This window comes from Chanos chanos, chromosome 16 (genome assembly GCF_902362185.1).
Source record: "Chanos chanos chromosome 16, fChaCha1.1, whole genome shotgun sequence".
In the NCBI taxonomy this organism is placed as follows: domain Eukaryota; kingdom Metazoa; phylum Chordata; class Actinopteri; order Gonorynchiformes; family Chanidae; genus Chanos; species Chanos chanos.
The window spans coordinates 9909830-10024404 of NC_044510.1; the positions used below are offsets into that span (position 1 = coordinate 9909830).

The 114575-nt window shown below is 42.8% G+C and overlaps 2 protein-coding genes across 5 annotated transcripts; both read left to right on the top strand.

The window, feature by feature from the left end:
* Nucleotides 1-51489: 51489 nt before the first annotated feature.
* On the top strand, nucleotides 51490-63639 carry cdc27 (cell division cycle 27). 3 transcript variants are annotated; one of them, XM_030793529.1, is made up of 20 exons: nucleotides 51490-51589; nucleotides 52941-53016; nucleotides 53907-54054; nucleotides 54496-54621; nucleotides 55294-55391; nucleotides 55690-55862; nucleotides 56380-56594; nucleotides 57645-57756; nucleotides 57796-57813; nucleotides 57969-58084; nucleotides 58323-58422; nucleotides 58707-58911; nucleotides 59419-59591; nucleotides 59966-60118; nucleotides 60514-60722; nucleotides 60951-61068; nucleotides 61685-61813; nucleotides 62066-62140; nucleotides 63071-63216; nucleotides 63429-63639. In XM_030793529.1, the coding sequence occupies exons 1-20, from the start codon at nucleotides 51563-51565 to the stop codon at nucleotides 63523-63525; spliced, it is 2514 nt and encodes an 837-aa protein (XP_030649389.1). In that variant the 5' UTR covers nucleotides 51490-51562; the 3' UTR covers nucleotides 63526-63639. The 3 variants fall into 3 exon arrangements, with proteins under 3 accessions (XP_030649389.1, XP_030649387.1, XP_030649388.1); XM_030793527.1 differs by lacking the exon at nucleotides 57796-57813 and having other exon boundaries at nucleotides 63071-63236; nucleotides 63440-63639; XM_030793528.1 differs by lacking the exon at nucleotides 57796-57813.
* Nucleotides 63640-68215: 4576 nt separating this feature from the next.
* Nucleotides 68216-112225, top strand: kansl1b (KAT8 regulatory NSL complex subunit 1b). Of its 2 annotated transcripts, none has more exons than XM_030793716.1 (15): nucleotides 68216-68581; nucleotides 78402-79707; nucleotides 101655-101796; nucleotides 102953-103048; nucleotides 103973-104085; nucleotides 104703-104886; nucleotides 106268-106451; nucleotides 107564-107764; nucleotides 109130-109330; nucleotides 109904-110043; nucleotides 110149-110270; nucleotides 110407-110464; nucleotides 110612-110724; nucleotides 111165-111420; nucleotides 111732-112225. In XM_030793716.1, exons 2-15 carry the CDS (start codon nucleotides 78491-78493, stop codon nucleotides 111969-111971), a joined length of 3267 nt encoding a protein of 1088 aa, XP_030649576.1. In that variant the 5' UTR covers nucleotides 68216-68581; nucleotides 78402-78490; the 3' UTR covers nucleotides 111972-112225. The 2 variants fall into 2 exon arrangements, with proteins under 2 accessions (XP_030649576.1, XP_030649577.1); XM_030793717.1 differs by having other exon boundaries at nucleotides 110152-110270.
* Nucleotides 112226-114575: the final 2350 nt, after the last annotated feature.

Genomic DNA, 114575 nt, shown 5'->3' on the forward strand with positions numbered 1-114575 from the left:
TAAGGAAATTCTCCTTCTTTCTTTCTTTCTTTCTTTCTTTCTTTGCTTTCCGATGGAGTTACTGCTTATATGAGAAGTCAATATCTAATTCCACTGAGTTTCCTGCATTATCACGATTTCATTCTTTCCAGCAAACTGATGTTCAAAGCTGGTGTTGCATCTCTTCCTTGTAGTTCATGTATCTCTTTATTTATTTATGTGTGTATGTTTGTTTGTATTCATATCCATTAGAAATAATGCTGCTTTCATCTTTCTCTTATAAATTTGTCTATTTTTCTCTTCTTCTAAAGAGAAATGCTAATCTGTACAAAGAGCCCTAAAGAATTGTTGTTTTCTTTTTTTATACATTGTAGCTATAGGTACAAAAAAGAATTATGATATAGTGTTATTCTCTGGTGTTACTGTTGTGTTTGTCTCAGTCGTGAAGGTGTAAAAAGAGAAAAGAACATTTTTAAAAAAAAAAAAAATTATTTATATGTCTGGCACAGAAATTTCTATTTATCACATTATTTAAAGAGTACAAGATTTCTTTGGTCTATACAGATTCACACATGTGGAGATTTAGGAAGCGTTGATGATTCATAACAACAAAGGCCTGGGTATTATAGGTCACGTTCAGACGGAAAGTCGTGTTGTTGTTGTTGTTTTTTTTTTCTTGTCGTTTGTTTATCTGTTGTAGTTCTGTGGGACTATCTTGCGCTTTTTTTTGGTCACTCTTTTAGAGTGCTTTGTGAATGATCTATTTATGACTTTTTTTTTGTCGTTGTTGTCTTGCTTTTGGGTTTCTTTTGCTTTTGTTTTTGTTTGTTTGTTTGTTTGTTTATTTGTTTTGTTTCTGAGTGTGTTAAATGCTGGACAGAGCTGAGGAGTTGTACATAATTTGTATAAAATGAGATACATAAAAGTCTACAGAGTAAAACTATATGATGAAGGCCTCAGTATATATTGAATAGTGCTTATTAAGTTGTGCATTAAAATGTTTCTTTTATAATTCTTCTCAACTCTTGTGTTGACTTTACACTGACACTCAAAGTTTAAAAATTTATATATATATATTTTTTGAGGGTTTGTGAGGTTTACGATTTTTGTTTATGCAGTTGTACATTTATTTAGAACACACTGAAACAGAAGAGCCATGCTAAAGCTGTGTCAATAAAGGACAGTTGCTCTTAGATAATGTAGAATCTGCAGTGTGTGTGTGTGTGTGTGTGTGTGTGTGTGTGTGTGTGTGTGTGTGTGTGTGTGTGTGTGTGTGTGCGAGAGAGAGAGATAGAGATAGAAAGGGTGTGTGTGTGTGTGTGTGTGTGTGTGTGTGTGTGTGTGCGAGAGAGAGAGATAGAGATAGAAAGGGTGTGTGTGTGTGTGTGTGTCAGCAACCATTTGGTCCTGCCAAGAATTCCTCCTGCTTCATGGAAGGCTTACTTTAATATCTCTGTTTGTCTGCTTTCCAGCCCTCCCTCGCTGTATGTCCAGTTCTTACATGTGTGAGTTCTACTCAGGATCTCCCCATACTGAGGAATCTTACAGAAAACCAAATCTATGACTGACATAGATTGTACACTGTATCAATATTGATACAGTCTACAACATTCAGAATTAAACCTTTGCATTTAACAGTGTGTTGTGAATGCTGAAATCTTGTTGCCGACGTTGATGAGTTTTAGCTGTGTTTACAGTTCAGGAAGAAACCCGGGAATGAATTATTTAGAAACTATTTTGCAAAATTCAGCTAGGAAAGCATCGACATTATAACAAGGTCATAGCGTCTTTGAGCCTTCAGCAGTTTAAATTGCTGACTTGACATTTTATTCATAACAGGGGTTTCACATGAAGATATTATTCATGTTAAGCTGAGGTTCCGTAACAGCCCGCCTGAGCAGGCCAATTATCGGGCCTGGTTATCAGGTCATTATTCCAACTGGTGTTAAGAATCCACACTCATACTGAGAGAAAGACAGGAATCGTCAGTGAAAGGGTAAGAATGGAAAGCACAGAGGTGGATCAGGAGGCAGACGGGACGGAGAAACAGGCCGCGCAAATAGCACTGCATGGGGATGTGAACTTCCAAAGGAACTTAAGAATCATGTTAACATAAAAAGCATGTGTGTTCGTTTCCTGTTCCATATATTTATGGGTTTTTTTTTTAACTTTCACTTTTGACACTTGACTGCAGTAATGTTTAGTCTAGAAAGTTCCCACAGAGTTATAGAGTTCCGAGCCAAAGGTGGGCGGGGGGCGGGGGAGGGGGGGGTTTATAACGAGACACGGGCAGGTTCATTTGGCTTTTGACCTTTTGTGCATGTTTGCAAAAAAAGAAAAAAAAAACGTTCATCCCTTTTTTCGGAGACCGCCCCCCCCCCCCCCTTTTTTTTTCAAAGCGCTCGTCTCACGGCTCGACGGTGCGTCTCCTGCCTCCCCGCCACACTTCCAAAGTAAAGAAGAAAACCACACCACATAACCGGTGTCAAAATATGCTGGGCTTTTTTTTTTTTTTTTCCCTTTTTCCAGTGGTACATTTCAAGTAAATCACACTCAATAAATCTTCACGTGAACCCACAAAGAAAAAAAAAGAGTAGAACACAGGTGTCGAGGGGGAATAATAATTAATAAACCAGATAAAAGGAAACAACCATATAACATTTTAGAGTTTTTAAGTGTTACTTTTGGCGTTTGACTACAGCTGTGCTCGAAGTTATTTGTTGTTTTCCATCTCTTTTTATTTTATTTTTTTTTCTCCTCCAGATTTTTGGTGGACTTGTTTTGACGATTCCAACAGTCTGGAGACCATCATAAAATCATAAAATAATTCCAAAAAGAGAAACCGTTGGCTGTTTTGGACATGGAGATCCACACACACACACACACACACACACACGCATTTTACATTGAAGAGTAATATTGTTCTTACCACTCATGAACTGGCTCACTCCTGTTCCCTGAACCACTCATTTAACTGTGTGCTTGTTCAGTTTATCAGCTATAGTTGGTGGGTCAGCTGTGCTTAAAAAAAAAAAAATCCCCTATTTAAAAGAAAAAAAAAAACTATCTGCAAACTACTTTTATTGAGCAAATATAGTTTCTTGTGTTATACTTTTATCTTATCACATATGACAAAGTCATATTTAAATGAATCAGTACTCATTTGCATCAATGAGCAGGCTATGGCACCTACACACGACTAAACCATAAAACTGAAACTATATTTCATGGAGACCCAGTTGAACAAATGACACTGTGTAAGTGAAATCAACACATTACACTGCAGTATAAATGCATTATTGGTCTCTAAATGGGCTCTTTACAAGGTTATTCTATCATTCGAAAGGGACATGAGATGTTTCATCGTTATGAATGCATTAGCATAATAGCATAGACAGTGGAAGGAAGTTGCACATAAATTAGAAACACAAATATGGTTATGTGCATACCATAGGTAATGTCATGGTTTCAATATGCTTTTCATAAATAAAAATCGTTTCCCTGAGAATGTGAGGAAAAGTCTTGTTTTTGTTAGAAATAAATAGAACCCCCCCCCCCCCCAAAAAAATAGCCCTTCTGGAAAGAATCACGGAAACCTTCTTGTCGAGATGCACTCAGTCCCGATTGCAATTTACCCGTAACAGCATGGTAACAGTAAATTAACTGTCCATTTATGGTCAATAAAGTACGGGTTATTTATACCGTATGTACCGACATAGTTGGCCTACAGCAACTACTGAGACCTGCAAGTCGACGGGCAGCGAAAAAAGGAAAGATCCGCAGGAGTCTTTTTAATAAGTGTAACATGAATAAAAAAAAAACAAAAACAAAACAGTCCACATGTTTATCTTCCACATCAAGGCTTCTCCTCCATGCCAAATACCCCACCCCCACCCCCCACCCCCACCCCCCATCCCCCCAGCAGAGTAATCTTGCATAAACCAGATTCATTTGGGACATAGAATCGCAGTGCCAGATGTAAAGTTACAGTGATCGTCCATCTGAACCACAGACAGCTCCATATGCAGCCCTTTATATAAGCTGCCACTTGAAATAAGTCTTTGGAATTTGACTAAGTGATTTGACAGGTGTGGGTCTGACCATCATTTCGCTTCTGAAATGCAGCTCTCATTCCTTTCGTACGGAACGTTTCACGGGGCTGTCAAATCAGTCATGTCTCTGGCTCCTTCTCAAAGCAGGCAGCTAGGTGACTGATAGAATATTCTTTTAAGAGACCGGAACGTTCTTTCCCTCTCTGCAATGCGTGCTTACATGGTAAAGCACATGGAGACCTTCAACTTGATGTTAATTGGTTGAACCCAACCAATTAATCTTTTTAGCGACAGTGAAGGTTTATCAGTTTAGTTATCTCTGCAGTCAAAATTGACTTTGTTGTTTGACAATGAGTTCAGTTCTCCTCAAGTGAGCATTTCAAAATGTGCTTGGCTCATTAGTCAAATCTATTATAGATGCTTTATCTTGTTATACACCTCAATGCACACATGGGGATGTTAGTGTGGAAGCTACGTTTGAACTCTTAATTGAAGTCCATGATGGAGGTGAAAATCTGACAGAGTTCTACTCCATCTCTGTGAGCAAAGTGCTCGGTGTTGGTTCTAGATTAGGCGATTAACTGGCACTTATGAATCGTTTTACTTTTTTTCTTGCCTTTAAACGGGAACTAGAGTGTTCTGAATTATGTGACGCGTCTTGCGTAAATTGACTTAATAGAGCAGGAAGATGAAGGCTTTGAGAGGTCACCGTGTGTGTGTGTGTGTGTGTGTGTGACATATTTACATGCTTTTACATGACAGCCAGGCGTTTACTAGCCCTGACAGACAGTGTCTCAAAGCAAGAATAGTAACATGACTTTGCTCAAGGCTGTATATACGTCTTAGATGACCAGAGATGAAACAATTTGGTCGGACACCCAGGAGATCAGATCCACTGAATCAAGTGGCAGACCTCTGCAAGTAACTAGAATTTGTGTTTACTGTTACTGAACTGGATTGCTACCAATTAATGAACTATTTTAAGCAAAGGCAAGTCAAACATCCCTTTCTCATGGCTCCTTGAAGATGGTGGATGTCACTGAATATAGCACCACTTAAGTATTAATAAACCATTAATCGTATCGCTATTACACCATTTAATATATCATTCGAGTCTTACTAATCTTGCTTATGACTCAAGGGTGTATTTTTTTTTTCTTCAATTTATTTTAGGTCTTGCCCAGGAGCCATTAAACCAATAATTAGTCAATCAGTCATACTGTAATATTTTGTGTAGTAGTGTTATGTTCTTACTGCTTTTACAGAATTCATTGATCCATGTATTTATCACATCATTGAACATTTCAGTACAGTTTCTTCAGCTGATATTAATTCATTTCTAATAAATCGATGAAAAATACGTCTACTTATGTCTGCATTTCATACAGAAGTCTTAGCAAGATTTGGTGCATCCGTTAAACCCCTTCATAAATTAAACCTAAAAGCTTTTTTGCTTTTGACAGCATTGTGTCATTTGAGGTGAACAATAGGACAACTATTCTAAGCTCGAGTCGATCAGCCAAAACCAGTTCATCGTATATGTAAGGTCACCTTTCAGTCCACCCAGGCTGGGCTTCCTCCCATCCAGAACAGAACTATTATTATCCTCTTCCTCGACAGCATATATATTTACACCTTCTTTGACAAGTACAGTTAAACAAATGGGCAAGGACAGTAGAGAGGACAAAAAAAGAAAGACTGACCTGTAATTCATAATGGTTCTCCATGCTTAGGGGAATGAACTGAAATTAGTGGTAACGTGACTCCAACTTCCAAACCCAACAACATTAACAGTCGGTGGAACAGTCCCTCTGAGACAACAAGCCAGTTTGAAATTCCTCCCCCTTGACCTGAATAGATACCCTTCGGAAACCCCGAAGAGTAGGCCACGGGGAATTCTGGGATATGACCAAGCTCTGATTTCACGCCAGTGGAACTCAACTCCCCCCCCCCCCCCACCCCCACCCAAGCCCTTGAATAAGAGTTATAATTTAAGGCACTGAGATCTGGCATGGTGCGCTACAAATAGAAGGTAACACTTGTGCTAAGTCTGTCTTCGTAATGAATTTGCGATCAACCTGATCTCATTAAGATGCATTAAGGTTCATTAGTGAAATAGTAATGTGTGGTCAAAGGTCGATAATCGACATGGTAGTAACCGTGTAGCGTAATTTCAGAATAATTTGAAATGCAACACTGATGGTCTTAAGATGGAAATGGACAAAGTGTCTCGTCCTGAGCCCAAAAAATTTTTCACACGGTCTTGTTTATGGCGATTTCAAAAGGGAATAACATTATGCAGTTAGATTATGCAGGAGATCTGAGTGAGAGCTGAGAGATGAAGAAAGTAACAGGAGCCTAACTGGCAGAAGGTTCCATTATAAAGAGTCTCTCTATCTCTCTCTCTCTCTCTCTCTCTCTCTCTCTGTATCTGTCTACCCATCTATGTCTCTATCTGTGGCTGCTGGTATGCCTATGTCTGACAAACACATACATGGGTGTGGGACCGATACAGATCAACCTATGTTAGATAAGAGCATCTGAGGAAGCTCCTTTTCTCTTGACCTATCAAAATGCTCCAGCACAGACTTGATTGAGTGTCCTTTGTGGCCAAAAGGAACTATCGTGCTGTCACCTAAGCTCTTAAAACTCGACAGAATCGGTTCAATCTCTCGCTGTTGAGATTGGCCTGCCAATAACATTAATGGTTTGATGCTGAAGCCTCAGAACATGACTTATCAGCCCCTGTGTCCTAGCACTCAAATTATGGTGGGACTACCAAGTGATGAAAAAATTCTGCTTCATAGACTTACTTGCATCCTGCAAGAGTCCACAGGTACTGAAGGATTGAGAAATGCCCCAAGATATTTTTTGGACTTTATGGATGGAGTCTTATCTATTACCTACCTTGAGGTAAAATGATAAATGTTGGCCCTGTAGCGCATGTGATAAGGTGGTTGTGTGTGGGAGTGAAAAATGGATGAGTTCTGGTCTCATCCATTCTCATGAGTCTTTGCTATGCATTTCACTTTAGTTGTGAAGCTTAATGTGAATTCCAATTGACTCTGAACTGGTTTAAAAATATATAGACATTGACCATGAACGCACGAATTTCAGTTGGAATTTTAAGTAGCATTTCAGGAGACAAATGTGTACCTACCCATATCCTTGATAGTATATAAGCTGGGCTTTCTTCATTCTTCATGTCAATCATTTTCAGAGACCCTCCCCCTACCCATCCCTGAGAGGAGAGAGGTCAAAGTGAGGGAGTTGTAAGGTTTCTATGTTTGTAAGCTTGCTAAACAGCTGAAACTTAGACTTGGCTAACTAAAAGCAGTGTTGGTCTGGCAAGACAAAATGGAGGGGGGTGACCCATTCTGTGAGACAGGGGTTTGAATCTTGCCACTGTCAATATCTGTTGCAAATCATTACAACTCCTGTTTAGTATACTCTTAAGGTCTGCTCCTCCAGTGCAAACATGTGTTATTTCCATTGAAGAAGCTATACCAATTATTATCAGCTCTCATTATAAAAATGCATAAATGAAAGGAACCGAAACATAAATGAGTTGAGAACAAAATACCTTTGTTTTTAAAAGCGGCTTTGGTAGGTTGAAGGTGATAAGATTTAAAAAGAAAAAAAAATGAATAAAACAGCATTTTAGCCATTTCCTGAAACTGAGGTTGTTCCTATTGGATATTTGAGCGTCTCCAGTACAAGGTTTAAATCTGGAAGCCAGACATACTTGTATTATGTTGTCGTCTGTTCAAATGATGACTCACGGTCACTATTTCCATCTTTGGCAAGGCAACGTCAGGATTAATTACAACATCTGAAGCCTAAGGCAATGCAGGGCACACAAGAGAGAAACTATAAATATTTCTAGAACTCATTAAAACACAATGAGCAGTGATAAGAGAATATCAGTGCAATGAAAATGCATTGTTGAGATCAAATTAGACACTAGGTTTTAGCTCTCAAAGGAATGTACAGGGGATGTAATAAGTTACAGGTTACGTTTTCTTTGTCAGACATATTCCCTTAAGAAATAATAATAAATCATCATAATCTTCACTGTATAGCTTTAAGTCACCATGTATAAGTCACCATATTCCACCATGATGTCACACAGAACAAAAGAACACACCAGAACAAAAGCAAAAGAATCTACATATTATTCAGCTCTGACACCTGGGTAGTCAGTTGGTACAATACGGAAGTTCTAAGGTGAGTTTCTGTGAATATTTTTTTGAAAAGCACTCAAAAAAAAAAAAAAAACCTGTCATCATTCATTTGAAAAATCCACATCATTCATTAACGCCAACACAAGATCTGTGTGCTGTCACATATGGTCAGCCATTTGTGACCTCAACTACAATGGTAATAGGATTCCCGCTGCCTGAAAGCTTTTTAAGTGCCTGATCAAAAAACCCAGAGAGGTTATCATTTAGCATCAAATGCAAATGCAGGAGAAGTTTGAGCTTTGACTTATAGCTCTCGTTTGAGCATACAGTTAGAATGCAAAGTGATTGCACTTAAAAAAAATTCCTACACCAAATAAACGTCTTGTATAACAGTTACAAAATACTCCAGCTTATTTAATGATTTGTCTTAGTGTCTCTTTTCAGTTGCTAAGCCAGTGAAGGCCTTGTGTAGGTAGGATCCAAAGACTTCATTACACAAGAAGGAGTTATGGCTATCAATCTTACAATAACGCTTAAGGATGAACACTAATTATCCCTGTGAATTGGTACATTTAGTTTTCTGTAGACCAATGTAATTTCTTAAATGACAAACATTCTTTCATCCTACCAGCTGAGTTTCTAACGCGGTTCAGAATTAAAGAGGCTTAACAAAGGGAATTTCTCAGAGAGAACGCTGAGGTGACTTATACTCTGTTTGCGACAAGAAATTTCTTCTAAAAAAAAAAAAACGGAAGCAAAGCAAAATCAAAATCAAACCTTTTATTCTGATTGTTCTTTCACTGAAAACGTTGTAAAGAATCAGCACGTACCTGTTTCGATTACAATACTGCAACAGACTAGTTCAAATAAAAAAAAAAAAAAAAAACTGCCTACGTGTCATTAACTTCATCTTTGACATGTAGAAATAAGCACATCAGATGAAGAATTACTCAATTTGAGTCAAGCATTTGGCAGCTGTACAGAAGAATTTTAAACACCTCAACACATAAAACCAGTAATTGCATTTCATTATTTAACACTTGCCATCGTTAAAAGCACCGACCTTTTTTTTTTTTTTTTTACTGACATTAGAAGAACAATGCGAAAGTTCTGTCAGTTAATTTGAAGAGAATTGGGAGGTTATCATGCTGAGGCATCTGTTTTTTGTTTATAGGACGTTGTGAAACGGTTTGTGTCCAGAACTTGGCTTTGATGCTCCAAACCACTAAGGAAAAGTGGAACGGCAGGGAGAAACAGGGATTTCATGGCGAGTTAAAACAATGGTCATAGCTTAATATGAAACATGACCAAAATGTTCTGCCACTATTCGCATAGGACAAGCCTTGCTTGATTTCATTACCGAGAAAAAAAAAACGGTTGCATTATCAGTCTCATGCATGCCAAGTTAGATTGACAACATTGCCTTGTGAAATAAACAAGCTAATGATTTGCTGGTATGAAAGTAAGCCAAGGGGATGAGGATGTATTTATCTTTAGTGTTGCAATAACTCTTGGTTCCTCTTTCACCATTAACATCAAGCAGGTTGCCCAAATGTTTCCCCAAATGTGACTCTTTAGAGCCAGATCAGTTTCGTGGAAAATCCGGCAAATAATTTCTGGTAAAAAATGACAGCAAGTAGCCAACTGAGGGTCTAAATCATTGAGAGACAAAATAATATGCTTCAAACAGGATGTGCAAAAATATCTGGTATGTGCAGAAGTACAAAAAAAAGGAACCAAGCAACATTTTCAGTGAGCTTGAATATGTGGAGCTAAAATTCTTGAGAAAAGATGTTTGAATGATTTCATTAGGTCGTGTGTTCCTCACAAAAGGCTGTTTAGACTTCATTAGCTCCTTATCTCTTTCAGAAATATTTGAAATGTCAAAAAGAAAAAAAAAAAACAGCACACTTTGGTGGTTATCATGCACTGTAAGTAGAGCTCACAGCAGTTTTAAGAACAACATCTTCCAAATACATGAAAGGTCATATTCAGGTCCCATGGAGAATGCAGTTGAAGAATAAAGAAAGTTTTTGTAGACTCATGAGGACTGACCTCTGGTCTTATTCAATGTAGGCTTGCGGAAATGTGGTGGACGTGTAAGAGACATCTTGTACCCCCATGGTAAAACCTCTCCAATAGGGCCAAACCAATGTGATCAGAGCTTCCCTGAGCCATCAGGCTATTTGACCTTAATCTAGCTGGACATTTCAGACCGTTTGCCCTTAGGAAGGGGTCCACGCTCAGACACTTACATCTCAACGCACCTCCCTTGGCCAGTAAGGTCTCCTCTGCCTGATCTAGACCTCTCCCTGACCTCCTCAGCATCAAACAAGATATGTTTAGATGCTGTCAGAACATTGTGGAACTTAAAGTCTGTAACAGTAGACAGCAAGAAAGGCACTGGCCTGTGAGAGATCAGGTAGTGTGTGTGTGTGTGTGTGTGTGTGTGTGTGTGTGTGTGTGTGTGCGGGGGGTAAGGATCTTGGTTCACGTGGAGTAGGTTAAATGGAGAAGCATTTTTTGGTAGGAGAGGTGATAAAAGTTCAGAAGCTGTGAGTTCCCATTATGTTCATTAACGTTACTCAAACATGCATCAACAATTAAACTGCCAACACATGTCCAGTGCAATTACAACTATAAAAAAAAAAACACTATAAAAAGAAACTCTTTCAGTGTGAATGAAATGTAGTATCTCCAAACAAAATCTCATCTGCTTTAAACAAAGATGATGTTCTTTTGGAAGCCTGCTTGATTTTTTTTTTTTGTTTGTTTAAAGAAAAACAGATTTAAAAAAAAAAAGAGGTTTGATAATAAATGTAAGACAGAAAGAATTCAAGATTTCAGCTCAGCAACTGAATTTACCAGCACTAATGTTTGTTGCATTTATCTTCAAATGTTAAGTGGGAACTTGGGAACGAGCATTCCATGGAAGGACGGAAAACGAATTACCTACCACCCCCTGGGTCACCCATCTTATGAGCCACGCTCGCCTTCCTGAGGGGCAGAAATACATAATTAGCTCTCTGAAGCTGTCTCACTGAGTCATTAGGAGCTAAATGAAAAATTGGTGGGCAGAGGAACAATTTGTCACGATTCTGGTTTATAGTTCCTTTTAAGATAAAAAAAAAACCCCCATATCTTAAAGGTTAAAATTCCTCTGTAAATTCATTTGTGATAAATATCCTAAAGTACAGGAAAACATCCAAGAGATGATGTGATACTACAACTAAAAACGTCTTCATTTATCTAAAATTATCTTTCTCAAAGATCATTCATGGAGAGTGAATCAATGGGCTGAGGACAGTGAGGGAACTAAAAAAGCTATTCTAAATAGGATCAAGTTCTTTTTTGGGAAACTAATTAATCAACAAAACTGTCACAAAGCCAGTGGCCCAAAGCCACACAGGTTTTTTTTTTTTTTTTTTTTTTTTGCAATACCTTCAAGTGTTTTTGGGGCACTAAACACAGAGAGCATTTTTATATGTTATGTAACTGCCAGGCGGAGATCTTAAAAGCGTGGAGGAAAGCTTGTGGTTGATTATTCTAAATGTGCCCCCCATCAACTCTTAATCTTATTAACCCCCCAGTTAGCTCTTTCCATCATAAAATCCAAGAGTTAAATGGGTTGTAAAAGCTAGTCAGTTTGGCTTCAAGAGGTGGGAAGCTTTCAGGCCATTTTGATGAGGCAAGCCACTTTGTGCTAACAAAAAAAAAAAAAAGAAAAAAAAAAAAAAAGGAAAAAGAAAAAGGAGATTTGAAGATTGGAGAATTGGAAGCTCCACTATCACCTCTGGTGAACCCACTTATAGTAATGGCTTACATTTGATCAGGTGCAGTCTCTGAGACCGGGAAGAAGTCCAGGTACTGTGGGAGGAGATCCAGCGGTCTCAATGACAAACACAAGGCCATCTGTTTAGCCACAGCACTCAAAAGAAATTTCACTACCAGGCAACATCGCTTAGGAGAGTCGTGCCATACTTATGCCAATGTCCGTCAATAAAGAAAGATCCCTCAAAGGAGCAGAACACAGGCCCAGCCTGTGATCCTTCTATCTGGCTCAAGCATGTTTTGTGTGGGGAACTGACTTCCGACTGAGGCCCAGTAATGCGTTTCTGATTCCGTTTGTTCTGATGCCTGATCCCTGAGTGGCTGAAGAGAAGGTCAACTTTCAGAGCTGAGCAGGGGTGCAGTGGTTAAAAAAAAAGAGGTACGTAAACGCTATTTCAGAAATGTAGGAGGTGCGTAAAAACACTGTTTACGTGCATTTAGCCTCCACTACGGTCTTGCTTTCTATGCAAAACAAAGTTTAAAGGTCGTAGTAGGGTGTAGTATTAGAGAGGGTCATCAGCTGAGCTATTAGATGAGAGCAGGGTCGGTCGGGGACAGTTTTGTTTTGACCCAGCGTTGATTTACTCCCAATCCACATGGAACCGATCCCGCTCTCCCCCCTACCAGCTGTGTAAAAGTAGTATTTTAAAGTTTCTAACAAATCTGAGTGCCTCTAACTTTACCTGCTATGATTTTTTTTTTTTTGTGCTCACTTTGCGATCGAGTTCTTTTGATGGCATCGGCAGGAGGGGGCTTGCTTTTTTTTTTTTTTTTTTTAAAGTACTACGGCTTGTGCTGGTAAAACAATAGGAAACCCTAACTCTAGCAAATTTTAAAGTTGCGTAAACTCTATTTAGAGGTGCATAAACGCTAGTTAGAGGTGCGTGAAGGCTATTTCAGATATGTAGGAAGTGCGTAAACACCGTTTACATGCATGTAGCCTCCACTACGGCCCTGGAGCTGACCAAATAGATATTTTTGAATGTAGAGTTTTGAATGTGTGGGCCAGTATCATTTTTAGGCATTTCAGCAGCATTACCTCAGTCCTTACAACATACTTATCTTGAAGATGACGATACCAGAAAAGATAGATATATAGCAGCACTGAAAGAAGGCAGGATCTTGATACAGATCAAGCACGACTACATTTAATCACAAACTAAAACTGCTTTTTAAAGGTTTTAACAAGATAAACCTGTTTTTGGTAAATACACACTGTAGAAGACAACAATATAATACAGAAAGGTGCATCACAAATCACAGCTAACATCCCCAAACCTTGTTGATTAAAGTGTGCTTCACTTGGCTAGCAGTGATCAGAAAATGAGTGGTGGGTTTGACAAGTTTAAGCAAACGTTAACAGAAAGCTAATACTAACTAACGTTAACAATGGCCGTACACCATGTAATCTTGAGGTTTCAAAACAAGACGGTTTACATGTTACTCTTAACTGAATGTCTACTGAATGGCAATACAAAACCAACCCTCGAATAGCATTACATATAAACAGAGTATATACGTCTTCCTACATCTTGCAGCAAATATGTGACTATATTGTTTAAACTCCCTAAACGTTACGCTGAAACACTGTGTAATGTCAATGTAAAAAGCTAAATCAGAACTAAAATCCTCCCAAAGATAATCCTGAAAATAACATTACACATTAGTTACCATTTTATTCTTACATGCTTTACTGTGGGGGAAAAAAACGAAACAAAACAAGAAAAACCTTTCACAAACAAGACGTATAGGTGTGCTTATTGGTGGTGAAGGATGTTCCATGGGCCGAAGGCTCAGTTCTTGGAAATGCGGAGGGTATCGTACCTTCTTTGTCACCTCTGTAAAAAAAAAAAAAACTAAACGAGGCACTCTACAGCACTTGCAACGACTTTCATGGGCCTTACTTGAAAGGAGATACAAGCATATGGTGTGTGACTAAAGTTATTTAATAAGAGCCCTTTGTTCACTTTGCCTTGAGTGTTCACTCTTTCCAGTGAAAGCTTGCACACAACACTTGAAAACTGAAAGGAATGTGAATCCTTCCGAATAAAAAAAAAAGAGACAAAAATACAGTTACGTACAGCAGGTTAATAACATTCATCCCGCATTTGCATTTGCGCACAGGAGCTGTTGCAAACATCAAGTGTTACTCTATCCACGAATGCTTGACTCTGATGTGTTTTCTATGAATATGATTAAGTTCTGTTTTTCCACAAACTCATCACTACTTTTATAACTATTTTGTAATGTTGGTGTTATAATGTGGGAAATCATGACATCAATATGATAGGAACTGACAAGAGGGCACGACTAAGGACATGGAGGACAGAGGACATGACTGTACTCTAAACCTTAAGGCGAGACCACAGGAAATGCAGTGAGATACAAAGATAATGCCAGTTAGATACAAAGCTGGTATTCATTATCTGCAGACAGAGGTTTGATCCATGCAAAGGTTAAAGTCTTCATTATAATCTAATGACTCACTTTTACTGACTCGGAAACGCTTATTACACGTCTGCTTAGTGACGACCCCAGCTTTAGTTGCGCTTTTACATCGTTTTTAAAAAGGAAACTTTCATAAGAGCGTATCGATAATGAATATTTAGAATAGTAACATCTCAGAATTTATATAAATGTCATCCGGAAAAATACCATAGTGAATGTAAAATGTGAACCAGATGGTGAGTTTTATTTACTCAGAGATGAAAAACAAACTTGTGTGGGCAAGAACAGATTAGAGATATGATTCGTTTTGGACTTGGGCAAGATGAAGGCTGTTGGAAAGGAGGATGCCAGGATTTTGGGGATCACAGAGATAAACTTGTGAGGCCCTGTCACCGCCCTCTTGACTTTGAAGACTTGCCTTGGATAAGTCCCTCCTGTCATGATTTACATCCGACCATAGCGGGAGCCCACCAACAAACTATTAGTTACTGGGTTTCACTGAAGTTTTGGCTGACCTCTCTGATTGGTTGTTTTTATCTTTATCCTGATAAATCAACTTCCTATTAAGGCAGAGAAGACCTAGAATAACCTCCCCATCCACAAGGACCAACACAAACCTTCATTTCATGAATGTAATGTTATGGCATCCACATATAGAATTTAATGGAATAATCCATTCACCCATGGCACGTGATATATCTTCAGTTTTCTTTTTGTTCAATGCAAACTATCGGAAGATTAAACATTCTGTAACCTCTATGATTTAATGTAGATGGACCTTTATGAGAATCAAGCTGAACATGTGCTGGAGTTTATTGTGGAGTTATAGCTGTTTTGTTGATAGCACTGCTTCATCCGCCATATTAGTTGATAGCTATCTCTCTCTTATGTCTGTAGCCCTGTCCATGGCACTGTTTCTACATTGATCTGTCCACAGTTCACAGTTTTACTTCTTTCAGTTTTTCTATATCCGGCCTATCACTGAACTTAGTTGTATCCAGTCTGTTACTGAACTTAGTTGTATCCAGCCTATTACTGAACTTAGTTGTATCTGGTCTATTACTGAACTTAGTTGTATCTGGTCTATTACTGAACTTAGTTGTATCTGGTCTATTACTGAACTTAGTTGTATCTGGTCTATTACTGAACTTAGTTGTATCTGGTCTATTACTGAACTTAGTTGTATCCAGTCTGTTACTGAACTTAGTTGTATCTGGTCTATTACTGAACTTAGTTGTATCTGGTCTATTACTGAACTTAGTTGTATCTGGTCTATTACTGAACTTAGTTGTATCTGGTCTATTACTGAACTTAGTTGTATCTGGTCTATTACTGAACTTAGTTGTATCTGGTCTATTACTGAACTTAGTTGTATCCGGTCTATTACTGAACTTAGTTGTATCTGGTCTATTACTGAACTTAGTTGCGACACTTATCCCTCAACTAGCTCCTTAATGATTATGTGCTTGGACTGTATTTTGCATTGGGAGTCACTTTGGATTAACGAGTCTGCTAAATGAATAAATGTAAATATAAATGAGTTTATTGGAAATCACGAACACGCATGTGGTTTTGGTTTTTAGCGCAACGTTTTAAGCAACCAGAAGTTTGTATTCATTTCTTTGTTGACAGCATTGTTTGAACATTAAGATTTCTTTGCGGCTGCTTGAAAAAACCCCCCCTTTTGGTTCATCCAGGAGCTTCAATCAATTAAGTCTTATTAAATAGCTTTGAGGAGAAGAGCTGGGGGGAAAATGCGCTTTTTAATGGGACGAATGAACCAATCAAGAAGTGCCCCTGGAATGACTTCACTCTCTACTGTCAATAATTTCATTAAGTATTTAGTAGAACCAGTAGATTATTTCAGAGAACTGCACTCACAAGGCATACTTTCCATGCAGTTCAAATCATGAATCGCATAGATGTGAAATACAGTGTTCCTGTAACAACACATTCATGATGACAGTTTTATGAACGTAATCAAATTGACAAGACTAATACTATTAGGTAATCCCCAGATAGATATAAAGGCCCGATAATTCCACATCGCCGGCAGCTTTTAGCTTATTGATAAATTTGAAGAATTTCCAACAACTACTGTGTGAGAATGAGGGGGTCTTATGAAAATGGAAAATGAGCCACTGCAGCTTTTTCCATGGCTGCATGTTGTAATCACACATGAGGGAGTAAAATGACTCAAACCTTCGATAGCCTGCTAAACGACAACTCAAGAGCTAAGCTGATTAGACCACCAACAATTTCCTGCAGATATAAGTATGCAGAATAATACCGTGAGTTCATGTAAGAGCCAAGACCTGCTTCATACAAAAAGTTAATAAGAAGAACATGAATACATACAGTGCAGAACTGGTGACAATATAAATTGTTCCTCTGTTATGTTAATGAATCTTTGAAAAATGTATGCTGAAAGACACAAGAGCAATACGCCAATGTACAATAAATGCCGACGCTTGTGCTTTGAAAATTGTTATCTATGAGATGTATTTTGCATCATTTTTTTCTCCGATATCAGAGCACTATCCAGAAACAAACAGAGCACACAGAAAAGAACGAAAGATGACAATGAAGGTAGTTAAGAGCTGGCACAAGTAAGAATTGTTCAATACTACAGTTTGCTTGTTTACCTGTGCTTTCAAACAGGTATACCATTTTGTCGCAGCAAACTCAAAATGATGCTGGAGTTTATCACATTGACTCAGCTGCATTGTCAGGGGTTGGTCTGCAGTAACTGTTTGACTGAGCCCTTAAGAACTGAGCTTAAGAACTAGATGGTTTACAGTGCTTTGTAAAGCACCAACGATAACCATAAAACTTTTGTGTCTTCATAATAAATGTGATAATTTGTATATTTTCCCCCTGTGAGGTTAGGACATTAGAAGGCGCATATTTAGCAAACAACTCAATTTCACTTGATGTTCTATGGATATGCTTTGTAAACGCCATTGGACGTGTAAGCCTGTGAAGCAAGCATTGTTTAATTAGAGTTAGATCTTACTCTGGTCTAGTACCATCAAGGTGCATTTGAATTTGTTTCCACTGTTTTCAGTTAAATTAACCAACATGTTCCATTGCACCCCAGCATACGTGCATCAGACAGCTCAGTAAAACAAGGTTCCTGCAATTTTGAATTTGATTTGTCTGTCAATAGAGAATGACTGAACAGGCCTGACTTTATTCTGAGAAAACGTGCAGGACTGCAAACATCTTGCAACTCCTCAACAACCTTTTTACACCTATTTGCCCTGTACAGGGAACTTTGATCCAGCAAACTTCAGAGTCTGTCAACGAAATGTTCATCGCCTTAGATATATTTCAAAACAGCTCACAGGACAGAGAAGAAAGCTGTGGGGGCCTTGTAACAGAATCTGAAAGTGTAACCTCACAGCTGTGAGAAAAGTCTTATGTCCTTCCAAGCTTTGCCATATTGTATATCAAAGAAAGCAAGCACACAGCAAAGTTACGCACATCTTACGGCTAATGCCTCCACTTGAAACCACTGTGCATAAATATTTTACAATGCTGAAAAAAAAGGTAGGGCCATTGTTTCTTAGTTATACCTGCTCATGTATTCTCTGGTTTCCACACTTTCCACCGGGGAGGCATGAAATGCAAAGGAGAAAAAAAAGGTCAAGGGTTTTTTTTTTTCTATGGAGCAGAAATTTAGCCGTTTTTGGCGATACAGCTTTTTCTCTATTACCAAACTCATCACAAACAAAGAATGACCACTGGTCGCTGCTGGAGGTACATCTGTGTAAATGTATATTCATGAGACTGAAATAAATCCTAATTCATTCCAAGTTGCCTGAGCTTTTGTTTGCATCAACTTTCCAAAAAGACGATCTGTACTTCAGGTAGATACGCTGGGAAAATAATACAAAGATACACAATGATGAAAATCGTTACCTCAGTGAACTTATTACAAAAGAGGAGATGTTTCTCAAAACTAGCTTGTGGTGTACCGGCCAAATGAAGCAAAAGAGATGGGGTTTTTTTTTTGTCTGTCTATGCCAAATTCTGGATATGAGAACCAGGTGCCTGGGTACGGAATTAATCACAGCCGTGTATTCGGACTTAAATCCTGTCAGACAAATCTTTGGCAAAAAACAAGATCTCACTGAAAGACAGTAATTTATTTCCTGTATGAGAGAGAGAGATCATTACTGGCTCTGCCACCTACCACTATTGGTCTATAACAATGTCCATTCACAGCATCTTCCAAAGACTGCAAGGTTCATGTATGTATATATATATATATATGAAGAGGCATATTAGCATTGTCAGTCACAAGGAACCTTTGGGAGACTCACAGCTGAGTTTAAATTTGAAAACAAAGACAGAGTTTTATTCATGAAGTCAGACATAGCCAGTGAATCTAAAGGTATGTGTCTGCTTCCATAACACACTACCATTCATTACGTCTGCTCCTGGTGTCTCTTTTTCTATTATTATTACTGGAATCGTCAGATACTGCCACTAATGGATGGCCTCTGTCTCAGGCGTTCTGTTGAAACAGCTCTCTGGCAGACTTTTAATACTCTTACATGGACAAAAAAATCAATGCATAAACCAGTCAGAGATTCATCTCCCTTCAACCGCCCGCGTTACTGTAGGTGGTGGGCCCAATGTCATCTGGTATTAAAAAGACTGTGTATTAAGCTCTGTGTCTTTGTGGGTTTTTGTTTTTGTTTTTTTGTTTTTTTGGTGCTAAATTCGCATCAGCGTGAAAATCGAACATTAAATCGGACAAAAGCATCAAGTATCACTTTAGTTGGAGGGAATTCATGTTTATTCATTCATTTATTTGTCAGAACGGGAAGACGGATCACCTCTGAGATCAAAGGGTTCTTAAGCCAGGGAAACAAATATGAATCAGTGAAAACATCCTCTCAACTCTCAAACAGTTATGATAAATTATTTACGCGCACAACATCAGAACATTATCAGACACCGTCACAACTTTCAATTTTACTTCCTTAGCTTTTAGAATACATTCATTCATTTAAACTGCCATTTGACAACTCCAGTATAACGCACTGCAGTAACAAAATATCAGTTTATTCTTCAGCATAGAAACAAAATTCGATAGGTGAGCCAAGAATACTTACAGCTTTGACCACTCAACGTGACTAGCTCTCCATCTTGTGATTTCTGAGCTCAGTTCAATGATGCAACTCAGTGAGTTTTTTCAAAAAACGAATTTATAGTTTACCACCAAAGGGGGAAACTACTCTGAGGGGTGGTTGTGGTTTCTGATAAGTCATTTCCACTCAAAGCAACACTTGGCAAGTAAGTATCGGTGTCTCATGCTAAATCAAACATTTCCGACTTGGATTGATTTTTTTTTTTTCATTTTAGTTTCATTTGTGTGTGTGTGCGTGTGTGTGTGGGTGTGTATGTGTGTGTTAATCAGTCTCTGAAATGAATCCAAGCAGACAAGGTTTGACATTCAGCCGTAAGGCATTGTTTGTATGAAAATAAAAACTAATTCGCAATGTTACACCTTAAAAATGTTTATGGTCAGTTCATATATTCATATTGGTATAAACTGTGTTCAGTTTCATATAATTAAACATTTGATGTTCATGTTCATTTCTGCATATCTGATGACTAGTGAGAAGATCTGGAGCCATTTTAATGTGCTACATACAACCACATACAAATCCCATTTAGAGAACCAGCAAAGGAGGGGGGGGACAGTTTTGATTGATGGTTACTGTTACCAGAGTATTCAGCACTTTGACTTTGGTGAAATTAGTTTTTCCAAAATCTTGAAAGTAATGAAATGTCAGCGTTAAGCAATTATAATGGTAGATGCTCCTTGTGCAATGTTAACCTAATGAAATGTCATTTTGTGGCATTTAAATTTTTGAACCTACTGTAATAAATGCTAAAGTTCTTGTCTGTCTTCAAATCCTTTTATGTCACATTACCCAAAGGATCTTTAACCGGCGTGTGATATTTCACTTGTTCAAATTTGCCTGCTTGGGATCTTCAGTGATTCTCTGAATTACTCTCAGCTTGTGAAAGGGTATGATTCGTGAGTCGTATATACTCGCGCTGAGTCCGGCGACGCGCTGTGATACACAGCATTAGGAATCGCCTTTCACCTAAATGGTATGAGACATAACTGTGTGGATTTTCAGTGTTTCTATAAAAAAAGTTATCTAAATGAGAAGCATACATCTTACAGGAAAGTGGTTTCTGATAGCAGGCCCCTCATGCATCCAGGACAACTAAGGAAGAAAACTCCTCTTGAGACATTAGCATGGCAAATGTTTTTTTTGTAAAATCTACATTTTGAGTACAGAGTCTTAATTTTCATTAATGTTGTATTTTTTTCCCGTGTTATATAAAAGCAACACTCACTGGATATGCTGGACAGACAGATGTTTTATATTTATAAATACAACGAACCATCACAGTTCATCTTTGTAATACTGCCTTCTCTGAGTTTGCTGCCTTTTTTTTTTCGTACATAGTAGACATAACATTCCCTCAAAGCGCTGTCATGTTCTCCGACGCCTTAAGACTTTCAACGCAATGACTTGTCAAAACACTTGCGATACTTTCTCAGAACGGTAACCGTTCTTACCCCGCACGGCTGACGCCGCTATTAAGTTTTCAAAACACCTTTATTTTAACCAGCTCCCTTTAGGAAAGAACCACACAACATTAATTTAAACACCATGTGGCTAGTTTGACGGGGCACTGTATTTGGGAGAAATTCAAGCTGTCACCTCCAAAAATACAACAAGCTGAGGCAGGGACGAAAGCTTTTCAGAATGACCTCAAACTACATATGACTGAAAAAAATGCGAATATTGTTGTTGTTGTTGTTTTTCTAGAGGAAAGGCCATTCTCTTCATCTAGGTTTCTTTGACAGAAGCTGCAGTGAAGAAAAGAGAAAGGACATGTCTTCAAAGGATGAAACATAGGATTAAAGCTGCAATATATTTGCATATGAAAGCCGTGAGGCAGGAAAAGAGGGATTTCTTTTTTGGGGGGGGAATGAATGGGCCAAAGGGGGATAAAACTGACTGGGGGGTTACGATGTGGCCCTCCAGTCTAAATTGATATATCTCGGCGTGATTGACAGGCACAGCTGTAAGCAGTGCCAAACGTGCACAGGGAGTTGTTCCAGAAAGCGGGTTTAGTGAAAACTCTGATAAAGTGAACTCAGAACAAGTAGTAAACCTCTTAATAGAAGAGCCCTACGGCTTTGTTTTGCTAGGGGGAACGAAGCCATAGGGCTCTTCTATTAGGAGGTTTACTGCTTGTTCTAAGTTAACTAACTCTAAGTTTTCACTAAACCTGCTTTCTGGAATACCCCTCCAGAGGAATGACGTGTCTGGCTTTAATCTGGTGCATCTTTGCGTGTTTTTTTGTTGTTGTTTGTTTGTTCCATACATCTGACATGATTTTAAGTGACATCTTTTTGATCATATTTACCCCAAATCTGTAGCTAAATGTTTCACAAATCATTTTAACAATTAAAAATAACCACAAAACATCAGTACACTGGAAGTGAACACATATATATTTACAGGCAGCAGAGATGTAATCCGCCACCTATTTTAGCGCATACTAATTAACCAGTTACTTTGAACACGGCACTGTTTTCATCTTATTAACCAGAATAACCCTGAATCAACTTATTAATCAGAAAAACCCTGAACACTCAATGATTTCATCACCTATCCAGGCTCTTCAAAGACTAAACATAAATTGTACTACCATACTGGTATCAACAAACTTATTTCATCTTCACATATTAGGGAAATAGCAAGAATAAAACATTCCAACTGGATTCCATTAATCCAATTTCTATAACAAGATTACACAATTTATATACCAGAGTCAATGCAAAAAATGTCGTAGTAGTTGTGGTAGGAGCACTACTGCTACTACTACTGCTACTACTACTGCCACTACCACAACCACTACAACTACTACTACTACTACTGCCACTACCACAACCACTACTACTACTGCTACTACTACTGCCACTACCACAACCACTACTACAACTGCTACTACTACTACTACTACTACTACTACAACTACAACTACCACTACCACTACTACTACTACTACTACCACTGCTACTACTACCACTACTACTACTACAACTACCACTACCACTACTACTACAACTACCACTACCACTGCTACTACATTTATTATGTCATATATTAATTGAATGCACCTGACCTTCTTCTGCTGCTCTGTTTGTCTGTGACTCTGGCGTGTAAGGAAAAGAGGGACTGTGAGGCCTGGGAGAGGGAGAAACTGTCGCGTCAGACAGGCAACAGCAAAGTGAGATCAGACAGTATCAATTTCCTATGCAATGGAGAGCATTCCTTTGTGGTCAGTAGTCAAGGCACAGATATTGCTGTGAGGAATGTGCTTTTCCATCCTTTTTGGGGGACAAGACAGAAAGAGGATTCGCTGATTACATAGGCTTCTTGCATAATGAGTTGAATGAATTCACATTTGGGAGTCAGGTCGCGTGCTGAGTTTCTTTTCAACGGCACGCCGAGGGTGCAGAATAAATTCTCTGCAGAGTCACAGTTGGGCTGGCTTATTATTTGGTTGGAAGATAATTCTTTTTTTTTTTTTTAGGAAAAAAAGGTTAAATTTAGAAAATTTCCCTCTTCTGTTATGCAAGCACGGAACATTCCTTTTTAGAATTCATGAGTCTCTGGAACAAGGTAACGTGAAGATCACCGGAGAAAGTACAAGCTGTTATCATGTCTCTGCTTTTGTTAGCACCAAGGAGTGGGTTTTGACTTCATTTGAGAAATAGTCTGATTGTAATTTACGATTGCAAAAGCAGTAGAAATTGAGAGAGAAAACATGAAGAATAAATTACAGGAAAAATAATGCATAATTCAGTTTAAAAAAAAAAAATGTTTGCCGAATACAGTTGTTATGTGAAAGGACGGAACACAATGAAGCCAAATCAACTTTTCATTCAGATGAATAATTTCATTTGAATGTATGATTTTTCACTCAGATTGGGTTTTCTCTGCACTATAATGATATTTACGGGGTGTGGAGAGGTTGATAACAGTCGCCCACACATGGTTTCAGTAAACCCCTGGGCCTCTGACAGCTTGGCAAATCTGTTCTCTTGTAGAACTGCACTACATTACAGGACATTTAAACTTCGGGGGGCCACACTTAATCGGCACTTAACGTTCCTCTGACGAAAACAGATAGTGTCACACAAGTAAAAACAGTCAAAAATATTTCTCCAGTGAAGTGAAGTGTGTTACCCCTACCTGAGTCCAGGGGATCCGCTCAAACACTATGTTTCATTCAGAAACACACCTGCACGACATTTAGTCATTCAGTAAATGTTCTTTTGCAGGATGACTTGAAATAGAAAAAAAAGTACACTTGAGTCAAAAAGAAGGAAAAGTGATTACATATGTCAATAATTTGGTGACTGATGGACAAGAACAGTCAGGTGTGGCGTGTGGCAATGCTAATACAAAAAAGTTCTGTAAAATAGGTCCTCCAGATTGGATTTAGAGAACAACTTATTAGCTCGTACTCTTTTGACTTTTCTTCTACTTATCATATCTCTCTTGACTTGATCGTTTTTAATAACTTAACGACTGGGAGGTAAATTCATTCTCTATAATTTCACTTCTTGGTAACCACTTTGAACAAGCTCATATAGTCATCATTGACTCACAAGAGATTAGCTTTGTCACAATGTTAATTGTGTTTTTCTTTCATGTATTCAATTGGATAACAAAATAAAAATAAAAAATGACACACGTCTCTTCGCCGTCTAAAAACAACTCAGAACCAGCGGCCTGAGCAGTAATTTGGTCTTGCCTTAGCCTCATACTTAAATATACATAAATCCAAACAAGACGTGACATGGTTGAAACAAATATCTTGGGGGGGGAATATATGTTTAAAAATGGACCTGAAAACATCCATCACATGTCATGTATTTGTTCACCTAAGCTATGTATTTTCATTTATGACAATTTTCTAGTAATTAACTCAAGAAAGTGAATAATCCAATATGCTGCGTGTGATGGATGTCTCCGCGAGTCCTTGGCTGACGTTTGGTAACCGCTTTTACAGATGCTTACTCAGCGTCGGGCAGCCGTCGTAATGTGAATGCACGATGTGATCTGTATGTAATCTGAATGTACGGAGAGGCAATAAGAGACATAAAATACTTACTCATTGCTTATCTATCTGAGTCAGAAACTCTTAAGTTAACGTGCTAAGCCTCAGCAATTTCCCGTCATACGGTTGGAATCGCCCATGGGGCGAATTAGGAGACTACGAGTTAGCACGCCATGTTGGCTCAGTCGAGATGGTGGACTCATTTGCTCTGGATACAGTAGGGCTGTATATAAGTCAACGTATATCTGAATATAGGATTCAATAACATCAATACGTAGATAATATCATACTTAAAATGAGTTTGAACGACAGGATATGTCAACACGGGTAGTGAATTCTACGTGAAGACGTTTTGTAAATGCTAATCTATTTCTGATTTGACGTGATTTATGGATCAGTTTGATTTAAAAGTGGTTTGCACAGAATAATGAGAGAATTTTATTGCATAGCATAAAAAAGACCTGTTAATGAAAGACCGTTGACCTCAGAGTATCAGTATGCTAAGTCAAACCCACATTACACAGGATGCACGGTAAATAGCCATTTTTTCCATTATTTCAATTTCCTTACAAACTTATGATCCTTTTTAACACGATCCTGTGATGATGTTGTCTTAAGAGTAAGAATGTCCCATACATGTTAAAGTCCATTAGATAATATTTTGTTTTGTCAGCATAGGTCACAGAATGACTATATAAATATCGATCCATTCTTAATATCATATATGACTTATTTTGATGCGGATGAGGGTGTTCATATTCTTAAAGATTTGAGGCAAAGGTTTTTTGCAAGAGTGATTCCAAATTCTAATATATATTGTAAAGTTTGAAGCTGTAGTTATCTGATTTAGATTTATTTTGATTTGGGATTGCTTACATTTATTTTAACGTTTACAGAGGAAATCTAGACCTTGTTGTAATGCATCATTAAGGTGTGTTTTCAAAATGAGAGGATTTCAGTTAAAAACTATTTGTCTATCTGAGTACAGTTTGTGTTATAATTCAATACGGTTCCAGATCCACTGTTCTGGACAACAAACCTGTCCACAGTTATAGGTCAACAGTGGGTAAACAAAAAGAGTGAGAAGTTGTGATCAATATCCACTTGCAGGCTCCAAAGTCATAATGGAAATTCACTGAAACTTTGGGGGCGAGCTCAGAGCAGGTTCTTAGAGAGTTTAGAGACAGACCAAAGGCATAACTTGTATGTGTTTGTCTGTGTGTGTGTTTGTGTGTTTGTCTGTGTTTGTCTGTGTGTGTGTGTGTGTGTGTGTGTGAGTCCATGTTGTTTTTACCTTTTTCAGAAGAGAGAGGATGATGGAGAGAGAGAAAGAGAGAGAGAGAGGGAGACTGAGAGAGGGAGAAAGAGTGAGAGTAAGAGAGAGAGAGAGAGAGAAAGAGGGGAGATTTCACTTAGCTCACTCCCCCAGAAGACTCTGAAAGGCTGTTTGGAAAATCAATGCCGCACTCCGTCTTTGCCCTATCTCTTCTCCCCTCACGTCTCTCGATTAAGGAATCGGTTCTCTTTGGGGTTTTTTGATGATAGGAAAAACACCTCAGATAAGGGACAGAGTTCGATTTTACTCTGAGCTCCACATCAGCTCCCCCCGATAACAATTAGCAGTGTGCAGGGCGGAACAGGGGTGGAGTCATTAAGCTCAACCAGATTAGCAATTCGGCTTTATTACGTGACTTGGCGGTTCCTCGCTTCGGTGCTATTGCCAGAACGGGAAGACGAAACAACAACCACCTCATTGTTGTGTGAATCTCTTATGGTGGTGAGGTGGGTCGTTAGAAATGTCATGGAGCCAGGTTGTTGTGATCAAGTATTTTTGGCATAGGAATGTGTTTCAGCCAGAGAAAAAAGGCAATAATTTACCAGCGAGAACATTGCCTTAATAATGCTGTTTATAGTTTTTGTTTTGTTTTGTTTTGTTTTTTTTGTTTTGTTTTGTTTTCTCTGAGTCATGCAAGTGTTTGTGTATATGGCTTTTTTGGAGGGGGGGGGGGGCTCTGTTGTTTTTGGGGAGGGGGGGGGGGGTTTATGTCTCTCTGATGGTCCTTTGCTGCCTAGACCATAGTACCAAATATCTTGTTTATTACCATACGCAAGTGATTCATTTCCCTCTTGAATGAAAACCTTCTACGTTGCACGACTTGCACTTAAACTATGCCGTCCCCCGCGGTCATTTTCACTAAGCGTTATTCCTCACCAAAATAAGAGGAATGTTGTTACTCACATTCAGTTTACTGTCATGTTCCTAGAATCGAAGCACAGGCATGACTGGTTGTTCTGGGATGTTCAGCCAGGGGTTATTTTTAACTCTCTGCCTCAGCTAATATATGGTTACGCTCCCACCACACAGTCCCAGGGTGAGCATTTAGTGGGTCCTGATGAGTTATTACTTCTATCATAAGAGAGGTGGGAAGAAGCGGGGGAACATTCGCCGATAACGAGACGTTTCGGAGGGGCGACCTTTAAGACGCGTAGCGCGGGAATTTGATTGTCGCGTCATAACGGAAGAGGGGGGCCGCGCGCGGAAACCCGTGAGGCTTGATTGCAGATGAACAGATCTAACTCGCGCTTGGCGTGAGACCAGACACAACGGTTTCATCCTCGAGAGCTCGGGGGAAAGGTCTGGGATGTAACTGGTGTTGGATGAAATGCATATAACATAACTTAAGTGAAAGAAATATCAAAATGTATGACTTTAGATTCTGTAAACATGAATACACATTGCAGCATCTAATAATTATTGCCACTTCTGCTAAAGAAATTAAACCAGTGTAACTGAAGCCTCAGATGTAACACCCAGTATTCATCTGTAAATGTGAATATACTGAGACACTTAGAGAGACAAAAAGAGAGAAAAAGAGAGAGAGAGAGGGACAGAGAGAGAGAGAGAGACAGAGCTGGCTGATACTCAAAGCTCCACAGCAAGCACAGACAACACACACACACACGCGCACGTTTACGCACACACAGACACACTCACACACACACACACAAACACACATTCAAGTACATGTGTACAAATATTTCATCTTATCAGACGTACGCACACCAATCCAGCTTGTTTGTTATCTCTAGGGAGAGTGAGCAGGTCATTTCTGCGAGCATTCACAGCTCTGACCCAGCGTGTGCTGTCGCTTTCATCTCCATTGTGTACAAATGGGACTGTGCTAATGGCTACATTTTCGGGCTTTGACCCACGCGCTTAGGCAAATCACTGCCAGAGGAGTTTGACATTGCACACTGTTTTGTAATCGAAAGTCTGGTGTCTTTCTGTGTGTGTGTGTGGGGGGTGGGGGGGGGGGTGGTGGGGGGTGGTAATTGTTGTGGTAAGCTGACAAACTAACACGTTCAGATCGGTTGAGGAGAACCATACATGGATCCTGTGAGCGGAACAACACGCCAGAATTGCGGAGAACAATCATAATAGGTCGCTTTCAAATGTTCTTTTTTGTGTGTGTGAGAGAGAGAATACGCGAATACCCTTTCGCAGTAGTCTTTTCTTTTTTCTTTTTTTTTTTTGTTCATTTCATAGAAATATGTGCTTCGAAAGGGAAAAAGAAAACAGTTCTTTGTGACTGTATCATCATGCTGCTTCCAGCTGAGACACAGAAGAAGGGGTCAGTCTTTCCACTCCATTTGCAAATGGTTTGCTAATTAACTATGAAATTGGTGGCAACTGAAATCTCCGTGGAGAGTTTCAAGTTGTAACGAGAACATATCTCTCCTGAAAACGAACAAAGGGAACACCAAAAAAAAGAAAAAAAAAGAAAAAAATGAAACAGGGAAAGAAAAATTAAGCTTAGAATATCACAGTTGAGGGCTTAAATGTGTTGTAGCACATTTAAGCTCTTTCTGGGCCCAGCCAAAAAACTTTCCACTGTTCAGTCCCATAAATACAGTGAACCAGGAGCGATGACATCTCAAACTACTACCGCGTGTTAATCCCGAAGTTTGAGAGTCCGTATGCTTGTTCAAATGCACACGCACATGTGCGTGCATGCGCGCGCGCACACACACACACACACACACACACACACACACACACACACTTCTACAAAACAGAAAAAAAACAGCTGAGTTAGTAAAACCGGTCCGGTTGACCTACAGGGAATGCAATTGGCTGTGTTGGATTTGGCCTTTGAACTCTTTGTAGAGATGAAAATTGGTGTTCTTGACAGGTGTGAAACCACACATGGGTACTGGCATTGCCCTGCTGCGTACTCAGAGCGAAGGGTGCACCTGTGTCCCGTCTCTGCTCAGCTAGTGCAAATGTTCTGCTTTTGGATTAAACAACCCTAGAGAGGCCAGTCAAGTGAGAGGCGTCTCTGGGCAAAACGAGCCCGACGCCCTCTTCTGTTGGTATGTCTTTCTGTTTGTCTGTTTGTTTGTTTGTTTGTTTGTTTGTTCGTTTGTTTTTGGTGCATATTCAAATGTGATCCGGGCTAATATAGGTTAAATTGACTTGAAATCCACTTTTCGGTTTAAGCAAACTACCAGATGTGTGATAATAAAATGAGAAATGATTCGTTTCCTCTGGATTTCAAACGTCTGCGCGGAGGACCGCACTGTGAGACAGGACCGCTCGGGATGCGTGATGGGAGAATGCTTTCACGTAAAAGCTTTTTATCTATTTATTTATTTGTTTGTGAAACCAACAAACTTATTGCAGCTTGTTGTGGATAACCCCAAACTTGCACAGGGAATTATGTTTCAAAGGCTGTAGTTACGACTACGGCCGGCGAGAGACGAGATTTTAAAATATAGATATTGCTCGGTAAGAAGAAGCACACGGACACAGGTGTTAGGCTCAGGCTAAAATGAATGCTGTTTTTTTCACTTGCGTCACGTCCTGTCTCACAGGTCCTGGCTCCTCTAAGAAAAAAAAAACAAAAAATTCACCAGCTAATCATATTAACTATCCAGGGATTTAAGACTGCGTTAAAAGCATGTTTATTTCATTTTTCTTTCCTTTTTTTTTCTTGTTGTTTTTTAACATTGTTTTTATTATTCTTTTTTTTTTTTTTAGTAATGCATTAAGTAGTCTTCCTATCTGGAACTGAAAAATCTTAAGGGCAGCAGAGGAAAAGCTTTGCTGATGAAAAGAGCTGTTATTTTCCATTTCTCAAAACACCAATAAATTAAGGATAAGAATGTTGAGCTACTTTATTATGGGATCTACCAGTTGTCAGAAAAGAAAAAAAAATAGGCTGCTCTAATGAATAACCACCAAAAAAATCCAGCTGTGCTTTAAATTAATTTTGTTTCTTTTTTTCTTTTTTCCCTACATGCTGTCATTTTAATCCGTCCTCACGGTGTTGCACTCGTGACCCGGGCGCACAGCTGGGATTTTGGAATAAGTTTTCACCGCAGTAATATATATTATGATCAACTAATTGGCCCAACTTGGTCTCTGACATTGGCATATGCTAAAAAAGTGCGGATTGGACACCGGTTATGTTGGTGGTAACCGAAAAGGGGAGGGGGTGGGGGGGTATCACACATGGATGCTGAAGGAGGTCCGTCTGCGAGCAGTTCAGAGTCAGAGATCCAGGGGAAAGGATTGGTGGAGTTTTGCGACGTTGTCCGTACAACATCACTGACAGCAGTTTGTTACTCCGGTTGTTTGTGTTTACTTAGTCCTCGAGTCTTTTCTACGTAATCCGTATAATCACTCGCCTTTCCCAGGGGAAAAAAAAAAAAAAAACTTTCGGTCTCTGAACAGCCCGTCGGTGCAGTGAGTCATCGATGATCAGCAGATCTCGTGAATTTGTACCGCTCCGAGGCAGCGTCTCATACGCGACGGAAAACCGGAGAGGGAAGGGTGGAAGGGTTTTTTCTTTTCTTTTTTTCTTTTTTTTTTTTTTTAAAGAGAGACAAGAGTGACTGATGAGGTCAAAGGGCAGAGGGACATGCCTGGGAAAAGAGGGACCAATTTTTTTTAAACAACCGCCTGCAAGATGCAAAAAAAAAAAAAACAACTTTGTGTTTGCATAAGGCTCTTTTTGATTTCAGTAAGTAGCAGCTGCAGGGCTGAGCCGCAGTTGCGTGCCGAGAATCGGAATAGCTTCCAACGAAATTTCATAATCTCATCTCTCAAATCCCAAATCCCTGTCATCGCGTTATCTGCAGACACAATTTCTGTTGAGGACAGAAAACTTTTTTTTTCTGTTTTGGTTTATCTCTTTCTGCTGATATCTGTCTCCACATTCTTTATGTAGAGGGATGCCTCGGCACATTATAAACCTAAATTTGCTCTCGCCCATAGAACAAATATTGCTGTATTATGAATTTTTTCTATATTGACGACGATGACAACGGACTTAATACATTATGACTCGCGTTTACAGGAAACAGCAGATAGTCTGGTCCAAGATTTTAGCGCAATCTCACTTTCTTAATCTTTTTTTTTCCTCATTTGTTTTTCGTTCTCTCTCTCTCTCTCTCTCTCTCTCTCTCTCTCTCTCTCTCTCTCTCTCGCTCTCTCTCCCTCTCTCTCTCTCTCTCTCTCTTTCTCTCTGTCTCCCTTGTACCATATAAAGCCTTTTGGCTTTCGCTTTTTTCTTTTTCCCTTGATTTTCTCCCTCTTCTTCTTCTTCTTCTTCTTCTTCTTCCTCTTCCTCTTCTCTTTCAGCTGCGTGATCTTGAACACTTTAGTAGATTGTTCATTGATTTGCACAACAACAAGAACATAGCACAGCTATGGCTTACACACAAATTTCAACTCTATCCAACTCCTTTCTAACCCCTGCTAAAACTAGCTTGTCAGCTTCAGTTAGATCACTTCTGAGGAAGGTGCCCTATTTGTGTCATTCTCTACAGGAGATGGTCTCCTTAGTTCATTTTCATGCAGGTCTCGAGAGAGCGATTCAGACACAAACTGTCTACTCAGTCAGAGTAATGTTAAATTGGTTAACTTTTTTTTTTTCTTTTTGGCCAAAACTCAACTCAAACTTACAGTGAAGGGAATTTGAAGGGCACAGTGTTTTTGTCGTTGTTGTCGTTGTTGTTGTTTTTTCTAATCAATGAATGTTTACTAAGGTCTATATTCCCAGCATGTTCTGTGAGCTTGGTCAGTTTTGTTGTTTACATACCAGCAAATCGTTAAATCTGTTTGTAATCTTCTGATTTGAGTAGTTCAGTTAAAACATGCCCTGAAACATGATTTGTGTTTATGATTTATGTCAATATGTTGGAATATTGAAATGAAGTAGGAAAAACCATGCCAATGGAAAATCTTCTCATACAGGTATTTGGCTTTACTGTTAAGATGGTCTTATCCCATTTTCACTTTCAAGCCAAGATTCTAGATTCCATGTCTTCATTACACGCTAATAAAGTCACACTTAATTAGCCCGAGTTCCGTGTCCTCAGACGCCTACGCGGAACACCTGGAGAACCGTCACTGGCTTCCTGCCCCAAAATCTGGAGCAGGAAACTAGAACGATGTTTCGTTTTACTCATCAGCTCTTTTGCTTGTTTTTTTTTTCTGCAAAAAAGGGATGCAATATTCATAGATGAGCATCATTTTCACACACACACACACACACACACACACATACACAAGCATACACATTCATGGCCTCATACATTTTTGCACCTCCTACCCACTAAAAAAAAAAAAAAAAAAAAAGGACTTGAAAAGTGAGCCTTGAACACCTTTTCTATAATTACAGCTGACATATGCCGAGTGTGACTGCCGCTGAGTCCGGGGAAGCAACATGGCAGGCGCTCGTACGCGTCAAGGGCGATTATTAAAAGCTGAAGGGACCCCTGTCCCTCCCAATTAGCGACAACCTCAGAAGACAGAAACGAAGAGGCACCAGAGAAAAAGAGAAAGCAAAAAAAAAAAGAGACGCGAGACGCGCAGATGGAGGCAAGGCCAGGAGGGAGGAGATGAAAAGACAGCGCAAAATTTCGGAACGGGTCGCACGGCAAAGGAAGGAAAGGGAGTCGGCGGGGAGGGGGGGGAGGCCGTCGTCGAGCGAATACCTGAAAAAGTCTCCCGGTCCAAATTAGCAGCCGTTACGATGACAGAAAGTCGGCACGACAATCCAGAGCTCCAAAACCGGAGACAGAGGTCAAAGTGCCAGGACCGTAAACACGCCCGAGTCTCTAATTTAGACGTTCCACGGGGGCCTGGTTAACGCCCGCTTCCTTTCAACAGATTTACACGTCGAACATGTCTCGCACACGCTGGCGCGTCCGCGATGTTTAACGACACAATTTCGAGGACGAGAGATTTACACGCTTTGGTTACAAGCGTATACCTATTTTCACATAACACTAGTCACTTGACTTCAGGAAGAAGATGTATTTTACATACTGAAGCTTCATGCCTGGATTTTTAATCAATCTGCATCGTGTACTAAAGTCTGATCGTTATTTACATCATCTTTGGTATCTTGAAACCAAAAACACACACAAAAAAAAGACAGAGAACACATAAAGTAGATTCACAAACCTTCCCTCAAGCAAATTATTCACGTAATAGTAGACCCCACAGTTCCATCCAATGTCCTTTTACATCATTTCATATTAACACAGTAATGGGAAATAACATTGTCAAGCCATCCGCAAAAGATCTTGTTTCCACTAAAAAGGCGGTTTCCATGAGGCCTTGAAGGTTTGTTCAACACAGCTGACAAGTTGAATTTGGTATAAATTTCATAGCTACAGATTCTTTTAACAGCACAAGAAGCGAAAAAAAGTTCTTTCAGCCGAGAGTGAATATGTGACGGTAACACAGCATCTATGGGGAGACCATGAAAGCCAGAATTACCATACAGCTTTTGGAACTGCGTTGGGATTGGTTTTTTTCACTTAATTGGACTTCATCATTCAGCACTGAGAACAACAAAGAATGCTTAAATAAGTGGTGCTGTTATGGAATAAGGGTTTTATTTTACCCCCCCCCCCGCCCCCCCCCAAAAAAAAAAAGAAAGAAAAAAAGCAGCATGTCCCTTTGGGGGCATGTAATAGGGACATGTATATGTATATAAATAAATTGTATATGTAGCTCCTATCAAAATTTATGAACTGTCAGCTATCCATATGTGCCATCGTAATCAATTTAACATTTGAAAGACACAGTTAGAAAATATATGATGTCATTCCTTTCAAGGTAAGTGAGAAAAAGGTCCATTACGCTCATAAAACGAAAAGACATCTTTCATTCGTAAGCTGTAAAAGACAGGACGCTGAAAGCAGGCACGATTAACGCTCAGATTGCTATCTAGTAAGTGCAAGGCACGATTTAAGACAGGGGGAACACATACAGCATCTCGATAAGAAACCATCATCTGACCCAGTTTAGAATTCCAGAATGTTCCACCTAATTCCAGAATCATAATTCACATTACAGCTGATGCTGTTTTTTTTTTTCCCATGCTCCTCTTCTTCTTTTTCTCGTCTTTAGTTTCCCTGTTGTTCTACTTTAGCCAACACCATTATATGGGCGGGAGACTCTGTGAAGTAATAGAATTCCTTAGGGAAAACTTAAGAGGTCAGATATCTCAGAAATGAAACAGAACAGACTACTTTTACCTCCCTAGTCAAAAAAAAAACTTTGGAAACTAACAACAAACAACAAGTAAATCAGAGAGAAGTCAGTGATAGAGCGTTCAGATAAACATTTAGATGATCTTGGAGGGCTTAATATGATAACAGTAGTAATATTTTCTGACTTGCAGAGGTAAAAATGTGAGTAAGGGGGGGGGGGGGGGTATAGTTGTCAAAAACCCTTCCATGTTTCATTTAAAAGCATAACATAAAAAAGAAAAAAATCGCTGTTGTGAGGACTGACGGGTAATGCAGCCGTCATTTCAGTCACGTGGTTTAAAAAGGATGTATAAAGTACACGTTCACATTTCTATTGCCTCGTTCTATGCCATCTGAAACGGAAACCCATCATCCTTTCTTCTTTACAAGAATCTGCTCAGCGAAAGACAAAGAGAGATGGCATGTTTATCCTTCATATCGCGTTTCTTTACCTCGTCTCTTGGCGGCGATGCCCGTATGGCATTGAGCACTAATCTGTTTAAAGGGGGTACAAACACTTTGTTTTAAACAGAGGAACAGTGAGAGTTTTTGGCCGTTGATGATTTGGTGCAGTTCCATTGTTGGGTAACAATCAATGAGACAATGGGATGAGTCATGAATTCAGGTTTACCAGCTCGGTGTACAATCTCTTTTTCTCTCTCTGTCTCTGTCTCTGTCTCTGTCTCTCTCTCTCTCTCTCTCTCTCTCTCTCCCTCTCCCTCTCTCTCCCGCTCTCATTGTCTCTATCTCTCCCTTGTACCATATGAAGCCTTTTGGTTTTTCCTTTTATGGCTGTTTCTGTTGTTGTTGTTGTTTTCTGGTTTATATCATGCCCCTTCAATGTTTCTTTTGCAATCCAAAGCTCATTATATATCCATATGTTGCGTCTTTGTTTTTCTTTTTTTCTTTACAGTAGCTAGTCAAAAGAGTCCGGGAGACGATAGAGGTGGCAACTGAGCCAGTGTACTGTGACCCAGATACTGTAACATAGTAAATGCAAACCATATCTACATAGAATGGATGTGTATATGTTTGTGTGTGTGGGGGGGGGGGGGGGGGGTGCATTGACATGATCATTTTACAATTTATACCTGACCTTCAATTATTTGACCATGCATTTGCTGATAGCTCATGAAGGAAATGGACGCTAAGTCAGAGAGCCTCCGTTGCTTGTGTCCTGAGGTAAACCACAACCCCCCCCCCAAAAAAAGAAAAAGTCAACCTCCAAGATAATTGTGATGTTGCTAAACAACAACAGTTAGACCACATAAATAAAGCCAACAAAGCCCTCATTGTGATATCTTGGTGAGAGAGCTTATTTTCGCCGCCCGTGTCCTGAGGTAAGTCAGCAGGCAGGGGACTTGAGAAAATGTCAGTGGTTCGCCTTTGATTCTGTACGGTATAAATATTACTGTATCATTTCATTTACCTCACAGTTTGATTACCGACGTCTAACAATTGATTAACGGTGTTTATGATACCTGGTTTGCCTGCGTATTCGTCATGGTGTCAAAAAATCACAATGCATAAATGTTTTGGCCTTCTAAAAAAAATACAATGAAAATGTCATTATTTTCAGAGAATGTGCTGCGTGATAAATGAGATGTTCCGTTTACGCTGACATCAAATTTCAACTTGGTTCTCTCACCTGATATTCCAGCCCGGTGAAAAGTAGCGGAAAGTTTACTCTTTACGTAAGAAGAAACCACACGTTCTTAGCATGGCGTAGAACTTTTGTGGACCTGAGAGAGATGGCCCTGTGTTTCCCATTGTCTAAAAATAACCACTAAATGGGTCTGGTTTCCTATAGTGCCGTTTTACGGACACTTTATGCTAAACAGGAAGCTCTTTTTTTTTTTTTTATCAAGATGAGGTTTCTGTGCCATAGTAACCTTCAGCGTGACCTCTATTTTCTCAGAGAGAGGACATAAGGAGAGCAAAGCAGAGAAACACCGGCCCCCAGTAATGAATGGGGTCATTTGTGTCCTCGGCTAAACATTTGCTTCAGAAATTCCAAAGATAATCACTCATAAGTTTTTTTCACAGTCCTCTTTCGTACGGGAAGTGGTGACAGACTGGTAAGATCATATTTTCGACGTAATCTTTTTTTTTCTGCCTGTCTCAAAGTTACTTTGGTCTGCACATCTCTTCAGCGGGAAGTGGGTATCCAGGCGTGACATATTGCGAGTTTTGGCGAGAGGGTTACGCTGCAGTAACCCTAAGGGTTTTCAGGTCTACCTTCCAGGGACACAGCAGGCTACATATGAGACCACTAAACCTGATCACAGTGATCCGACTATTCTAAATTCAGCATGCGGTTTTTGGTACTCTTCACTGCTTGAGATGGTGTGTGTGTGTGTGTGTGTGTGCGTGTGTTTGTGTCTTGTAAGCAATTACTTTGAGTACTTACATTATGTATTCCAAACAGCATTCCACTCCAGGAACACTTTGTCTGTTTGTGGCACATCTCTCGACAGAACCATCACATTTTATTTGAATTACTAAATGCCATGGCTTGGAGCAGTGCACTGGGAGTCCACATAAACATTTTCAGACCAATTCACGTTCCCCCAGTCCTTTACACAACAAGAGTCCCAGAACTGTGTTACAACGGAGAGGTAGCAAATGTTTCCATCGTACGAGATTCAACGGCTTTTAACTTGACACTGTACACTGTCGCAACCGTGGTCTTTATTTATTTATTGCTTTATTTTATTGTGGTAATGCATTTTCATGTGATTTTGATTTTGACTGAAAGCTGTTTGTGTTTGCTTTTTGACTCTAGGCCCCACTGTGCTTTCATTAAGTAATCATGTGAAACTTCACTTCATAACGTTATGGAGGTTTTTTTTTTGTTTGTTTGTTTGTTTGTTTGTTTGGTCGGTTGGTTGTTGTTGTTGTTGTTTTTTCAAGAAAGCTCAAAAGAATTCCTGTGGATGTCAGTACATAAACTGATGTGAATGTGAGTAGCTTAATCTTGAAACCTCCCAAGTGAGTCACTAAAGAACTTAAGAGCTGACAGACTCCACTTTGATTTTTTTTTTTTTTTTTTTCCCTCGAGCTTCAAGAAGTGAGCAGGCGACGACTGTTTTAAGATTTTTACCCTCATCTGTTCACGTAAAATGACTATTAAAGATTTGCCCCCTTTTATGACCTATTATGATACATGCATATGCATTCGAGCATCTGTGCCTTGGTAGACCTGACCACTTTCTGGTGGTTTTAACAGAATTAATGAGGGTTATTTTGGGTCAAATTCTCCTCTCTCTAGGATGAAACAGGTTAAACACAGAGAGAAGAGACTGCCGCACTGTCCATTTGTGTGAGGCTAAATGCTAAGAGGGTGAGGATTTAATGAAGCCCCAAATGCACCGTAATTTTTGGCAATATTCTCTGTGTTCTCATTGGTAGTGAGCTTTTTTTCTACCCGCAAATTTCCCCTCTGTCCCCAGCTTCTCTCGTTCTTTGGAATAATGAAAACTGATCTCATTAAACTAGCTCGCTCGCCCTGTGGTATGGAGCTCTGTGGTTCCTCAACATCAAAATGAAATTTTTTCTTGTGTTGTTTTGTTGGAAAAAAAAAAAACAAAAAAGAGGCATCGTCCGACACGATGTCAAGCTGCCATTAGAACTTATTTTTTTTTTTTTTGCCAACATGAAACTGCACTCAGAGGTCACTGTCGGTGGCTTCCTCTTCGGTCTGGACCTGGCTGTCAAGTACCATAACAGAGGTTCTCATAACAATTCAGTAGAAACAACCGCAAAAGAGGGTGGACGAGAGTCAGACACTCAAGGAAAAACAAAAATTAAAAAAAACAAAAGCAAAAACAATTGCATTTTGTTGTGTTTGGTTGGCACAAAAAAAAAAAAGAAAAAATAGAACACCAGAAAGCTTTCTAAAAGATTTAACTGTCTTATTTAGTTTTCCATCATCAATATTGGCACACAACAAAGGTGTTGAAATGTTTAAAAAAGGATTTCAGTTTACAGCCCATTGTCAGGCTTATTTTTGATATTTTCTTTATTCTTAATGCTAAATACATTTAGGGGTGGGGGGAAGGAAACAGACATAACATCTTGTCTTTGAATGCATCATTGACACAGCAGTTTGCTGGTCACAATAGCAGATTGTATTCATCACAAGACATTTCATCTGAGACTGTTTTCTTTTTTTTTTTTTTTAACAAGTTTAGAAAAGCGATGAGAGAATAACTTACTGAAGGAAGCTGCGGAAAGACAGAAGCTCAAAGAATATGTACGTTTGAATAGTTAAATGGAAACGCAGAGCTCTGTTTGAGCCGCCCTCGGAAAAAAAAAAAAAAAAAAACGCTTCCCGTTGACTATCCACTGACTGCGTTTCTGAACTAACAAGTGAGAGAGAATTGTCTGAACCCTTGGGGTAATTGTGTGTGCCAACCAAGCAGGCTCAAGCTATTCCCAGTACATTTCTCCATTAGCTCTTGGTCAGAGTCCCAGATTTAACAAAGATGCGTCGGCGAGATGAAGAGCTGAGGGAGAAGAGCCATGAGGCAGGGCTTCAGAGGGTCCGTGGGGGGTGGGGGGTGGGGGGTGGGGGTTGGGGTTGGGGTATTTTTCGGGTTTTCGGTTTCGCGGATAAGGAAGAGAGAAACCACAGGGGGGAGAGAAATGAAAAATGAAAAGAGAGGTAGCTTAGCCACCCCTAGTCTTCACCACCCCCCTTCTCTGCCGCACCCCCCCCCCCCCTACACACACACACACACCCCCCTGCATCGAATCGGTACGCGATGCCATGCCCTCCTTGAGTTCGGCAAAAGCATACGAATGAGTCCCATCACCAGATGGCTCTGATCTGCTCCCGTGGCTCGCCCATGTGGGCAGACTGTTTCGGCAGCAAGAATCCGCGGAAGGCGCTTCGGCCGTACCACGAGAACTACCTCTAACACTCATCATGTAAATAAACGCGTTTTAGGTTACTTGCAGATTTTTAAAGAAACTGTTTCCAAATTCCGATTTGTAAAACTGCCCAACACTTACAGTGGATAACGGATGGGCGGGTGAAATGCATGTCAAACAGAGGACGGCTATGGTCCAGTATGCAGCCTCATTGTATTAAATAAATATTAGTGTCTTATGATGAGTATCTCATACATTTTTTTTTTTGTTTTTTGGTTTTTTTTGCAAATTTCAGTCAGAAGCTGGTCAACCAGGTTCAGAATATTACAGCTCAATTGGATTTCTCCCCCTGTAGAGAAGTCCCTTTATTATCAGAGATATTATAATCAATAGTAATGGTAACAGAATAGGTTCTTAGGTCGTGGATGCTTATTGTTTTATTTCATCATTCAATTTGTTGTGCAGATAACTTTTTTTCCAAGCGGCTGTAAGAGGACAGGCATTTGTGGTCAAGTACAAAGCACAGAAAGTTCTGGTAAACACTCAAAATTCCATCTGAAAACTAACTGTCATTAACATATCCACGTGTTGAACAAGATCTCAGTCAAGGCAGACAAACATGCTCAGTCTTTTTTACATGTTCCTAGATGGTACCGAACAATACATTAGCAGCAAGAATGTAAAGGTAACATGACAGAAGAAAACCGAAGAGAAAAAAAAAAAAAAAAAACACGGCAAGTTTGAAGGTGTAAAAGTAAATTTTCTGGGTTTTTGCATCACACTGACCTTTCACCTCTGATCAAAATGTAGGAATCACATCCAATATGACAACATCACATTTAAAGATGTCAAAATGTATACCGTGTTTGTTTGTTTGTTTGTTTTTCTCGTGATAATATCATTACACATTTCTAAGGTGGTACTTCCTGCCTCTCTCCAGACTCTAAAGTGTTTATATTTGATCCAAACAGTGAATGACCACTAATAAGCGGAATCATAGAAGCATCACGCCGATGGTTCATTGAAACCACGTTAAGAGAAATTCATGTGCTTCAACCACTGTTTTGTGTGTGTGTGTGTGTGTGTGTGTGTGTGTGTGAGGTGTCTTTAAAATCCATTGTTGCCATGTTTCACATCACAATCGATAGATGAAACTGTCTGACCAGACTTATCTTCCGTCGTTTCCCGTAACGATATGAACTCTCCTAGCAGGAAGTTGCTGTTGGAACTGAGTTTCATTCATTAAAATATTTCGCCCCTCGTCTTCCTCGGCTGTGCATTTCTCTTTAATTATGAATGCATTGTCCACGGGTAATTTAAGTTCATTCATTTGCAAATCAACCCCTCTGCTTCCAGACTCATTTACCCTCAAGCACTTGTTTATTAAAATCTCCTTGATGTGCTTCATATCGTAATCTGAATGTCATACCCTGTTTAAGAGAAGCAAAGCAGATTCACGGATGCAATGTTCGCACATTTCGCTCTCTCTTTTCTCTCGGTTTAAACTGTATTTCAGCCCTGTTTTTAACAGTTCAGTTGGACGCTATTGGTTTGCCAACTGTAGGAGAGATGACAGAGGGACACAATTGGCTATGTTTCTCCACTCTGGTAACTGAAAGACACCTAAATATGTTGTGTGGAGTCAAGAGAATAACAGTACTATGTTGTGTGACAATATCTGGCATTAAAAATCGCGGTGATTACGGGTAGAATGGAACTGTAACTGACGATGAGTAACGAGAATGTCGTGCATGGTGGAAATCTATGAGGTCCCAGGTTATAAGACACGCCAATTTGGGAAGAAAAAATTTAAGATGAAAATGAACCCAAAAAAAAAAAAAAGGTACTTTCATTTAAAATCAGGAACTCAACAAGAGGCAAAAAGCAAAATCTCAAGTATCTTTGCATTCATTCTTGATGTCGAGAAATAAATGCAAAAAATGTAAAATGTCATGAGTTATTAAAATGCAGCGTGGAAACGTTTCTGTGGGGGAGTAGTCATTTTGGAGACCGGTTCAGCTGTGAGAAAAATGACACCCTAAAGAGCTCGAATTATGTGCCGGAAAATTTTTTTCAAACGGAGAGAGGAAAAATGCACGCTTATCGTAGATGTGACTGAACATAGAAATGTTTTTTGGGTTTTTTTTTTTACACCCCCCCCCACCCCCCACCCCCCGATGGAGCACCTAGACTCATGAACTTAGGTTTGCACATGTAACCTTGCTCCTGTCCTCTCCACCATCTTTCCCATCAACAGCAAATCCATCTTTGCAATGGTTTCAGCCCGGGTCAATAATGCTATGTTATCTCGGAAGTCACCCGAGCACACTGGCACTCACAAATAAATGTAGTCCAGCTTTCCAAGTGTCCCTAAGGGACTGAGCTAATTGCTTCCCTTTTATCAAGCACAGCGTCCCAAAAGCTTACACAGATCTGGGCTTTTCAGGGTCGAATCCTCTGTAAATAGGACAACTTCACATAGAAAGCAAGTTTGGTTGGAGGATGGGTTGAGGAAACAACAGATTGGTTTGCCCAAGAGAATAGTGAGTGAAAAGAGGGAGAGGGACAGAGAGAGAGAGAGAGAGAGAGAGAGAGGGAGAGAGAAAGAGAGAGAGAGAGAGAGAGAGAGAGAGAAAGAGAGAGAGACAGAGAGAGAGAGAGAGAGAGAGAGAGAGAGAGAGAGAGAGAGAGAGAGAGAGGGCAGTCAAAGTGTCAAAGTCTTATCTAAATAGAACATGATTTCATGGAAAAATAAGTCACATACTGACATTTGAAATAATGTCAGTATTCAGTGTTGAGACCCTGAGGTGATTTTGTTTGATTGTAGTAATACGAAGCGTTCTTTGGTCACATAACAAGTTCTAAATCTGCAATCTCTAAACTAAATCCAAACCCAAACCTTCGCCACGATTTTTTTTTTCCCCACTCATCCTTGTTTGCGACATTATTGAACAAAAACAAAAAATGTCTGCGTTTTAGCCTGAACTGAAAATAAGAACTTAGCACAGAGAAAGAGCAACCTCCAATGGAACGAGCGAAGTATTGCAGACGCGTCAAAATGCGACGTTTTCCCACGAACGTAACGCACCTTACGTTTGCCCCGCGTATCGACGTTCAACGTCTCTTTCACGAGACCATGTAGGGTTATTCAAAACGCAAGTTTCAGGGGCTAAAATTAGACTCAGCCTGTCATTCCCTCTCAGGCAACGCCGATTCGTTTGCCTGCGCTTTATTGGGTTTTTGGGGGGAAACCTTCTGGGGAACCAGATGAATTATTTGTGTCGAGGGCTGGATAAAGGGGCTTTTCATTAAGGGTGTTTAGTTACATAGCAACAAACCCTAACCAACTGAGGCGAATGGAAAGAAAGAGAGTCACCTGATGCGGATAAATTAATATCACCAAACAAGAGATGAGATTCACGGTTCCCTTGACAACTTTTCAAAAAGATCCTCCGAAGGAGTTTTTACAGTCACACAGGTCTCATAACCAGTAATGACGTTATTGAGTCCAAGATAACAAAAAAAAACAAGCAAACAACAACAACAGCAATAATAATAATAATAATAATAATAATAATAATAATAATAATAAACCAATGTAGTGGAAAAATTCAAGGATGCCCACATTGGATCTTCATACTATACAGTGGGCCAGTCAAATGTCATTTTTAATATCACCAACAATAAACCTTGCGTGCTGTTGCTATTAGTCTCATTGTTGAATAACCCCCAATTCTGGCTTACATTCTATTAAGACTTGTAAGATTTTATCTTCTCAAACATGTAGTTAATCTTTGTTTTTCTATCCTCTGATGGTGTCTAGTACAGTTCTGAATAGGTGGCATTTTCAAGTATTATGATTCAATCTCAAGGTGTGCTGCTTTATCTTGACTTTTATATAGATAAAACACCATCTGCTAGCAGACAGAGTCAAGCATGAATGGAAAGGCATGCGTGCATGACTCACACTGAGGTCGTGCATTTGGATCAGAGGTAGATCTCTGTGCACAGATAGAGAGAAGGGTAAGAGAGAGAGAGAGAGAGAGAGAGAGAGAGAAGGAGGAGTGTGTGTCTGTGTCTGTGTATGTGTGTGTGTGTGTGGAGGGGGTGCTAAATTTCTTCTAATTTACGTCACGTTTGCAATCAAAGGACGCTAATATCAGAGTTGCTTGATTGCGTTCCTTTATTATGTCCATCTCTTTGACAAAAAGACAATTTTTGTACTGCATATTTTAGCTGTGCTGTTCTGTCTAGCATCTTACAGTATCTTATTTTGAGCGTATGCAACATCAGAATAATGAGCATTGACTTGAAAATCTGACACGTTCAGGAACCAGTAATCAGTTGCTATGGTGATTTTATATAATATTCATCTCCAAATGATGAAACACTACCCCACGCTATTTCTTGGAAAAAAAAAGTGCTGATTTCGTTCACTGATTTTTAAGTTCAAGAGACATTCTTCACAGCATTCATTTGGTTTGAATGCATTTAGAGTCATAAGTGCGAAAGAAGCTGTGCTAAGTGTACTGTGTTCCAAATAAGTCATTCGGTGCTCTAAGTAAGTCATGTGGTGTAACATATGGAGGAAATATGAAAAAGTGGAGGTGGGTAAGACATTCTAAATGTCATTTGACGTTGTCACTGGAGAACTGGAAGACAAGGAGATGATACGACTTCTTGGGGTCAACGGGGCAAAGATAAATAGACAATAGCTCTCACAGTGGATGCAATCTCTCTGCTTTTGACCCCAGAAATTGAAAGTATCCAGCCTGCCCAAACAGACCAGAATAGTCTTTAGCTCTTTCCTGACCGGACTCGTCTCTGGAGGTCTGGGTCTCGACCCCAATCACGTTTTGGTCAAACACAGACGGAGTGTGACCTTTAAATGCATGTGTCAAATGTCACAACTGCCCCTCCACCCCACCCCACCCCACCCCACCCCTTCCTCTCCCCAACTCACACCAGGATACGCACTTATCATAAGGGACCGAAAGTTTTTCATCCAACAGATGTGCTTAGCGATCAAGTTTCAAGTAATTGTCACCAAACTTTACTAAACCGAATTCCTCTCACGGTGATTTGACATCGATCGCTGGACATGAAAAAGACTCCATGTGTTCCGTTTTTTGGATGTGATGACAACATGTCAACCAGGGACATATCTTCTGTGTCTTAAAGGATTCTCTGGTCTGTGTTCCATTTAAATTCTGTTCCGCAACACATGCTCGATTCGTTTAACTCCGGGCTGGAAGTTGTTAGCTGAGCAAACAAAAAGAGGAAAGAGTAATGTCAACTCCCCACGGTCACTCCCCCGTCATAGACAATTGTCACTGACAGAGACCAGTTCAAACTGTGTAAAATTGTCTTTTATGAAAACATGGCATGCTGTTTGATAGCTGGAATTTCTTTTTTCTTCCTCTTCTCTCTCTCTCTCTCTCTCTCTCTCTCTCTCTGTCTCTCTCTCCAGTCGTCTCCCTCAGATAAATTTTACTTTGCTTACAATGATATGTATCATGTTCACTTTAAATATATGGATTCTCATGGTCTGTTTTACAGTCGGAATGACAGAATGTGATATATAAAACGCAATATTTCATTCTTCTTTCCATTCGACCCCAAATAACCGGTTGTGCCGACACAGAGAAGCGAGATTTTTATGGCTGAAACTTCCTCAGTCGCTAATAGCAAGATAGCTCAAACACAAGCAGGCACAGAATAAAGACAAATGTGAGAGACAGTAGAGAGAAATATGGGAAAGGCAAAACAATGAGAGAAAAACAAACCGGCTTCTGAAAGATTAGGAAGAGGGAGAGAGAGAACAAGAAAGGGAGAAAATTAGATGACAGAGAGCGAGACTTAAATGAGAGAGCGGTTAAAAGACAAACTATTTATAGAGGTGTCTCTTTCCACCACTGTGTTGTTTTACTAAACAGTGAGTCATCAAAACAAAAGACTTAGAACATTGTTTTCTGAGCACGAACTCTCTGCTACAGACAACTTCAATCCCTGATACAAAATACCAGTCTCTCCTCAACTGCGGAGATATTTGAATACAGATAGTTAAGAATCATCAGCTGAAGTCCTGCTCTAAACAAGCAACTGCAGTGGTCTTTTGTTCAATCACATGCTGGAGCTAAAATCAGAACTACCTCTTGAAATGTGAATATTTGGAAGTTGTCTCTGATAAGTACATGGTAGAAGACCAAACGTCAAACTGCGAAAAGCAAAGAGATTAACGCACTGTGACTACATGTTATGACTCAGTATCAACATAACAGTTTGAAGCTGAACATGTTATGTTCAGCTTCATAACATTTTCCTGAAGAAAAGCTTAGCATGAATATTTCATCTTTTCATCACAGTGGTCTTACCTGAAAATAACTCGAACTCCCCAGAAATTGATGGAGAGTTTATACATTCGGGTGGGATTTAAAAAAAAATTGTTTTCTGAAGCTTTTTGTGTTTTGTTTGTTTTGCAGCTGCTGGTATGAAAGAAAGGGGAAAAACAGAACTTGGGAGGCTGCTCAGAGTAGGCTTTAAGTAAATGTTGATTTATTTTACTTTTATCAAATAAAGTATTACATAATATTCGCACATGTTCAAACTGATTCCAATTCTATTACACAAAAATAGAACAATAGACTTTACTGTCCAACATTCTTGGTCTGATCATTTGATTGGACAAAGGATGTTAGACTGAAATGGAGTTTTGCAAAGGAAAAAAAAAAAGAAAAAGAAAAAGACCCTATTGTTTTCATTTCTTTCCTTTTCTTTTTGAAAATGAATAAAAGACCTTTGGCAGGATGAAGCAGCGTGTTCTGTGTTCAGCTGCACCAAGCACACTGTGAGCAGCCCTAAACTCAACTTGTGTTTTCTTCCAGTTGCAAATTGCACCTCTCTGGTGTTGTACAATGATGTCATACAAATACTTGTAATATTTTAACACATCATAATAATACCATAAAAATGACTCCTTTGTTTGCTTTGTGTGTTTGTGTGTGTGTGTGTGTGTGTGTGTGCGCGCGTGAGCGTGTGTGTGTGCGTGTGTGTGTGTGTTCAGTGTCAATTAATGTTTTACAGACAAAAGGGAGTATTCCTCCTTTCTGACTCTTATATAACTTTATTGCCTTATTGTACATCTTTTCCATAGCATGTGAATCGTATGTGAAATGTGTTGAGACATACGATAGGATATAACTGTGTATTAACGTATGTAAGGAATGCCTATCACAAAACAGTCTGGAAAAAAAAAAATGGGCAATGTCTAACTGGACAAAATGGTGCTTAGCAACAGCAACTTTCGGAAGAGAAAACCGAAGCACTCCACAATACAAGACGATTAGAACCCGTCCAGTTTATTCTCAAGAAGTTCTTCGAACCCGTAAAAGATGTTAACAAGCACATTTACCAGGTCGATATTTCCGTCCTATACGACTGCATCACCTGTGGCTCGCCCAAAAACACCTCAACAGGTTGCATTAGCTGCGGAATGCAATCCTGTAGTGGTACGCGGTAGGAGTAATTCATATGTACATGGGCGGACATGTGAAGATCCAGAGGGACGTTAATGAGATTTGAGTCAGGTCCTCAACTTTAATTGTTTTGCTAAGACTTCACTGTGCCATCTGAGTTGAGGATTTGTCAGAAGGCACGGCCAGGATATGAATGCTGTCACATATTTCTGCAGGGACGGATGGGTGCTGTCAAAAAAAGTATCGTAGCTCCAGATCACTTCCAAAATGAGCCCTGGATGAACCAGCGAGCTGTTACGGATGTGTTTTTTTTTTTGTTTGTTTGTTTTTTTTTTTCTTTTAAAAAGATTCATCGTTTTGAATTTGAAAACAACAAATGAAGAGAAAGATGCTATATCAGTAGCAATAGCGATGTTTCATCCTCAGGGGAGAAAAAAATGGTTTTTTTTCCCTCTAAGGATCTGTTTTAAAAAAAAAACAAAAAACATATTTGTCGATAAAGATGGAAAACCAGTGGTCTGCTGATTGAATCAGGAAGAGTTTGCAAAGAATTCCCCCACAGTTTCTGACACAATTGGGAACAGGTCACTGGGGGATGGCTGACTGGCTGATTTGATTGTTTCAATGAGGAGAATAATAAAAACACATAAAAAGATTTAAAAAAAAAAAAACACTGGAAAAAAAAGTTTGTTTTGTTTTGTTTTGTTTTGTTTTGTTTTGTTTTGTTTTTGTTTTTGTTTTGTAGTGGCCATTTCAAATGTGTTTCAGTTACATGTTCTTGTTGTTGCTCACGTCATAAAAACAACCAGAACCTTCAAGATGACACTCAGGGGCACAGAGGGGTTTTGCTCCTTTTGCATGACGAATGGAAACACAACTCATATCTCACTGCAGTTTTTGTCTGTGACCAAAATGGAAAATTTCTCAAAGCCTAATTTGATTCCATAAAGTGGAAATTTGAAATGTTATGTGAAGGTATGCAACCAGCTGAGTGGCTACTGACAGACAGAAAGAAGTATGGATGATGGAAAAAAAAAAAAAGTAATAATATCTTCTCGACAGTATGGTCACTGGCACTGCAACTCCTCTGAATCACCAAAGCCAGGAAACTTCCATCAACACAAATTGGTTAATCTGAAGTAGGCACTGGTCTTCAGAACTGTCTTTCAGGGATGTGCTTTACGTTTGGAAAAATAGGCATTCAGACTTTTGGCCGTTAAGAGACATCTTTCCACTGTGAACCTGGACAGTTTTGCGATTCCTTTTACGAAGATATTTTCGTCCTTGTCATAAATTGTTCAGACCACAACGCTTGCTCTGACACGCCACTTAGCGCCGACACTCCAAAACGGGACGAGAGGACAATGACAAAATCCCTACAGTAATTAAAATCAGCATTAACCGGTAATTAGCTGTGGCTAGCATGTAAAGGTCAAATATGGCATCGCTAATTCTTTCTGTACTGCATAGCACATCATACCCCGTGATCTTTATCAGTCGCTAGAAACGGCTAACGTGAACCAAGGACCGTGGAAAAGCATTACTGCCAGTAGTTTAGTAGTGCTGCTCTGTAGAATCCATATTGACTGGTCAGTCGGGTCATTTGGCTAATGGGCTATGCTAAACTGCTGGCTTATTAGAGGTCTGCAATCAGTAACGGTACTAAAAGGGACAATGGTATGGTAACCCTGGTTTGACTTCTTAGCTTACATCGATAAGCCTGCTTTGTAGCTTTAGTGTATATGTCGTGTATTTAAACAACACACAGTGCTTGTCTGAAATCAGTACGGATCCAACAGGGTCTGTAAGTTAATGTGGCATGCTATTGCATGTCTGGAGATCCTAGATCAGTTGAAAGTGTGACTAATCAGCTTTGGACCATGGCAACACTGGGGCAGCGATGCAGGGGCCTGTCCGTGGGAAGAAACGCAAAACAAGTTTTATTATGTTCTCAAATAGCCTTCAAACCAATGGCATATGGATTTAAGATTATAATAACCAAAGCCTACTTTTTTTTCCCCATGTATGGATGTCATCTTTCTGTAATCTGATAAAAATAAAGCAAACTATGAGTCTGTTATTTTGTTTACGGCATCTATTAACTATTCTCATGGGTCAGGGTCATAAAAGTTTGTTGTGACTCAATCTGATGTGATTGAATTGAAAATTTATGAGTTTCGGGGGGGGGGGGGGGGGGGGGCTGTTTGTTTGTTTTTTATTCTAAAGGGTTGTATCTCCGATGTGGACCAGTCACCGTGATTAACTTCTGACTCAAAAATCAAATTGTTTTTGGTTCATTGTAGCTCAAATCAATAATGAAAGGCCCTTGTGATTTAAACTGAAACATAGTAGCGTAATTTTTCACTGTGTTTTAACTTCAGAGCAGAAGTCAGTGCAGAGGGGACATGTGGGACAAAGATAAACAGCTCCCCTGGTAGCTAAAGCTCTACTATATTCAGTACTGACTGGTAGTGCAATACTAAATAAGTACAGAGAATACAATTATTCCACATTACAGAGTAGCCCAGAGAAATCTTATCTATATTTTGCTCACATGAAAGCAGTTTTGCTAAACACTTGTAATGTAACCTGATGCTGAGATTGTATATAATCAGTTCTGACTAAATCCAAACTTTCAGAAATTTCAGTATTGTTAAATTTGGTTTGACTAAGGACATATTATCTGCATTTTGGGGGGGGAAAATCTTGTTTTCTGCCCTAGATCCAGGCAGAAGTTTACACTTGTCTTGTTCTTTGACAGTTTGTGTTAAAAAAAAGGCTCAGAACTTAACTGATAAAATCTCAGTAAATTCTCTGACCGTGTAAACAAGCATGTGAAGAGCGACATAGTGCTTGGAAACAGCTCTTACTCGAAATTCCAATGACCAGAGTTTAAAAAGAACGAATAACGGAGATATAGTGCCATCTAGTGGGATTAATTAGAAAGGCAACGACATGGTGCTGGCTCCCAGACAACTGGCTGCAAAATTGCTTATTGACTCGCACAGCCATGTCATTACCGTGAAACAGCTCCCGTTAGCTTAGGTCCACCCTTTGGTAGACGTGCCTGATATATCTCCCAGTTTCTTCCTTTTGTACTGCTGTTGTGTCTAAAGTCTCAATCCATCATATGTGTGACATAACCCCACAGGGACATTTAAAATCTATAGGAACAAGCTTAGTTGTATTATAGCAGATGTGGTTTGGAATCACAAATGAATTTCGATGTATCTTTTTGGAAGGCAGCCCACGGCATTTAGAGAAGCAGGGGTACACTGCAGGAAAGACACTGAGGTAAGTGTATGGTAATCAGTATTCAATGCAAAGAGAACAGTTCACATTGTGTCCTTCCAAAAAACATTAAATGAAAGTTAAGATGTGTGTAAAGCTCTCTAGGAACACGCTGCTGTTTTATCACTGTTACAAAATAGCTAATACTTTTTATAGTCCCAGTGTGCTGCTGATACAGTATAAGACATGGTATGAAACCTTTCCCCCTGTCAAAATGTGGATTTTCTTTTTTTGTTAGATATTTCACATATTTGAGCTTCACCTAATTGTCTGACCCTCTAGGAACAGTAGACGATTTCTAAGGGGATGAGGGGAGATGCCATCCCCCTTGTTAGTAGAATGACCAATATGCATCCCCCTTGTTAACATGCCATCCCCCTATATACTCTATACAGTGGTGACCAGTGGTAACCCCCCGTTAAAAAACAACAAATCATCTACTCTCTAGGACAGTGATATGAAATTCCATTCACCCACAAACACACAAACCCACATATATACATACGCAGAGAAGGTCAGTCTCAACAGCAGTGTGGAATGACTCATCACATTAATAAATGATAACGGCATTTAAAAATTGTATGTTTATGTTGTTTGCATGACCAAGCAGGGAAGGATTAAGTGACCTCTGCAAAAGGGCACGGTTGGCTTCTCAATTATTGAAAGCTGCTCTGCCATGGAAACCGACGTATAACTGGAAACACCGCCATCTAGTGGTTTCACTGCACTTTGCATTGTTTAGGAGGCTGAGAACATAACTCTATGGAGCCGCTCTTCACGGAAGGATTTTTTTGTCGTTAGGGGTCCGCATAAACGGAGAGAATTTATGATTAAAAGTCCAATACAGTCCATTGATCCTTTTCCGTGTTTATTACGCTTATTCATTATATTGAACTCTTTTTTTTTTCTTTCTGACAGATCTAGCAACTTCATCCAACATGCACTTGTTACATGCTGTGGAAGCAGATGTTGTAACATACCGATACCTCCGTGTAACTGTTAAAGATAAACATGTCAGAGGCGTTGCTATCAATGGGCCTGTTAAACTCAGCTAATCTCTTGGTTGACAAATTGGGAGGTCGGCTCACCGCGCAAATTTTCTCGAAGCTCTCGGCTTCTTTTAACAGCAAGTTTCTTGCCAAACATGGCTATAAACAAAATACCATGCTTTCAGTTTCACATAACCCGAAAGCTGGAACTATTTAGCCACACTTAGCCGGCTTCATTAAATCCAGTGATTTTTAAAATTATTTGATAAGTGAAATATTTCAATTCACTGAACGCCCGAACTGCTAACTTAGAATCGTGCAAATTTTTAGCTAATTTTACTAAAATAAAACATAAATGGTATTTATTGAAATGAGAATTACAATGTGATGTAGGCCATAATTATGTGGAAAATAGATAGATAGATAGATAGATAGATAGATAGATAGATAGATAGATAGATAGATTGATAGATAGATAGATTGATTGATTTAAAGTTCTTTTGCTTGCTCGATCATTTCCGCCAACTATCGGCTTACTTCGTAAGGAATTTATTTGAATCGGGCACCTCCGGAAGTTTTCGGCGTTACCCGATAACGGTTGGTATGTTCAAATCTTCGAAGCTAGCTACTTCTGGCCTGGATACTGAACTAAGAAAAGAATAGAAGAAAGAGGGAAACCAAAAGGGGAAGAGAAGGAGCTTGGTTACGGGATGACGGTGTTGCAGGAACCTGTTCAGGTAATGAAATCAAATTCTAAATTATTGCTTCACTGTCACACGTGAAAGTGGCGACTTTTATCCCTGGCTGAACTCATACTTCGCTCTGGGTGAGATCCAATACTCCAACAACGGGGCCCTAGCTTACATTTTCCGGCCTAACCTGCTACCGCATTAAAACCAAATGCTAAATTCCCGGTAAACGTATCCGCTTTTTAGCAGTTTGGTATGCCGCCTTGACGTGGAATCATGCCGTCAAAAGAGCTTTTAAGATAAACCAATGTCTTATTAGTTGGAAATGTACCAACACTGTGTAGCTAATGCTAACTGTCTAGTTTGGCTAATGGCAGTTAACCTGAACTAGCTAGCTTGGTGGATTGCTAGTTAGCTACACGGCCAGGTAATCAGTGTTGACGTTTGTTTGCAAATACTGATACATCAATAAGCCCCAACACTTTGGCTTTTCACCCTCATCAAACCACGCTCTTGTGGCAATCATTTGCCCCGAAATCCATGCAACCACCCTCCGTTTACCTCACTAACTATGTAGTAAGTCGTTTGTTTATACTTGACCGTTACCTTACTCTGAAGTAACCTCTGAATTATTGCAATGAAGATAAAGATAAATTGGTAATTGTCTGTCTGCCAGCTTTATTTGTACAGTTGTCTATCCAGTGTGTTTGATGTATTGTTAGTCGGCAAGCAAAAAAACAGATGACGATTGATGTGCACATCTAATGCAGCTGTTCAAATAAGGTTGTATATATAGATTACTGTCTCGCAGCAATTGGGGCAGCCTACATGTAGACAACTGCCTTGTCATCATCAGAATATCTGTTAATGTGAGTTCATGACATTGCCTTTCTTAGTGCTCCAGAAATCCTAGGTTACAGGGCAGATACTGACAGAATCAATCAAAGCAGCCTCTGAATTCCCTGACCCTCTGATTAGCTACTGTCAGCTCAAAGCGAGACCATCTTTCGAGTTTACGTTTGCCATAAAAGGTTGTGTTTTTTTGTTACATAAACTTCAATTGTTAACCACCTATTTTCAGTTTTGGGGGCTCTGTGGCTAGGATGGCATTTGTTCTTATTGCATTTGCTTCATCTGCTCGCTAATTACCGACATCACAGATCTCAAAAATGTCGCGCTAACAACATCTCAGTCGGCGATGCCGTTCATATCCCGTCTTATGAAAGATGTAATCAAGACCGTGCTTTATTTGATTGCCCCGCCAGCTAATGGAAGTGAGATTTATTTCCCATCTTGTCGCAGCCGTTATAACAGACTTTTTTTTTCCATCTCTCAATAGTAAGGCTTGAGAAAACCTTGCACGAAGAGGACATTGATTCTGTTCTGTGTTTGTCTATAGGCGGCTGTCTGGCATGCTTTAAACCACTATGCCTACCGTGATGCTGTCTTCCTGGCAGAGAGACTCTATGCTGAAGGTAATCATGCAATTCTTAATAGTGTCGTGATTGTTTTAGTGCTGTAAGACCTACAAGAGCCATTTTACCCTTGTGCTCCATAACATTCAACATTAGCGTCAAAAAGCTGAATGATTGAATGATATCAGTGTGCATAGCTATGACTAATGAATTTACGAGATTGGTATCTTTACATGCCAGTACCATGCCAACCTAAGGCAAGTGATGCCTCCCAGTTATCAATATTGCCATCGACCATTTAAAGTCAAAATTTCACCGCATTATTGGAGGCTGGGTCAAGGTACAGTTTGTTCCCTGTCTTTGCGTCACAGAGCGCTGGCATCCTTTTAAACACCATCTGTAATATGTTCTGTCAAACCTCACCTGAAATGTGTTGATGTCAGTGCTAAAGAAAAACAGGCTGGCTCCCACCTCAGAGAAAATGAGATGTTGATAAATGCGTGATTGTCTCAGGCCACCCTTGATTGGAGCACCTGATTAAAGCATCAGATTAAAGTACGGGAACCCAGTTTGCTACATTCTCTTGTGTGGTCAGGGTCTCACTCTCCTCCCTCATCGACCTTAGCGGTTGAAGTCAGTCAGGCATCAGCGTAATTACCGCCATCATCACACACACATAGCAATGATAGTCCTCTATGCCTGTGCCTGTCCTCCGAGCGCGTTTCATAAGTTGGCTGTGATCGCTGTGTGAAAAGATGCTGCCATAATGTGTTTCAGAGGAAGCATGTGTTAGCATTGCCCACCTCAGCTGAAATGGCAGCCATGCAAGGCAGAGACCTGAAACACGTCTCGGTGAATCGGACATTCCACACTGGAGAGGAAATGGTTGGGGGGTTGGGTATCTCACTCATCATTAATCTAACGTTCTCACCTTTCTCCCCTCTCGTCAGTGCACTCGGAAGAGGCGCTCTTCTTGCTGGCCACGTGCTACTACCGCTCGGGGAAGGCGTATAAGGCTTACCATCTCCTCAAAGGCCACAGCTGCACAACACCACAGTGCAAATACCTGCTCGCCAAGTGCTGCGTGGAGCTTAGCAAGTACGGACACTGACCACCTTACTTTCATTTTTTCTTACAGCAGCAAACCAAACAAGCCACAGATACAGGGAGGTGCTGTTTGCAAGAAAGCTTATTAAAGCAGGGCTAGCATGCAGAGTAAGGAGTCCTTTGATACATTAGGGGAAACAAAACTGTTGCTGATAATAGTTATAATCAATTAATCATGTTTTTCTGTTAAAAAGAGACAAGATAGGCACAGAATGCGCTCCTCAGACACATTTGTATCCCCGATAGGCAGTTAGTAGGATATTTTTGTGCATTTATATATATATACACACACACACACACAAGTATGTATGTGTGTATACACACACACACACACACGCATATTTAAAATGCTGAAGGGTTTAGAACACCTGCTTGGTTTTGCTCTACATGTGTGAGTGTTGAATGGGCTGATTTTTTTTTTTCCCCCTTCAGGCTGGCAGAAGGAGAGCAGATCCTGACGGGTGGAGTTCTGAACAAACAGAAGAGCCAGGACGACATTGTGACCGAATTTGGCGACTCTGCCTGCTTCACACTGGCACTGTTAGGGCAAATCTACTGGTAGGACGACAGTCTGGCGCTCTCACTCAGTTACTGCTAAAATAGCTTCACTCCGCGGCGCTGCCGCATTCAGGTTTTATGGAATAAAGGCTGTTTGCTAAGGGTTTATGGACCAAAACCCGATTGTTCAAACTCTATCACTCATAATATCCCTACCTATTCCCTTCCCCATTCCCTTAAATAAAATCACATAAAATCTGCTCTCAGAATCCCTATGCCTTTTCACATCAGTGTGTAGTATTGGGCAAAAGGGTAGCTGACGTACCTCTCCCATACAGTTAAATACCTACAGTTAAATCCCATACATTTACTCTAACATTTATGTCATGTGTGCAAATAGGAGGATCCTCTGAGCACATCACACCTGAAAAGAGACTATTCTGGTCTTGGTGGACTGAATAGCACAGTTTTAAAAGAAATGCTTAAAAGGAATAGCAGATAGTATTATAGTATTGGAGATGCAGAACCGATTGTAGCGAGCAGTTTTAATTCGCATTTCACGCAATGATTCAGATTTGACACGGCCCCGGGGTACAGTTTTCAGATGTGTGTGCTCAGTTTATCCTTATTTTCTGAGTGAAAGTCATGCGGAGTTTTTTGTTTTGTTTTGTTTTTTTTGATACCGGTCCCAGCCTGTGCCACAAAGCTAACCCTACTCTCTCTGTCATGCAGCAAAACAGATCGCTTGGCAAAAGGCTCAGAATGTTATCAGAAGAGCTTGAGTTTGTATCCTTTCCTCTGGTCTCCTTTCGAGTCGCTCTGTCAGATTGGTGAGTTTATTGTCCACTTCGTTTTTTTTGTTGGGGGGGGGGGGGGGGGGGGGGGGAGTGGTTAAATAGATCATCATTTGATTAGTTTGTCCTGCCCTGTGTTATGTTAATCTTTCCTGTGCCATTTTTTAATCTGCGCTATATAAATGAAGTCAGAACTCGCAAGACTCTATTGTTTTTCGCAATTTCATGCTATACCAGAAAAATGAATGAATATTATCCTCATTGTGTATTTAATAAGGTGTCTAATCTAAGGTTTTAACTCAGTCGTGGTTTTTTTTCTTTGCGTTACGAAAAGGCGAGCGGCCAGACCCCGAACAGATCTTCAAACTGACTTCCCCGCAGAGTTTAACCGGAGGGAACAGCGTAGGCGTCCCCCCACCTCCTGTCAGCCCCGCCCACACCCCCAGCCACAACATGCCCCACCGACAGGTCGACACTGTCCTCATGGAGACACCGCAAGACACTCTGGTACATCTCTAGCCCGCTCTGACTGACTGACTCTCTCTCGTCATAACGGCTCTTTTGGAACGTGTTGAGCAAAACGAGTTGAATTAGAGTTCATTAGAATACACCATTAACTTCGCTTTTCAAATGCATACGTGAGTGGACAGCAAGAATGCATACTAGCATTTGTGAAGCGGAGGCTTTCCGCAGCGAGTCAACTGAGTGTAGGTAAAGCTAAATGACAGGCGTTGTTAGTCTTGTGCCTGTGTCGTTATAAGCAGTTGAAGTCAGAGAGGGTGCTGCTCTTCTTTTTGACACCTGATAACATTACCCAGTTCATAGTGCCAGAAGGCGCAGTGACTGGCCACACATAAATCATTGGTTACGTGGTGTATAAGAGGAAGACTTAACAGGAAAGATGAGTGCTCCTATCATATTGGTTGAATGTACTGGCATAGTCACGCTTGTTGTAATGTTAATGGAGCATATATTTAACATGTCACGCTCACCGTTTGATCATGCTCATCCTTTTTGTTTAAAGGAACTAAACAGGCTAAATCTAGAGTCTTCAAACTCCAAATACTTCAACATGAGCACGGACTCCTCCATGTCGTACATCGACTCCTCGGTAATCTCGCCCGACGTGGCGCCACTGGGCACGGGCGGTTCGCTCCTGTCCAAACAGGTCCAAAACAAACCCAAGAGCGGACGCAGTCTACTGGGTGGGCCGGCAACCCTCAGCCCCATCACGCCGAGGTACGGGCCGCTGCCCGCTGTTCCAGAACTTTCTAATAAGTTTGTAATGTGCTCTTTGTGAATCTGCACGTCGTCTGTGGTTATCTGAGAGGGGCGGGGACAGCTGCTGACATGCCGTAGTCTGTAGGACTCTGAGTGGCGTATTTGGAGGGATAAAAATATGTTTTTTTTTTCCAGTTACCAGTTTCTAGTCTCACTTCATTGAAATCCGAGGTCTCGAGGTAAATGTACAATTTCACGCAAACGTTGTTTCTGAACTAGGCCCATCGTTGCGGCAACTAAGAGCTAAACGTGTTTTTTTTACTGTCCTTTGCCTACAGAGCATAGATTGTTCCTTAACATTGCTAATTCCCAACACATCAAGGCAAAAAGAATAAAGAGGGGAAAAAAGTCTGTCTAAGGTGCTAAGAGCCAAATTGTCAAACAGGGCAAACATAAGAGCACAGTCACTGGAATCTTAATTCTGCGTGTTTTAATGTGTACAGAGTGAAAGCCAACATCTCTCACAAATATATATGTGTATATATATATATATATATATATATATAGTTAGTTATATTGTTTTCCATGTACGTGTTTACCATTTGATCATATTCTTTTTTTTCTTGGTCCTTGCAGATCTTTTATCACATCATTTAAGAGCTAGGAGAGCAAAATTTTTTCATGTTTATACAAAAAGAAAAGAAAAGAAAGAAAGCACACAGCTTTGTGTTCTTATGCTATTGTTGTGTTCTTTGTTGTTTTTTGTTTGTCTCAAGGCTGTTGTATGTTGTTTATGGTGAAATGTGGTTATTTGACATCTTCAGCCAGCTCTATATTTGTTGGGCTCCCTGGACATGATGGGGATTACTAGAATCAACGACCTTGTCTATGAACCTCTTCTGCTAATGGTGTTTTTTTTCACTGGAGAAGCCTGACAGTTCGCTAAAGAAGGACTCAACCGAGTTTCAGTCAATTAATGTGTGTGTCGTTTTGACCCTTTCTTTTTTCTTCTTCCTCTTCTTATTCCTCTTCCTCTTCTTCTTCTTGTTCTTCTTCCGAAATTTGTAGCTTTGGAGTCTTGCCTTTGGAGCCCAGTCCAGGAGACCCCTCATACTTGCAGAACTACAGTCACAGCGGCTCAGGGATGGAACCACCCCCTCCAGCAGGCCCACCAAAGAAGGTCAGCTTGCTTGTGTTTCATAGACCACTGAGTTCTTAGTCTTCAGAGGTACTCCAGGTCTCAGATATGTAGACCGCTGGAGACATGCGTGTTATAAATGTTTACCGAACATTCATACTGAGCGTCTGCCCAGGCTCCACACGACTGATTAAAGACACAATAGACTTACTTGACTGTTTAAAAATGAGTGGTTTTTTTTTTGTGTGTGTTAGACTGTCTCCAGAATCAGCCAAGTGGGGACAAAGTCAGTGTTTGCACAGAGTGGGAACAGCAGAGAGGTCATTCCAATCCCCTTCAACCAGACACAGACCACTGCCCCACAGACCAGGTGTGTACTGCCTCAGTGAGCATGCCGTCTCAAAACAAACAGCTTTATATCTAATGGATCTTGTTTGGTCCTGAAAATACACTCATTATATCTGATGGATAATAAGTCACTATTCAGTATGCTGTATGTGGACAATGCTTAATGGTACTGTTATGTCCACAAATAAACTGTTTATATTTTAAAAATATGTCAAATAATAGCCGAACTGATGAAGTTTTTTTTTCTTTTTTCTGTCCAGTACCACACCGCAAGTGCTGAGCCCCACCATCGCTGCTCCACCCAACGTGCAGCCTCGACGGAGCTCCAGACTCTTCACCAGTGCCAGCTCCACTGCCAAGGTAGGACCACCTCACTTACAAGTTTGAATAAATCATCCCACTACAAACATTGAACTAGCACACACTCTGTCTCTGTCAAGTATGAGTAAACAGATTTACCGGGCGTTGTTGGTTTGCTTCTTTTTTTTTTGTTTGTTTGATTTTTTAACTCAAATGACAGAACTAGTCACTCTAGACACTACACTGTTTGCATTTTTTTTGTCTGGGAATATGCATTTGAGTTGAATTATGTTCAGAGGGCATACTCCTGAATTCATCCTTTTTCCATCTGTCCTGCTCAACAGGAGAATAGCAAGAAGCTGAAAATGAAGTTCCCCACCAAGATCCCCAACCGGAAAACCAAGCCAAAAACAGGGAAGGGAGGAATCACGCCCTCCAACCTGAACGAAAGCATCGAGATTCTCAAGCTGGACTCCTCAATGTCGGAAGGGAAAGGCAGCATCGGCTCTACCCAGTTTCAAGCCTTTACACTACAGAAGGCTGCCGCGGGTATGTAAGAAACCCAAGCAACAGTTAGCTGCAGTCTTACTCTAGCGTGGAGTCAGCAAGACAAACAAATGAAGAACGTTGAACAAATTGGCTGGCTAGCAAGCCATCAGTCAGAGCAGCACTTTTCTCCCGCTTTAAAAAAATGTATCCTTAGTATGCTAGCCTATGCTTCCCAAATTGGGAGTGATGATTTTGGTTGATCTGTTTATGAGCGTATGTGTCTGTGTTGTGATTGTAATATGAATACATATATAATAAAGGCAAGGGGCTATTGCTCAGTTGGCTATTCAATGGGCGATTGCAATGCTAGCTTTAGAGATAGCCCGCTTGCGAAGCCGTATGCCCCTTGCATTTCGCAGGTGTGAGGTCCGTGACCACACGCCACACTTGCGAGGTCCTCACGCCCCCCCAGTTTGAGAACCACCGTGTAGACGTATTTAAAGTATGCTCATTGGCATGTAATTTATCAACATTGAACTCAGACTGTAAACTCATTTTCTGTTTCAGACGGGCTAATGGCGTTGATGCGGGACATTGGGAAGGGCTACCTTGCTCTCTGCTCTTACAACTGCAAAGAGGCCATCAGCATCTTGAGTCAGCTCCCCTCTCACCACTACAACACAGGCTGGGTCCTGGGCCAGATCGGCAGGGCTCACTTTGAGCTGGCCGAATACATGCAGGTACCCGCTTCGGTGACCGTTAGCGTAGCTAACGCTGAAACGATCGAAAACCACGCAGCTAGGGTTCCTCTTGGTCCAGTCCGCCAGAGTGTCCCATTGTTTTATTTGCGGATTTTTAATCTCTTGAATGTTTTACTTTCATGACATTCCTGAATTGTACAGAATTGTGATATTGAGCTCTGATGGTAAAAGGAAGCCTGGTTAAATTGCATATCTAAATAAACCATTAGACATTAAGCCAGGGTTGATCCATGACCAACTTGGAGGGTCTCCCTGTGCTCACTCTTGATCTATGCATCATTAAGCTGTCTTCATTGGTCATTAATTATATGTAAATGTGTTCCATCCATTACCTCTGCATCACCCTCCATCAGGCCGAGAGAATCTTCTCTGAAGTGCGACGTATTGAGAGCTATCGGGTGGAGGGCATGGAGATCTACTCCACAACACTGTGGCATCTCCAGAAGGACGTGGCACTCTCGGCCCTGTCCAAAGATCTCACCGACATGGACAAGAATTCACCAGAGGTTAGCCTCTCAGTATGAGATGCATAAAACATAAAAAGGGCCTCTCTCTCTCTGCCATCTGTTTTTCATTTTCACATTCTGCATTGGTATGTAGTGTGTCTGAGCGTTTTTATGCAGCCAAGTAACATTTTGATGTTTAGAAAATACAGCATTTGAGATGCTGCTTAGAATGAGTGAGTTTATTGGTAAAAAGATGTCGGTGTAGTTAATTGTTGAGCCAGTTAACCTAGCAACCCTGTTTGCTTTACACCTCTTCTGGTACCAACCTTTTTGTCTTATTACACTGAACGTAATCTCTCTTTCTTTCTCTGTGTTTTCTTCTTCTTCTTCTTCTTCTTCTTCTTCTTCTTCTTCTTCTTTCCTCTGTCTGATTCTCTCCTCTTCTTCGTCCACAGCCCTGGTGTGTGGCTGGGAACTGTTTCAGCCTCCAGCGGGAACACGACATAGCCATTAAGTTTTTTACGCGGGCCATCCAAGTGGACCCTAGCTTTGCCTATGCCTACACACTGCTGGGCCACGAGCTGGTGCTCACCGAGGAGCTGGAGAAAGCCCTGGGCTGCTTCCGCAACGCCATTCGCCTCAACACACGCCACTACAACGCCTGGTAAGCCCGAAACGCGTTAGCCAGCTTCCGAACAGAACGGCGTAACCGGCTCGCTGAAGGAAAACGCCTTTGCCAGCGCTATTATCCTTGATGAGCAAAAATTAAACCGCTCTAATAATATAGGTTTACTCATTACAATCAAATCTAATTGCTGCAGTAAGATGACATGCTGTCGATAGCTTTGCAAGTGAAGCCGTGTAGTGATGAGTTAACCTGCCATTACTCCAGGTACGGTCTGGGAATGATTTACTACAAGCAAGAGAAGTTTAATTTGGCCGAAATCCACTTCAAGAAGGCCCTGAGCATCAACCCTCAAAGTTCCGTGCTGCTCTGTCACATAGGAGTGGTGAGTGTCCATTCGACCCTGTGGTGTAGATAACAGGCCCAGAACTTTGTTCACACAAATAACCGTGTTCACTGCGACAAAACAGAGTGGATAGTGCCAGATACATGTCTGGACTGTTAAGGATTTCAGTGTTTTGCCGTAATCGTCGTCACATGCCTCATCAAATAATGCTCTGCAAACCCACTTCCTCTCGTTTTCTCCAGACTCTATTCCGATAGCAGTAACTCAGTCGAAGCTTTGTGTTGGCAGACGAAAACAATGCAGTATATCGGTCTGTCCATAATGCCCGCATATTCATATGTTATGTATGTATGCTCTTCGTGCTTATAGTAGTAGTGGCTTTGGACCCGTGTGGTCACAGTGGTGTCATAGGTCAAGCTATAGGGCAAGAGTAATGCTGTGTTCTTATAGCACGGCCTCTGAATTTTTACCATGGTGGGTCCTTTAAAACCAGTTCACAGTTCTGAAAAGGAGCAAAAGAAAGTAGAAAGGAATGTTTTAAGCGAAGAAAAACTTAAAGGATGTCTTTTTTTTTTTTTTTTTTTTTTTTTAAACCATCCTGTTCTATCTGTGGTGATCTAACTCTTTTGTTGGGAAATGTTTTCTCTTTTTATAGGTACAGCACGCACTGAAGAAGTCTGAGCATGCATTAGAGACACTGACGAGAGCAATCAACATCGACCCCAAGAACCCGCTATGCAAATTCCACAGGGCCTCCATCCTCTTTGCCAATGAAAAGTATAAGGTGTGTATTGCTTTCAACTGGGAATTTAACGACATAGCACTATCTGATCCATCTAGCTATAGATAGATCTATCTATTTATTTATGTCTGCCTGTGAATCTATGTATCTATCTATATAACTTATATGGGTGGAGAAGACATAAGGTCTACATGTAAGCTGATATATCTTGGTTAAAGGTTTTTATAGCTTGTTTGTATTGTTTTCAGTAGTGTTTTATAGACAGACTTGTAAAATTTGAAAATCTTGTCGCAGGCTGCTCTGCAGGAACTTGAGGAGCTGAAACAAATAGTGCCCAAAGAGTCCCTTGTTTACTTTTTAATAGGAAAGGTAAGTGGATCTGTGGACTGTTTTGTTTGTTTTCTGTTGTCACTCATCTCTTGTGTGTCTTGCGTATAATCTTTATCAGGGTTCCTCAGAGCCAGCTGCACATCACTGAGCCACTGCTGCTTATTCTCCTCATAGTTATTGATAGAGGTGTTATTCATTTATTTATTTCACTTAGGATATAGGGGTGTGTGTGTGTGTGTGCTCTCCAGACAATTAAAAATCACACTGGTCGCCGGTGTGACCACCTTCAGAACTATATAAATATAAATAGAATATAAGACATAGAATATAAATTATTACTACGCTGTTTATTTAATAAATAAATATTTGATAACGTTAAGATGTGACATCATTTTTTTTTTCCATTTTACACACACACACACACACACACATACATATACACTCTGTATATATATATGTGTGTGTGTGTATATATATATATATATATATATATATATATATATATATATATATACTCACACACACCACATATAACATATATTGTTTCAGATGTTTAGCCTGTAATGGTATATATTACTCTTTATCCCTCATAATCTACCCTTTAAGAGTCTATTTGAAGAATAGACTGAATGAACTTCCCTCTGGTACATATCACACAACTATAACCACAGTTCTGGATTTTTATTTATTTATTTATTTTCATATAAATATGGTTGGAGCATGGTTTGAGTGAGCTAAGTATATTTGTTCTGATCAGTTAGAGTTTCCCCGTCTGTTCCTGGAGGCTTCAACATTTTTGTTTCGTTCAGCTCTAGCACACTCAAAGCTAAACAAGTCCTCGATGAGCTGAATCGGGGTTGTGTGTCAGCGCTGAGGAAATACTAAAAATGCTGAAGACATTAGAAATGAACTGAAGGGAAAACACTTATTAATAGTATATTCTGGTCGACCCACTCTGCTTTCCCTCAGGTATATAAGAAACTCGGCCAAACACATTTGGCCTTAATGAACTTCTCCTGGGCTATGGACCTGGACCCCAAAGGGGCAAACAATCAGATTAAAGAGGCCATAGACAAGCGATACCTCCCTGACGACGAGGAGCCCGTCACCCCCGACGACTACCCCTTCTTTTCAAGTAAGCATGTACCACTATTACTAGACCTCTCTACCTTCTGCTCAAGCTGAAGGCTGGCGTTCGTTTTGAGTAAATCCACATTAGTCTAAAAATCTTTTTATTTCCCGAACTAAAGCTGTTGCCTAAAAATGGAATTTTTTTTCCCAGTATGTTCTGTTAGAATTATGAGTAATGACTGAACCCTTCTTTGTGGTCCTCCATAGCGGAGGTGGAGGAATCACAGGAGAGCAGTATGACAGACGCAGACGACACACAGCTCCACACCACGGAGAGCGACGAGGTCCTGTAACAACAACAACAACAACAACACATACACACATCACACTTTTCCATCTCTGGACTTAACTTAGAAACCATGCCAACCATCCTGGACTCAGCCCTGAGGCTCCAGTTGTGAAAACAAACAAACAAAAATAAATAAATAAGTAAATAAAGAGGAAGACGGGAAGAAGAAGAATAAAAGGAAAAACAAACTGCTGCTAATACAGTACCTCCTCCTTTTTTTTTTTTCTTTTTTTTTTTTTTTTGTCATACCATTTATTTGTTTCATTCGTGTGTGCTTTTTTTTTTTTTTTTTAAGTTGTTTTCATCGTCTTCCTTACACTTTTTCTTCCTAGCCTTTCTCTGTCTCTCTCTCTCTCTCTCTCTCTCCATCTCTCCATCATGCCTTAGCTCTCATTGGTCTGATGAAGTGTCGTCCCTATCCCGCACCCTTCTCACTGGTTCATTTTGTTTGAAACCCTTCAACACCGCCAAACCTTACACGCGGTCAATCGAAGACCCTGTTCCACAGAACCATCTTTGACCCACAGTTCTCTGAACACCTCATGAAGTGGACGAAGCAGAGAGTGAACGGAAAATAATAATAGAGAAAAAAAAAAAAAAAAAAAAAGACAAAAATGAAAAGAAAGTCACAGACATTCATTAAATGTCCTGTCTTAATTCTTAGGCCTTTTATGTTCTTTTATCATAATTTACTATGAATAAAGACCTCTGTAAGAGCCTGGAGTCTTCTGATTCCTCTTCCTTGTTTCCAATCATTGTGCACTTTTTTTTTTTAATTTTTCGGGGGAGACCTACAAGCATACTTTTGAAACATCTTAAGAAAGAAGGCGTAACGGGGATATACAAGTAAGTAAAAAAGAATCGAGCTCACCAGGGGTTTGAGAGATGGAGAACCTTCCAAGAGAAAGCAGATAACGAGTATCTTCAGCTCAGAGGAAAAAATAATTTACTGTAAGCTTGTTTATGAGAACTGTTCATCTTAGATCCTGAGAAGATGTTTAGAAGAATGTATGGTAACAAAGCTCTGAAAGCACCATCACTTGGATGTTTTTGTGGTGTGTTGTCAAGCACCAGGAGGGTTTCTGATCTTGCTGTTCTATATTCCTTTGGTGTATCACTTAATTGTCTACAGATATTTTATACATTTTATGGACTGTACTGCTCTTTATTCAGAAGGGCTTCATTGAGAAGAAATGATGGTAATACCAAATATTTCCAAATGCTGCTATGTTCTTTTCCAGCTTCTAATTCATGGTTTCAAAATTTTACATCGCCTACAGTAATCTATTGTCATAATGACTACCTCCATGTACAGATTATCAGAATACAGTTCTGTGCCCTAAATTTCAAATTTCTGGAAGCCTGAATGGAGAACTGGGTTGAACCAGTTCAGCTGATCCAAGTGACACTTTAGTGTAACTGGTAGCCTCTTTTAACTACTACACAAGGCCTGTCCTCTATCATTACTGAAGCCAGGTCGAAATTGCGCACGATTAATGGTGCTCAATATGCATATTGTTACACAGGTGACAATAAACATGTATATAAAAGTAAGACCGTGAGTCATGAAAGTAAGTCGAATCGTGCTGAAAATGTTATTCAAACAAATGCATCTCAACTGATTATTTCTTAGACTGTGACCCAGACCAGATACGACTGCTCTTGTGAGATTTCTTTGTTTAGACTTTTGTTTACTCAGCGAGTAAATACAAAAGAGCCTTTTCACTGACGTTGAACGATAGAACACCTAAAAGTTCTCCCATCGACAAAGCAGCAATATCGACGTGAAGGTTCAAACAGAATGGACTCTAAAACAGAAGCACAGGGCAGTGGCCACGAAGAAGCGTAGCAACGTCCTCCTTCCCACCAGTAATTTAACCAGTATTCCTCAAAATATGAAAATGAGTTCTCTCGACTATAAAAACGATGGTTAGATACTGTCATTTCACTTAAAACTACAAAAGTGCACGGGGAAAGCTGTTTTTTAACCTTTAAATGAAAGGATCTTTGAGAAGGACAGGGTGATGCTATTTGTAAATAACGTGTAGCTTAGGTGGTTGATAAAGATAGGGGCAGAGAAGACACGTTATAATATCTAATTTGGAAAATGCACGGATAAAGCACTTCTCGGCGTTTAAAGATCATTTAATCTTTATTCTTGGAAATATAACAGTCTCTGAATGGAAATAACTATTTCAAAGTTAATTTCATACACTTTCAATTGAACGCCCATATGTGCAAAATAACATATAAATTAGCCAATCAGCCGCCTTCTTTTTCCGAACTGTCAAATCACAGCTCGAGACAACAGGGTAGTTCCGGTTCAAGTCTGGTTGATCTGTGCAGGTAAGTGAACATGAATTCTACACTCTATCCATGTAAAATACAGTTAATTTCGTTTAATTTTCTGGGAAAACATCGCTATTTACACAGACGAGTGGTAGATATACAGTCGAGGAAGTTTGTCGTTTGTTTTTCATAGTGATTTGAGAACCTTACGTATAATGACAAAGTAAATTTACTTTACTGTGGTTGCAGTCAACAGGCCAAAATTGTTTCGTTCGGTGTAACGTAAATCGTACAGTAAAACCTAGGGCACCCGAAGACTTGTGAATTGATAAAAACTACTTTTAAGGCTGTGTTTATGAAACAAATGTGAGGGTATGTTAATAGAAATGTAAACCTGTTAACTCGGGGTAGAGAACAAGTGTATGTCATTTATTTTACGCTTAAAATTATATATGTTATAATAAGCTACAAGAAAGCTAACAAGACAACTTGCTAGCACAGCTAGCCTATGTGATCAGGCCGTTAAAGTAGCTAGCTGTATGGCTAACGACGAAAGCCAATAAGTAGCATCATCGGTTTTGTCTAGTTTGGAGACGTTTTCAGTGTAATAAAAATTACAATAATTATGTATTCGTTAGGGTAAACTTTTGATAGTTATATCATAGAACAGGAATGTAAAGGACAAAGAAGGAGAAAATCATTTGAATTGTGGCCTCAGTATTAACCTAGTGACGATGTAAATATGATAGAAAGTAGACAGATAGTAAAAATGTGTTCCTTGTTCAGTTACAAAGGCACGAGCTAGTTACTTTTACCTTAATATTAGCTACTCTACTCGGTAAATGCCGCTTTACTCTAGACAGATCTGCCCAGCATTGACAACTAAAGGATGTATGAGATATCTTAAAGAAATTTACTTCTCACATCAAATCTGACAATAACGCTAAAAGCTGACTAGTAACGTGTTTAAACCTTTGTTTTTAAGCGTTACTATTTAGAATCCGCAGAAAGTGAACATTGCACGAGCATAGACGTTGTATATAATGTATTTGAATTTACCTGAAGAGTTTCTGTAGCATATGTAATGTAAATCACGTGCATTTTCAAACCTTAGACTTGATGTTCGGATGAAGTTTTAGTCTTATCTCTACAAATAACGCAATTGGAATACAGTGAAGATGAATTCTAGAGATCACAGGTTTTCGGAGAACAGTTAAGTGCGGTGAAGATGAAAAGATTAGATGGTATAGCTTGTAAAATACCTTATTGTACACAGGAACTCAATATCATGTATCTCCTTATCTGTGAGGTCTTGAATGTTCAATTTGATTGTGTTCTCTACCCGTAGGTTGGACATTTATCAAATGGATTGCATCTTTTTGAAGTTTCCTGTGCAGAAACATTTTGGAATAAGAATGCAATTTCAAGCCCTTCAACCAATCGACGTGGACAGTATGTTTCGAAGGTGAGAGAAGTTAATATTGGATGTGGTTAAAAATGGTTTGCTGTGTTTTGACAAATTTTCAATACGTGCGAACTGCCGATGACATATTTTGTCATATTTTGTAGCGTTACCGCCGCAAGTCAATCGGCAAAAATTTAATCCAAGAGTTTGTCTTTCACTGAACGCCAGATGGCGCGTCAGCTCAACGCATATCATCAGAATGATCGAGGGAACTTTTATGTGGAATACCCAGCTATGCACGAGTAGTGTAAAATGCTTATTAAGACACCAAATCATTTGGCTCCGTAACTGCGTTTCAGTTCACTGGGTGATACGTTTTCTTTGTCCGAGACTGACTGACGGTGGTTGATAAGCTTGCTGCTTTAAATGGCTTTATTACATGTTCGAATGTGAGTATTGCACCACGTTTGAAGACGTGTGTTCTCAGTTTTACGTTTGATGGTACAGAGAAATGCTTTTGTCTGTATCAGTCGAAGGAAACATATCTTTTCAATGAATCAAAGATGTGTCTGTAGAGACGTATATGAGTATACGTGAAGAGCTTCCGCACAACACCGCTCAACTAGGTCGAGTTCCCTCTAGTGGTAGACAGGCAGCCAGATCCCTCTATATGTGGTTGAACGTTACCATTAAATGGAGTGTTGAATTGGACGCCCTGTTGAAAAAAGTGAATCTCTTTTCCATAAACTGCTACCCGGTAGTTCGTGCCAGGCTCTGTGCACGAAGAAGAATTTGTATTTGCGGCCTTTTTGCTTTTTTTACGTTGGGGCCGAATCCCCCGCCCTCACGTAAACCATTCACTCTAGCGGTGAGTAGGAGGAATGTCTCCCGCCGATGCCCTGTTCTAGTGGTTCTCTGTTTGTCAGACTTGAAATCCGAGGGAGAGGAGGGAGCCGCCATTTTCCGAGTGTCGCTCCCCCTGAAACAACAACAATAAAAACGGACAAAACGGGATAAAATACAATTAGATCTATTCAAGAAACGTGTTTGGTGACAATACGGGGCACATCGCACCGGAAAGCGAATGGAATAAGAGGAGAAATGCTGAATTTTTTGTTGTGTTTGTGAGCAAAGCAAGCAAGCCGATTCGGTTCCTTAGCTAACTACCCGTTCTTTCGCCCATTTCGTGATTCCGAAAGCAGCACGGAGTTGCCGTAACCGGAAAGCACGAGAGACGGATTTTATCGAGTAGGGCAATTCTGTTATAGGAACAAGCAGTTTGTTATTAAGTGAATTTGTGAAATATTTCTTCAAACTGCTGGGATTTGATAGTGAAATTCCCCCGGATTCGGCTCCTCATCACGTGGTAGGTTCCTCCTTTTTCTTTGTTACTTTAAACTCAGCAGTACAAGGGAACTTCATAATTCAAAGCAATCAAAGAAACTATCCTTTCGTTGAAACAGGCTTTTCACCAATTTTCTGTTTAATAGTGCACACTTTTGTTATGTAACTTTAAGAGCAGAAGTCTGATTCCGGATAGTAAATCGTTCTGCATGTTATTTATTCCTTATCATTTGTTATAAACTGTGAAAGTAGGCGGCGTAGCTGGTCAGGCTATCAAGGTTGCAAAATCATCCGACCGTGTATCTGTGGCTTGTAGCGCCAACACAACCATTCGGTGATACCGTAAAGCAAGCGTTTTCGATGGCAAAGAGGTGACTTAAAAAAAAAAAATCAGCTAGTAAGTTACATAGGCTTAGTGTGTGGGGGTACTTGAACACATTTCGCTATGAATCCTTGTTCATCAAAATCACTGACCTTGCATGTTGAAATGTGTAGTCCGACACATTAATAGTAATGATAATGGAATTTAATATTTAAATTAAGTATTTATATTGTTGCATAGCCACCCTAAATGCTGTGTTTTGAAGTTAAACGAGATTTGCTTACACAGTGGCGTTCTTGTGGTCGTAAACATGGTTATAGCTTGGATCGTGTAATGTTTCCTGAACACGTAGATGTTCGCCAGATGGACAAATTTCTTCATTTTCTTAATTGAGCAATTTTCGGCGATGTCGACATTATGGCGCAGACACTTTCGGGCGCCACGTTTTCCCCGAATTGTTAGGGAGGGGGGGATAAATTGCACCTTATCAGCACCCTCTACCACCCAGCGCACTCGTATAATGTCCTCTGACGTTTTTTTTTTCTCTTGAAAGGAAATGTTCTGGTTAAACGGTAAACATTAAATGATTCCGCTTAGTCTCTCGAGGCTGCGCTGGCATAGCTCAGTGATGCAAAATGTTTAAATTAAGTCAGGTTTTATTATCTCCACTTCTGTTGTGTTTTTGTGACTATTTCAGATGCGAGACTGATATTACCTAGGTGGGAGTTTCAATTATCGAATTCGTAAAAGCTCGGTTTCTTATGTCGAAGTTTTCATATCGTGATTAGGCTACTTTAGGTTACTGTTGAATCACAGTTAGTAAGAATGACCCTGTTGCCCACTGTAATAAGCATACAACACAAGTCACTTGATTTTTCTTGACCTATGCATTTTTTAATGGTGTGTCGTTTGCTGTTGTTGGTGAACACAGATTACAGCAGTGATTGAACGTAACCTCGTTCATCAGTAGGTGCTGTGTGAATGTGTTCGTAGCACGGTAACCTGCTCAACCTGCGGTTAGTGTTACACATGCCGTACTTTTCCATTATATAACGTGTAACGTCGCCTATCCTTATAACAAAGTAAAGATTTCAGAAATGTCATGTTCATGTTTGCACAGTTAGGTGTAGATGTCATAGTGAACCATCTACTCTCTCCATCTGGGGTTTTGTGGTCTTTGAGAAGTTATGAGTTTAATCCCCGAGCCGTGTTAAGTGATAGACCTTTGCGTAAGCCTGATATAATCATATGGTGAGTCTCAAAACCGTCTCTGATTTTCAAAAGTAAGCAATATGGGGTTGCAGTTTTGGGGGGGGGGGGACATGTGCATTGAGGAACATTGTTTCGGGATGCAGTAGTACGTCAAGGTTTATTTGACCAAAACAAAAAAAAAGAAAAAAGATCCAACTACAGACAGACAGTGCCCCCACCACCCTTTCCCTGGCGCAGTCCACGTGCTGGAACGCCATAGTAGTTAAAAGGAAATTTAATGAATAGAGGTCACTGAGCCTGTACCCTCCCCCCCAGTCTGTTAGGATCACAGCGGCCTGTTGCATGTTGAAAATAAGAGCTGACTCGTGTCTGTTTCCTCTTCTTTCTTTCTTTTTCTTTCTTTCTTTCTTTCCTTTTTTTGTGCCTTATTTAGCAGTTATCAATTGATTTGATCATCGCGCTCGGCATAATCTAATTCCTTTTCAGATTTGAACTTTGCTTCACAAATAGCCTGTCTGTTGCACCAAGTCCCTCTGGACCATTTTGTTGTCAAATATATTTACCGATCATTGATGGAACACATGCCCGCATGGTTCACCAAAGACAAACTGGCCTTGCAAAATGTATGCAGCTTCACTGATGCAGACAGAACAAGTCCCCAGCGTGTTGGCTTATGTAAGTTTAAAACATAAGTGTTATAATGTAACTCGGAGCTATATTCAGAGGCCAGTACAACCTTTGTTCTGGATCTCACTTTCTCAGAGACTCACTCTGAAGAATATTATTATTTTTTTTTATTTTTTTTTTTTCTTCGGTGTCCTTGCGTGTCTTTTGCTGCATGTTCAAAGAGTGACCATTTTGGTCACCGTGGACGGTGTGAAACAAGGAGAACACTTTGCACTTTGGTCTCACTCGCACACATTCCTCTCTGTATTCAAACAGCAGCTTCCTCATCCGTTGGGAAAGCGAGTGTTTGTGATCCTGCCTCTCTTTTTTGCGTGGACGTTTTCTTAGTTTCTCTTGTTCCGCGGGTCCCTTGTCTCCACAAACCGTTGTACCTTTGATTGAAATCCTGAGATGATGGGGGCACGACGTGGTAGAGAAGATTTAATTGTCTTTTCTTCCTCCTGCCTTAAGTAAGGAGTTGGTCATGGCTTTATTTCAACAGTTAAATCACCTGTAATTGTTATTGCTCGCCTCAGTGCGGATGCTGCCTGTCAGAGACTATTTAGGTGGAGCTACACAAATTATTTTGTGTCGTTGTTTTAACCTTATGGTTCTCTACGAGGCATAGCTAAAGTGAAACAGAAGAGTGGTGTTGAGCACACCCAAAACATAGTGTAAATAAACTTTTTTTTTTTTTTTTTTTTTTTTAAGTAGGATTGTAATAACTGCTGCTCACACTGAAGCAAAATGGTATATGTGGAGCCTGCCACTGATCCAATCCACAGTGTCAGGTCTTAGTCCTGGTGAAAATCTTGGTTAATCAGTCAGCACCAGAGACCAGAAGGGCTTTGTGAAAATTCTCCTTAAAAATCCCCTGAAATGTTTAGAAATCCCAGCATGTGTGAGGAGTTACAGCTGTGTGCTCTCTCTTTCACCATATAGAGCAGGCAAGAGAGAGAAACATGACGGTAGCAAAATAAAAGAAACTGAAAGGAAAAAGAGGGGGGGCTCAACCTGCCTGGACAGGCCTTGAGGGGGTTTCCGAGTAGTTCAAGGCCGAGTCTAGAACGTTCTTAGTGACCGGTTTCTGCCCCACAGGCGTGGTCAAGGCCAGGGCCGGTCGTGTGGTGAGACGTGAACACCTGTTATGTCGTCAGTGGGTTTGTAACGGTGGTTCCCACCAAACTGTGTGTAGTCAGAGAGGAGAGTTTGAATGGAACATTGGTCAAAAATCTGCTGTCTGAATACAGCTCCAACTCCCAGTCTAAAGTGCCATGCCACCAAAAGAGCAAGGGTGGTTGTCCGGACAAAGGCCCTTGTTATTCTGTGTACGTTTTAAGCCTTTTTTAATGAAGCGAATTCTCTTGCCATTCTGCAGGGCTTCCGTGGGGCAAATTGGTCCAGCTGGGAATGTCTCAGACAGATGGAAAAAATCAAGAGCTTTTGCGATTCTTTTAAGAATTTAGAGTTTCCATTGTCCCTCTTAAAAGCAGAGGGCCCTGGGGTTTTTTTTGTTGTTGTCTCAGGGTTTATTTATTTAATGGCTCTTGTGATGACTGGGGCACTGCGATTACACTTCAAAAAAGGGTCATTTGACTGGAATTGTATTTACCTAACAAGGTGGAGCATGGAGGATCTGATCCGCAGAGTCTTAACCGTAGGTTGCACCCCACCTGAAGTCCAGAGTTCAGTCTGTTCCTGCTTGTCTAATAGGACAATTAAAAATTCCCATGAACACAACACACACACACACATTCCCGTCGACATTGCGATGGGGGGGGCGGGGGAGACCTTTGATCTGAGCATGCAGCTGCACCAGGTAGAAATCTTTATTGCATTGGTGGAGTAGGTATGTAATGTGTTTTAGGTGAGCGGTCATAATTAAAGTTCCGAGTACTGCTTATCTTTGACTGTGTCCTCGTGAATCAAAGCCTTAACACGTCGACGTCGCTAACTTGTGATTCCGCAGTTGCGATACCACGGCTGTTTGCAACTTGCAAGTTCCACCATCAGTCCGATGTTTACCATTTGCATCCCCCATAACAGAACCAGTTCTGCTCTTTACTGGTATTGTATGAATTCACACAACAGCCTTTGGCATACATGTCTTAACTGATGGATCTATCTGAGGTATGATTGCTCTTCATGCTAGGTCTGAGATAATGTTGGCAGTTGTACTTGCTGTTCTGGGTAAATGTAATTACACACCCACATTGTGCTCACGTTGAGGCGTAGGGCCCTGGAAAAAGGAGTCACTAACAGGCAGTAGATTTCTGTAGCATTAAGCCGTTCAGTTATAGACCAGGCTTTATAACAGGCCTATTCCCATCAACTGCACTGGGCTGGACTGGACCGGACCATGGACATTTGTCTGGTCTCTTCTGAAAGGGGCGGGGACAGTGTCCAACTCTAGCCCACTTTTGATTGTGGTAATGAGTGAAAGTTCATATATGCTCCTCATGAAAACAAAAAGCTGTCCTAACTCGTTGTACTAACCCCTTTATTATTTTCTTAAAGGATACTGTCTCTGGAAAAAATAACTAGGCATGCACCTTTTGGAAGTGGGGCTTTTTGGTTGTAACTACCAAGATGCTTTGTTCTTTGATCATTTTACATGTGAGATCTTGACCTTCCCAAGGGTAATTCGGTGATTACGAGATGACCTTGATGGATTTAGATTTCTAACCCTTACATATACAATATGACCAAAATATAACAGAGACTGAAGTGGCAGAACATGCATTTGATTCAGTCCACCGAAGAGTGTTACTGATAGAATCAGTAACAACATGGTTCTTAAATAGACATGACACTGTCTTGTAACTGTGAGGATTTAGATTGGTCTGATGTCGTGCATAAGGGTTGTATGCTTGTAGTACAGTTGTCAAACACAATATGTGTGTATATATATATATATATGTGTGTGTGTGTGTGTGTGTATGTACATCTAGATATAGATAGGTATATAAATAATATTTATCCATGTATGTAGGAAGGCTTGATAGTTATTTGCTGTGTATAAAGAGACAGCCATTAAGACTTCTGATACGTGAAATGGCTTTTGAGAGATGCACTAATGAAAACATTCACCCAGAATCTAGCCTTGAGTCTATAAAGTAAATGCATGTGTTGCAGAACATTACGTAGGTGTTAGTGTTTGTGTTCGTTCTCAAAAACCCAAGCCTCAACATGAAAGAGAAAGAAAAGAGCTCCAACAACTTAATGTCATATGGAAACAAATTTGTCCCTTTTTTTTTTTTTTGTATGGGTTTGGTCAGAATCTTTTGATATGCTGTTTATGGAAGCTTGTGTGGTTTTTCTCTAAATGGTTTGAACTTCTTCACTGCGATGACTTTTGCACGACAGTAACCTTGCGTGGCATTAACTGGGAGGCAGGCAGGGGAAACTAGCATCCGAGGGCAAAGTAAATGTCTCATTGAGCCCAATAAGTAGGCTAGCATTCTGTGGCATTAAAATGCAAAGAGTAGCTTGAGTTCAGTTTATATACATGTGTATGTCTGAGCTGGTAAATTTTGAGGACACACAAGTCAAGGGGAAAAAAAAAAAAAAATGAAAAGGCAGGTTTATGTTGGGTAGATATTCCAACACTGTCTGGGTGTCCAGAGAGTCCCTTTGCATTTAAAAGCTCTGATTGATTTTTTTTTTTTTTTTTTTAAATGCTGAAGGAGGTGCACAAAGACTGTTCATGACTTTGTTCTACCACATCAACTCACCTGAAACTCAGGTGTGATCTGAAACCGCTCTTAAGGCTACGCCGCATTCTCCACCGCATGAATCTGAAGTCCGACGCCGTGTCACCACACGCAGGGGTTTGTCAGCCGGAGGAGGACGTATAAGACAGGCTCAGTTTCATCGACTTGCCTTGGACGGGAACGCCTGTGACTAGGGTGCAGAGTTTGTCCTCAGTTTGTCCTTTCAGTTTGGGTTTTTTTTTTTTTTTTTTTTTCATTACACGCAACTGGTTCGATCTCTCCTCCCGTCTTTATTCTTCTGTGATGCCGTTAGTGCCCGGGAGGTCATATGACAGGCTCAAAGTCGTCTGTAGGCTGTAAGCAGGTCATTTGTGGCACTCTGCACAGCAGTCCAAAGACTATGCCGTGATCGGGGTACCAGTGATGAGTTCTGTATCGGCCTGGTCGCCCCTTTGTAGGTCTTTAGCCTTGTGATCTGTTCAGGGGTTATGAACTTGGTTTGTTGTGGAACACTGCTATCCTAAGCTGTCACATCAAGATTAGTTATATGGAAACGCGACTGTTGATTTTATGCAGTAACTGGTCTCTGTTTCCATTTAGAGCATATTTGTAAATATGCTGGGGTTTTTTTTGGGGGGGGGGGGGGGGGGGGGTGACTGCCTCCTGGTTGTATATGTTTTAGTTTTGGTTTGGCATCTGGCTCATCTGTCTGTGTGCTGGCTTCTGATGGGAAGCATCACTTTGACCAGAATCTTCTGGATGTCTTTATGACCTCTGGGCCTTTCTGCTGTAAGGAAACGGCACACACACACACACAAAAAAAAATCATGTGTTTGTATTTGACTGACTCATACTTGCTCGTACATCAAAATAAAACAGTAGACCAGTGTCTCTGAGAGCTAGAGCTCATGAAAAATAAACGTTTCCCTAAGGTAAATTTGTTTATTGTAAAAGAGACAATCCATTGTTTTTGCTGCTTTAGCTTTTGTTCAGTCTGCATTCTCTCTCTTTTTTTTTTTTTGTTCTCTCTCACTTTCCGTCCCTTATAACGTCGGAGAGCCATTACTGCAGACGGAATGGTAAGGATTTCCTCTCTCAGACAACACAACTTAATGACCAAAACATGAACTGAGCTGCTCTCTCCGTTCATGCCTGTGATCCCTCCACCACTTTAGACTAATGCATGTAAACAGTGGAAGAGCTGCAGAGAAGAGGCACGTAATAGCATCGCGACGTCTTTTACCTCCCTCCGCGTTCATGGGTTTCTAATGTTCGCAAAGAATTTCTGTTAAGTAGCACCGATAAGGGCACAGGAGAGCGGCAGTGGGTGGGGTGTGGGGGTTAAATTGCTGGCGACGATACAGAGAGAACGTTAAATCCGACTGGTTTCTCAAGCCTGTTTACAGGCTGCTCCCCCCCCCCCACACTTCATGTGTTAGCACAGATGACTGTTCCAGATTAGCAAAGTTCGGTCCTTGGCCCTGGCTTTGATATAAACATCCGCCTGAACTGTCTCTCCACTGAAGCTCTCTTCCTCCCTGCAACATGTTGAAGGGTAGTCCCTTTGAAAAACAGCAGAGAGCCAGAGGGGTGGGGAGGTGGGGGGAATTGCCTCCAAAAATGGCGCATGAACTTGAAGTCTCTCTGTTTCTCTTGGATAGATGATAGTTGTTTTGGATAGATGTTGACCTGCTTCGCTGTGAAATGTCCGAGGACGTTTATGTATATGTCGTGATTGGGAAGAGAGAGTCCGCCACTCTTGTTGTTGTTGTTGTTGTTGTTGTTGTTGTCTTCTCTGGTGGTGTTTGTTTTTTTTTAAATGACTTACGCAGTGGTACAATTTCGTGGCATCGTAATCCAAAATGCTTTTCAGTCAGAGAACGTTTATACATATTTTCATCATCTGCAAGTGTACTTTTGCAGTCCTGTTGTCACAATGAGGGACCGGTCATATTTTCCATGACCTGGAGTCAGACCCGGTTTTTTTTTACGGAATATGTAATAAATTCCTGTGAAATAATAACAGGACTAAATAACAAGATAAACGCTGAAGCCTGTTTGTGGTGTTTATATCTGTTGAGAAACTCAATGGTAGCAATACCCACTCACCAACTGTGTCTTAGATCTAATAGCTCTTTGCTGCTTTTAAATTCAGAGCTCTGTAGTCTAAACACCACACAGCTCAGAACAAACACATCACCAGGTGGACTCGTAGTTCAACCTCACTGTCATATTTCACAGCCTTCACAGTGTGTTGTTTTTTTTTGTTTGTTTGTGTGTGTGTGTGTGTGTGTGTGTGTGTGTGTGTGTGTCAGAAACAGAATGAGAATACCCAACTGACACCTATTTCTAGAGTAAGATACAAAATACGCTGTCATTCTTCTTGTTAGTCATTATCTTTGACTCTGTTTCTCTGCGAAGGGAATTGTGAAGTCCAGATCTGAAGTCCATGTCCCATATTACATACGGTTCAGTGTTACATCAGCACTTCTGCCAGTGATTGATTTACCAAGTGACTTTTATACAGCTGCTCCCTTGAAACCTGGTTAACAGTTTATGTCTTACTTGATTAAGTGGACCATCTTTTTCTATGCAAGTGAAAGTAGTGAAAAACCTTTACGAACTGCGTGCAGCCGTGAGATTAATGAGATTAGTGTACAGTTACATGTAGTGTGACGGTGTCCGTGAAGGGCTCACAGAGAACTGAATTAATTCATTAGCTGTCATTAAATCAGTCCTGTTAACAGTTAGTGATAATAAGTAACGTGAGCACCTTAACAGAGTACTAATAGTAATAATAATGTAACAGTGACTCTTCAACAGCTCTGAACATTTTTTTAGCAAAGGGGGAGGGGGGGGTGCGTTGAGTGGATCAAAGTCTTTAGGGACAAAAATCCTCAGTGCATATCAGATTAAAGCAGCCGGATATTGAGACGCGTCTTCTCCTGCTTTGATAATGATCCTCGTTTCTTAGGTTTCAAAAACAGAAGAAGAAAAGGAGAAGAAAGTCTTTTAGTGTGGCAGATTGTAGGGCTGCTAGGTTTCTGACCCCCCCCCCCCCCCCGTCTGACTGACTCTGAGTCTTTGCTTCAGTAAAGGCTTTGACCTACATCGATGATGTCAGCTACCCCCTCCCGTCCCTCTCTGACTCTCTCTCACACACACACACATACACTCACACACATAAATCTAAACTGCAAACTGTAGCTTTACATAGTGACGCCCATCTGCACTGAAGCTGGGCCGCCAACCCCCCCCCCCCCCCCCCCGCCTCTCAGCTATGGTTTCATCCACACACCTGCTCCACAAGACATAGAAATGAATGTTATTCCTGACTGATGGTTTCATTTGCTCCTGTGAGCAGGCGTTTTTTTGGGGTTTTTTTTGTGCCATAAAGCAAACTGTTCACCAAAACCCAGCCCTGAAAACTGATGTCAGAAGTGGTACACGGCAGCCTCCTTTTGTTTGAAGCTCTGCGGACTGGCTTTGTGTGATGGCGTGTTAAAACTGTGAGGGATGAAAATGTGTCTGCTCGTTGAAATGAGTGCCACTCTGTTGAAATGCCATCTGTTTACAGAACACAGAATCAATCCTTAAGATATGTGTGAGTGTTAAGGCCGCTGACAAGATGCATCCGTTACCAGAGTCTTTGTAGTCAGGGGCCAAACGCTCCTTGAAATGTTCTGTTTAGAGCACCTAACTGAAAATGATAGACTGATTACTTCATTTCAGTTACTGTGATACGTCTTTGGTTAATGTTCACTGGTTTTAAATGCCAGACAGGTCAAGCCAAGGGACGATGTTGTTGAAGCTTTACTTTAGGCTAGAAGAGAATTGGGCCCCTCCAGAATAGTGTCTGATTGTCAGTCACAGCCATCTTAGCACCTCCTGTTGACTTTTTTTTTTTCTCTCTCTCTTTTTTGAAACAGGCAGACTTCTGGCCAAGTGGTAGGTGGGTGGTGTGGAGCTGGCCTCAGCACCGGGAGAGGCCCCCTCGCCCGCCCCCTCCCAGCGCTGCATGGCTGCAATGGCGCCCGCTCTGACCGACGCGCCGGCCGAAGCTCACCGCATTCGCTTCAAACTGGCTCCGCCCTCCTCCACCCTCTCCCCGAGCGGTGTGGAGGGCAACGGCGGTGCCAGTCACCTCCTCGTCTCCAGTAGCAGCACAGTCAAGCGCAAAGCCTCGGAAGAGCGCCCGTCCCGTGGGGCTGGTCCCTGCAAAAGGGAAGAGGGCAAACTCCAGCCGCTGGTGGCCTCTTACCTTTGCTCGGATGTGACACCTGTGCCCTCCACCAAGGAGTCCCTCAAATTGCAAGGTGTCCTGTTGCAGACGCACGGCATTCTGCCCGGATTCTTACCGCGGCACCCGACACTGGAGCTCTCGGAGGAACAGCTGAAGAGCATCATGAGTGGAGGGAGCGGTGCACCTTCAGTCCAGGCGCCACCTGTTAACGGAATGGCCAAGAAGCTGACCAAACCCGGGATTGACAGAGACAACGCAGTGACCATGAACGGAGGCAAGCATTCCGTCGACTCCGACTCGCTGCCCCAGAGCCACGTCGCCGTCGCCGCTGCTGCCGCCTCCCGCGGGGGTTTAACTGGAAACGGACCCCTCAGAGGGGACGCGGGTCACGAGCAGCGTACGGAGGAGTCCCAGAACACGGCTAACAACGCGGAGCAAATCGCTCCTCCGTCGACTGCCCACGCGCCTTCGGACCTCGCCGAAGACAAAGCGTCCGATAGGCCGCCTTCGCTGAACGCAGAAACGCCGGCCCCGCCTCCGCAGGCACGACAGCACTCTCTGGGCGGTCTGGGCACGGAGCTCCGCGACCGGACCCAACAGAGCCAGAACCGGCAGTGCGAAATCGAGGGACGGCTACGCCGACTTCGCAAACGCCTGCAGGTGGTGCAGGCCAAACAGGTGGAGAGACACGTGCAGCAGCAGCTCGGAGGGCTCGTGGAAACTACCCTAGGATCCCTGGACACTTTTCGGCAGCGAAGGCACCACGGCGACGAGGCCCTCGCCCCACAGGAGAGGGAAGGGCTGGGCCGCTTCCTGAAGGGCGGCTCAGTACCGGCCGAGTTGGAACGGCTCTCCGTCAGTGGCACAACTAACCTTAGGGCAGCAGAGGGTGCCTTTGACTCGGACGCGACCGAGAGCAGCTCCGGAGGAGAGACGGACGTGGAGGAGGACGAGCTTGCCCGAGTGGACATCGATCAGCGGCACATCTCCCTGTAAGTACTGACCTGAGATCAGTTGACCTGTGTCTGGCCACAGGATAACGGTTGAGCCCATCGAGTTTAACATTATCAACATTAGTTGAGCCCATAGAGTTTGTGTTGGCTAAAAGAGTTTTGGGCTTGGATTGTTTGATTGGATGGTGATGATCAGATAGCAGTGAGAGAATCAGGGAGACTAGTGAGAAAAGGTTAGAGAGAAGAAGCAAGGGATGGAAGGTGTATGACATCTCCAGGGAGACCTTTGATCATTATTAGGTAGACACGCATCATGGCCACCGGAATAAGCTTCACCTAATGCACTTAACTGTTTAAGATTTGTTTCTGTGTGTGTGTGTGTGTGTGTGTGTGTGAGTTTTTAACATCAGCTTTCATTCGGAGGCAAATCGCGGAGCAGTCATTGCTAATGGACTTTCTTTGAGATCAGTCTGAGACCCAGGTTTTGCCTGTTGTGCCTTATTTCTTCACTGTGCCTTGGGTTTTTAGTGTTAATAAATGTCATTGTGAATGTAAGAACTCTCATGTTTTATATATTAACCTAACTGTAGAGCAGAGGAAAGCTTGTGAAACTCTCTTGGTAGAGCATACACATTGCCATGTTCATTTATGTGTATTTTTCTCCAGTATCTGTGGATAGATGCGCAAAAAAGCAAAAACAAAAACCAAACCTTGAAGATAAGTAGCAAAACGCTGTGTGCGGTCAAATGACTTATTCATAAGAATTAAATAAACCACGACAAGTTCTCACAATCTGAGAAACTGGACGTTAACTTCATCTGCACCGCAGCCTGTCAGTGTACGTATATTCCTCAGTAGGTCAGAAATCTCCTGTTTGTGTGAAATGGGCTAAGACTGCCACAAGAGGGATAACCTACATCCAGCATGAAGTCCTGTCACATGACTATTACGTAAGGCCAAATAAGCTTACTTGCAGATTATGACACACAGACGTAGTGAGAGAGCGAGCAGGATGACATACTAGGCGAGGTATGGTTTTGTGCTGTAACATTGCTTTGCTTCCCACCCCCCACCCCCCCTCCCTTTACGAGCGTGGGCTAGCTCTTCTTTGGTTACGTGTGCTTTGGAAACGAATCGAACTGGATTGGCTGATCTGGAGCTCATTTGCATAATTTGATGACTTTGACAAAGTCATGGCATTTGTCTTTGATGGTGTATTCAGTGCATAAGCACCACAGAGTGACATGATGCAATTACATGTAAGGCTTTTTTGAAGTTTGTTAGTGATGGGGGCGGGGGGTGGGGGCTGTGTCATCTATCTGAATCAACCTTGATAATGGAGGTTAGCTGGTCTGCTACTCAGTACACATCTAACCCTTCTCTGATCACTCATTTAACTTTCTGTTTGATGAGCAGCGTCTCTCACTGTGAATCATTTTTCTCATGGTCTATCTTCAAAAACGAAATGATTTCCCACACATTTGAAACAAAAGCACCCCCCCCCCCTCCCCCCCGGGTTTCACATGTCAAACCGGATCAGAAAAAGCATAGCCCTGATAATGATGGGTGGATCTTTTTAAGTGTGTGAAATGTAGTGTTAAATGCCACTGGCGCTTCTGCTTTCTTATCCCTCAAAACTTAGAAAGAGTCGGTCTCTCTATGGGCTCTCATGGTTGGGTGCTGCGTTAATCATTACTGTGGCCCTCTCAACACAAGCCTTATGTTACTTCTTTACCTATGTCCTGCCTTTACCCAAAATCTACTAAATACCTCTGTCTCTGTGGACTAGGCTCTCAGCTGTGGCCACAAGCTCTAAGAGCTCCTGCTGTAGCACGTAGTTCCACCTTCAGCCTCGCTTGAGCCTTGTGGCAGCATGAAGTAATGATTAGCCAACATGTTGTTCAGTCGCTGCAATCGATTGTGTCCTCTCTCTCTCTCGCTCTCTCTCTCTCTCTCTCTCTCTCTCTCTCTCTCTCTCTCTCTCTCTCTCTCTCTCTCTCTCTCTGTCTCTCTCTCTGAATCCTGCGAGACTGACCACACCTTAGTACTCTCAGTACTGACTTGCGTGTCTTTTCTGAGGCCCACGCTCAGAAATGTAGCCAATGAAATATCCAGTGCTGCCACAGACCTGGGTCTCGTAAATGGCAATGCACAGAATGAAGCTGTAGCTATCTATTCAGAGTGAAGGGCTTTTTTTTCTGGTGGTGGTGGTGTTGTTGGAGAGGCCCAGTGTTTTGACTTGCTCTTTTTTTTTTTAGTAACACCTTGGTAACCCAGAAAAGGGGTGTTGATGTCGATATTGTGACATGCTCTGGTTCTTGAATAGAATCAGTGCTTGTCATGGGCTCACCGCCATCTTAAGGCAAACTATACATCAGATGAGCGAGCAGTCCTTGATGAGACTGTGCTGGTAGTTTGTTTTTGAGTGAATTGTATTGTTCCAAAAAAAAATCCATACCATCCACCCACCCTGTCATCTTTTCTGAATTCTGTATCCTAATTTGGATGAGAGCGTAGTTTAGCACTGTTATTAATGAGTGTTTTAATACTGTGAGTTTTTGTTTTGTTTTGTTTTGGGTTTTTTTTCCATTTGGAGCCAACATGTTTGTGTCTTCACTCTGTCACACACATTGAGTGACTGACTCCTTGTACCTCATGGCAGCTCTGGTGATGACATTTATGTTGAGCTTTGAAAGAGCCGTTCTTTCAGTTGCAGTGTTTTGTGAGGGAGGTTCACGGGCTTTGTCTGTGTCAACGAAGGCCTTTCCTACCTGCCTATTTCTCGTTCTGCTAGTTTGCCTTGTGGGTCACTCAGCCGGTTGGTTTGGATGCTGGGTTTTTTTTTTTTTTTCCCTCCTCTACCTGTAGTTGTCGTCTTTTATCTACTCCCATCTGGACTGGTTTCATCCTTTCCTCTAAGCGTGAAGTTCACCTGTCACGGCTGTTTGTTCTCCTCGTACGCCGGTGCAGAGAGCCCCTCGTAGGCTGTAGCCGAGATCTCTGAATGTTTCCATCTTCCACATCCATTCTGCCCCGTCATGGATGGCATTCATCCATCCCGCCGCGCCATAAAAGACGGGCTCGTTGTCTTGTCGTGGACAACTTTCTTATTTTTACGCCTCCGGGAATCTCCGTATCAGGAATCTGTCCACCAAGAAAACCCGCAGGGATGAGTCCTGCCCTTAGGCACGTTTCAACCAAGCTGTTTATCAGTCTCTGTACGATCATCTCCTACACAGGAGGGGAGGTGCTTAAAAATGTTTTTTAAAAAAAAACCAAAAGGCTGACGCGGGGGATAACAGTCAGGAGTCAGAAAGACGTCTTTTTAGTCAGACCAGGAATTACGATTACGCAGGATTAGCGTAAACGGCAAACCCGCCCTCTCGCTCCAACCGTGGAATCGAGTCCACTCACATGCATTGACGGCTCCTTTTATTTATTGATTGATTGATTGATTGATTGATTTTGAGGCTTGTATGGGAAAAGAACCCTATAGAGGGCCCCTGTAGCCAAACAGCCAGACGTGCCCAGAAGCTTCCTTCCCCTTTTCCATCGTGCCAATCAGTGGTCTGTGTTATTGGAAACTGAACAGGGTGGTGACCTAGTGCTCGGAGGAGCCCACGTCATTTAAAACAGGACATCTGAGAGCGTGCATTAGCCCATTGTGAAAATATTTTATAGCTGAGGGCCACAGATCTGCTTTGTCTACTAAATGGGGCCACCAGAGCCTTGAAATGGCATGAGATGCAAAGTCCTTGGCATGTCTGTATAAGTGGTTTGCCTTTCTGACCAAATTTCCAGCGTGTTTTTGCCAGATCTAATCTAAAAGCACTTGTCTACCAAGACGAATAAGGATTTGGTCGCTCGGCTCCAGTGCTCTTAACAGTTCAGCAGCATCTTAGTCTGAACTCTTTGTATATATGTGTTTGTGTCTGTGTGTGTGTGATTTATCAAGAGCATAGAAATCTACTTTCCTTTGTCCTAAACAAAAAAAAAATTCCAACAGTCAATTACACCTCTGTCTGTGACTGATCCTCACAGAAGGAAGCAATTCAAGTATCCAGTCAGTCTTGCCAAACAGCCCACAGTTTTTATGTGGCTGAATGTTTTCACCGGGGCATTTCGGGCTCAGTTTAATCAAGGCTGAAAAAAAGACAAAACACACACACACACACACACACATATTTCATATTCTTTAGGCGGTATAGAAGTATATGGAAATCTGCTTCGCTTCTTGCTTTCACTGTAGTCATCTGTGAATGAGATGCACAGCCGCTCAATGGAAGAGAAGCGTCTCTTTGGCGTTCTCGTTGTCCCCCATCCTGTTTCTATGAACAATAGTACAGTGTTATTCTTAACAAGGATCTCAAGGGAAGTTTGGACCACGTTTCTTTGTTCTGTGTTCATGGCAGGAGCTTTAAAAAGCTGGGGCCAGCGTGTGTTGAATACCACCGCTAGCACGGGCAGTGGAGGTGGGAGCAGGGGGGGGGGCATTTTCTTTCCGTTCTCTTTGATTTTCCTAGACTGATACAAAGAGCTTAAAGGGAAAAAAAATTCTGAACCAAAACACATTAGTGACTTCAGAGCCATGCCTCTGTGAAAAAATGTGCAATTAATAGTGTGATCAGGTTTGACTTCAGCGTTTTGGTTCGAGTCGTTTGTTTATTATTAACGCACAAGTAGCAAAGGCTAGTATGAACCCCGAGGAGTTTGCGGCGCTCTCAAGAAAATTAAAACCCTCGTCCGCAACAACTTGGGACTATAGATTGGTGCCTATAGAGAAAGTGTTTGTGCTCCTCTTACCGGGCAAATAAATTCACTCGAATCCCATTGTCTCGGTGTGAAGCAGCCTATACAAACGGCGGATTCCAGTCAGTCTTTGTGTTAACACCTGTGTTAGAGTTGGCTTCCACACCCCATCCCTTTCTCTTTCAGTCTTCAGCACCTATTATGACGACTGTTACAACTGTCTGCCTGTCTTTTTCCAATTCTTTTTCTAAGGCCAAGCAAGTCTCTAATCAAACACAAGTGTCATTGTTAGTGTTCTGTGTCGTTTGTTGTTTGTGAGTTGCGTAAAGTAACTGCTGGCCGGTGAGAATCGGAAGTTCACCTGAATCGTACTGAGAGAGGAAAACGGTCTGTTTTGTGGCATCTGTCCTCGAAACCAGTGGTTTTCGGTTGATTAAATGTGAAAATGTAACGGTGTGTAGGAGAACAGTCTTAACTGACACACTCAGTTATAATGTGCAGTTTCTCACTGCACATCATCACAGAGGCTGAGTGCAGGAAAAAGCAAAAAGCTCACTCACCACAGTGTGCATCGAGGCCGCAAGATCGACAGAGCGCTTGACTCCACGTAGTTTTCAACGCTGTTACAACATGGGATGATTTTTTTTATTTTTTTTAACACAGCCATAAGAAACGCTTTTAACCCACGTGCACTTCGTCACAATCTCCACACACACACACACACACACACGCTCTTGCACAGGCTGCCTGCTGTCGCTTGATCTTGCACCATTGTGAATACCTGTAGTGTATCAAAACAAAAAAAAAAAAGCACCCTCAGCATGCTTGCACCTGTTTTGTGTTTTGTTTTTTGTTTTTTTTTTCTTTCCTTCGTTAATCTATGTAAGAGAGAACACATTGCATACATCCACTTTGCTTCCCGCATGTGCTTGATAAATGGGTCACCTTATCTCCACTGACCCCGTTCACCTCTAAAGACATTGAATCGGATCCGTCCTGTATAATGCACCGTTTAAAAGAAAAAAAGAAGACAACATGCATACCCTCCTCCCCTGAGTGATTTCCACTGCTGGGTTAGGTGAGCACCTGGCCATGGTACATAAATTTTCATATTAAATAGTAAAGGGAGGGACACGTGACCCTTTGCTTGACCTTCAGTGGATCCAGTCGTCTTAACAACCTATATGACTGTCTGAAGTATACAAGGCAGGACCACAGTGTGCAGTTACAGGCAAAACTGTGTGTGTGTGTGTGTGTGTGTGTGCGCCTTGCTGTTTTCTTGTGAAGGAAACACAAAGCCTCTAATTGTGGTCTGTGCTGCAGATAAAAACACAGGAAACAGATCTGTCAGACGGAGCTAAACGCACCCAGAAGAACAGAGCATGGGTGGTGCAGGCACCGAAAGTAAGAGAAGTCTGCTGCAAACACTGTCTGCGCTCTGTAGCAACTCTGAGACTCCGAAAGATAACTCAACGCCCCTCTCTCTCTCTCTCTCTCTCTCTCTCTCTCTCTCTCTCTCTCTCTCTCTCTCTCTCTCTCTCTCTCTCTCTCTCTCTCTCTCTCTCTCTCTCTGGTTTTGGTGGGTGTGGATGAAGTGAAGGATCTTGTTGCCTGTAGCAGAGAGATTGACTGATTTGAAAGGGCAGCCCCAGCTGTGTGCAGCTCCCACTCCTCTCTCCGGAGCCGTCAGCGTGAGGGTTTAGTCCACTGCCTTTGGCCCGTGTGTATGTGTGTGTGTGTGAACGAACTGCCTGCAAGGGGTTATGAACATGTCCCATAAGCTTGTGAAACTCCCAACAGGTACATATGTCGTTTTTTTTCTTTATCTCTCTCTCTCTCTCTGTGTGTGTGTGTGTGTGTGTGTGTTTGAAAGGCACAGTTAGACAGTGTGAGAGCATCTGAGTTGGGTCAGGGTTTCCCCATGTCGAGCTGAGGTTCAGTCGAACACGGTTTGCTCACCAAATCCGAGCTGGTGTCTCTTGGAAGAGAGAGAGAGGTGAAAAGAATGTCAGTCAGAACAATAATTGTGTGTTCCTGTTTCCTTCTCCTAGCAAAAACCCACCCCTCCCTTTCTCTCTCTCTCTCTCTTTTTTTTTTTTTTTTTTTCTGCCCTTCACATCCTGTTCACAGTCTGCATGGATTTCCTGGTCGGTCTGATCTCTCGGCCAACCCGTAACGCAGTTCCCGCCTGACTCACTGGCGTTCACACGCGCCGTGCCCTTTGGACTTCACCGAGCACCGAGTACGTTCCGGGTCTTCGGAACGTCCTATCGGTGTCGATTAAGCATGTCCTAGGCAACCACGAAAAGGCCAGCTCTATTCTATTTTTATCCAGACTTACCCTCATTGGCCAGCTTGTCAGATGCAGTTTGGTCTGATAGTCACTATAGCCAAATTGAGTCTAAACTCAGGTTGAATAATCTAATGGAGAGAGTGTCGTCTTACTCCGGGAGGGTAATGGGACATGACATTTAAAGGGCTTTGCTTTTTTTTTTCGTGAATACACAGTTCACAGAACCTGTGGTGTTTTTTTTTTTTTAATTATCATTTAAATTCTAAAAATCCCATCTTGACCCTAAGTCAGACGTCATGGGTACTCTGCTCAGAAAGTTGGATATGGGGTAGGGAGTGAGTCCAGCTGTGTTTTATAAGAGTGACACACACACACACACACACACACACACAGTGGCAGCTGAAGGTGTTTGTGGCCTGTGTGTGTATTCTTTAAAAAAAAAAAAAATGCAAATGGCCAAGAGCAGGAGTTGGCAGATTGGAAACTCTTACTTTGACTAGGTGTTACATCAGTGCTCTGATGCAAGCATGTCCACTCCCTTAATCAGCCTCTGCTGAAGGTTATGTTTCTCATCTCTCTCTCTCTCTCTCTCTCTCTCTCTCTCTCCTGCCATCATCATGCTTTCTCTCTCTCTCACCATCATCTGTACCTGGCAGTGCCTGTGGTGCCTGGCTCATAATGAAAGGGCTCTTCTGTGAGGGTGTGTGTGTGTGTGTGCGTGCATGCGTGGTGGAGTGAATGAATAAGGCTGATGCATCTTGTCTGTTTAGCCACGCTTTTGAAGCAGGACTGTATTTGAAGTATAGGGGTTCAGTGTTGGCAGTCATTTGTGTTTATTTGAGCTCAAGTTTAACTTACACCTAGGAAACCCCCTGTGGAAGTCCATAAACAGCTGAGAACTGGGTATTAAAGTGCTTATATGTGCACGTCCACATTCATATACATTGAGCGTAAGAGGCCACACACACACACACACACGTGCAGACAGATTTCATAAGCTGGGGTTCTGTCTGCTGCGGATGGATGGGACCAAGGCATCCCCGGGCTGTGCTGAGAGGATTGGAGTGTATTGTGAAAAGCAGGGTGGTAAGATTCACCACGCCAGAGGTTTTTTTTTTTCTTTTTTTTTTTTTTTTAATTTTGTGAACAATGCCAATGCTAGTTCATATTTGATGTATGCGTTAATAGCCTGTCGTGGCCTCAGCTTGAAATCTCACATGAAATGAAAACAAGAACAGTAACAAAAAAAAAAGAGTGTATGAAGCAGAAGAGGTTTTTCTTGGGTCTGTCTGACATCCATTGCACAAGACGCTTTGTACGACGCGAAAACTTCACGTGTTTTCGGGAGTCGACGTGCTTGTCAGAAAAATACACGGTAACGTGAGTCTTAGCATAGCTCAGGAACATATTTTACAACCAAGTTTTGTTTTTGTTTTTTTTCCCCCACACTCGCTGCTCCTTGAGGGGGTAAGAGAGAGAGAGAAATTTGACCAAAGTTTGCTTTTGTCCTCATCAACCTGTCTGGTTGTGAAACCAATAAGCTTAGCCCTTCATTTATAACACTTGCAGCTCTGAGTGAGAATCCTCAAGTATTCCATAACCAGTCAGCATTAGAAGGAATAAATGCTTAGGGTACATCAGAAAAGTAAAATGCCGGAATGCCAAACGTTGAAGTTTTTACCAAAACGAGACACATTTCTTCATTTGAACATGTGTTCTGCCTTTTGGTTTTGACGTTTGCCTGTAATCCAAACCTTCAGAATGCGCTTTCAGAATTTGCTCTCTGCATGAGTCTCTCAGCACAAGGCGCTTTTTTTCGTGTGTGTGTGTGTGTGTGTGTGTGTGTGTGTGTGTGTGTGTGTGTGTGTGTGTTTGGTGGGGAAGCTGTACTAATGCAATGGAAGTAATCTTGTTGTTTTCTGACATTGTCTGAGGACCACAATACAAATTCCTGAGCTGCTGAAACGTAGCACAGAGGCAGCCATGGAGGGGTTTTTCGGGCAAAGTGGCAGAGTTTGCTTTTGCCGCATGCCCGGATTGGACACAGTGAGCTTTGTTTGAAGAGGGGGGATTTCTGGTGCTATGGCAAAAGATGTTTTGCTGCTGACAAAGGATCAGAGACTATGCCCCACTCCCAGTTTCTCCTCCAGCTTGAGAATGTGTGGTTTGTTATATTTTCGTGCTGGGACCTGGAGAAACATTAAATATATTTGTCATGTCACACATCCCTACGCACGCACACACCCAACTCATATGTTGTTCAACTGATGCGAGCAAACATGTAGGAACAATCGTATGTAAATTTTCAATGCCCACACAAGTGCAGTGGTTTGGTTTGACTGTAAACAGACAGTTTTCTTTTTTTTTTTCCCTCAAGCTTGGACTAGTAAACACACGCATGTGCACAGAACTGTTCCTACTCCCACTCTGAGTCTGAGGCCCTTTGGACTCGGTGACTCACCACTCAAAGATCTCTTCCTCTTTCACTGCCAGCCCATTACTTCTCTTCCCGTTGCCCTGCTAACAGATTAGGCTGTCGAATCCCTGAGCGTTATTCAACGCACCAGCTCGACCCAACTGTACCGAGAGAACCTTCACATTCACCCAATGTTGCTGGGCATACAAGCTCCAGAAACGCAAGATTTCCATTAGGGCCCTTTTTGGTTTGAAGTTCCTTATCCCCAGCAACTGCTGTTGTTTTGCTATTCCAATGCCACTTGCAAAAGAAACGCTTTCGTTCGGGGGGGCGGGTTCATTAACGAACGCAACTTTGTAACGTCGTTCACACTCTGCTGTTTGCAACTGGTCCGGCCGTTTTGCCCGGCGCAGATTAAAATGGATATTCCCGTTCCTGAAATAGCCACAGATAAGTTTTATGGCTTAATCTTCTATATGGGGTTATCCCGTGAGCTAACGCAGTCGCGCGCGCACACACAAACAGAAATGCTCTCCCAGTCTGAGACGCTCAGCCTGTGTCCAGATCTGTGTGTTTCTCTCTATCTCTTGCCCCCCTCTGTATGCTGTCCAAAGACAAGTCAGACCCAATCATGGGCGCGCCCTCCGTCTGTTTCATAATGTATGGGTTGGGCCCGGCAGTCACGTGGCGTAGTCCGCAGGTGAAATGGATTTGTTGCCATGGCGACAGAAGCACGCAGCATCTGCTAGCAGTCGGGCATGCGAGCTGTGCGTCAGTCGCACCGTCGCCTCGGAGATCACTACCTGGCGGAGTGAGGCTTTTTTTGTTGTTGTTGTTTGGGGGGGGGGGGGGGGGGGGTTTGTCCAGTCTCCCTTCTCAATACGTGGTACTGACTCTCGGTCACTGACTCTCGGTCAATGCTTTGCTGGTCACGTACTGAAAGACCAGAGCAGTGTCTCGCTGGCTTCTCCTCCAAATTAAAGGCTTCAGCGAGAAAGACCCAGAAAGCTTGGCTTTCAGTACATTAGGCCTCTGGACCCCACCCACCGCTGCAAGTTGGAATCTGGGACCCATGGTGTCGGAAGCTTTCACGGGCCCAAACAGAGAAACGTGTCGGCGTGACTGCGAGAGCTGCACCCCCTTCGGCCTTCACGAGAGACCAAGCGCGTTCGGACCCGAGGGCCGAGCCTCCGTGACATTTCAGCTGTTCGGCGACCGGTTCGGCAGAGGCTTTGCAGCTCGAGCGACTTTGATATCTCACCTTTGATCAGATAGCCCATCTGCTGTTCGAGGAGCTGTCTCTGAGCTCTCAACATGCCTCTGTACCTCTCTCCTGTCCACACCCAGTCATCCAAACTGCCGCTCATATTACCCTGCCTTTCTCTCTCTCTCTCTCAGCCTTTCCCTTTGTCTCACTCTCTCTCTCTCTCCACGCCTTTTCACCATTTCTGCAGGTTGAGTCTGTAGATCAGTGAAGAAATGAAGCTGCCACTTTGCGACCTTGACTTCATATGTTAAGATGTGCATTTGTCATTAGCTGCTTTTGACTAAAATGTTCAGAGTGGAAATAACTTTGAGCGCTCGTTTTGGATGTTAGACTAATGGCGGACTCCAGCTAATCGCTTCAAAATGATGTTTTATGCTGCTGTTTTTTGGGGGTTTTTTTTCTAGATTGAATAACAATAGTTGTCATCTTACAGTGGTGAACATTTGCATGAGAGAACGATCAGATGAATTTGCCTGGCGCAGGGCAGTCATCTATTCGTTGTGTTGCCAAGTAACAGAGTGCAGTCGATAATCTGTAGCGCTCGTATCATTTCAATAGCAACGACGCTTGAATAGTTTAAAATATTGAAATGGGTTTTATTTTAGTTTCAGGGGAACGCTCTCCTGAGTTAAACTGAAGCTTAAACGAGGCTTTTTTTTTTTTTTTTTGACCGCTCCCGGCCCCTCTTTTTCGGACACTGGTGGCAGACTCAAGTGGGTGAGGCCGCTGGTGCTTTCTCCGTCTCTCAGCTCAGCATGCCGCTTCTCCTCAGATCTTCACTGTGGGCATCACTCGGTGGAAATGGTCTTTTAACAGAGAGAGTGTGAGTCCATTGGAGCCTTTTCTGTTTTGCTAAAAGTGACAGAAGAACCCTTGTTTTATTACATCAGTTTTGACAGACACAGTAAGGGGTGGGGTGGGATGGGATAACAACTTCCCACCCTAGACTGATTTGGAAAATGGAATCTTTAAAACCATTTACGTGTTTTCTGATTTTCAAAGGTCTTTTGAAGCATTTAAGCGGAGCGGCCTGAATAATTCTTAAGCACAGTGTTGTTTTTTTGAAACCTCCAGGATAAATTGCTGCGTGCAACTTTTATTGTTCCTTCCGCAAAGGCTTGTGTTTGGCAGTTTGACGGATCTGTAGTTTTGTTCGTGCTCGGCGAGGAGAGCTCAGAGATTTTTTCCCTCCAGGAGAACAGACAGGTTTGGTCAAGAGCGCGACGCTGCTCCTGGGCCTAACCTTATCCCGGCCCCGGGTGCTCTGACTCCACTCTCCGGGATTGTACAACCAGACACAGGATGTTTCAAACGCGTCATTTTCCCATCACTCACTCAACACATCTGGACTCAGTTAAACCACTGCGTCTGCCCTGCTCTGAAATCTGTACCCACACCCATTGCATAACATTCTCTCTCTCCCTCTCTCTCTCTCTCTCTCTTTATGTAATGACTCCAACATTCCATCCTAACTTCACCCCTTCACACTGGAGCGCCGGGGCCCCACCTTTTTTGGCACGGGCTCTCCCAACGCCGATGTGGTTCTAGCAGAGCGTTCCTCTCTGCTGCTTGGCGACAGATGAGTCATGTGACCGGCTCTCGTTTTCCTAACGTGAGAACTGTCAGGCGTCCGGCGTTTTAGTCCCCGTCCTTCTGTTTCTGCAGGGGAGAACTTCAAAATCACCCTGCTCCCCCACCCCACCCCCTCTCAGAGGTTACACGCGGACAGTTTTCCCCAGATAAATAAGCGGATCAGAATAGTTCTTTCTCTGAATAATTGGAGAAGAATTCTTTCTTTGAAGATAATTCGAACGGCTGCTTTCAAGGTAATGCAAAACAAACCTGAGTAATATTAATCATCTGTTCTCCCCCCCCCCCCCCCCCCCCCCCCACAATTTGCTGTTGCACAGTTTCCAAAACGCATCAAACTTGATAGCTTTTAGTGTGTAACATTGATGTGCCTGGCCTTCTACAAACCTAAACAGTTGTGCGTGTGCGTACGTGAGGCGGGGCATTCCTAAAACTACACTTTCCTCCAAAATGCTGTAAGAGGTTCTGTTCCCTACTCTGTCATTTTATACTCTTAGGACAAAAATATATATTGTGAGTGTTAAATAAAAGTCATGACTAATTTAGGTCTTTTTTTTCCCCACCCCCACATTGACATGTAAGTGGTAAATTGTAAGTGATCATGTAAGCTTTATTGAGGAAGCAAACCGTTAGACCTGAGGAAGATACCAGAGCGAGAGGTGGGTATTCGTTTTGCATTAATAAAAGTATTTGCGTTGGTAAGAGACCCTGCAGAAGCATGGCTAAAATAGTCCACCGTATCACAGCCTCTTTACAAAGGGACGCTCCGCTAAGACCTATGGCTCTTTCTTCCTTTTTTTTCTGTTTTAGTTTTTATTAGTGCTCTTAATGACTCGGGTGAAGCACTGGGTCTGTTATCAGTGGTCCCAGACTCGCCACTATCAACGTGTTTGGACCCCCACGCAACCCTGCGATGGGGCTGCGTCTTATCTCTCACACCAGTAAACACACACACACTCACACACACGCACTCACACACACAGAGGGTAGACATGCAGAACCAGTCGGTGGCCGTGCGGTCAGGCAGAGGGATGCCACCAGGCTGGTGGAAATGTGCTGACAGGCAGAAATGTGGAGAGAACAGGGGGAGGACAGAAGGCTCAGAGGCTTACTATTCCTATGTGTCTGCGCCCGTGTGCTTAGCCGAGGCCCTCCGATCAAGCACGCTGTCAGTAGGAAATTCCACACAAACTCGCGCTTCTGCGGCGTCACGCTCGACTCGCGTCGGGCTCGTAGATCTACAGAAGCGACGCTGCACTCAGCAGAAATCATCGAGGCTCGTTAAAGTCGCCGCGAATTAAATGTTGGAAAAGACAGTCAAGGGGCGTGTCTTGCAGACACACGTTCTGATGTCATTTTTTTTGGTTAACGTCTTTGAATTAGGGTTTAAGGTCAGCACGTTGAATGCTTTTTCTGGTCGTAAATAGAGGGGGGGGGGCGGTTGGGAAGGAAGCCAGTTTGAATGTTCCATCTATTCTTGTTTCCACCTCTTCCTGCTCTTCTCCTCCTCTCTCCCTCCATTTTTTTTTTCTGTCCTCTCCCTCCTCCCTGCCTTCCCACTCTCTCAGCCTTGTCATGTGACCTTGAAAGGAGGCGGGCTATTTTTCTCTCCTCTCTCTCTCTGTCTCTCTCGCTCACTCTTGCTTGCTCTGTCTCCTTTTTTCCCAGCACATCAAACCCTTTGTTCTCCAGACTCCGCCCATTCTGGGTCTGCCAGTACAGCTGAAGAGCTCCTGTCTTTATCGGCCCTCTGTCAGTGACCAGTCAGATTGGCCATTCTTAGCCAATAGCATTTAGCCACACTCTCACAGACCGACTGAGCCATGATGGGACTCTCAGCTAGTCTTACACACACACACACTGGGACTGTACACATCTTTCAGCTACTTTTACACATTCACAATAATGTGATGGCAGGTGCATATTTCAACAGCTGTTACATGTCCAGAATCTCAAGATGGTACCAAAGCAGTGCCCCTGCACACATACACATGCACACTCACATACACAAACAGAGCTATAATGTACACAGAGCAAAGTAATACCATCACACATACGGCGCCTAGAGAAAGCCTCCAGTCCCTTCCAGAAACATAAAAAGAATTTGATTCACTTATGCATGAATGAGCTGCATGAAAATAAGACGCTTTTAGAATCACACGCCTAACCTTTTTTGCCCCCCCCCCCCCCCCCCCCCCCCCATTGATTTTCAGATAGAGGGTAGCGCTTTCTCTTCTTATTTAAAAAGAAAGAAGAAGAAAACACAAAATTGTGTTTAACTCAGTGTGAATCCAGACACGTTATAAAATGTCAGAACGTTCTGGAAAGTTCCGACTTTCTCCGCGTGCTTGAAGTAGCGAGGATGCCGCACGCAGCTTTTGTCAGGCCTGATATGAAACTGACGCGCATCTCAGATCCATCATGTCTTTCTGCTGGAAGGAGCTACTGACACTCAGAGCTGCGTGTGACAAACTTCACACACACAAGTCTCACAGATTGTTCCCTTTAAAGAAGAATTGCACCTGCAGATGGAATTGCCGTCGCTTTAATGTCGTTGTAACCGCTAACGACGATGCCGTTTTTCCATCTCTCGTCTCCAAATACAAGTATTGATTTGTTGGCGGGGGGGGGGGGGGGGGGGGGGGGGGGGGGTTTGTTTCTGGGAGGTTGGGCTAAGCTCAGTCTGTCATACGGTTTCTACTTTGTGGACGATTAGTGCTAGGTTGATTTCCTGTGTTTTTGTTTGCTTCGCTGCCTTGTTCTGTCATTTCCTGGTGGGGAAGGTTGCGTTTGTGTGTGTGTGTGTGCGTGTGTGTGTGTGTGTGAGAGAGGGGGAGAGAGAGAGCGAACATGCAGCAGAGAGGATGTCTCTGTGTCTGTCAGAGCAAGCAGAATAGCATTGACTTTTGCCTATGAAATGTACATCAACAAGCCTTGTATAGATTTTTGAGTTTAGCCAAGGATTGCATGTTCAGAAAGCAAAAAAAGAACTGTAGCCATGAGAGCCTGTGTATATACAGAGGCCCCCCTCTCTCTCTCCTTCTCTCTCTCTCTCTCTCCTCTCTCTCTCTCCCCTCCCCCACCCCCTTCCCCACGGTGTGTGCATGTGTGATTAAAGTGTTCTTATCCTCCCCCCTCACCTGAGTACATTTTGTGGGGCCTACTAAAACACACACTCACACACTTGACCAGGTTCTCAGCTCCTCTCTCTCTCTCTCTCTCTCTCTGTGAGTGTGTGTTGTCCGTCTTGTTCCTGGCCCCTCTTCACTCACAGGTCTCTCTGGTCTTTGTTACCAGTCATTGCTGAGACTGAACTTTGCTAACTGGCTGTTTCTTCCCTTGAGAAGTGACTCAGTGAGTGAAAACAAAGCCACAGAAGGAGACAGCCTTTAACTTTACTAATCATGTCTAGGTCATTTAAAACATGATGTTCTGAGTAATCTTCCTCTGCCTTACTGTACACCCGTTGTTCATGGAAGCAACAGAGAGACAGATTCTGGTAGACTAATGAATGATTGTGCTCGTGCAAACAGGACATGGTTTCCGCTCTAAATGTTTGTTGTAGGCTTATTTATCATTGAGAGTCTTTGCTGAATGCATTTGGTCCATATGGGGCGCTATGCTTAAGTTATTTTATATGTGTTTCTCTTGTGTGGAAGGTAACCGTCGATATGATATGTATGATAACACTGGATGTGCTGGAATAGCTGGTTTGAGAATTGGGAACAGTATGCTGACCCTTGTGGCTGATTTCAGATCCGGGGGTCGGTTAATCTATGATTTAGGAGTCAGTAGAGCACCAGCTGCTGAACCGATTTGGACATTTTTCCTATTTCACAGACACAGCCCACTGTCCTGCCCGTTTAGCTCCCGTTCACACACGAGCTGATTCTCACTATCGTAACGGTCTCGTTCAGCGCAGCGTCTGGGGTTTGAGTGGAAAGAATCCTCAGAATCGCTTGCGTAACTTTCTTGTCTTTCCTGTGACATGTGAGCTAATTAAGGAGTAACGAGACTCAAGGGAGCGCTGGTCCTCTCACAGTGACGAGGCTAAACAGAAGACCGCGTGCAATGTTTCTCCACCAGCTCGAGGTTTTTCTTTCCATATATCATCATTCACAGATGGGCTATTGTCTTGACCTCAGCTTCTCGGTGACACTGCATGTCCTCCCCCGGAATGTTTCAGTCAATGGGTTAATGTTTTGTCGTGTGCGTGTGTCCCTGTGTGTGTGTGTTTGAGAGAGAGAGGGGGCATGTTGAGTTGTGAATATCATTATGGGTGTTGTAGTCAGTAACTGACTTTCTCTTAGCGAAAACGGTTGTAAATTCTCAGAGGCCTCGCGACAGGTTTGCAAAACTTGGTGCATATTTCATGTCTGTTTTCACCGTGAATGAACAAATCGTATGAATGCGTGCGCCTGGGTATAAAAAGAGCGATTGTCGCAGCTTCCTGCCTGCTTTCCTGCTTCCTGCGTGGATCAGAGCCAATCAAGCGGCGTCGCTGCACTGAAATTGTTCTCAAACGGATGGACACTGAAACTCCAAAAAGAAAAAAAAAAAAAAAAAACATTCTACACATACACACACTCACTCTCGCCATGTCACTGATGACTTTCTCAGTTCCTTGAATGTAGGCTAAGGCAGTTGGGGGGGGTGGAGCAGAAGTGGCAACAGCAGGCGACTTCAGTGGTCCCTCAAGAGCTTGGCAGAAAATAACTCTGATGGACACACATGGCACTTTGAGTCTCCCCTGTGGAGCCCGTGCATGCTCGAGAACATCCTCTCTTGTCTTAATACGCACAAGGTCGCAGCTACATCAGAACCGCCGATAAGAGTGGGATAAGATCACTAAGGCATTCAAATTTCACGCCGGCCAGAAGAGAGACGGCCCGTATTTTTTTCCCACAAAGTAAGCCGTGCAGCAGAGCATGAGCAGAGACCAGGGCAGAGTACGGCACTTATTTGGAACAAGACTGACTTTAAATAATCGTCACGCTGCAGATGTTCCAAAATATTAGTCAGAGGTCAGCAGCAGCTGCTCAACACTGACACATTAAGACCTGAACACACACACACACACACACACAAACGTCAGCATACATTGTGTAGATCTGAACATTCAGAGCGCGCTGCTCCCTCGTATGGGCAGCCACGGTACTGCAGATGCCTCTGCCCCTCCCCCCCCCCCACCCTAAGCCTCTGTGGAAAAATTTTAATTGAAAATGAGGCTCTGGGAAAAGCATCGTTCATATGAGCCAGCCACAGGAAAAAAAAGAACAAATTCCACTGTAACTGAAGGATGCTGCTCTCAATCTGTTCATTCAGAGGCGTGTGTGTGTGTGTGTGTGTGTGTGTGTGTGTGTCTGTGTGGCTCTCTAATTCCACTAGTTTTGTATTATCATGTATCAGGTATTGGCATCAGCCACTCTCTGTGGTTTAGTAGTTAGTATAATTAGCACAAAGTAACCCTCAGAAAAGGGCTCGTGTAAAACTCCCCCCGCTGCTTTCACAGAATGGTACACTCCACCCTGTTCCAAGGCCAATTTGAGACGATTTTGTTTTTAAATACAGAAAACACAAAACACTGAACACAAGGTTAACCTTACATGCTTCTCTTTCCTGTCCATAGACAAAACACATGGACAAGGCTGGTGTTTTTTTTTTTTTTTTTTGTATAATAACTCTGCCATTGGAACAACTGCTAGTGCTAAGTCCTCTTTCTGATCTCTCATGGTGAATCGAGTGCCTCATTGTCCTGCTGTAAAGCAAATTGTGCGCGTTGGTTTTCCGACATCAGCATACATCGCTTCCTGAAGATTCTTTTCATCAATATATTGCGTCAGTTCGCACACACAGTAATTTGATCAGCCCAGTGGTGTGTGTGTGTGTGTGTGTGTGTGTGTGTGTTTTGCTCTTCTGAGCCCTTTTCCTTCCCTGTACAGATAGAAGTTGCTCAGCTGCTGTGTCAGAGCATTTAAATGAGAATTATTTTGTAAAGATCTCTCCTTTTTAAAGTTGTTAAGCAGATGAAGAAGTTGCGTTTTGATGTCAGTCATGTCGGTCTTTGGCCTAATGTATAAATGTGATTGTGTCTCATTCGGAGCGGAGCTGACACTGCGTGTGGCTCTTCAGGTGAATGGCACAGTGGTTTATGAAGACAGAGGTAGCAGCTGATGCCATGTGTAGAGAGGGATTTAGACTGGCATGGAGGGGGAGAGAGAGCAAAGCATCTGCAGCCTGTAATAAGATCGCTCTGAATGAACCAATATGGTATTACAGGTTAGGATGCCGTGTTAGCTGAAGTACAATATGTTGAGTGAACTGACATCAGACAGTAGTGTAGTACGGTGAGTGAAATAACATCATCAGCCAGTAGTATAGTACACGGAGTGAAATAACATCATCAGACAGTAGTATAGTACACGGAGTGAAATAACATCATCAGACAGTAGCGTAGTACGGTGAGTGAAATAACATTATCAGACAGTAGCGTAGTACGGTGAGTGAAATAACATTATCAGACAGTGGCATAGTACACTGAGTGAAATAACATCATAAGACAGTGGCATGGTATGGCACATTCCATGTCTATAAACTGTACTGAAGCCTTAGCCGCAATGTGGTAAGTGACAGGGCAGATTTTGGGCAATGGTAGAGCAGTGTGGGTTTGGGGCAGTGGTGGAGCAGTGTTTGTGGGTTTGGGGCAGTGGTAGGGCAGTGTTTGTGGGTTTGGGGCAGTGTTTGTGGGTTTGGGGCAGTGTTTGTGGGTTTGGGGCAGTGGTGGAGCAGTGTTTGTGGGTTTGGGGCAGTGGTAGAGCAGTGTTTGTGGGTTTGGGGCAGTGTTTGTGGGTTTGGGGCAGTGGTGGAGCAGTGTTTCTGGGTTTGAGGCAGTGGTGAAGCAGTGTTTGTGGGTTTGGGGCAGTGGTGGAGCAGTGTTTGGGTTTGGGGCAGTGATGGAGCAGTGTTTGTGGGTTTGGGGCAGTGGTGGAGCTGTGTTTGTGGGTTTGGGGCAGTGGTGGAGCAGTGTTTGTGGGTTTGGGGCAGTGGTAGAGCAGTGTTTGAGGGTTTGGGGCAGTGGTAGGGCAGTGTGTCTGGGTTTGGGGCAGTGGTGGAGCAGTGTGTCTGGGTTTGAGGCAGTGGTGAAGCAGTGTTTGTGGGTTTGGGGCAGTGGTGGAGCAGTGTTTGTGGGTTTGGGGCAGTGGTGGAGCAGTGTGTCTGGGTTTGAGGCAGTGGTGAAGCAGTGTTTGTGGGTTTGGGGCAGTGGTGGAGCAGTGTTTGTGGGTTTGGGGCAGCGGTGGAGCAGTGTGTCTGGGTTTGAGGCAGTGGTGAAGCAGTGTTTGTGGGTTTGGGGCAATGGTGGCGCTGTGTTTGTGGGTTTGGGGCAGTGGTAGGGCAGTGTGTGTGGGTTTGGGGCAGTGTTTGTGGGTTTGGGGCAGTGGTAGGGCAGTGTTTGTGAGTTTGGGGCAGTGGTGGAGCAGTGTTTGGGTTTGGAGCAGTGGTGGAGCAGTGTTTGTGGGTTTGGGGCAGTGGTAGGGCAGTGTTTGTGGGTTTTGGGGCAGTGGTAGGGCAGTGTTTGTGGGTTTGGGGCAGTGGTAGGGCAGTGTTTGTGGGTTTGGGGCAGTGGTAGGGCAGTGTTTGTGGGTTTGGGGCAGTGGTAGGGCAGTGTTTGTGGGTTTGGGGCAGTGGTGAAGCAGTGTTTGTGAGTTTGGGGCAGTGGTGGAGCAGTGTTTGTGGGTTTGGGGCAGTGGTAGGGCAGTGTTTGTGGGTTTGGGGCAGTGGTAGGGCAGTGTTTGTGGGTTTGGGGCAGTAGTAGAGCAGTGTTTGGGTTTGGGGCAGTGTTTGGGTTTGGGGCAGTGGTAGGGCAGTGTTTGTGGGTTTGGGGCAGTGGTAGGGCAGTGTTTGTGGGTTTGGGGCAGTGGTGAAGCAGTGTTTGTGAGTTTGGGGCAGTGGTGGAGCAGTGTTTGTGGGTTTGGGGCAGTGGTGGAGCAGTGTTTGTGGGTTTGGGGCAGTGGTAGGGCAGTGTTTGGGTTTGGAGCAGTGGTGGAGCAGTGTTTGTGGGTTTGGGGCAGTGGTAGGGCAGTGTTTGTGGGTTTGGGGCAGTGTTTGTGGGTTTGGGGCAGTGGTGGAGCAGTGTTTGGGTTTGGGGCAGTGGTAGAGCAGAGTGTTTGGGTTTGGGGCAGTGGTAGGGCAGTGTTTGTGGGTTTGGGGCAGTGGTAGGGCAGTGTTTGTGGGTTTGGGGCAGTGTTTGTGGGTTTGGGGCAGTGGTGGAGCAGTGTTTGTGGGTTTGGGGCAGTGGTAGGGCAGTGTTTGTGGGTTTGGGGCAGTGGTAGGGCAGTGTTTGTGGGTTTGGGGCAGTGTTTGTGGGTTTGGGGCAGTGGTGGAGCAGTGTGTCTGGGTTTGGGGCAATGGTGGAGCTGTGTTTGTGGGTTTGGGGCAATGGTGGAGCTGTGTTTGTGGGTTTGGGGCAGTGGTAGAGCAGTGTGTCTGGGTTTGGGGCAATGGTGGAGCTGTGTTTGTGGGTTTGGGGCAGTGGTAGAGCAGTGTGTCTGGATTTGGAATGAAATTTCAGGCAGCTGAGGTGTTAATTCTCCACTGATCTGTCCAGTCTGATATGAGGGGCCTGGAATGGCTGAGTTACATAACACAGGCTCGCTGACCATTGCTCTTCCTCTACTGCGCTTGTCCTCACTCTCTCTTTCCTTCTCTTCCTCCTTCTCTCTCTCTCTTCTGTGTCCTTTCTCTTCCTCCTGTTCTGCTGGGGTCTTTAAGTCCTCTCTCTCTCTCTCTCATCTTGCTCTCCCTCTCGGGTTAGTTTGAACAGAGGAATTCCTGTAGCGTTTAAAAACCTGCCCACTCCCTGAAGCACTCAGTTTATCTTTTATTCTTCCTTGCCCTCCCTCCACTGCCTTCCCCTCCTTTCTCCTGCCCTCTTTCTCCTCCTCTCCCCTGCCCTCTTTCTCCTCCTTGCCGTGATTCAGGGAAATCTTGAGTCACGTCGAACGCGGCCCAGTTTACAGAGACCTCACTGTATTCGGCTCTCTGAGAGATTGCTCGTCTTAATGTGTTTTGCAATCATTTGTTTTTGAAGACAGTCTGAGCCTGCTTGCCTTGCCAGTGTAGTTGAAAGGTTACGAATGCCTGCAGTGTAAGAGCGCAGAATGATTTTGTAACAACAGAGGGTATTGCAGACAAATTGGAAGCACCTGAGTCCGTCAGTATTCACACGATTGTTCTCCCTTGTCAGTGAAACACGATAGCTTTACAGATTGACAGACACGTATGCATAAATACTCACCCCCAGGCTACATCAGTTAGTTTTCACATGCTCGGAAGCAGAAGCTGTCTCCTATGAATGAGCTTACTCTCTACTGCGCTGTCTCTCTCACACACAGTCACACACACACACACACACACACACACACACACACACACACACACACACACCCTGCCAGATTCAGAATATCCACATTTACAGAGACTCTGAAAATAACATGCATTAACACTAGCTAGATCGAAAACTGAATGACATCAAAGCCATAATCAGTCAAAGATATTTCAAGTCTTGATTTGAAGCACCTTTTGTTGTGGTATTTGTTTTGTCCATTACTGCAGTGTTAACCATGCCAGAGCAGAATGAACTGAAGATTAATTATCTCTCTCTCTCTCTGTAGATGGAGAAGGGCGGAGGGGCGTTATGCATTGGAAAGGGCTTCCATCATCAGCCACTGGAACTGGCTCCAGGCCCAGGTTTCGGACCTGGAATATCGCATCCGGCAGCAGACCGATATTTACCGCCAAGTCCGCTCCAGCAAGGTGAGAGAGAGAGAGAGAGAGCAAGCCACGGGTGACCATAGCAACCCCATGTGTGCACGCGTGTGTACACACTAACACTTCACAGACTTAAAAGTGTGAACTCACATCTTGTGTGTGAGATGCAGGTGGGGGAGGGGAGGCCAGGGAGAAGCCCAGTGCTTTCGCTGGTTTTGTTTTGACAGCACGGGAGATGCAAAGGACTTTGTTCTTTTATTGTTTCTTTTCTCTCTCTTTCCATCTTCTCGTGTTCACTCACAGATTTTTTTTGTTGTTGTTGTTGTTGTTTTTTGTTTTTTTTATCCCTCACTCTGTTTGTTTTGCTTAGTCTGTAATGCATTTTTCTCACCAGCTGTCTTCCTCGTCTCAAAACAGTCATTTCATCACTTCCTCTTTGTCACTTGAAATCTCTCTCTTTCACTTTCTTCCTCCACCCCTCTCTCTCTCTTTCCCTCTCTCTCGCTCTCTCTCTCTCTTTCTCTCTCTCTCTCGCTCTCTCTCACTTTCACCTCCCTTCACCGCTTTGCCGTTATTGCAGAATCTCTTCACAGCTGTGTGACCTGCACCACCTTGTTTCATTTACTGGAAAATCTGGCACCAGAATTAGCCTGGGCTTCCCGTGCTGTGTGTAACATTACACTGGTGTGATTGCCACAGCACTGGCTTCTAATATAAGCTGCTCAATTCGCGTGGACAGATCCGAGCAGGGTTATAAATTTGATTGGATCACACGGGCCGAGCCGAGCTGGTTTACAGATTTGATCACCGTTCCACTCGAGCATGGTCGTTGAGTAAGCAGTGAAACATGGAAATTATAGTCTAAGATGTTTTCGATGTTCTCGTGCAGAGCATGAATTGAACTCTGGACACTGGTAGTTGAAACAGGAGAATTATGGAGAGTTCTGCAGATGCCCAAAGGTTTAAAATGAAAGTGTTTTTTTTTTTTTGTTTTTTTTTGTAACATCTGAACTTAAAATCCGTTCACTGTAAATGAACAGAAGAAATTCATTTGAAAGATTTGTGAGGTAATAGAAATCGAAAAATGAGAGATCTTCTCCTTCGTCCAAGTCGGCCTCAGTCTCCAAGAGGTTGCACCTGTGTCGCTGGCGACCCCCATACCGTGACTGAACCCCTCTCTCTCTGTGCGCTCCACTCACAGGGCTCAGTGGTGCTGGGAGAGGGAGCTCCCGCGGAACAGCCGCCGGAGGACCAGACGGAGGTGAACGCAGAGCCCCTGACCTGCACGGTCACACAGGTAATGGAGGACCCCCCCCCCCCCCCCCTCCCCTCCCCTGCTGGATCTAACAAACAACAGCAATGAGCTCAGACGAGTCCAGACGTCCCATGCCTTTCAAAAGCGCTCCTGTTTCCTCCACGAACGTGAACGTGATGTTCCATGACCACAGTTTTGCGTTACGTTTGAGCGGTTTTCAGACAGATTGGCGAGAAACCAATGAGTCCAACGAGGCTCGGATCGCCACCAAGCCGTGGTCGTGTTCTTAACGTTGTCCTTTCGAAACGGCCCAGGATTATATACTAAAGTTGCTCTGTAAATGAGAAGACATCCTTTTCCAAGCAACAAACCACTTTTATTTTGGCCATCTCAACATGATATTTAGGAAGGTTCATAGTTTAGTTATATTTATTTTGAAAGATGTATTTCTACAAAAGGTCAAAGAAACTTCGTTCAACATCTCCAGAGTGAGACTTGCATAATGAACCGACAGAGTCCAGTTCAGCTCCACACCGAGCTACCTGAGAGAAAGTTTTTAAAACATGTTCTAACGGTCAAGTGGTTCTTTCTCTCTCTGGCTCGTCCGCTCAAACTCGACCCACTCCCAGTAAAGGCAGAGCTCAAGATGGCACCTTGGCACCGTGCCCTGAAAAATGCGGGCTCACCCACATAGCCCGGCGTTGGCCTGAGACTGCAGGGCGGGGGATGGTCTTCCCAAAACACTAGTGGTCTTTGTTTTGGCATGCCAAAGCGCCGTCAACCTTTTCACTCCCATTCAGAGCACCAGAGCAATCGGCCAGACTATTGAATTTTACCAAACCAGGCCGAGCAGGGACTGCACCCAGGGGGGGAGGAGGGGGGGAGGGAGGAGAGTAAGGGGTTGGCGGATTGGACAAGTGCTTCCATGCCAACGGCGTGTGTTGTGTTGTTCACGTGCACTTTCAGGAACGCGGCGCAGACGGGGCCGAAGGGTCCTTATCGACCCACGCCGTCGCCACGGAAACCAGCCTAAGGAAAGGATGTGGCGCTGCGAGACAGGTCAATGGAGTCATCAGCAGGTAAGAGCAGCCAGCAGAATGATGCCTGTTTAAACTCAACACGGATGTACCACACTGCAGTACCACCTGCCGCGTTTTTAAACACCTGTTCAGCCGTGTCACATCAGAGCGAAAGTTCCCTCACAGAGAAGGAGAGTTTTAGCAGCTACACATTTTTAGGTCCTGTGCTGGTGTGGATCGAATAACTTGTCTACTCTCTCTCTGTTCCTTTGCTTTCTGCCTGTATGTAGATGGTCATGTTTAGCATTAGAGAGTCCATGTGCGTTGTGCACAATAACATCGTTAGTTTTGAAGTCGCTGAAGCCTAGTGGCCCGATATGACCAGCGGTGGTGACCAGCCCATAGCAAGCCTGTACCCATCCTTTCATGTCATTCATTTCATGTTTTGTTTTATGGCGTGTCACACAGAAATGAACTTTCCATTAAAGCATGATAACCGAAACCAATTTGGTCATTTCAATGCCGCGTTGATACAGACTGAGAGAAGGGGAAAACGCAAGGATAAAAAAAGAGAACTTGTCAGATAAAGGACTGTGAGCTCCGCGACGTAAATGAACCGTTTGCTCTGGTGTGACTGTCTTCCTCTCTTTTCTCTGGCTTCCTCCTCCCCTCTGCAGTCTGAGGTCTGGATCTCCAGGTAGCACTGACCCAGAGGACCAGCTCAGAAAGCAGCAGCAGCGCCCCCCGCTGGTCCCCTCGCCCCCTGACGACGCCACCATCTCCGCGCGCACCCGACCCCTCCTCAGCTGCAAGAGACGGCGCCTGATCCGCTCCTACACAATCTCTAACCTCAACCGCAAGGTGAGGGCGAAGCCACAAACTCTCGTGCGCTCGTGTGTGTCTTTGTGTGTGTGTGTGTGTATGTGTGTGTGTGAGATTGTGGATAGAAGATTGATTTTTTTGGGTGGAGAGCGTGTGTCTTTGTACGAGTGAAGATGGGGTCACCGCACGAGTCAAACTGAGAATGTCATTTAGACAACAGACAAACTCCTAGAGTTCATACAGTTTTCACATGCTCAGCACGCGTGAAGAGAAGATTTATCAATACACCTCCTGTTGACTCCTCTGAACATTCACTCAGCGTTAGTCATTGGAGCGTCAGTTTACTCTCAAGCTGAGGCGTTTGGCCTGAGGAGAAGCCCGTTTGGTGGTACGGCTGACTCGTGTGTAACACAGACCTGCTCTTTTTTACGCTGAGTCATTCAGTGCACTTAAAGGTGACATTTGACTCTTGGCAGCTCTTCACGGAGCTCCATTCCCAGAGTGCCTTTCTCTGGGCCTCACCGTCAGCCCCCCGTCAGAGGGTTCCCTCTCCCCTCTCCTGCCGCTTGCAGAGCAGCCCTGAAAACTGAAACTGGCCTGGAAAAACACACACACACACACAGCAACTAATATCCACTAAAATAATAAACGGTAGATGTTAGCGGCACCGCTCACAAACCTTAACATACCACTACATGGTGACAAGATAATGAAAAGAGAGGAATGCATCAGTGTGTCCTTTGCTTGCTGGTGTTCAGCACGTGTGTGTGTGTGTGTGTGTGCACGTGCACGTGCGTGTGAGCGATTGGAAGATTAGCCTAAAGGATCCACACAGGTTTGGAACGTGCACCCAGGTGCCACATCCCCCCCCCCCCTTCTCAGTGCTGTTTGATGTTTGCAGGATTATTGAATAACTCTGTGTTTGAATAGCCTCGGTCAGCCCAGGCGCGGTTGCCGGTAGCAACCTGTTAGCTCTCATACTCGCTCTCTCTCAGTATCTCTCGCTTTTGGTTTCCTTCCTCTGATTAATGCAACAGGCAAACTTGCCTGAGGAAACGAACCACATGCAAAGCACTCACAATGGGGTCAGCTGTTTTAGTTCACTGTGTAGTTACCATATGTAGGTCTTGTGAGTGTGTGTGTGTGTGTGTGTGTGTGTGTGTACGCGCACACGCTTCTGTGTCAGCGTTTAGCGATGCAGCAGTATGTTATGGAGTAAGATGCGTGAAGAGCATTGTGATGTATCTGTAATTGGCTCAATCTTCACGAAACAAGATAAGTTTCAAAAAAGAAAGAAAGAAGAAAAGACAAAGATAAGGCTTGTAAATGAGTCGGTGAATGTGTAAAAATTCAGAGTTGTGCTGTGTTGGGGGGGTTGTGCCCAGACACAAATGTTTTATTTACATGTCCGTCACCACAGTCTCTCCTCCAGGGTCAGCGAGTGGGCGGGGCTTCCAGCGGCAGCTGTGACATCAACCCCCAGTGCGCGACATGTGGCGGCCGTTCAGCGCTCCCCCTCTCCGACGCCCAGCACGAGCGCCCCCTCCTGGAAAGGCTCTCCCAGTTTGATTCCAGCGTACACCCTATCCTCTCCTTCACAGACGGTGAGAGAAACGACATCCTCAGCTCAGCGGTCGGGAATTTCACAAGACGTCGGGCGCTTCACTCCTCGATAAAGCGTTAATTACCACTGAACCAAAATTACAGCCCCTGAAAATAACCCGCAGAGCACAACCTTTATATTAGCCAGTCACCACTGATGACATGTAGATTCTCCTGAATTTTATAAGAGGCTCTAGACTCCTACTGAATTTAAGATCAGGCCCTGGTGTCTTGCTGTCATAAATGTGAAATACAAAGCTAGTATCCACTGTGGATCTATTGCTTTAAAAGCATCGTGTTCTTATGGGATTAATGAAACACTGCAGTTCTTGCCATCACTGAACTTTTTGGGAACACGCTGTCATTGGGAGGATGTGTGGGCATTTCGGACGCTCAGAGGAGGGAAGGAGGTTACAGTTCCCCTGTCATCTGGGCTTTAGTGTCTCTGAAACCTCATAGCCTCGCATTGATCTCCTCTCCACTTTTCCCCTCTGTGGTGTTGATGCTGGAGTGGAGAGGTGGAACAATAGGGCCAAGCAGAGACAGGATAACAGGATGAGTGAAACTGAAGCCACTGAAAAGCAGGCAGGGGGAACTCCACAGGGCCGGAGTGTAAACTAGCCACTCGGCGCCCTCTGGTGGCACAGAGAGGGATTGTGGCATGACTGATTTTTTTTTTTTTTTTTTAACTTTCAAAGAACAGTCTCTCTTTTCCTGTAATTAAAATTAACAACGTCTAAGTTAGTATCTTGCATGACTCTGATGTTTAAGAGGATTTGAAAGAAGACTTTGTAAACTTGTCTCAAAGCTCTGTCATATGACAGATTGGAGTGATGCTAGTCCCCCAATTTTGAACTATTCCCTGAGAAACTAGCCTAAAGAATTTTTGGGTTAGGGTTCATAAGGGATACAGTGTTCACACAAAAAGGGATTTTTCTTTAGAGATCCAAAGAATTTCAGTTTTAGCACTGAGATATGAAGCATTTCAATTTTAGCGCCGACAGTCTTTTATTTATGCTTTGTGTATCTACTCTCTCTCCTCTTTCTCTCCTCTCTCTCCTCTTTCTCTCTCTCTCTCTCTCTCTCTCTCTCTCTCTCTCTCTCTCTCTCACAGACGTGATGATGAGTTTGCACATGCAGCGAGTGCTCAAGACCGACTGGCAAAGCCGACCGTTAGAGAAGATCAAGCCCATCAAGAAACTGTCTCTCAAACACAAGCTCTCGCTCAACGCTCGTTACCCCGACCCCTCCTGCTCCTCCTCCTCCGTCTCCAAAGACAAACACAAACCCTCCGCCTCTCTCCTCACCACAGTCCGTAAGTACAGCCACCCGACTCGCCCGACCGGTCCAGCCCGGCTCCTAATCACAGGGTAGAGAACTAGACCCAGACAAATCACCTCAGCTCTCCTTCACCCCAGGCCTTAATGAGAACAGCACACACCGATGTCAGTCCCACCGCAGCCTCTGCTGTGCTCACTTTATTATTGTAGTGCTTCTCCGAGACGGACTCACTTCTTTATTACAACCAGTCGAAGCGTCATTTGCATGATAACGTAGGGCATTTGGAATGTGTTCCAGTTGTAACCTTGGTTAGTACTAAATGGTCTTCGCTGTGAGAGAGTTCAAGCCAGTTTCGAAATAACTAATTGAGTACATAATGAAGAAGTTTCATCGAGTATACCACTACATAAACTGTTATATTAACATAGTAAACATGCTCTTTGAACAAATGAAGGATACAGATTGTGCAAATTGTGTTGATACAGATGTTGATACAAATGATGTTGATACACATAATGAAACACTCAGTGAGTCTGGCCAAGTCAGCCCTCAGGGCCTTTCTACACAAGGGGTTTTCCAGGATGACTGCTCCAGACTTGTGCATCACCCACTGTGGGGTTCACCCAAATTTACCCTGCATGTTATATTAGGTAAAACCCAAACAAACAAACAAAAAAAAAAATCTGTATTTGACTGTTGAGAGAGTGTGTGTGTGTGTGTGTGTGTGTGAGTGTGTGTGTGAGAGAGAGCTGAGGTGAAAATAAGCCAAAGTGACTTAGCAGTAACAGTCCCTCTCATCAGGCTGCTCCCTGATCTCATCTGCACTCAGCTCTAACATGGAAACTACACCAGCACTCAACCCCTGCATGCTCCCTCACGCCCCCCCCCCCCTCTCTGTTAGCTGGCCTTTCATCTCCTCCACTGGGAGAAAAGGGTTGTGTGTGAGTGTGTGTGTGTGTGGGGTCTTTTCCCGACACTGCTGTGGCTTCCAGTGTGGCTGAGTAATTATTAGATCAGTGATCCACAGGCCGTCTCGTCACAGACAGAACACACACACACACACACACACACACACACAGGGACATGTCAGAACAAATGACCGGAACCTTCCAGTCCAGATGATATCCTCGGCATTTGAGTTTTAAGAATAAACATACTGAAGTACACGAGGCAAAATTTTACATAATGTTACTGTGTGAGTGGAGATATTCAGAGAGTCCAGTTCTTACTCAGCAGTCTTTGTTGTGTATGAAAGCAATATCAGTTAACATCACATGTTTTTGGGAAGAGGTGTGGATGTCCAAATCTATACAAATGGGCCATGACCTCATGAAGTAAGAGATGGCAGGTTGGGTGATAGTCTGCTGTGATGACAGTAAGTGACTTTGTGTGTCTGTAGGTCTGCCCCATCAGAAGGTGCGGCCAGAGAAGTTGCACAGGCAGTCTGTGGACAGTGTTGTGACGGTGGGCAAACTGGAGGGCAGACAGACGCAGATGCAGCTGCAGCACAGAGCAGACCGCAGTCAGAGCAGCCACGCCTCCTACGACAAGAGCCACAGCCGCAAGAGACCCCGCGAACACTCTGTGGACAGAATGGACAGTGAGTGACGCACACACGCCCACACCGACACACACACGCACGCACACACACATACCCACCCACCCACGAACGCACATACACAGCCCCCCCCCCACACACATACATATACACACACACACACATACCTACCCACACACACGCACATGCACACACACATACCCACACATACACACACATGCCCACACCGACACACGCACATACATACACACAGACACCCACCTGCACGCACACATACCCACCCACCCACACACACACTGACACGTACTCATACCCACGCACATACACACACACAGACTCATCCTCTGTACAGTATGTCTCTCACCTATTGATTTGGCTGATTTTTTTTTTTTTTTTTTTTACTGTTCATTATACGTCTTCTGTCTCATCATCTTTCTGTTTTCTCCAGTCATGAAATGTCTTTTAATTGGCTGGTGCTCTGTAAGCTACCCTTGATTGACCTCATCTGTACGCGTCTTAACTCGTGCGCGTGTGCGTGTGTGTGCGTGTGTGTGTGTGTGTGTGTGTGTGTGTGTGTCTCATACTCTCGCTCTTGCTCTGCCCTCTGCTGTTCAGACGGCTCCAAACTGTATATGGAGGTGAGCAGCCCGTGCCCGTCTCTGTCGGGGATGCCCGCGTCCACTCACAGTCCGCTGATGAGACAGCTGTCTGCCTCTGAGAGCGCCTCACCCATCGCTCTCAACAGCAGCACGCCGGTAAAACTCCTCCACCTTTTACTCGCTTCATCTTCTATGCAGTTGTTTGATGCGCGTGAGATTTCAGTTGTAAGCGTGTGCTCTGTGTCCCTCTCACTGGCGTAGCAGCCCATCCGCAGGCGAAGAGGAGAGAGCTCCTTCGACATCAACAACATCGTCATCCCCATGTCTGTGGCCGCCACCACCAGAGTGGAGAAACTCCAGTACAAAGAGATCCTCACCCCCAGGTCTGTGTCTGTGTCTCTCTCTCTCACACACACACACACACACACACACACACACTCTGACTGTGTACAGAGTCTTTTTTTGTCATGTGACACACATGTGAATAAGAGATTTCTGTCTCTGTGATTTTGGTTGCAGCTGGAGAGTAGTTGACATCTGTTCCAAACCCATCTCTGAAGAGGACGATGCTGCAGAGGTAAGCCTTTTTTTTTTTTTTCTAACGGTTCCCCTGCCGAATTTTGCTTTTGAACCCCTCAAAAAACTCAAATGCAAGACCCGGAAGAGAAATGGTCATGATCTCTCTCTCTCTCTCTCTCTCTCTCTCTCTCTCTGTGTGTGTCAGATTGAGGACCTGTCGGATGCTGCGTTCTCTCAGCTGCACCAGCCGTTAGAGGAACAGGAACGCTCCCGTTGGAGTTGGACCGCCAGCTCTATCGCCAAGAGGAGGGGCAGTCGGTGAGTGACAACACACACACACACACACACACACTCTCTCTCTCTCTTTGAGTCACTCACACTCTTATCCTACCCCGTTGTGCTTTCTTTTACCTGCTATCAGCTGATAGTGACAGGCTAATACCCGTTTGTGCTTGGGGACACAAGGGATCATATTAACCGCTTTGTCCCGTGGACTGAACGAATGTCATTAAGACACGTCTTAAGAACAAGCCTGTGTGTTTTTTATCGGAGGCAGACAATGTTAAATTTAAGGAATTCTGAAATCCTGAGAGAGAGTGACATTTTGCGATTCCAAGTTTACGCGAGTGTCCTCAGTATGAGGTCAAAGCCCAGAGCCGAAACAGAAACGTGTCCCTCCCCCAGATTTGTCACCGCGAATAACCAGCAGCGCCTAGGATGTTGGGCCTAACTCTCCTTTCCCCTTAACCCCCCCCCAGCTCCTACAAGTCACTGGACGGCCGAAGCACACCCCTCCTGGGAGGCACCAACCCCTCCACGCCGCAGCCCTCTTCCCCAGACACCGCGCACTTCCACCTGCTCCAGGACTACAGCTCCGCCCCCTCGCCGTGCAGCCCGGCCAGCCCCGACCTGCTGCTGTCCAACCCCTACACGCCGGCGTCCCGGGACTCCCACCGCTTCCTCTCCAACGAAGACACGCGCTGCTCCACCCCTGACAACAGCTACGAGGAGATGGTAGGCTCCCATAACCGACACACACCACCACTCAGAGTCCTAAACTCCATAATCGATGAGCCGTTGTGTTAGAGGTTGCACTACGGGCTTCAAAGCTCTCCCGTGTCAGTCAGGTACTCGCTCAGTACAAGAGCTTGACTGTCAGGGACATTTTGAGTCAGACGCACGAGGGGCATGTTTGAAGGGTTTCTGTACAAGCCAGTCCAGATCGTGTTTATTAGAGAAGGTTTCTCGGTGGGTGAGGTGAGTCTGTGACCAATTTCGGAGAGCGCAGGTACTCACGTTGTGCTCCTCTCTCTTTCTCCGTACGGATCCCGCAGCCAGTGCAGCCGTGGGAACACCGGACATTCCCGCTGGAAGCGGAACCGTCGCAGGAGCTGGAGGACCAGGACGTCCCGGTCGGCGAGCGCCCAGGCCGAACGGCCAGACGCATCTCCGGAAGCAAAACGGGCTCGTCCAAGTCCGAGTCGGACGCCGGACCGCCGTCGCCCCTCCCCGACGAGAGCGGCAAACAGAAAAACGCCCCGGCGCCCAAACCCACCCGCCGATGAAGACTCAGCAAACTTGACTCTTTCTCTCTCCCTCTCCCCTTCCACCCCAGCATTGACCTTAACAGCAATGATTACACGAAAAGGAAAAAAAAAAAATACTGATTAAAAATTCCTGTTGTTTGATATTCAAACATCAGTCCGTTTTTTTCACAGTTTTTAGTGAATATACCGAAAAAATGTAGAAACCTGTTTTAATTCTTTCTTTCCTTTTTTTTTTTTTCAGTCACTGGGAAAATAAAAAAAAAGAATTCTGTATGGGGAAATTAAAAAAGAGAGTTTTAGGTAGAAGGCTTAACCATGAACCGGGGGGTGGGGGGTTTGGGACAGGTGCACTTACACAGCTCTCACACATAACAAAGGGCTCAGACAACACAAACCAATCCAGCCCCAAAATGCCATCACCCACAACCCCCCCCCCCCCCCCCCCCGTGAAGTTTAAAGTGGAGTGACCAAACCTGAAACGCTACATCAATGAACTTTCTTTTTCTTTTTTTTTTTTCTCGGCACCACCAAAATCACTCAGAAGTCATTAAGAGAAGAAAAAAGAAATAAACCAGCGCATCCAGTCACCCAGCTCGTCTGTGGCGCCCTGGGCCACGCCGCCTCGGTCTTCCTCCGCTGTCAGCGACACGCGCGGCCGGCTTAGACGCTGCATGTGACGCTAAGCGTCGTCTGGAAGCCGAAGGCACAGTAGAATCCGTCGCTCCTGTACCGTTAGCAAGCCCCCCCCCCCCGCCAACGCGAGTCAGAGGACCAAAACAGCACCTGTATCTATTTTGTCTATCCATCAACTATTACACACAATCTCTCGGCATGTCGCTGCATGGTGAAGATGGAGGCTTTTTGTTTTGTCTTTAATCGTCTATTTATGCCTGTCTCTTTAATCCACACTGACTGACTGTACCGTCTGTCCTCTTGGGGTTTTTTTTGGGGGTTTTTTTTAAATGTTGCGTCAGCGTCACCCGTTCTTTTTCAGCGTCTCGGCTGAAGCGTTTCGACACCCCGTTCCTCCCCATCCACCTCGCCCGTCAGCTTATCAGTACTCTAGCGCTGAAAACGCTCATCTCGTACGTGTGTCGCCGTGGCATCCAGACCCGATCAGCGTGCGTACAAATTCCATAGGCTGCCATACAGGGAGTTGGTTTCTTTTCTAAACAAGCTCTTGCATTAGTTGTGTTTCAGCACTTAGTGTCACTGCACTGGCATTCCATGAGATGGGTTTCACTCAAGCAGCTCAGAAGGAATCCACTGCTTTTCGTGTGTGTGTGTGTGTATAGTCCCATCACAAGGGCAACCCCCACCCCGGGTCCAGGATATCAAATTTAGACTCAATCTGTTTGTGTGTGTGTGTGTTTTGTTTTGTTTGTTTTTTAAGGAAATCACTCCACTGTAAACTGAAATGGGATTTGGGGTAATGTGTCATCATTTCACGTTGGTCACGTCATTTTCCCCTTGTATGTGTCAGCGCCACATCATCAAGGCTACTGCATCAACCTGCCCCCCCCCCCCCAATCACGCTTATCCCTTACTCATAGTTTCCCTTCAGTGGAATTAGCCGTGCACTGGCTCCCTTCATTATGAACAAGAATATATGGAGAGGCACAAGTAGAGTCATTACTCTCAGTTTTTGCATCATTCTTCAAATACTAGTTTGTCTCTCCCCCCCCCCCCCTTTGAAACGCGATGGATATAGAGCGGAGAATCCGCGTGGTGTTGACCTCCGCGGCTCGACGTCCGTCGGGTCGTCTCTTTGCGAGGGGGAGAGGAGGCAACGAGAGCGTTCATTAGCGACGGACAACAGACGTGCCGTCCCTGTTCACATCACAAGCGTTAACACCCCCCCCCCCCCCCCCCCCCCCCCCCAATTTGCCCTCCAGTATGAGCAGTGATGGCTTTCCTGTCTGGTGGGATTCATTTACAAAGAAAATAAAAACACACAAAAAAAAAACAAAAACAAAGAAACAAAAAAAAAAAAACCTACCAAGCAGATTTGATGTACCATAGGGTTTGACTAGCATTGAGAAGCTGATGTTGTATTGTGTGGGTTATTTTCATACTTTGAATTTCCAATGGTAATGAATGGGGTTGGGTGAGTCTGGTATATACTTTAGCATGTAATAGTTTGTACAAAAAAAAAAAAGAGTATATTTTGTAAATACCTTCTTTGATTCTTAACTGTGTTTGTTGTTCAGGCTGTAGCTGTCCTGATTGTATAGGGAGAAGACACATACAAAATATTTAACACATTTTTTTTTTCTTTATGCAGAGACAAAAAAAAAAAAAAAGGTTTATGGATAATTGGCCAATCTTGATGGGCAGGCAACATTTGTGCTTCTCAAATTAAAAGTGAATTATATTGTATCGCATATCTCGTGTCCTTTTCTCTCACACTCTCACACTATGTGGTCTCACCTGCATGGAAATGTGTTTGTCACACACACACACACACACCCGAAAAGGCAAAAGGGAACCCCTTCGGCCCTGTTCTTTAGCTGAGGTTCTGTGGATAGCCAAAGTAAAAAAACAGCAGAAATCTCTCATGGAGGAATAGTGAGGAGACTGACCTTATGTCTGCATATAGTCCGTAGGAAATTTTGATAATAA

What these genes read in the sequence shown, in the direction of transcription:
- cdc27 (XM_030793529.1), top strand. Translation starts at nt 51,563, where the DNA reads ATGACGGTGTTGCAGGAACCTGTTCAG. An exon ending in AGAGAGACTCTATGCTGAAG is followed by an intron (nt 53,017 to 53,906) that starts GTAATCATGCAA and finishes CCCTCTCGTCAG; the next exon opens with TGCACTCGGAAGAGGCGCTC. An exon ending in GTGCCAGCTCCACTGCCAAG is followed by an intron (nt 58,423 to 58,706) that starts GTAGGACCACCT and finishes CCTGCTCAACAG; the next exon opens with GAGAATAGCAAGAAGCTGAA.
- kansl1b (XM_030793716.1), top strand. Translation starts at nt 78,491, where the DNA reads ATGGCTGCAATGGCGCCCGCTCTGACCGACGCGCCGGCCGAAGCTCAC. An exon ending in GTCAATGGAGTCATCAGCAG is followed by an intron (nt 104,086 to 104,702) that starts GTAAGAGCAGCC and finishes TCCCCTCTGCAG; the next exon opens with TCTGAGGTCTGGATCTCCAG. An exon ending in AAAGAGATCCTCACCCCCAG is followed by an intron (nt 110,271 to 110,406) that starts GTCTGTGTCTGT and finishes TTTTGGTTGCAG; the next exon opens with CTGGAGAGTAGTTGACATCT.